Source organism: Ostrea edulis, chromosome 5 (assembly GCF_947568905.1).
Source record: "Ostrea edulis chromosome 5, xbOstEdul1.1, whole genome shotgun sequence".
Taxonomy (NCBI): domain Eukaryota; kingdom Metazoa; phylum Mollusca; class Bivalvia; order Ostreida; family Ostreidae; genus Ostrea; species Ostrea edulis.
The window spans coordinates 90,649,399-90,793,577 of NC_079168.1; the positions used below are offsets into that span (position 1 = coordinate 90,649,399).

The window sequence follows — 144,179 nt, forward strand, 5'->3', positions numbered from 1 at the left end:
TTCTTATGTTGACCTGCCAACTTTATGCTTGATCCAATAGGCTTGATTTAAAGTTTCTGTTGTTACTTTGGTTTACTTTGAATATTCTTCAGATTTCAGAAGGGGTTACTAACAATTTCATTGTCAACAGTTACTATTCCTCACTGATTCACTGTCCTGTTTGTCTAAAATTATATTTGTGGGTCGGTCCACAATTTTTATATTTGCCAAAAGTTATACATTGAGGTATTCTATTTTTGTGTTAGCATTATATTTTGCATTTGTTTGTAACTCAAATTCTTTGTCTTCTTTATGAGAGAACTGAGTTCATACACTTCAATTTAAAAATCTTAGGCTGTAGTAGCCAGGAATTCTGTATCACAACAAAAACAAATTTTACATAATGTGAAGTACACAATATGGCACTATAGTAACATTTCATTGTTATGCTTTTGCACAAACTCATTGTACTGTTTGGATTTTATAATAAAATCACACCTGCTAAAGCTTCAAAGAAAAAATGTAGAAGATCACAATCTGGAGAAACCCAAGACATTCATCCCCAAAAACAAAGTTTTGCATTTCTGTTTCTCTCACTGTATTGCAAATTTCAAGATAGTTTTCAATACATTAAATTTGTGGTACTTGTGTACCAAATTAATGACTCTTAATATAGTTTTGTGGAAAAGGGAAAAGAAAGATAACCAGATTGATCTCTTTATTTTAGCATGTAGTCTACAGACTCCAGATGGAAAAAGACAGAGAAAGAAATTCTAAAGGGGTATTCAAGGACCCATCCTCCTCGAAACCAATTCATATCGGAAGGAATTAACATCCAACTTGAATGAAGAATTACAGACTTCCAGAACAGGTTAACAACTAAATCAATTTGTTACAGTCTGTTATTTCAAGTTTCCCACCTCTTACAGCAATAACAGAAACAATTATTTCTGGCATCTAAAGGTGTGAGAAGTTTATCATATTCTAAAATATGTTCTATTTGTTAGTGGAAGAAATTTAATCCCAAATTGATTATATTAGATACTGACAATTTCTGTATTGATAAAACACAATAGTGAAAAATGCATGATTTTTTGTATGGAATGAACAGACCTACCTTGTTTTATTTCATGTGATCATGCAGACCCTTTAAAAAAGGAGAAGCCAGATCTTCAGAAGACTTCCTTGAAAATGAGAATTTTTTGAGTGGAAGTGAAGAATATGGCATGCATACAAGCATTCCCTCCCTCTTGTTTGTGTAAGTAAAACCTGCATGAATATAAAACTTTAGATGAAAAGGGAAATATATTGACATTCAAAATTCACAGTTGGTTGTTCATCTTCTGCAAAAATTACAGACTTGTTTCATTATTTATCTATGGTAAAATACATGTAACGACATAATTAATATTTATGATGTATGTGCATTGTGTATTTACTACTATTCCTGATCCATATCAATGCAAATCTTTACTGATTATACTGATGTTTTGTGACATTGTTTTTAATTTTTAGATCAGAGGTGAGCTTTTTGAGAAAGACTTATGGAGGAACTTTGAGAGTGTCAGTTCTCAGATCAAGAAGTTAGCTAACAGTAGGAGGAGTAGTAATTCATTCCACTGTATGGCCAGAGAAATATATGACATAAAAGACCTGAAAAAGGAGATTTGGCATTGTTTCATGTGGAAATTGAAGAATCTTTGAAATGGATACATGCAACACAGACATGTTTCAGTTACTTGGGGATAAAACTTATGAGGAATTTTGCTAACTTTCAGATGGGAATGTGTTGCACAAGAAATGCTTGATCACAACCTTCTTTTATTAGAAACCTTTTCTATGCAAATAATTATTTTAAATGAAATTTAGCTATTTCATTAGACTAGTAAACATGTTTTCTGTGCAAGTGTGTGTCATTGACATTAAATGCTATGATATATTGAAGTATTCTTAAACAATGGAAGATCTCAACTAGTTCTTTCAAAGGAAAGCCAACAACAGGAATCGAACCTGTTCCTCCATCGTACAGATACGAAAGTGTGCACCAGTACACCATGTTGGCATATATTAAGAACTAGTAGCCTTGGAGGGTAAATATTGTATTATTCTTGTACAGTTGATACTGGTTGGTGTGATATATATATATATATATATATATGTGTGTATATATATAATATACATACAGCTTAGTATATATAATGTATGCCTCATGTTTGCTAGTCGTCAATAAAGCATTTGAATTGAATATATCCCTTGTTCATGAAGAAAGTCTAATATCCTGAAATTTAGATAAATCTAGCATTTCTGTTTGTGAAATACCTTTAAATCTAGCTGAGAGAAATGTCTTTGTAACCCAGTGATTATCTGGGTCAGAATAGGTCCTCTGCACCTGATTGCATATTATGAGAAAAGAGTTAACATAGAGTGATCATTGAATAAGATTGTTAACTGAAATATTGTGGCACAATTAATTAGGAACAGTCTGATCCTCACTGCTCAAAAGGCCAAAGTATCAAGTATAGGTCTAAATACAGGCAATTGATGGTGGCCCTTGAATATGAATGAATTTTAAACAATAGAGAATCAAACAATGACTGTAACTGACATATATACATTGAAATATTCTCGAGAGGGACGTTAAACAATATACAACTATACAGGCAATCGATCTTGAGGTCAAAACTTATTTCCACATTGTGTTTACATAATTAGGGCATGTAGGTTTAACTTGTATCTTTCTAGAATAAAATGTTATCTTTCTTAATATCAATTATTTACAAAATGCAAGGGTGGCTCATAAACAGCTAGCAGTTGCAAGAATAACCTGTCAAAATTAGTCGAGGAAATTCGATCTGAAATTGTCGGTTTAAAATAAGAAAACTGGTGCGTGTCATCTATAAAACTCAGTATATATCTTCGCCAGCAACCCATCAATAGTAGAAAAAACGAAGTGACACGGTTAGATTTAATTTAACACACGTGAAAAATATGCGAGTTGATCATCACCTACTTACTTGAAAACAAAGGGATAAGACTATATCAAACAAGCGTGTCACATGGAAAACCAAGTATTATACATTTCCTAAGGTCTGTCTCTGGCAATTAATGACATAAAATCGAAAGTGACACAGCTAATTAAGCCATGATACGCTCATTTACGTACATTCCCATTACTTACCATTGAGTCCGCCATATTGGATTTTGATCAGTGGAAGACTCCATTCGACATCCGATGCCTGGCCTTCGTTCTTTGAACATCGGAAGGCCTCGGGTACCAGGCTAGAAAGCCACGCAGTCATGAACATTTCATTTTAAAAGAGTTACAAAAAAAAAAACCAAAAAAAAAAAACCCAACTGACGTTGACGTACATGACAATATGTGAAACATTGAAAAAGCAGACGCCTTTTAAGTTCAAAATAAGAGGATATTTCGGGCATACGTTACAATTATATATTAAATTGGCCCTGGAAAGGCAAAATGTTGCCAAAATTCTCATAAAATAGCACAGACTTAGGTCACTATAAGCACTCTACTACCATGACAACATGTGAAACAGAAGTGAGAATCACAGGTCTTTCGGATACGACCTAAAAAAAAAAAACCCGGAGGTCCCGTGTCGCGGCAGGCGTTGGTACATTAAAGAACCCTCACTGCAACGGCCCCGAACGCTATACGTAGGTCCAAAATTTGGTACTTCACCTACAGCTGGTGACGTCTCAATATGAGTGAACAATTCTCGACGGGACATAAGACAAACAAACAAAACAAAAATGAGAAACGACAAATTGTAGTCGGGGTTCCAAATCATGTTTAGTCTAAGATGTCTCTCAAAGGTGGAATCTGTCATATTTTATGACTGCACATCTCTGAATAACGCCACGTTTTAAATGACATGCGTTAGATGAAAAAATCACCAAGAACGTTTTGTTTCCTCTAGAAGGATCTTAAAAGATTTCTCTACGTCACCACAGTTACGTCTTCGAGTCTCGCGTCTCCGATTGTTTGAGGTCTTATCAGGAGAAACTCTAGATCTAATAACTTATCAGGAGAAACTCTAGATCTAATAACTTATCAGGAGAAACTCTAATAACTTATCAGGAGAAACTCTAGATCTAATAACTTATCAGGAGAAACTCTAGATCTAATAACTTATCAGGAGAAACTCTAGATCTAATAACTTATCAGGAGACACTCTAGATCTAATAACTTATCAGGAGAAACTCTAGATCTAATAACTTATCAGGAGAAACTCTAGATCTAATAACTTATCAGGAGAAACTCTAGATCTAATAACTTATCAGGAGAAACTCTAATAACTTATCAGGAGAAACTCTAATAACTTATCAGGAGAAACTCTAATAACTTATCAGGAGAAACTCTAGATCTAATAACTTATCAGGAGAAACTCTAGATCTAATAACTTATCAGGAGAAACTCTAGATCTAATAACTTATCAGGAGAAACTCTAGATCTAATAACTTATCAGGAGAAACTCTAGATCTAATAACTTATCAGGAGAAACTCTAGATCTAATAACTTATCAGGAGAAACTCTAGATCTAATAACTTATCAGGAAAAACTCTAGATCTAATAACTTATCAGGAGAAACTCTAATAACTTATCAGGAGAAACTCTAGATCTAATAACTTATCAGGAGAAACTCTAGATCTAATAACTTATCAGGAGAAACTCTAATAACTTATCAGGAGAAACTCTAGATCTAATAACTTATCAGGAGAAACTCTAGATCTAATAACTTATCAGGAGAAACTCTAATAACTTATCAGGAGAAACTCTAATAACTTATCAGGAGAAACTCTAGATCTAATAACTTATCAGGAGAAACTCTAATAACTTATCAGGAGAAACTCTAGATCTAATAACTTATCAGGAGAAACTCTAGATCTAATAACTTATCAGGAGAAACTCTAATAACTTATCAGGAGAAACTCTAGATCTAATAACTTATCAGGAGAAACTCTAATAACTTATCAGGAGAAACTCTAGATCTAATAACTTATCAGGAGAAACTCTAGATCTAATAACTTATCAGGAAAAACTCTAGATCTAATAACTTATCAGGAGAAACTCTAATAACTTATCAGGAGAAACTCTAGATCTAATAACTTATCAGGAGAAACTCTAGATCTAATAACTTATCAGGAGAAACTCTAATAACTTATCAGGAGAAACTCTAGATCTAATAACTTATCAGGAGAAACTCTAGATCTAATAACTTATCAGGAGAAACTCTAATAACTTATCAGGAGAAACTCTAATAACTTATCAGGAGAAACTCTAGATCTAATAACTTATCAGGAGAAACTCTAATAACTTATCAGGAGAAACTCTAGATCTAATAACTTATCAGGAGAAACTCTAGATCTAATAACTTATCAGGAGAAACTCTAATAACTTATCAGGAGAAACTCTAATAACTTATCAGGAGAAACTCTAGATCTAATAACTTATCAGGAGAAACTCTAGATCTAATAACTTATCAGGAGAAACTCTAGATCTAATAACTTATCAGGAGAAACTCTAATAACTTATCAGGAGAAACTCTAGATCTAATAACTTATCAGGAGAAACTCTAGATCTAATAACTTATCAGGAGAAACTCTAGATCTAATAACTTATCAGGAGAAACTCTAATAACTTATCAGGAGAAACTCTAGATCTAATAACTTATCAGGAGAAACTCTAGATCTAATAACTTATCAGGAGAAACTCTAGATCTAATAACTTATCAGGAGAAACTCTAGATCTAATAACTTATCAGGAGAAACTCTAGATCTAATAACTTATCAGGAGAAACTCTAATAACTTATCAGGAGAAACTCTAGATCTAATAACTTATCAGGAGAAACTCTAGATCTAATAACTTATCAGGAGAAACTCTAGATCTAATAACTTATCAGGAGAAACTCTAACTTATCAGGAGAAACTCTAGATCTAATAACTTATCAGGAGAAACTCTAGATCTAATAACTTATCAGGAGAAACTCTAGATCTAATAACTTATCAGGAGAAACTCTAATAACTTATCAGGAGAAACTCTAGATCTAATAACTTATCAGGAGAAACTCTAGATCTAATAACTTATCAGGAGAAACTCTAATAACTTATCAGGAGAAACTCTAATAACTTATCAGGAGAAACTCTAATAACTTATCAGGAGAAACTCTAGATCTAATAACTTATCAGGAGAAACTCTAGATCTAATAACTTATCAGGAGAAACTCTAATAACTTATCAGGAGAAACTCTAATAACTTATCAGGAGAAACTCTAATAACTTATCAGGAGAAACTCTAGATCTAATAACTTATCAGGAGAAACTCTAATAACTTATCAGGAGAAACTCTAATAACTTATCAGGAGAAACTCTAGATCTAATAACTTATCAGGAGAAACTCTAGATCTAATAACTTATCAGGAGAAACTATAGATCTAATAACTTATCAGGAGAAACTCTAATAACTTATCAGGAGAAACTCTAGATCTAATAACTTATCAGGAGAAACTCTAATAACTTATCAGGAGAAACTCTAATAACTTATCAGGAGAAACTCTAATAACTTATCAGGAGAAACTCTAATAACTTATCAGGAGAAACTCTAGATCTAATAACTTATCAGGAGAAACTCTAGATCTAATAACTTATCAGGAGAAACTCTAATAACTTATCAGGAGAAACTCTAGATCTAATAACTTATCAGGAGAAACTCTAATAACTTATCAGGAGAAACTCTAATAACTTATCAGGAGAAACTCTAGATCTAATAACTTATCAGGAGAAACTCTAGATCTAATAACTTATCAGGAGAAACTCTAGATCTAATAACTTATCAGGAGAAACTCTAGATCTAATAACTTATCAGGAGAAACTCTAATAACTTATCAGGAGAAACTCTAGATCTAATAACTTATCAGGAGAAACTCTAATAACTTATCAGGAGAAACTCTAATAACTTATCAGGAGAAACTCTAGATCTAATAACTTATCAGGAGAAACTCTAATAACTTATCAGGAGAAACTCTAGATCTAATAACTTATCAGGAGAAACTCTAATAACTTATCAGGAGAAACTCTAGATCTAATAACTTATCAGGAGAAACTCTAATAACTCGGACAGTCCCTTTATTCGTAAAGCAAAGGAAACTGTCATCGATGAACTAAAACGTCGCTATTTTTCAGATGCAGACTCTACCAAATGTATTCCTATAAAGAACAACGAAAAGTTGTCTTCTGCGAAATCGAGTCCCGTATGGATGATATTCCTCTCATCAATTCGATCCCTGTCCCTAACGATGGCCCCAAACCACTGGAAAAACAGTCGCGAAAAACAAATGAAATCGAGTATCTAACTCATTTCTCACCCGAGAAAGAGAAACCAACAGGGAGAAGGAGTGGAAAATTACATGCGAATGTGTTCAACCTAACGAAGATCCTCATGTGGCGCAAACATGAAGATAACTATCCCAACAGGCCACGAAATGTTTGGCTGTACATGTACCAGCCACCTCCATTCCACCTGAACGGTTTTTTTCGTCAGCCGGACTTCTCATCCCAAAACTTTTGAAATTGACAGTCAAGTGAACTTGATCGTCAATTAATATTTCGGGGGGCTGGGGGGGGGGGGTAGATTTAGTTGATCGTTGAACTACACGTATGAAAGTAATGTTAGAAAGGGTCTTAATTTCGTGAATTTAACCTAATAAATGCATTGAATACATGTTTATTATTTCGTTTTGTATGTCTGGTATAATTTTTTAATTTAAAAAAACCAAAATATCGATCAGCAAATTACGAGAGAAAAAAATGTAGTTAATCGGCAAATACTGATATTGCTATAAGGTGTTTGTTTACTAATTGCCTTCAGTACAGTATGTAAGAGTTATCCTTCTTGCGTTGAGATCGATTCATCATTTGGAAATTGACAAATATTCAATGTAAATTGCCTTGTTGTACACTTACACATGTATACACACAATTCAAATTTTATACTCAAATATCGACGGGAAATTGTATATATATTCGAATACTCTTACCGAATATTCGTATATGAATTATCAATACATGTAATTTTGAAATCCCTAGACTTGAAAGTTTATCAAATGTTGTCATCACACATAAAGTTCGTCTGATTGTTGTACTGCGTTATTACGTAAATTCGTGAAGTCAAGAGTTCTCTGTTTCGTTGGAATATATTTCATGAATATGATTCATCATATAAATTGTGGTTTGCTATTCATCGTGCAGGGATGCCCACAAAACTGAAATTTAAATTATTTCAAATTGTCATCATCTTTAATTTAATATATTAGTGAAATTGCTTTGGCCAAAGAATGTAATACACTGGGACACTTTTCTTAAAATAATTAATTTAGTGTGAAGAAATATATAAGGAAGAATTATTTAATCACAAAAACAATACAAATTCATATGCCGGTTTTGACATTGAAAAGTTATTGAAATAAATAAATACTGGTGTTATTTCGGAAATGCAAAATGTGTATAATATGGTGTTGATTTTTCCCCTGCTGAGTGACCTTGGGCTGCTGAGTGTACTTGGGTATTGTGTTGATGTTTGCCCTGTAGAGTGACCTTCGGATGCTGAGTGTACTTGGGTATGGTGTTGATGTTTCCCCTGTAGTGACCTTGGGATGCTGAGTGTACTTGGGTATGGTGTTGATGTTTCCCCTGTAGTGACCTTGGGATGCTGAGTGTACTTGGGGTATGGTGTTGATGTTTCCCCTGTAGTTTGACCTTGGGATGCTGAGTGTACTTGGGTATGGTGTTGATGTTTCCCCTGTGGAGTGACCTTGGGCTGCTGAGTGTACTTGGGTATGGTGTTGATGTTTCCCCTGTGGAGTGACCTTGGGCTGCTGAGTGTACTTGGGTATGGTGTTGATGTTTCCCCTGTAGAGTGACCTTGGGCTGCTGAGTGTACTTGGGTATGGTGTTGATGTTTCCCCTGTAGAGTGACCTTGGGCTGCTGAGTGTACTTGGGTATGGTGTTGATGTTTCCCCTGTAGAGTGACCTTGGGATGCTGAGTGTACTTGGGTATGGTGTTGATGTTTCCCCTGTAGAGTGACCTTGGGCTGCTGAGTGTACTTGGGTATGGTGTTGATGTTTCCCCTGTAGAGTGACCTTGGGATGCTTTTTTTAAGAGGTGCATACTTGTGTGGTTTCTTGGCGGCGTTGTAATATAAGACCTTGTACAATTAACCATCGTTAATTTTTATCAATCTTGTTGTTTCTTGCAATATTGAATTTTCGGGATGTTCTGGAACGACCGGTTAGACTTGACGATTATACACCGCGGTCACGCGATAGTAAGCAATTGTAGGGCAAAGTTGACATTGATACACTGTGCGTGTTTCGCCAGCAGACGGTCCGTAAAGAGTTATGCGCAGTCCCACGATGACGATCCAAGTCACTATTGGTGCTTAGTACCTGGGTGTAAATCAGATGGAAGGAAAAAAGGCACGTTTACACGCGTATCCTTGGATGGAAGCCGTGAAGTTTTATCGATATCCTCAAGACGTTCCCTAGATTTGTTTTCCTTGCTAACTCACATAATATAATCAAATACATTTTCCTATAAATGATTGTAGGGATTTCTTTCTTTGAAAAATAGCATTTTAATACAGGAATTTGATAGCAATTGAAGTATTACAAGCTTGTTTACTTAGTTGTTATTGTAATCCGGAAGTGGCATGCCCTGCAAATTACGTTCAACGCGCGATAAAAGTCAAAATGGATCCGTATCTCAAAAGTCCCGTATTGGCGATGAGTCTTGGATTTCTCGAAAAAAAAATATCAAACTTAAGATTGAGTTTTCTTCTATCAGAAGAGTGACTATTGAGTAAAATTTTAGGCTTAATTCCAAGTTCCGATTTAAAATTTGTACATGTATCGAGAAATCCAGGCTAGGCATCAATACCATAAACTGAAAATAGTAACTTATTTAAGCCAAGGTTTGATTACTTATATCTTAAGATTTATCTAGCACATATGTTTAAAAAATGTACTGGTTTATAAAAATATGTAATGCTGACATACTGAAAATTTAATTTGTTTATGAAAATTATTTTATAAGTTAGATTCGAAATTTAGACTAAAGTTTGTTCTCAATTCAAGGTCTTGAGGTATGGAGCCATCTAAAGCATATTTTTGGGTTAATGATACATACATTGTCGGTAAAAGAATCCATATGAATTGGGATTTTGTTGTGACAGTCAATTTCAAGTATCATTCAGGAAAGGAAATATAGAAACAAGTGATATTAAAGATCATCACTTTCCTCGGATGAACAGAGGTGTCACTTTAGACAGTAGAAAGTATTTCTTCATTATATTCCAAATTCAAGATGAATTCTGTTGGCAGTCGAGTATAACAATTAAAACCTTGTATGTCCAGACATGAAAGCTTCTTAAAATTTACGACACATACATGTTATTATATGAATCCTTTCAATTTAAATAATATCAAATATATGGGTTTTTTTCTTTTGTAGATAACATACACACCGATGGATGTAAATTCAACAAACAGTACTGCAATATTTATTCTATCTTCGGACTATATTCTGTGGCATTTGAACGAAAAAGAGTTCGAAAACAATAAACCTGCCATCATTTTCCTGTTAATCAGCATGGTCGTGGGAACAGTAGGGAACGGACTAGTGATATATGTGTACGGCTGGCAACTAAGACCAAATTCCTCAAAGAATATCTTCATAACATGGTTGGCTGTGTTCGATTTGATTTCCTGTTGCATCACTATTCCATTTGAGGCCTTTGACTTACGCTTTCCTATGCTATATGGTGAAGGTGTTGTATGTAAAATATCCCGAACGCTGGCTTTTGCGGTTAACATTACTTCCGGTCTAATTCTAGTCTTGATTGCGTTTGACAGATTACAGATAACAAGGCCCCCATATAAAAGTTATACTAAAAAGACAACCAGACTGCTGATTTTACTAGTGACTACTATATCGTTCGTCTTATCTATTCCTGCGCTATTTGTGTTTGGAACTAAAACAATACACACAAAGTTCATGGGCGTGGACGGTAAAGACTGCTCCTATGATGATTCAGTTGAAGACACAAGTTTTCCAATTATTTATTATGTACTTTTAGCTGTAATATTTCTATTAACATTTGTTATTCTAGGAATATTATATGTAAAAATTGCAATTGCAATATATAAGTGGAAGCATACCATCATTGGCGATGCTCTTGCAATGTCCATTCGGAATGGACCCCGAATGCCACGAAGAACGTCTGTTGAATCCGCCAAAATTCACGCGATAAATTCAAAGAAGACCAGTATTTCATCAGTTTCTTTAGCAGAGTCATTTAATAGTAATTTGAATAACAGTAAAAACAAAGGTAATTCTTCTCATTATCATGAACAAAATAACCAAGCGCACGCGCAGGTTCAGAACCCACAAATTGCAAGTCAGAGACGTGATGCCAGCATTGCAAACTCAACAAGAAGTACACAGAGCTCAATTTCAGAATATCCAGATGACGAAAAGAGAAAGCAGTCAATAAAAGAAAGAGCAAGTCCAATTAAATCTAACATTTTATTTATTACCATAACTGTTGTGTTTGTGTTGAGTTATCTTCCTTTCTTGTTATTTGAACTTTTAAAAAGGGTTCTAGAGGAAGGAGCATTTAATGAAACAGCTTTTGAATTGGTTACTAAATCTGTATATTTAAACAATTTAGTGAACCCTGTTATTTACGGAATTTACAACGAGAAATATAGAAAGGAAATTCGAAATCTATTTTGTCCGCGACCAAATTTCAGATTGAATTATTATAAATCAAGTCTAAGTAACTAACACGAAATGTCTTTATTATATGTGATCCATGACAAATTCTTTTCTGAAAATCCTAATGGATAAACTTTTTTGTCATTCATGCATATTTTTAAACCGAAAACGTGTGGTGCATCTGCAGGTAAATGAAATGTCCTACTCCTGGTCTGAAAAGTATTCTAATTTTAATTCTCTTAATGTGACATGTTTACTTTCCGCTTCAGAAGTCTAGTTGTTAGTGTGATATTGTTTTTGAAAGTGCAAAAGACTGTAATTTTTTATGAAATGTTTTATGAACTGTACCATGTATTGTTTCAATTTTAATTTATTGAAGTGAATTAAAGACCCATTTGTAATATTTTCTATCTTTTGTAGTTTCAGTCATTTCAATTTTGTACGTAATTTATTATACAAGTAGTAGATACTTGTAATGCTGCAGTTGCATTGAATCGATTGATCGATTTTTTTCAAACAGAAGAACGATTCTTAAAATCGTCTTCATTAATACCTCTGAAACTTTAGTCTTTTGGCCAATAATCAAAATAATAGAATGGTAGTTATCAAGAAGGTAAACATTTTTTCACACATTTAATAACTGATCATTTTGGATCCGCCTTGGGGTAAGAACCCCTACCCAGGGGATCATGAAATTTACAATTTTGGTAGAGGCCTTCCACCTCTACATCACTATGTATTTAGTTTTTCTTACACATTTGCGGTTGTAAAGAAGATTTTTGAAAATAGGTCAATTTTGAACAGTTTTTGCCCCGCCCCAGGAACCCAGGGATGCAGGAATACTAAAATTTACAATTTATGTCCCCCTTGTTCTAAAGATGTTTCATAACAAATTTAAAAAGAATTGGAATGGTACATATGTAGTTATCAAGAAACTAAAAATTTCTATTGTTGACACATTTAATAACTGACCATTTTGGCCCCACCCTGATACCAAAACCCATGCCCCTGGGATCATCAAATTTACAATTTGGGTAAAGGACTAACTGTTCTTACTAAAATAGAGTTTATGAAATAAACTGACTTTTGGCAAACTGTGGGTCTGTATATCTAATTAGAGTTATATCTCTTGTACTGTTCATACGTAGCGCAAGGAGAGATAATTTTGATTGTTGAGTTAAGCAACTTTGCATATAGAGGGCGGATATTGCCGCATTTTAGAAATTTCTAAAATTAATGGCTGGGCAAGTCCAGAGTAAAAAAAAAAAATTTGAAGATCATATAGCCAAAGCACATACAAGTCAATTTGTGTTGCATATATTTGAGTGTACTTGTTTGAGTATCAACGGATGCTAACCAGAGTTAACCAGGGCCTAATATAGGTAAACATTAGGTCTATATTACCGAGGAAATCAACCATGGACGTAATAGTCATCGGAAGTTCCCATGTTAAACGTTTACGATCCCATATGCAGAGCAAATCTGAGCTCAAAAACTTTTAACCTGAATATTGTAAATGTTTAAACACACTTGTATCGGATAAGCGGGCAAACATTACAAATTCAAGGGATGTGAAGAAATTGACTTCATTCATAAACACTTTGGGAACTTCGCCAAAATGCCTGATAATTCAGACTGGGGGAATGATATGGACTACCTAGATATTACGCCCCAGGAAGTGATTTTTAAACTCATTGCGATGGCACGTGTGTGGAAAGTGCGATATAACTTCAAACAAGTGTTTGTGTGTCACCTGTTGCCAAGGTACAACCTTCGCAATACAATGAGAAAGTGAGAGAGGCAAACAAGTTACTAAAGGCGAAACGTTCTCGAGCACCTAACAGTACCATAACATATTGGAAAAGCAAAGGGGCGAAGAAATCGATGGATAGTAATTCTGTAGACGGGGTACACTTCAATTGGCAGTTTGGTATGCCAAAATATTTTTGGAATATTAGAGGGGCCATCCGGACAACTATACGACATAATTAACTTAAGTATGACATGATGTGTTTTTGAGAATGTTGGGCTTAAAAAAGTATATAATAAATAACACATTGTTATACTTCACAGATGACTCATTACTGGATGGATAATTATATATACATTAAATCAGTAATTTTTGGAATAATAACCCGTTCATATGAAATTGGTTTTATAATGTTGTATGGAGGTTACAATTTAGCCAATTCACATATGGCACTGGTCTAATAGTTCAAATGGAATTGGTCTGATGCATATGTATTAGAAAGATGTTCATATGGAACTTTGTGGTTTAATGGAACCCTGAAGTATTGGTTCAAATGGAACAGTTGAACAGTTTATATGGAACTCAAATAGGGTAACTGATACTCAGTTCAAATGGAACTGATGTGTTTATAAGGAACACCTTGTATATCTTTTTATGGTATATATTAAGTCAGAGTGAAATATAATTACCCGACATTTATGTATCTGATTTAAATCAGTAGAACTATGTGTGAGAGTCTGATAACAAATTGTTTATATGCAACCAATTACAAACTCTCTGAGGCAATGGGACTTACAAAGGGGAATAATAATGAATTGAATTTTTCAGTTGAACGCAGGTAATGGAATATGCCATTTCACGTCCAAAGGGGAGGAAGGTGTGGGGGGGGGGGGGTCTCGTGGGAGAAGCGCAACACCTAGCAGGAAGGCAATACAGTCAACATCTGTAGGAAGAACCCCACGTGACAAAGCAAGACCCTCTCGAAGTCGGACGCGAGTTGCCCCAGACGGTAGTGAAATGGACTCGAAGCCAATAATTGATTATAACCTACAATTCTTTTTATCCAATTTAAATGGCTTCAAATGTTTCATAACTTGTGAGTCCTTCTGTACCTGGCTGAAATTAAGTAATGACCAAGACTGATTATTATTATTATAAATAACACTAGAAGGTCCCGAATCTCATTGGAAGGTACACATGGCTGGGGAAGGTGATAATTCCTGGTTTCATTAGAAGGTGCACTATTATATTGAGAAGGTACACTATTATATTGAGAAGGTGCACTATTATATGAGAAGGTGCTGATCATCAATAGAAGGTGTAAAAGGCAAAGATCAAAGGGTGGGACACCTTCTATTGCAATACAGAATATACCAATGCTCAGTAAATCCAAAAATGAGAAGGTGTTGAAGCTATGAGAGAAGGTGCTAAAATGAAGGTCCTGATGCAAGGGGATGAAGGTGTTGATTCTGCTGAGACAGACGGTGATGATGACCAGACTGGTCATGAATGGAATCTAACGTGAAATTAATTAATACATAAAGTGTATTATATGCACCTTCTGATTGGTGTTGGACTGCTGCTCGATCTGTTTCTGACTCATCTCTGGGGATGCGGTGACCGAAGTGTTGAGTTCGAGTCGGGTTCGGCAATATATAGCCTTTTGACGTCACGTGACCCCGACCTCATAATTATTCATTAAGTAGAAATGGATGTCTGCAGAGTAAACCGTGCAGGAATGAGAGTACCAAACCCCCGTATGCGTAACCCGGACGGAGTTGACCCAAGATTGAGCGGAGGTATAAATGTCTAGGTGTTGCGTGCTTGGCTAATATCAAGAGTGAAATTATTTGGAATTCAAAGAAATATTATAGAGGTTCAAATTAATTGTCAGGATGAAAAATTGTCGCACAAAATCGAGAAATGACTGAGGAAATTACCATGGTAGGGGTGTGCTTAAAATGAAGTGTGTAATATACTGGAGATTGCTATGTGTTGTAAAAAAAAAAGTACAAATATGGCCTATAAAAGGCACGGGACCCTATATATTTTGTCATTTTTTATCAACACTTGGAATGAACTTTGAAATGTTTGCGGTCATTTGTTTAAAATCAATATAGTTAATTAGTGAGAGGGCCAAAGGTTAACATTGAGGTCTATGGGAAATGAATTGGTACTCTTTTCCCTATAGAGGCCTCATCAGGTAACTTTTCAATCCGGAAATAATGCTTATTTCACTTTATTTGAAACCAGAATCACGTTTTTCATACATTTTTATGAAAATTGGATCACACAAGAGCCAATGGGATTGAGATCACAAAATTTCAGTTTTTTGAGGTTCTATAACGATAAATTAGTATGGGTTCTGAAAATATCCCAGTAAAGGAGGAGGGTAATACCAGAGAAGTACCAGGTGCCGCGCATAAAATACAGAGATGCCTCACCAGGTGTTAGTATCTTACATATCAACCATTTCTGTCATTAAAGGCTGTGTATCGGCCTGGAGATCCTGCTTTGTCTCGGAGGCAGATTTCTACGGAATGGGATGGGGTACAAGTTTTATCATGCAAGGTGAAGATAACGAACAGTGATCAATCTCATAACTCCTACAAGCAATACAAAATAGATAGTTTGGCAAACACGGACCCCTGGACACACCAGAGGTGGGATCAGGTGCCTAGGAGGAGTAAGCATCCCCTGTTGATCTAATCTGCAGGAAACCAGGTAATAGCCATTTTATTTATTGGGTACCTATATAGTGTAAGTTTCATAATATAGTAAAAGTATGCAGAATTCTCCATTTACTACTTAATAAAAGAGTATATTTCTGCAATTTTTGTGGAATTTTCAGGAAATTTGGGGTCATTCTCAAATTCCGGGTAGAATCCACCCGGATGAAGATATGAGCAAAATTTTATCTTAAAATGATTGTATATTCCATAACAAACAAATCACAAGCGATTTACAGATATAATATTTATTACAGTCGTCAGCTAGATGGCGAACTTGGGACAGGTGTCAGAATCATTCATTCCCTGTAACGGCACTGTCAGCAGACGGTACACTTGTTAAGGGGGTTCACAGTACCCTTCACATTGAAGTTGCAGAACTAAATTTTCATCCATATACACTTCAGTATGTAAAGTCTTTGAAAATAACAAATTTGCCTGATTTTAAGATCGTTAACATTATGAGTATAGGAATGAGAGTACCAAACCGCCGTATGCGTAACACCAATATCTACCCAGAGTGATCGTTCCCGCTATGCTCCACTAATACCTCTGTCAACGTCTAAAAATCATATCAAAACATACTAAAACTAACTTAGCATATCAAACTGTAATGATCATATCTAAGCAAATCAAACACTTGTCTGAATTTTATAAACGCAGAAGCTGGTAAATATGAGACACCTGAGCGAATTAAAAGGTTTTATATAAATATTCATTCATTCATCCAATAATACTAGAATAATCATGGAATTCGTTGTTTTTGTGAACTTACTGTAAGATTTTAAGCTTAACACTAAAACTTGTAAAATCATACTTTATAATGCAATAGGTAGAAATAAGTTTTGCCAAGAATCTTGACATTCAGACGTTGACAGAGGTGTTGTCGCGTAGCGTAATACGCCCTCTGTTGAGAGATTGGCGTAACCCGGACGGAGTTTACCCAAGATTGAGTGGAGGTATAGATGTCTAGGTGTTGTGTGATTGGCTAATATCAAGAGTGAAATTATTTGGAATTGAAAGAAATATTATAGAGGTTCAAATTAATTGTCAGGATGAAAAATTATCGCACAAAATCGAGAAATGTTGTAAAAAAGTACAAATATGGCCTATAAAAGGCACGGGACCCTATATATTTTTTGTCAATTTTTATCAACACTTGGAATGAACTTTGAAATGTTTGCGGTCATTTGTTTAAAATTGATATAGTTAATTAGTGAGAGGGCCAAAGGTTAACATTGAGGTCTATGGGAAATGAATTGGTACTCTTTTCCCTGCAGATATATGCTGCAGAGAAAACGGCCGATACGGATTATCTCCGATATTTAACATCATCGAGAAAGTTAAATGTAAGTTTTTGACATTTGTAGGTCTTGCCTATCATATTCTTATTGCATGATAAGACGTATTAAAGCTAAAATCTCGCCGAGATTTGAAGGTGCTGAGCAATATCCGTTTACGAAGTTCGTCGAAGTATTCAACTGTCTGGGGTTGTTTAACTTCGTTAATCTTCAACCAGTAACATTTGTACATACACATATGTCCTTAATTAAGAGAAACAAGTTGCGAAAACTACTGTATGCGTTAATTGTTTAACATAGTAATTAGAGATGTGTGAAACAGAAGAGGAAACTATGCAGTCAACTTCCATTTCAGTGACATTTCAGACGACTGATTGGCCCACAGCGAGAATCGAGAGCCAAAAACAAATTTAAAGAACATGAGTGAAACGGAAACAACATCTGAAATAAGGTCAGATTTATTGCTTACATCATTCCTATCCCACACGAGAATCAAGGAAGACTTGACAGATGATGTAAATTTCAAACACCTGAACAGCAAACGATTCATTACTAAAGGACAAATCACAACAAACTGAATTGTGTTGGTGCATAACCAAAACGAATTTTTGATGAAAACAAAAAATAGTATACAAAGATACATTGCTGGATCCAGTAAGTGTTCTACCAAGCCCCTACCTTTTCTCCTCACGAAAATAATAGCTGTTAAGGAGAAACTTCAAACTTACTGTGCAACTACATATGCCAGAAGTGGTGTTAATCAAGTGGGGATTCTAAAAACCTCTAAAGAACTTTTAGTAAACTTGAAATCGCAAAACCTTTCCCAAATCAATAACATCAAAACCTATGACTTTTCAACTCTTTACACGACTATTCCTCACGATAAATTAAAGACTAGACTTTTTGACATCATAGACAGTTGCTTCTTCAACAAAAATGGAAAACGGAAACATTCATATCTAGTGATCAGTCATCCAAAACATTACTTTGTTAAACACCACTCTGATTCCACGCACAAGTACTCTGAAGTTGAAATAAAAAATATGTTAGAGTTCCTCATTGACAATATCTTCGTGGTCTTTGGTGATAAGGTCTTCCAAAAGTCTATTGGAATTCCCATGGGCACGAATTGTGCTCCTTTGTTAGCTGACCTGTTTTTATTGTCATATGAAGCAGAATTTATTCAAAAACTTCTACGTGAGAAGAAAAAATCTCTTGCTGTGGCTTTCAATTCGACAGTTAGATATATCGATGACGTTTTCTCTAATAACAGTAATAACTTTCATCCATATGTCGATTCGATATATCCCTGTGAGCTCAAAATAAAAGACACAACAGAGTCGTCCACTTCTGCTTCATACTTAAGACATTTTCTTGAAAGTAGACATTAACGGCAAACTAACAACTCTGTTTATCTCTCTAAAATGATTCGATACACAAGAGCTTGTTCTGCGTATGGTCAGTTTTTAAATATATTCAAGCTACTGACAAACAAGTTGATGATATAGGGGTTTCAACCGTTTCGATTAAAGCAAGCATTTCGCAAATTCTATGGTCGTTATAACGATCTAGTTTGCCAATAAAACCTGTCATTGGGTCAAATGCTGTCTAACGTGTTTCATACCGATTGTTAGACCGATCTTGGCACACTAATTTTGACTGCGGATAACTCCGTTTACCTGTTTATCGTTTACCTGATCAGGATATAATATGGCTCACGGCGGGTGTGACCGGTTGCCAGGGGATACTTACGCCTCCTAGGCACCTGATCCCACCTCTGATGTCTGGAAAAACAATGACACTGACTGACAGACAGAGGGACAGACGGAAAGGTTGCGGAGAGGCAGAGAAGAAACTTGTAACCTGATACCACCTCTGGTGTGTCCAGAGGTCCGTGTTTGCCCAACTCTCTATTTTGTATTGCTTATATGCGCTATGAGATTGATCACTGTTCGTTATCTTCACCTTTCATACTTGTATATATTTGTTGATTGATAAAAATGACATGTAAGGCCATAATTGTAACAGTGGCATATATAATTTCACCGAAATGTTTATCAAAATTACAGAAATATGTATAGATCACACAGAAAAAGCAGAGAACAAAACCAAAAGCATTTAAAGGGATATATGGAGGAAATCAAAAGCTTTGATACGAAAAGACCATGCAATAATTTAATATAAAAATGCAAAAACACAAAAATTTATTTTTCTCTCTCCTGTTGATCAAACGTTACGAAATCCGAACTTCACGTGTAGATTGCCTCTCTGAAACTACACTGAAAGTCCCAATTTTTCCGTTAATATAGTTTAGGATCATTCTGTAATTGTGATCATTCTGTTATTGTTATTTAATATAACTGTGTGTCAAAATAATTTTCCAGCATTAATTGTTTCATCTTTCTTTAAAATACATGTTGGATTAGCACCAAAATGAACGAATTCACGTTTCAAAGACCTTTTCCTATTCATTATAATTTCTGAATCCTTATTTGGCCCACACAGCGTCAATGGTGGACAAGGGACAGATATTGAAGATATTCGAAAAAAAATTACCATAAGCATAACATACCATAATTTTCGTATTCTATAGAAACCTAAAAATCATGTTCAGAAATATCGTCTAATAATTTCCCAACTGATTATTTTTTACTCCATCCTGATTTTTCATTAGGCTTTTTTACCCGATGACTTACGGGGTTGCAAAGTCATGGATGCAGTTAACTTGGTACTAACGCATTTTGTCTTTTTACCTTTGAACTGTAAAACAACATTTTAACATACCAATAGGTTATTGGTCGCCAACATCAATGATAAGATGGTATATTTTGTGATGCTTGCAAATATGACATTCGTACTTAATATTGCTTGTCTTAAAATTAGATTTTACGAAATATCATTTGTCATGGTTTAAGAGATTTAAAACTGTACGTGCTAAGGGATATTCTGAGATGTGCATTATTGCATAGTATTTTTGTATCAAAGGTTTTGATATTCCCCGTCCTTTAAAATGCTTTCCTTAACATCAGATATACCGGAATATTTTAATGTCTTTTAAAATGCTTCCCTTAACATCAGATATACTGGAATATTCTAATGTCCTTTAAAATGCTTCCCTTAACATCAGATATACCGAAATATTTTAATGTCCTTTAAAATGCTTCCCTTAACATCAGATATACCGGAATATTTTAATGTCCTTTAAAATGCTTCCCTTAACATCAGTAATACCGGAATATTTCAATCAACAAAAAGTAATCTGAAGATAATGCTCTTGATCTGAACTAAATCTATTCTGAAGTAAATTTTCTTGCATAGAATTACATGTTGCATTCCTTATAAAAGTTAGGAGATTAATCAGTGTTCGTTATCTTCACCTTTCACGATGTAATTTTTCTTGCTCCGGACTGTTGTTACTTTCACATTTGTTACTTGTTTTTTTTTTCGTTCGGTTGGTCCTCAAGTGGACAATAGTGATAAGGGCACTTCAATTTTTTTGTAAGAATCATTAAAATTTTAGAGTGTTGGGCCGCCCTATTAATTGCAAGAAAAATATTATTTTCTTGTGTATTAACAGTCCCGTGGAGATCCGGGTTAGAATAGGTCCTCAGTTCCCCTTGCTTGTAGTAAGAGGCGAATAAATGGGGCGGTCCTTCGGATGAGACCGCAGAAACCGAGGTCCCCTGTCACAGCAGGTGTGGCACGATAAAGACCCATCCCTACTCAAAGGTCGTAAGCGCCGAGCATAGGCCTTATGTTTGCAGCCCTTTACCGGTAGTGGTGACGTCTCCATATGAGTGAAATATTCTCGAGAGGTACATTAAACAAACTTATTTGATAAATTTAGAAAGCGGTTGAACATTTTAAAATCTAATTTTGGTTGTGAAAAATATCTGAGCATTTCACCTAATGCATTTAGAGAAATACTGATAAAATTTAGAACTACAAACCTCCAAGTTTCTGTTGAGACTGGTAGATGATGGTCAAATGTTCCACTTCACGAACGACTTTGCACATTATGTAACTCAGGTAAAATAGTTAGAACTACAAACCACCAACTTTCTGTTGAGACCAAGCTGTCATGGACTAATGACATTTGTGTGTATCCTTAGACGAATTTGACTCCACCTTTTTGGCACTATGTTTTCCCCTAAAATAGCTCTTAGGGCCTACAAGTTCATTGTTATTTCGGATTTCAAAAATTTCAGTTGAACATCACTGAAGAGAAATTATTTGTCGAAATGCGCATCTGGTGCATCAAAATTGGTACCGTATAAGTTTTACATCCTCTAGCATAAGTGGGCCTTACAATTAATACCAATATTGATATTATCACTGTTACTGTTCATAACTACTAAATGTTAAATGTAATTAATATACATTTATAAATATTTCTACATCTATAAGTATTTCTTTGAATGTATATTAAAAATACTGAGTGTATAATACGTACCATGTGTTCCATGATACTTGGAAGTCCGTGTGTTGTATAGTACATGTACATGTAAATACTGTGAATTCCTAAATGTACGCGAGGAATTTATTTTCACGTAATTTCGCGAGAAACATCATTCGCAAAAAAATATTTCTCGCTTTTATTTTTATTTTGCTAAAATACATGCAAGAACACTTGATCAACAGAGCACTCGCAAATTTATTTTCTCGCGATTTGACGTCCACTAGTCATTTCGTGATAATAAGTACTCGCGTAAAATAATGACTCTACAGTATGTGTGTAGTATAACACTTATCTGTCGGATTTGTTGAATACATATAAATCGATGAGTTGCATAAAACATGCAAGTCTGTGTGTTACAAAATACATGCAAGTCTGTGTTTTATAATAGTGGCGCATAACACGTCGAAGTATGTGTACTGAAAAATTCTTGTAAATCTATGTTCTATAATACTTACACAGCAGTGAATCTGTTTATTGTAATTTTAAGTGTGTGTATTGTGTTTTAATAATGATAATAAAACAAGAAACAATTCTAATTCTTTACTGAGAAGGGCATACATCTTTGAGCATTAAAACAAATTGAACATGCATGATAACAAAGTGAAAGTAAAGGACCAGTTCTTACAAAGTGAAAGTAAAGGACCAATTCTTACAGAGATATCCAGCAGATGTAATTACGACAGTATAATGTAATAGAAAAGAGATGAGGCAGGAGACAATACAAAGTGCACGTGTTATCGATTGTTCTTAGTTCAAGAGCTTTATAAATAAATGTTCCTAAGTTACAAAGTTCTTTAACAATGTTCACATTGCCCAACCCTCTATTTTGTATTGCTTATAGGAGTTATGAGATTGATCACTGTTCGTTATCTTCACCTTGCATTTAATAGTTGTATGAATTTGAACACGGAGGGTTTACTCCGGTAATACTTTTTCACTAATTTAGCTCTAATCTGACAATATGCAGGACATACTAACAAAAAGTGGCATTCACCACCAATTTTAGTGATACTTGTTTAACAAAACCTTTTTTCACGTGGTACATTTTTATGTCTGCCAGTTTCTATGGATAAATTATGTGATGATAACCTTATTTTGGAGATATCCTTTTTGTACATTTTAGGAATATAATTTTCTAGGTAATATTGCAAGCAAAGGTAATCAACCAAATGTTTATAAATAGTGCATTTTGATTCATGTATGTTGCTATGTGAATTTTGAATAAAATGATCCTTCGATCTTTGTTGTATTGTTGGGAAACAGACATTGCTATTTAATGCCACATATAACTAAGTCCCAAACAATCACATTGTTCCTCAATAAAAGTAGCCCAGTTACGACTTACATGCTTTGTATTTTCACAGATATTGAATAAACATTCTTATGCAGCATTAAGTACACAATTTTCATTCAGACTGCAATAGTTTGAACCAAAACTCGAACATTATCAAAATACAATCATGATACAATGGTAAACGCCCTGTTTCAAAATACACCATTGTTGTATTGATGTTTTTACGAACACCAAGTGCAAATTTTAAAAATGATAATGATAAACTAGTATCTCTAATTGAGCGATGGAGCTATGAACGTGTTATCCTTCTGTCATTGTCAACATGCACTATTTCATAGTTCTTGATCGTCAGGTCATTGCATTTTTCATTGAATTACAACTTTGTATCTTCCATGATGTAAAAAGAAATATGAAAATCTAAAAGATATTCCTATTCTACATTTGGAGTATATGTACACGTAACAAGTCATACTTCATTTAAAGTATGGTATAAAATCGCGAATTGGAAACGGTCCAACAGTGGCTACTGGTATATTTAAGAGACTTAGTGACAACCAAAGCTGAGAAAATAGTTCAGTTACGTGTTTAACTCCGAAGTAATAAATGGAATTGCTCAATGATGATGTTTGATTTAATCGTGAGGACAAAAAAGAAGCGTTCAATACATTGAAACAAAGTGCGACAAAGCGCATGCTCTGTATCATGACACAGGTATTTAAGCGGCCTGGCCTACCGAAACTTCCCAAGGAGTTAAATACATTATGCAGGATGCAGATGGTAAGTTTACCCTTAAACAAATCTGGTTGTTTTCTATTAGGCGCGTGGATGGGTATATAACAGGGTTTACATCTGCATACGATAAATTTAAAATGTGCGTCAAGTTTATCCTTTTTGCATCAAACAAATTTAAAACATTTCATATAATTTTCGAGAAAAGTCAAGAAGAAAGGAAAATAAAAATACTGTGCTCTTGCATTGAAGTAAAATGTTTTGTTTTTGTAACAGTTTCGTGGAAATATAATTTGTATTTGATACTAGATGAAAGATTTGAGTTTTGTTGAACCTGGCTCATAGCGATTGTTGTGGTTTTTATTTTAAGTACATGGTGCCGTTTGCTTCGTATGTCTTCTCCAAATCTACAAGATGTAATTATCTCATTAACATCAAGTTGCATTCAATGAATAAATGAACTTGGATCCCGAGGAGGCGCGCGAATAACGTTTCGTAGACTAAGAAGTTGAAAACGATTTTAAAGAAACGATGAAAATAAAGAAACCTAATCTTTTCTTAATGCAGTTGAAAAAAAACTTATTTTTTCTTTAGTTATGAACATTTACGCAGTATATTTGAACTTGAAATGCTATCAATGATTCATTTCCATCATATGCATATAACTACATGCATTTCATCCGTGGGGTGTATATCGTGTACGAATTGTCCCGTGTCCCGTGGGGTGTATATCGTGTACGAATTGTCCCGTGTCCCTTACTTTATTTGTAAATCCGTCTTGTGTATCATGTGTATCACTTTGATTCTTTTTCAACAGGTACATGTAATTCATCTCCTCTTCTTACTGCTTTTGTCCCCTGCAGCTGAGACAGGTAATATGGGGGGGGGGGGTAGAATTATTTGTATTTCATTATTTTTATGTGAGGGCAACTCCTGCATTTTTTAAACATCAGTTTGAGGGTGTCAGTGGATTGTTACTAAATTATAATTGATTATAGGGTATTCTGGTTGCTTTCCGGAAACGCCGACCGCGAGGCAGTTAGCAGTCAATCCAGGAAACTACGTCCCAGGGCTGCTGACTACCACACAATGTCAGGATTTCTGCTCTAGAAAAGGACAAGCCCTAGCGGGTTTGACTGCTGGGAAAATTTGTTTTTGTGGAATGACTACGACACAACCACAAGTAGCGGCAAGCGCATGCGTAGAAACCTGTGTGGGTGAAGCTGGTCTGAAATGCGGAACAAATGGAGAACCTCCCTATGATAGTGTCTACACGACCCCAGTGGTTCTGTATGGCTTCCAAATATTTCCTGGGGGTAGGTCTATAGATTAATCTAGATAATTCAATTTTACGTAGACATTTTCTTTTTGACATTCCTCACAGGTTTGATGATTGAAACGAAAGAAAATGAACTAAATTCTAATTCCGTACTTCTAAAAAGACCCCTCTTTTTAAAAAACAAAATCATTTGCAAGGTCACAGAAAAACTTTTATAATAACTTTCATTGATCCTTGTTCTTTGTGATAGAGTTGATGCTTTTGTCCCCAACTGGCCGAGCCGGGGTGGACTACATGTACATGCAGTTTGCACTCCATCCGCCCTTCTGTCACAGCTAAGCTTTTTGGACTTTTTCATATTGATTTGATTTAGGAAGCTCATAGTTTATTACATGTACTCTATGTTAATTTACAGATCAAGTTTAAGTTTCGTCACAATTGAGGTGTTGTTACGAGTCTCAGATTTATGGGACATTGTTCCGAATATAGTTTTGGGGACTTTTTTCCATTGAGCTTTAACATAGGAATCTGAAATTTGACATGGGGTTACTGTACCTAACGGGTAGATACAGATCAAGTTTTCAGTTTTTATACGCTTGACTTATTCTAACAAAAAATTTAAGACTTAGTTTCATGGTTGAATGACCTTCATCAATATTCGTATTCACCATGGTTTGGTTTAGGAAGCTGAAATTTGGTATGTGGTTTACCACTGTATGTTTACAGATCAAGATTTACGTTTTGTCACAGATGAGTGATTTCTACGCGATTTATGGGACGTTGTACCGAATACACTTTCCTGGACTTTTCTCTAAAATAACCAACACATGTAACTTATGATTCTGAAAAAACTAGGTACGTTAATGCAGCAAAATCGGCCCTGTCTTCAGATTTCATCAAATTAAATACGTAAGATGACCACAATTCGCCATCGTCAGAACTCATCCGTCTTATTAAAACCAGACCTCCATTCCCGCTCCTCTTTTTTTTTCTATGTTTGCTTGAGCGGGCTTGGGGATCTGGTTTTAAGGAGCGGGCATAGAAAAGAAAGCGGAGGCGAGATTGGAGATATGGTTTTAATCAATCTGCAGAGCACATCAATCTCATGTCGTTTACTTGTAAAAGTTTTACAAGAAACAAACAACCAAAAACTAAAACCCGCAAATAACGTCATGATTTCGAAGTTTATGAACAACGTCTTGGAAAAGCAAGAAAATCACTTCAAAATGATTTTCAACACAGGGGTTTAATGCTTTATATGAATGCATTCTATCATGTCAATTGAATGGGCCAGGGTGTATCCGATCCTAAACGGAATAGAAAGAAATCTATAAAATAAAGGAAATTTTATTTAGTTTTAACCGTGGAATTAAGAACTCGACCACAATTTGTCAAACACAAAGAAAAAGATTCAATTATCCGTGCATTTACTCCAGCTGGTACTGTTATTTATTTATTTTGCTTTACAAGAGATTTCATTCAACAAGGCAACTTCTCCAGCTGCACCCACCCCTTCTGAAAAACAATGCAAAGTTATTTAATTATTTCTAGTGAAGTTTAAGTTATTGAAAACTTGATCGACATTAGTTCATTGTGATTATGTTTACCACATTTTAGCATATAATTATATATATAATGTCCTGTTGTATATGTATTGTAACATGTAAATATTTTTTTCTTCAAAACGGACGATAATAATCTCTGATTTTAAAAATTCTTAATTCTGTTTCTCTTACTTTTATAAATAGTATTAAGGAATAAAATATTGTATCTCATGATAATTTCTGTCGAAACCATATGCTATTTTCATAAAGTTAGTAAAACTATCTAGCTCTCTGTAGTACGATTAACCATGTTGTATTTGTATCGTATCAGTACAATTATTACTGAAAATGTGCAAATCATGACCCGATTAATGCACAAAGAAAATAAATGTGAGATATTACCTACGCATATCTCAGCCATAGTCTTTCATTTAATTTTTCATCAATTCTTTTTAAAATAATTTTTTCCGCACGAGTATCAGATTTGATCAATATTTTCAAATCATGCCATACACTTTTACCCATATGAAAAATTCAATTCATTAAAAGTAATGTGACTGGAATTAAGTTTTCTTTCCCTTAAATGTTTTCAAATAAACCAACAAATTATTATTTTTATAGACGTCAAAATGAGAAATAATAATTAAACAGTTAAATGTAAAATGCACAACTTTGGATCTTCTTGATTATTGTGTGTGTGGCTTTGTTTTTGTTTGTTTGTTTTGATCTGTCCTTTTTCGTTGTCATTTTTACGTTTTGTTTGCCCGATAGGGCCCAGAATTGGATGGATAAATTAAAATATATTTTGAAAATAATTACCGGTGTGATATCTTGACTAATCCACCTCTGCGACTCAAAATGGCGGATATCGTCTGCATTTGTTAAAGTTTTTCTTTTGAGCATATTTTATTGATCATATCAAAAGGATTGGGAACAAGTTTGAATAACTTCCTAGTCTCTCTCCTAAAGGTAATATAATGTGTCATTCGAGATGAAAATTAACAGGTAAAATGAAGTTTCGAGTTCACTGGGATATATTAATCGACATATGAATGAAAAGTATTATTGTTAATAGATAATGCATCGTCGATATATCTAAATGTTCGAATTGAAGGCCACAGCAAGATTTTTTCTCTTCTCACGTAGAAGAGTTTGAATAAATTGTGCTTCATAGGAATATAAAAACAGGTCAGCTAACAAAGGAACACAATTCATGCTCATGGGGATTCCAACAGACTGTTGGAAGACCTGATCACCAAAAACCATGAAGATATTGTCAATGAGGAACTCCAGCATAATTTTTTGTTTCAACTTCAGAGTACTTGTGCGTGGAATCAGAGTGGTGTTTAACAAAGTAAATTTTTGGATGACTGATCACTAGATAGAAATATTTGCCTTTTCCATTTTTGTTGAAAGTCAAAAGTTGGAATCCCCATGTCAAAAGTCTATCATTTTTAAAATATTCTACAAAATTTGACCAAACCAATAAGATTAAATCTGTCATAAATAAATTTGCAAAAATAACAGCATTTCTAACTTTGTAAATATTTGCAGATAAACACATTTTTCTTTCAATATTGAAAAATTCACAGTTAAATATGTAGTGGTATTTATCTCCAATATAATTTCCATTACAGAAATCGCATAACCTATCAGATCTATCAATGTTAAAAATCTGCCATATTCAACTGGTAATCTGTGACTGACACATCTGAAATTACACAAACAAGATTACAATGCAATAGCAGGACCGTAAATTACATGGAGGCGGAGGAGGCAGCTGCCTCCTCCAACTTTTGAGCCAAAAAAAAATTAAAATTTAAAGTTCATTAGAATTTATGTTGTTTCCAATAACTAAGAACATGATACCTCCCTTAAAAAGCATTCCAAATCTTTCTTTTAGAATGAGTTAGTCAAGTAACATCTTAGAAGGCCCTAGAATCAAGGATTTTGCACGAAACGTGTTCAGTGTGCACAAAATGTGCTCAGCGTCTGGGGGCCTGGGCGGCCCCCAGACCCCCGCCTAATTTCCAGCCTCCTCCAAATTGAAGGTTCATTTACGGCCCTGAATAGTGAAAAATACGTTTCGTCGCGATAACGCCCGTAGTACGTGTATTTTATATTGGGAATCCCGAGCTCGTAACTTGCATGCAATTCCGAACCTGAGCATTTTCTCAGTATAACGGAACTGAAAAAAAATATGGTAATACGATATCTTTTTGTCCTCGATATTATTGTGGGTAGAAAATTGTGAATGTTGAAGAAACTAGATAGAGGCGAAAATGTCGATATTCATACATGTACATACATGTATTATGCTCCATCGTTCAAAATACCGGAAGTAACGCTGTACTGAATATGACAGAACTTTAGGGATGGGTGTATGAATAGAGTTGTTTGATGCAAGGCCAGGATAAGACATCTTCGTTTGCTGATGATCGTTTTGAGTATCAGAATTAAAGAAAATGTAAAAACAAAACACCCAAAACAAAAGAAAAACCATCCTACCAAACATACAAACAAAATAAAAACAAAACAAAAAAACCACGCACACACACACACACACACACACACACACAAGGAATACAAAATAGACACAGTCCAAATTTTAAGACTGGGCATACTTCCGGCAATATGTGTAAACTTTTTATTTTCCTATATTTTTATTATTCATTTTTATCATACACGAGTACATAAACTATAGACGTAAGATTATGTACGGTACGCAAACGAATTGATTTAGGACAGCACACAGACTATTACACGAACGACTTGACTTGGGACCGGTAGGGGACACGAAACTTGCAGAACACTTGTTTATTTCACTATTTATTTCCAACGCAGTAAAATTTAATGGTCATTGAAACGTCTTGAATTACGTAGCAATTTCTTTATACAACTGTTCACGGAAACACATTGCAAATATTTAAGTTAAACAGTACTCTTGTATTTGATTTCTCTAAAAGTACACGTGAGACCGTGCTTCCGATCAATTTGACTTGAAGTGAAATATACAGTCATGTACTTATATAATTACTTGCAATTAAAACTTCAAGAGGAACTGGACTCTATAATCGATTCGGAGTTCGATAAAACGTCATTCTCTTGACATATAAAATTATCATCGATAAAAAAAGTTTATCTTTCCGTAAATATTGATGATTTTGCTTTGTTCTGTTTATTCATGTTGTGAATTTCATTATGGTGTTTTCTTTCCTTTCTATTCGAATTCTGTGGGCTTTTGTAATGGATATTCATACTGTATGTTATTTTGCAATATTTGCATTCCAACTGTCAATATGACTTTTCTTTGAAAACATGAAAAACAAATTGTCATACATTTGACAAAACTTCGCAATGGCATCACAATGCCACAATAAATAATGACGTTGATGTCAAATTGGCAATCCAACCAAGTACGTTCAAGGAGCGAACAGCCTTGACCATTCCATGGAAAATCCTATAAAATGGGATAGTGCAATTACTCGTTCAGATTTTGATGAGTTTTAAATTTTTTTGGTTCTGTATTTATTGGGGGGGTTGGGGGGGTTCTGTTTTTTTTTTTAAGGGGGATCTTTTTGTTTTAATTTTTGTTTGTTTGTTTGTATATATTGTTATACGTCCTATTCTAGTAGTTTTAATTCAAAGAGACGGACAGGGACGTAAAACATTATAAATACATACAGAGACGTGACGTTTTCATATGAGTGAAAAATTCGCGAGAGGTACGTTAAATAAATATATCAACAAAGATACTCCACTAGCATAAAATGAAGTACCACGCATTTTGAACAATACATACATGTTACGCTCAGGGCCGTAACAGTGATATTTATTTTTATCGTGCAAATGCCTTCGATTTTTAAGAACATATCCGAAAGACTTGTGAGCTTCATTTAAAAAGGGATAGTGAAGGCCATGCAGTGTTGGGTTATTTATTTGTTACTGCTTGGACGGTTTCTTCTCATAGAGGGCATAAAGGTCATTTTGTATAGAATATTTCAAAGAATTAAAATTAGTCAATTGATTCAAACAAGTCATGTTCTGTATAGAATAATTTTATGTATTTATAATATAGCTGCATTTTTTTACAAAAAAACCCAGTTATAATCTTCAAATTACTTCCCCTTAATTGTACTTGGACAAAAATTCAATCTGCTACATATTTATAAGTTGACTCTCGGTGTATTATTTATTAACAATTACTGATATACAAACACATGGATAAACACAAAAAAGTTTTTATTTTAGTTCAACATGTTTTGTGATGACACATACATGTATCTTGAAGGTAAGTAATAAAGTAAGTAATAAATCGAAAACTGTCCAATATGTCAGATAATGAGATATCAAATGATTCGGGACTGTTCTGGGAAGTTTGCGCCTTATAACTAAAACATTGTACCGAATTTAGGTTGTACACTACCTGGCAATGTCCACGAAACCAGGCCACTGTTTACAAAATAGCAGTTTTTCTGTTTGTCATTACAGTGGCGGATCCAGGTTGAAAACCAAAATTAATGGTAGACCACCCCCTTTAAAATTCCTGGATCCGCCCCTACATTCTAATAGTGCATTACGTTGTTTGATGAGAAGAAACGACACGTATTCTTAAATTATCGCGCTGGACAAAACACATTCGCAATACTGAGTTTTAAAATTTTGAAATTATGAACGACCGTTCATGTTGTCTTTGGTCAACTATCGGCATGACGGATTACAATTACATTAGTAAAATCATTATCTAATTTTCAATACAGAAAGAGATCATTTATGTTACATAAGGAACATTTAATTTGGAGCTCCAAGCGACTTCCTAATAATCAAGTTTTATTTACTGTATCAATGAATATAACACAACTAATACACGCAATTATTCAAAAATTGTTCTGGAATTCATCTGAATTAAAGATATCGTTCATTCAATTCAAGTGCGCGACAAATCAAACGCGCATTATAAAAAGTTCCTCCTATATGCAATATTATTTAACTTTACCCACATACAAAAGTTCCTCCTATATGCAATATTATTTAACTTTACCCACATACAAAAGTTCCTCCTATATGCAATATTATTTAACTTTACCCACATACAAAAGTTCCTCCTATATGCAATATTATTTAACTTTACCCACATACAGTTCCAAGTCGGTGGGGCCAAATGTTTGACGTGCGCTGTTTGCTTGAAGTCATTTTTGAATTATCTTAGGGTATTTGAATAATTCAATTTTTCTATCTATATATTGCATTTTCCGCATGAATCATGAATACACACAATATGCACACTTGTATACAACAGGCACCCTACTTATAGTCATCTGTTCGTTACTGACCTGGGCCCGGTTAAATCTGGTTAACATTAACACAGTTCTGAATTTAAACGCAATGTTAACTCCTAACAAAGTGATCAGCTAACGCAGTGTTAACTCTAACAAAGTGATCAACTAACGCAATGTTAACTCCTAACAAAGTGATCAGCTAACGCAGTGTTAACTCCTAACAAAGTGATCAGCTAACACAATGTTAACTCTAACAAAGTGATCAACTAACGCAGTGTTAACTCTAACAAAGTGATCAACTAACGCAGTGTTAACTCTAACAAAGTGATCAACTAACGCAGTGTTAACTCCTAACAAAGTGATCAGCTGACGCAATGTTAACTCCTAACAAAGTGATCAGCTAACGCAATGTTAACTCTAACAAAGTGATCAGCTAACGTAATGTTAACTCCTAACAAAGTGATCATCTAACGCAGTGTTAACTCTAACAAAGTGATCAGCTAACGCAGTGTTATCTCCTAACAAAGTGATCAGCTAACACAATGTTAACTCTAACAAAGTGATCAACTAACGCAGTGTTAACTCCTAACAAAGTGATCAGCTGACGCAATGTTAACTCCTAACAAAGTGATCAGCTAACGCAGTGTTATCTCCTAACAAAGTGATCAGCTAACGCAGTGTTAACTCTAACAAAGTGATCAGCTAACGCAATGTTAACTCCTAACAAAGTGATCAGCTAATGCAGTGTTAACTCCTGACAAAGTGATCATCTAACGCAGTGTTAACTCTAACAAAGTGATCAGCTAACGCAGTGTTAACTCCTAACAAAGTGATCAGCTAACGCAGTGTTAACTCTAACAAAGTGATCAGCTAACGCAATGTTAACTCTAACAAAGTGATCAGCTAACGCAATGTTAACTCTAACAAAGTGATCAGCTAACGCAGTGTTAACTCCTAACAAAGTGATCAGCTAACGCAGTGTTAACTCCTGACAAAGTGATCATCTAACGCAGTGTTAACTCTAACAAAGTGATCAACTAACGCAGTGTTAACTCCTAACAAAGTGATCAGCTAACGCAGTGTTAACTCTAACAAAGTGATCAACTAACGCAATGTTAACTCCTAACAAAGTGATCAACTAACGCAGTGTTAACTCCTAACAAAGTGATCAGCTAACGCAGTGTTAACTCTAACAAAGTGATCAGCTAACGCAGTGTTAACTCTAACAAAGTGATCAACTAACGCAATGTTAACTCTAACAAAGTGATCAACTAACGCAGTGTTAACTCTAACAAAGTGATCAACTAACGCAGTGTTAACTCTAACAAAGTGATCAGCTAACGCAGTGTTAACTCTAACAAAGTGATCAACTAACGCAATGTTAACTCTAACAAAGTGATCAGCTAACGCAATGTTAACTCTAACAAAGTGATCAGCTAACGCAATGTTAACTCCTAACAAAGTGATCAGCTAACGCAGTGTTAACTCCTAACAAAGTGATCAGCTAACGCAATGTTAACTCTAACAAAGTGATCAGCTAACGCAATGTTAACTCTAACAAAGTGATCAGCTAACGCAGTGTTAACTCTAACAAAGTGATCAACTAACGCAATGTTAACTCCTAACAAAGTGATCAACTAACGCAGTGTTAACTCCTAACAAAGTGATCAGCTAACGCAGTGTTAACTCTAACAAAGTGATCAGCTAACGCAGTGTTAACTCTAACAAAGTGATCAACTAACGCAATGTTAACTCTAACAAAGTGATCAACTAACGCAGTGTTAACTCTAACAAAGTGATCAACTAACGCAGTGTTAACTCTAACAAAGTGATCAGCTAACGCAGTGTTAACTCTAACAAAGTGATCAACTAACGCAATGTTAACTCTAACAAAGTGATCAGCTAACGCAATGTTAACTCTAACAAAGTGATCAGCTAACGCAATGTTAACTCCTAACAAAGTGATCAGCTAACGCAGTGTTAACTCCTAACAAAGTGATCAGCTAACGCAATGTTAACTCTAACAAAGTGATCAGCTAACGCAATGTTAACTCTAACAAAGTGATCAGCTAACGCAGTGTTAACTCCTAACAAAGTGATCAGCTAACGCAATGTTAACTCTAACAAAGTGATCAGCTAACGCAATGTTAACTCCTAACAAAGTGATCAGCTAATGCAGTGTTAACTCCTGACAAAGTGATCATCTAACGCAGTGTTAACTCTAACAAAGTGATCAGCTAACGCAGTGTTAACTCTAACAAAGTGATCAGCTAACGCAGTGTTAACTCTAACAAAGTGATCAGCTAACGCAATGTTAACTCTAACAAAGTGATCAGCTAACGCAATGTTAACTCCTAACAAAGTGATCAGCTAATGCAGTGTTAACTCCTGACAAAGTGATCATCTAACGCAGTGTTAACTCTAACAAAGTGATCAGCTAACGCAGTGTTAACTCTAACAAAGTGATCAGCTAACGCAATGCTTAAATTCTGTTTTTCAAAAGCAATTTAACACAGTGGTTAGTTAACACTGTGTTAACCGAGATAACCACTTCCTAATCATTTGCACATGTACTTCCTATGTAAACATTAAGAATTCCGAGGTAAATAAAAGTCTTGTCTGTGGAAGATAGCTGTTGAAATGTCCATGCAAATGTTAATTTCGAAATACATGACAGTGAATGTTGGTCATACGCTTATGCTCGTATAAATGCATTCATTAGTCTATTCAATTTGAATAATGATGGAGGTATTGGAGCATTATATAATAATGATATGTTTGGCTTGTTGAGAAAAACTATGCTTATGTTGTAGAAAACAGGCTCATTGCATAGTTTGATAACACTAGAAAGTGTACAGTGGATATATTTGTTTCCAATTAATGCTTTCTTCCGTAACCACAGCCGTTTCTGCGAAATATATATATGAAAGGTGAAAATAAAGAACAGTGATCAATCTCATAACTCTGATAAGCAATACAAAATAGAGAGTTGGGCAAACACGCACCCATCCATAAATATACCTATAAATTGAAATATTATGCAAAAACGAACCTCGACAATCTACATTGCCGCTTCGGTAGCCTACACCCCGGTCACAACATAGCCTACACCCCGCATGTTGCGGTATACTCCGTGGAGTAGTTCACAGTATCTTTGTATGAAGGAACATTTGAGGCTCGTACTTGGCACAAAGGTTGCATACGGCCAGTGGTGTATGGTGACCTTACCCCAAGGTACATGCAGTTTGGATAAATTAACTGGTATTAAACTATATACGGTGGTTATAAAATTAATGCTTCTTCAGACAGCCATAGAAGTCTGAAGAGGCATTGAAGTCGAAAGCGCTAACAGTGAAATGTTATTCCAGTTTTGTGTTTCTTGACTTTTATTATTGGATTTATATATATATATATATATATATATATATATATATATATATAAAGCACAAACAAACAATTATAACACCCAACCTTACGTTTACCCCTAGGATCTAAACGATACATGTGAAAATCAATTAATCAATATATAAAGCACTAAATAATCACAACTAGGTACTGAAAATTTTCGCCCCAGCCCGGGGTCGAACCAGCGACGTACGGCACCCACCGCCTAGCAAGATATATATATCAAGCACTAAAATGACCAACGACACGAACAACCAGATTGTCAAATTTTCGGGACGACCCGTCCCTTCTTCAGGACAAACGAAAAGAATTACATAATGTGGCCAATATCAACAGAGAACAAAAACTACATATAAATACATCTAGCACTACAACTACACTAATCTACAAACGTATTTACAACGCAGACTACATATTTTTTGGTCTTTAGGCTTGCCAATCAATGTTAAAAGTGGAGCGAATTAGGACATGCCTTATTCGTCCAAAGAGCTGATATATATACATATATATATGTATGTATATATATAAAAAAATATATATATATATATACCATATTCAGACCCTGAAGCGTACTACTACACCACTTGCACGGAACGGCATGAAACGATTCTTGCACTGAACGGTTTGCACGAAACGCTGAACGATCTGCACGGAACGGTGAACAGTTTACACGAAACGCTGAACGATCTTCACGGAACGGTGAACGGTTTGCACGTAACGCTGAACGGTTTGCACGGAACGGTGAACGGTTTGCACGAAACGCTGTAACTGTGTAGGCGTGGCTTGCACGCTTTGTAAACGATCTGTACGAAACGGTAGGCGTGGCCTGCACGCTGTGATTTTTTCGGTAATATTTGGTTCAAATAGTTTCAATATAATTGCAGTATTCTAGATATTAAAAACTAAAGAAATGATAATGATTCATTTTTAAAATTATTGCTCATGTATTAGATCAATGACTTATAAACACGTCGGAATGAAAACAATGAATTTTTTTAAATTTCGAAAATAAAAGAAAAATATGCAAAAACCATATCGTCACGGAATATTGATTAATCAAATTTTATTGAATCATTGCTCTATTTAAATGTCTGTTTCGCTATTTTTGTACATTCATTCTGAGTGTCGTTAAAATACATTTGCAATTTGTATATTCCAGGCCTCTTCCCAAAGACAGATGTTGAATAAACCTATTGATTTTATATACATGTGTACGTGAATGAAAACAGATAAAATGATTTAAAGAAACTTCCCGTCAGGAAAGATTGGAACATTTTTTGGGCGGGGAGAGAGTTGTGAACGGTCTGCACGAAACGCCAGGCATGACCTGCACGCTTTGATTTTTTCGGCATCATTTGTTTCATGCTGGGGTTAGTTTAAACAAGGAATATTTTATGACTTACGAACACGTTGGAATAAAAGGAAATTAATATTTTTTAACTTGGGAAATAAAGGAAAAAGATGCATGAATTGTATCGGCATGGAATATTTATTATTCAACTTTATTTATTCATTGCTCTATTAAATTCATTGAAAAAGTCGCGTCTGTATCGCTATTTTTGTACATTCAATCTGAGTGCAGCTAAAACACGTGTGCAATTTGTATTTTCCAGGGCTCTTCTCAAAGACAGATCTTGAATAAACCTAAACATTTTTACATACGTGTATGACAACAGTTAAATGATTTAAAACTTCTCTTAAGGCTGGAACATATTCTCGGGTGGGAGGGGGGCGTGACATAGAATTTGCCAGTTGATAAGAACCTGTCATTTTGGATAAGAAGGAAAAAAACAAAACAAAAAGAAACAATCAAAATATGATTGAAGTACATTAAATATAAATGAATAGATAAAACAAATAATGCGATATGCGAGCGGATTTAACATCCAATTGTAATTAGATTGTTACATTTGCCTCAATTCTAAACCTATAGAAAACAGCATTCATTTTTGAGAGACAAAAGATATAAACACCTCTTGTCATATTTCAATTGCCCCCGCCGATTTTCACACCTTCTGTACGAATGTTCATTTCAAATACCCGGATTAGCTGACCTCTATTGTGGTCAAAAAACAAAAAACAAAAAAAAAAAAGAGAAGAGAGACCTTGGAATTTGCGTAGAGTATACAAGTTACAAGTTATACACAGGTCGGTCTTTGCACTATACAGACAGTTCCGATAAACGATTTTGATGAAAATATATTTTATTTAAAAAGAGAAACTTGATCATACAAATGTAACAAGACAAATAAATTATTCCTATACAAAAAAAAAAAAAAAAAAAAATCAACAAGCATTCTGAGAGTGTTGCATGGCAATACATAGTACCCTACCGGTTGCAAAAATTATTGTACCAAAACAATATTCAAAGTTCATTACGTAAGTTATGGTAAAAGGGAAAATTGGGAACCCAGAATGGGAATGGTTAGAAATCAATTACTATATTCGAGTGGAGACTAGACCAGGAAAAAAGACACATCTATAATTAGGTTTAGGTCTTTAACCAAGTCAATAAACTGTGACATGTAGGTGATCATGAATAATTTAGCTATATTGTTGTATTACTATGCTAGAAGTTTTAATGAGTGTAGTATTCTTATATGTACAGAAATAAGACACTTGCATGTAAACTAACAATTCATGCTATTTTTCTAAGTCCAAGGGCCTTAACTAAATGGATAAACAAATATCAAATGAATATCTGCAAGCACAACCAAAAAAAAAAAAAAGTCTGGAAAACCGATAATCCATGCTATTTTTCGAAGTCCAAGGGTCATAACTAAGTGAAAAATCAACGGACCAAGACGAAATTCAAACTTGATCTGTAACTTGTTATGGCAGAGCAACGTACCAAATATCAAATAAATATCTGCAAGAACAGAGAAAAAGTATGGAAAACTGAGCGCAAACCTAAAGTCCCCTTCGACTTCGTTGGTAGGGAACTAATAAATAATAAAAAAAAAAATAACGAGAGCAGAGATATTACATGTCTCTGCGCTTGCTAGAAACTACCAAGGGTGAGAAAGTGGTATCGGATTTTTTTTTAATAGACATTCTGAAATAATTGGTCAAATTCCCAACAATGATTACCCGTCCTACATCCTATGCCGAAATGACTTGCACGGTCTGTACGTTTCTAAGGCCGTGGTTTGAACGATCTGCACGTTTCTATGGGCCTGGCTTGATCATGCACGGAACGATTCTTGCACGAAACGATTTGCACGGAACGCTGAACGGTCTGCACGAAACGCTGAACGGTCTGCACGGAATGAAACGAAACGCTTTGGAGGTGTAGTAGCACGCCTCAGTCTCTCTCTCTCTCTCTCTCTCTCTCTGTCTCTGTATACACACACACACACACACACACACACATATATATATATATATATATATATATCAGTGGCGGATTTAAGGGGGTCGTTGTATGCGCCCTCCCCGCCCTAAAATTTTCAAATTTAAGGTAAATCATGGTATCTTGTTGAGAAAAATGTATTAAACGATAAAAGAAGCAATAATTTCTTCACTCCCGGAGAAATAAATGACAAAATGTTTTGATTTCTTGAATTACTTTGATGGGATCACTTAATTTTTTCCAAAAACCCTTAATATTTGCGTCATCTTATTAATTTCACCTTATAAAATAGAAAATAGTACAAATGATTAAATAGGGGACATATTTCAAGCCCTATAAAGACTGAAAATCCAGGAGCTTCGCCCCTGGGCCCCACCAAGGCTTCGCCCCGGACAGGGGCCCCTGCCTCATAAAGTGGCGCCCCCGTAACCGCAATTCCTGGATCCGCTCCTGTATATATATATATATATATATATATATATATATATATATATATATAATTGTGGCCACCCAATGAAAATAATTTCTCTCACAAGATGAAATTCTTTCTCCTTAATCTATAGATACAAACTGAATCTTATTTTAACAGACATGCTCCTGGAAACATTTGTTTCTCAGACCCTGTATTTCAATCTAACCACCGGCAACATACAGTCCATACTGGCAGTTACATCAGACGGCGGTCCAGACTTGGGACCAATCACAACTCTGTCCGTTCCAATAGTCCCTAGAAGATCAAGGCCACTACAAATCAAGGCCAAAATCATCGACATTGGGTCAGAAGAACTGGAATCAACCCAAGTATTTAAGGTTAATTATACACACAGGTTGATAGAGTAGAATAAACATAATGAAGATAATAATAATAATATATATATATATATATATATATATATATATATATATAATAGTTATTGTATATTTATTTAGGTGTATCTTGATTTATTTGGTGGAAGGGCGGTGAAGAGTGCAAAACACGAGTCTCCGCCCTTCGTCCAAATAAATCTAAATACACCAAAATAAATATTCAATAACTTACTTGTATCATGACCAATTAGAAATATAATATTTGTCATGTAACCAGTGGTTATTGCATGATTTTTTAATTACCCTAATGAAAAGTAAATTTTTGGTCAGGTAATCGCTTGGGTATTTTCCTCTTCCCGCCATGTATGTTCATAGCGCACTACTCGCCCGATAATTGGTGAGAGCGGATCAAGTACATAATGTGTCTGATCAGAGCACCTCAGCTATGGACATTGGCGGTGTACACGATTTGGGTGTATAGTTTTTATTTAATGATGATCATGAGGATTTTCTCACAAGCATGTGAGGATCACACATTTCGTGAAATTAAACCGGGAGATGATGAAATGGATATCGACACGGCCGCGAGCCTAGATCTTGTGAATTCTAATTTAAACTTCACCATGTGTTGAAATTGTCAGGTGGTGTTCAATTTATTTACGCAGCACAGTTTTCAAAAATATGCAAATGATGGTTCCGCCCACTGGTGTACAGTGTATCTCCAGTTATTGTACACCACAACCCGATCAGTGCACGACTATAGGTAAATTGGCCTTTGTTTATATTTATTTTGAGAACCACCTGTGCATCTGCGTCCACTTCCGGAGAAGATATAAATTAAACTTTTTACTTTTCTCAGGTTCAAGCCAGAATCAAATTAATGACACTGGTGTGCCCAGCGTATGTCACAGGTAACGTTCAATTTGACTGTTTCCTTCGGATTGGAGTCGGCAGCGCCATGACGGTCAATATCGATATGAACGACGGAACAAAATTTCTACTCAAAGTGCCAGGTGATAATCCAAACATGTTGACAAAAATTCTAGGGAGTATTATGTTTACTTTCAATTTTTCCTTGAAAAGTAAGTGCGTTTTTATAAATCTTGTTATCTTGTTACAACAACGCGTAATCCACCTCATAATTGCAGAATGTAGAGAATTCTCCATGGGTTACGCACACGGTACCCCTTCTACAGCTTCACACCCGGGCAACAATTTATACTTGTTTCCTGATACAATCGTGAGAACGAACGCCACTTTGGTGGGTTTGGACTATACCGCAACTACCATTGGGAATATCATAGTACAGGTTTGTCGTGGAATGTGTGAACAGATGTGTACATCACACTTTCACAGAAACATGACGTTTTCCGTATTGCAGGAAAGTGTCACATTTTATTATTCGCTCATCTGAGCCGAAGGCTCAAGTGATTTTCTGATCAAAATTTGTCCGTTGTCTGTCGGCGTCGTTGTAAACTTTTCACATTTTCATTTTCTTCTCAAGAACCACTGGGACAATTATCACCAAACTTGGCCAAAAGCATCCTTGGGTAAAGGGCTTTCAAGTTTGTTCAAATGAAGGGCCATGCCCCCTTCAAAGGGGAGATAATCACAAAAATGCAAAAATAGGGTGGGGTCATTTTGAAATCTTCTTCTTAAGAACCAATGAGCCAGAAGGGCTGAAATTTATATCAAAGCTTCCTGACATAGTGCAAATTCAAGTTTTTTTTCCTTCAAATCATGGCCCCGGGGGTAGATTGGGGCCACAATAGGGGATCAAAGTTTTACATAGAAATATATAGGGAAAATCTTTAAAAATCATCTTTTCAAGAACCAATGAGCCAGAACAGCTGATATTTACATGAAAGCTTCCTGACATAGTGCAGATTCACGTTTGTTCAAATCATGGCCTCCGGGGTAGGTTGGGGCCAGAATAGGGGATCAAAGTTTTACGTGGGAAATTGGGAATAAATTGAAAAAATCTTTTAAAATCATCCTCTCGAGAACCAATGGACCAGAAGAGCTGAAATTTACATGAAAGCTTCCTGACATAGTGCAGATTTAAGTTTGTATAAATCATGGCATCCAGGGGTAGGTTGGGGCCACAATACGGACTAAGGTTTTATATGCAAATATATATGGAAAGTCTTCAGATATGGGCCAAGGTAACTCAGGTGAGCGATGTGGCCCTTGGGCCTATTTAGACGGATTGTACATGTGTTATGGTACTGTGATGTCTGAACAATCTTTCCATTCGGAGACTTCTGTTAAAAATCCTATTTTCATTTTCTGCCACACATCAAGTTGAAACTTATTCAATATTGTGTAACGTTTTTGTGAGTTACTCTACATAAGTTGCAATTTCGATCCATTATTAAATTAAATGTTACATGGAGGGTATATGATTTGTCCTAATTCCTCCCACGGTTTTCAAGTGAGGGCCTTCTTGTGTATAGGTATTGAAGATGTGCATGTGGCAAGGATTTTGATTTTCTTTTATTTTTTGAGAAAATAACAGGTTGTTGAAATTATTTAGAGCTTCTAGATCGCCGGGACAACTGTCCGGAGAGTTATTGTCATGACCCCGGTGTCGGCGTCACACTTTTAAGAAAAAAGTTTAATCTGGGCTATATCTTTTGAACCAAGGGAAACAGGGTTTTGATATTTCATATATATATGCCCCAGGAAGAAACCTTTCTTTTAGTACCAAGACTTTTGACCTAGTGACCTTTACTATAGACATTGACCTACTTTTTGAAAATTTTAACCTGGGGATAGAGATTTTATATTTCATATTTAGATTCCTAATGATTAGGCCTTTGATATGGTATGAAAACTTTTGACCTAGGTACCTTGGACTTTTGACTTATTTTTCAAAAACTTTAACTAAAGGGGATAGGTTAAGTAGAGTTAGGGTTGGATACCGTTAAGGACGAAACGATACGATACCATACCGATACTTTTGAAACGATACGATACTTCCTAACGATACTTTGATCTATAATCAAGAAATAACTGATGAATATCGTAAGGATGAATAGATGACTTGACACTTTTGGGTTTTTAACCTTTTTCAATGAGAAGCAAAACACAGCTAGTTATAATCAGGTAAAAAGAGTACCGCAAACGGTACAATATACGCCTGTAGGACAGTGAAAATCAACCTGGAAGCACGATGCGCACTTTGAATTGATACAACACGCATTATGAATAGAAAAGCCTTAAAGTAAGTCATGATGCACCAATCCATCTGACATGTAATTGTATGTTGCATTTCGTCGATTAGCATAACCTTCAAAGTCACGTTAGTAGTTTTCATTGAATCAACTTGAATATTCAATAGAAATGCAAGGAATGGATTAAAACTTCGAAGGATGATTATAGATTTATTAATATACATATCTACATGTATAAATAATGATATTGATGCCAGTATGAAATGAAACGATATTTTACCGGTAATTTTGAAACAAGTCCTCGGTACACTGTATTGATACCGAGTAATGGTGTCCAACCCGAAGTAGAGTCATGCTTCCCAGCGAGCTATGTTGTCTTTTGGCAACACTTGTTAGGAGGCATTTCAAAGTGAGCATATGGTTTGTGCATGTAACTCCTCTAACTAACACTTTTCAAGTTAAAGCCTTTATAAACAATTTGAAAATCTGCATGATGCAAGGATTTTTCTTCCCAAGAATTTCTTTTGATGTTTGATTGATTGAATATTGTTTAATGTCCCTCGAGAGAATATTTCACTCATATGGAGACGTCATCAATATAACTCAATCAATTTTAAGTCATCTGATTCACTTGGGTGACCTATTGCTATCGTTCAGCGTCGGACGACGTGCTTTAACAATTGATCATTTTTAATTTCTTGATAACTACCTTTTCAATTTAAAAAAAAAATTGCTGTAAAATATAGGACTTTAGAGCCTTAGGAAAGGGGCAAAAACTACCTAATATTGACCATTTTTCAAAACGATTTGAAACTAAATTGATATTTTTAAAAAGGAGCAAGTAGTCCTTTATCAAAATTATAATTAAAATTTCATGATATCAGGGGTAGGAGTTTTGATACCAGTGTTGGACGAAAATGGACATGATAGTGATTAAATATCTATCATTTGAGAGTCTTTTGTGATTTTCCTGATAATATATAAGAACTAAAAGCATATTTAGGAAAAGTAGAATGAGAGGTACCAAAATTGTAAATTTCGCAACCCCAACGTTCTAACAGGTTCCAAAATAGTCATACACGTAGTATTAATATAACAGGTATCCCCAAGTCTTTCAGCAATATATGGGCACTTTCGGGGCATTTATGAATTTTACAAGAACAAATCTGCTGTTGAATATTAGATTTGCAGAACAAAATACTTATTATAGCTTCGTAGCCCTTGGGGTTAGTGATACTTGTAAGTAATACTCGGGTGCCTGATAAGGCGTGTAGACCGTTTGTGGGGACATATTTTACACACAGAAGTCTTGGTTTGTTTATCTACCATCTGTCACAGTTCATAATCTAGGATCTTTTGTTCATACGATGCAAAAGAAAGTATGTCAACGCTTGATGATGGCTCATACTACATTAAAATAAAGTTCTACAATTCGTGACATTAGAAAAAAACCAAATCCTTAAGTAAAACACCTTACATACCGGTAAGCTTATGACGGGCGTATTATCTACCGTTCTCGTTACTATTGTTATATCTGGGAAGTGTTAAAACTCTTTAACCAAAGTAGCCTTCAGTTATTGAACTGAAGTACATGAAAATATTACCTACTAATATATGATCACAAAAACGTTAACCTTCTTTTTGTTAGGTTTGAATTACTATTGATAGGAATATAATGTAATGTTTTATCCTAGGTGTACCGCCCTTCATGTGGACCAGGCTTAATACAAATGTTCTGTCATAAAAGTTACTCCTGTATATCCGTGAACGAGTCCTGCTATAATCAACCACGGGGATCCTACTGGCAAACCAAGTGTGGTCCAGGCACCATATACAGTCTGGCATTTGCGAAGTGTATCAATAAGACTTCAGGAGCTGTGATCAGGAAGCCTCCAATCACCGATTGGGGGCAGATGCCAATTCAGTCATTCGAACTTGTTCATGAGTTCACATTCACCATAAGCACAACCGGAAGGAATTTCTACACCGTTCCTGACGCAGACCTCTTCATCATGGATCCAGCGGACGTCATAGCTATAAAGGAAGACGGTGGTCGTTTTGAACTCTTGGACACCTCTAATAACTACAAAGAGTTCTACTGGACGGTTGGTGGAGACTGGTCAACACGAGCTACGAATGGATACAGCATATCTAGCAACGGCGTCAATACGCTCTGCGCCAGACACGCCGTGCAAGCGTATTTTGCAAAGCCCGTACGAGCAAAGTTCAGGCATACGTATGGGCTCATTATGGCAAACTACATGAACATTTCTTTAACTGCATACAACGCAGTCACACAACCACCAGTCAGTTCGTTATATGAGATTGAACTCCTAATCACCATTACTGGCGTTACAATTGATGCCCCTGCAGTGGGTAAGTATTGTAGAAAAGCAAACCGCTCAACAGAGAGTGCTTACTCCTTCTAGACACCTGATTCCACCTATGGTATGTACAAGGGCCCGTGTTTGGTAAGTAGTCGCAAATAAGAGATATTAAAATCCAATCCTCGCTTTGATTTGATGGATGATATGAATATTTAATAGAATCTGCAAAAAAACAGGAACCTAGTGGAAATGTTTTAATCTTTAAAATAAAACTTATCTATGAAAATTGCAACGGTTATCTGGTAATATTTTGTTTTACGGCTAAAATCTTCACGAAACATGTCATTTGGAAAAAGATGCAAATATATATTAAATAGAAATTGAATAATTGGCTCAAATTAAAGAAAAATAGCTGTCTTTTTAAGGCTTGAACCAAACCAGAGAAAACGGTACCCATCCCGATCAAAATGGTCAGAAACTGGTAAAAATAATTATACTGTTGCTAATTTTATGTACTTTTCATCAAGAAATCATTTTCCCTTCTAAACTCATTCAATTTCATAAACCATTTTTACATGGAGGGAATTTAGTTTTCTGATTACTATGTTCTCTATGATTGTTTGTTTTTTTTAAAAATCCAAACAGGTTGGTTCAAATTTGAAAAATCGCAATATTTCTGAATTATGGCCATTTCATTTCAGTTTCTTTTAAAAATACATTTGTACGATATAGCTTTTTCTAACTTTGAAGATTTTAACCGTATGTTTAAAAACAACTGACAGTTTTAATTTCCATAACTATTTGTTTTAATTAAAAAAGATTAGAACGTTTGAGTCATGTAGGTTTGTTTAATTAGATATTCATATCATGCATCATATCGCAGCGAAATTTGGATTCGAAACAAACACCTCTTTTTATTATTCCGGGAAAAAAATTCCTATAAATTAATTGAGATCTTGTATCACTCTTTCGATGGTGATTTCATTCTTTAGTGCTATTGATACTAAATTGAAACTAAATGGATAGAGCAGGTAGTCTTTTACCAAAAATTGTAAATTTGATGATCCCCAGAGTAAGGGTTCTGACCCCAGGGTGGGGCCAAACTTAGTATATAGTATTCATATGTAAGTTTGCTGATACTGTATAAAATCTAAATGCATACTTAGGAATAGCAAAAAAGGATGTACAAAAATGGTGAATTTCAATCATAACCCAGGGTTATGACTTTAGGATGAGTCCAAATTAGTCATACCTTTTGATGTTTTAATGTTAATACATCTATCATTTAAAGCCTTTCATCCGTGTATGCGCTTTTAAAGGTAGTGAAGTTTAAAGAACATATCTTGTTTTATACTGTTGCTGAACATTAGAATTTAGCTTAGATATTTAGAACAGGAATTTTTTTCTAGATTTCATACCCCATGGAAGTAGTGATACTTTTTTTTTTACTAGTATTCAGAAGACCGTTAAGGCCTGTGGGCCTCTTGTTCTTAAAGATATGCAATTGTAGAGATTTTTTTTGAAAATTTGACAATTGTTGGCAGTTTGTGCCCCACCCCCTAAAGCCCCAGGGTAGCAGAAGTCCTGAAATTTACAATTTGTACCCCCTTGTCCAAAAGATGCTTCGTACTAGAATTGAAAGGAATTTGAATGGTAACGTTAAAAATGTTCAAAACACACACACTTAATCACTATGAAAGTAGATATTAACGGCAAATTAACAACTCAACTTTATGACAAACGGGATTATTTCAACTTTTTCATCATCAACTCCCCATATTTATGTAGCAATATTCCATTATCACCTGCATATGGTGTTTATATTTCTGAACTGATTCGATACGCAAGAGTTTGTTCTAAGTATGGTCAGTTTTTAAATCGAAGCAGGCTACTGACAAACAATTTGATGGTGCAGAGGTTCAACAGTCTCGTTTAAAATCAGTATTTCGTAAATTTCATGGTCGTTATAACGACCTAGTTTGTCACTACAACCTATCATTGGCTCAAGTGCTGTCCAACGTGTTTCATGCCGATTGTTAGGCCGTTCTTGGCACACTAATTTTGACTACAGATAACTCTGTTTACCTGATCAAGATATAAGGCTCACGGCGGGTGTGACCGGTCAACAGGGAATGCTTACTCCTAGACACCTGCTCCCACCTCTGGTGTGTCCAGGGTTTCGTGTTTTCCAAACTACGTATTTTGTATTGCTTATGAGATTGTTCACTGTTCGTTATCTTCGCCTTTATAAAGTAGAACCTTCGTTATATTCTATTCAGAGAAGTACCATGCTTGAGCTTACTGTAAGGGAGTACATCAGCACAGAAAAATCAGAATGCTACCATTTAAATGAAATAGGTGAAGATAAATAATAGTGATGAATCTCATAGACGAAATGAAGAACAAGTTAGGCAGATGCCGACTCCTGGAATCACCAGCGTTGGGATCAGGTGCCTAGGAGTAAGCATACTCTGTTTATTGGTTGCTATGTGATTCCCCTTTCTTGATTAGGTAAACGGAGTAATCTGCAGTAAAATTCAGCATGAAAGGAGCGACCTAACAGTTGGTATGAAACACGTCAGATACCATTCAACTCCATGACAGGTTTTATATGGAAACAAACTCATTATAACGACTATTATAATAGAATTTACGAAATGCTGATTATTAATGAGGCTGTTGAAATCCCTTTGACATTAACTTATTTGTCAGTAGCTTGCCTTGGTATAACAATTGATCATATGCAGAGCATGTTTTCGCGTATCGAATCGGTTGAGAAACATTAACACCATGCGCACGTGATAATGGAATATTGCTACACTGTACATAAATATGGAATGTTGACGATGGAGAGGTTGAGGTAATTCTCTTTGAATGTACATTCATCAAGGAAATGGCAGAAGATATGAAATAGTCATAAAACAATAAATAAGTTCACATATATGTACAGATACCTTTACAAGTTCACTATTGTGAAACTCAATATATTTACTCTGAAAGACTGAATTGTTTGTTTCATGTTTCAAAACAAATATGACGTATATAATTATTTACAGGCGCCACCAATAACACGATACAACTAAGCATACCTACTCACCCTGGATCACAGGTATTGTATACATGGAGGTTTGGAACAGCTGATGTCATGTACTCTAATCACAGAGAAATGAATTACACATGGACCGGTGCAGGTATCTACACAATTAAATTGACTGCAGAAAACAAAATTAGCAGTATGTGCCAGACGGTGAGTATAGCATTAACAAGTTCATCTGTTTGACGTCAGAAATATTTGCATTTGATTCCATACCGTATTAGTAATTAGATTTTTGCAAAGGTCAGTGTTTGTCGTGTGTCGTGCACTTTAAACATCTATAACTTCTTCTTGATAACCACCATTCCTATTCTTTTCAAATTTGCAATTCTTTTCAGATTTGGTAAGAAGCATCTTTGAAACAAGGGTGACATAAATTGTAAATTACAGGACTCTTGCACTCCAGGGTCTTTGGGACACGTATTGTCAACAACTGACCAATTTTCAACACTCTTCTTCTCTATAACTGCATATCTTTAAGACAAGCTAGATGCATAGTGATACAGACCAGGGAAACCTCTACCAAACTTGTAAATTTCCTTGGGGCAGAGGGTCTGGTTCCAGGACGGGGCTAAACTTGTTTTGTTCAGTGTATATGTTTAAAATATTTATATTGTTGCTACCAGCCTGCTGATTGTTTCTCTGCTCATTTGAGTAATTGAAGTGCAAGAGGAGATGTAAGTTGATGTACACAAAATCTAACTTTCAAAAGAATGAAGCATATACGCGAAAAATAAATTGAAACTGAATAGATATCTATGAGTGTAATAGTCCTTTATCAAAATTGTAAATTTCATGATCCTAGGGGATAAGGGTTTGATTCCAGGATAGAGCCAAAATTATTATTAAGATTATTGTCTTTATCATTTGAAAGATTTCTTTAAGTTTGCTGTTACAGTATGAAAACTATATTCATCTTTAGGAAAAGCAGAAAAGGATGTATAAAATAGTGAATTTCCCAACCGCAGTGACGGGTTCAAATTACAACTCAACTGTATGACAAATTAGATGATTTCAGCTTCTCCGTCATCAACTTTCAATATCCATGTAGCAGTATTCCATTATCACCTGCATATGGTGTTTATATCTTTCAACTGATTCGATACACAAGAGCTTGTTTTGCGTTTAGTCAGTTTTTAAATCGAGGCAAGCTATTGAAAAACAAGTTGATGGTACAGTGGTTTCAACAGTCTCGATTGAAGTCAGTATTTCGCAAATTCTATTGTCGATTTAGTTTGCCACTACAACCTATCATTGGCTCAAGTGCTGTCTGACATGGATAACTCCGTATACCTGATCAGGATATAGGGCTTACAGCGGGTGTGACCGGTCGACAGGGGATGACCCTCGCATTGGGTCAAATGCTGTCTGACGTGTTTCATACAGATTGTTAAGCCGTTCTTGGCACACTGATTTGACTGCGGATAACTCCGTTTACCTGATCAGGATATGGGGCTCACGGCGGGTGTGACCGGTCAACAGGGGATGCTTACTCCTCCTAGGCACCTGATCCCACCTCTGGTGTGTCCAGGGGTCCGTGTTTGCCCAACTATCTATTTTGTATTACTTGTAGGAGTTATGAGATTGATCACTGTTCGTTATCTTCACCTTGCATCACTGTTCGATATCTTCACCTTTCATTAGTCATATTGTGTTAATGTTATATATATCATATTGTGTAAAGCTTTTCATCAGTATAGACACATTTGAAGGCATTTAAGTATTGAGAACAAATCGTGTATACGTTTGTTGAATATTAGAATTTTAGAGCATGATTTCCACCCATAGATTTCGTAGCCCTTTGGACTAGTGATACTTTTATATAGTACTTAGGTGACCGATAAGGCCTTTAGGCCTCTTGTTTTCAAAATGCATAAATTCTTGGATTGTTTGATGTTTTCCCCCACACTCAACAATTTTTCAGTATTCTTGGATTAATCTGTATTACTGTTATGGTTTTAAGACAGCATTGTTTAAGATTCATGTTTATTGTGCTTGTAATACAATTACTGATAGTTTGTACATAACGGATATAGTTTATAAATAATACAAGTACAGTTAAAGCATGGATGTAGTTTGTACATATTTTGAATACAGTTTGTACATAAAGATACAGTTTAAATTATATAGCTTGTACATACTTTGGATTAAGTTTGTATATAATTTGGATATGTTTTGTACATAATGTTACAGTTTATACACATTACAGATATAGTTCGTACAAGATTTCAATGCAGATTGAACATATTTCAGTATGTGATAACTATACAAGATGAGATTAAGAACCTCACAGCAGAGGCTGAAAATATTGCTACTGTATTCACTGAAGAAACCAAAGTTCATTGGAACATAAGTAAAGGTACGCACCCAGTTAAATAAAAGCAACATGTTGTCACATTGCTAGAATTCTGAAGCATAATATAGTATCCAATTTAAATTTGATTTCTAAACAGGTACAAACGTTAGCTATCATCTCACAATGGGGGATGGTGTGGAGTTTCTCTTTGGCTATCCTTTCCAGGGATACCTCTGTGAAGAAGACAATTTAAAGAATACTTTTTCCGTTGCCACTGGTAACTTTAATTGTACAACAACGTGTAATGGAACTTCATCAGGTGAATAATTAGAATTACATTAACATTCTGAAATCAGACTGACAACACAAAAACATTACTGCATAATTTTATAAGTAAGTTGTCGAAATTTAGAGAGTTTGGATTTTTTTATTAATGAAATATATAATTTGTATGAATAATAGCAATTTCCATACCTACGCGCCAAAATAATCATTAAAGAAAGTTTTCTTTAAAAGTGTACATGGAATAACTTAATCGTAAATTAATGATTAAAGTGACAACGTAGCTGCTGTAGGATATTTTACACAATGTAATATGCGTTTGTAAAATTTAATATTTTCCATTTTATGCACTATTCAATCATTACAGGAATGGACGGCCATATCTCCTATTATTACTCCGAACCCGACTGGTTTACCTTCACAATAACAGCCTTTAACTTAGTAGGAAACAGCAGTGTCGTTTTAAATCTTCCTGTTCAAATCCCAATTTCTGATTTCTTCATAAATGAGTCTTCCTCCATTCCCTTTGGAGCATCCCGTGCAGTTTCGATGACAACCAGCACAGGTACCCATATTACCCATACCGATCTCCAGGTATCAATGAATGGGTCACTGCTCAATATGTCAAATTTTGATTGGACTTTGAAGTCTGGTGAGGCAATCATTAACGCTGAAAATTACAACTGGAGTGGATATTACATCATTGAAGCCAACATTACGAATCTGGTCAGCCCTGTCAGTTCCTTTGAAAGAGGAGTTTGGATAGATTTTCTTATCACTAATATGTCAATAATTAATGACAGACCCTATGTACCTGTTGGCGAGAATACAACCTTTAATATTGGGATGGACTTCTGTTCTCGGTTCAATACATCCATTCTGTATGGAGACGGCTCACCTCTTGAATTCCTGTATCAAGATTTGCTCGTAAGTCCGCAGCGGTATCGCTTTTCACATATTTTCACTACACCGGGTATTTACAATGTAAATCTTTCAATAGAGAATCCAGTGGATAATCATACCAGTATTCATAACGTTCATGTACAGTATCCTGTAGAAAATGTCGTAGCATTCGTATCCACGCCGATGAGACTTGAACAAAATGGTTTCGTTACGGTGAAAGTCAAGTTAACATTCTTGGGTGGCGTCCCCCTTGCCACAGATGCAAGTTTCCATCTTAATTTCAACGACAGCATCACAACAACTGGTGTCTTTGAAGAACCCACATTTCTAACAACAGAAACTCCTACAGTTGAACAAACAACAGGGTTTGATTGTTCCGCACTTTATGAATTGCTTCAACAATCTCTAAACTCGTCTAAATTTGATACTAATACCACTGATACAACTCCTGCTACGATAACAGAGGAAGAATACCAACTTCTGTGTAACAATTCCACTATAACATACTCTTCCAACATGACAACAACAACGAATCCAATGATTATCACACCAGAAACCGTAATGGAAGGTTTCTTTGAGATTATATTTTCCCACAATTATACGTTATATGGAACGTACAATCTTTTTGCTAACATCTCAAATTTAGTAGACTTTGAGTACTTGCCTTTGACTCTAGACATTGATGAACCCATCTATGATCTAGAATTCATACCTGACCCATTTTGCATATCAGTCAGAACAAAAGGATCTTTCATCATCAGTATGTCCTGGGGCTCACGAGCAGAATGCACAATTAGTATTGGAGATGGATCTCCGGACATTGTTGTTCCATGTAACCGATCACTACCAACATCTACACCTCACTATTTTAACACTGCCGGTGTCTACTATCCATATGCCGTAGGAAATAACACCGTAAGCACTGAATATGTAGCATCCCCAGCACCCATTATCGTCCAAGTTCCTGTTGATGGATTCGAGGTGAAATGTTTGCTGTGTTCAAACGACATTGGTCCACCCACCTACACAACATACAATACCAGTGTGATGTTTGAATTGCTATTTGACAGTAGTAAAGAAATGCCAACCAATGCTTCGTACACAATTGACTATGGAGATGGGACCAAAACATCGCCACAAGACATGCCCAAAACGTTTGCTGTCGAAAATCATGGTGGTGGAAAGTCTCTTGCTTTCCTTTTTCAACATTGCTATTTAAGAGGTGGCAATTACACTGTTATCGTGAATATTTGGAACTTAGTAAGTAATGTCAATTATACATGTTCGCATGATCTCTATGAAGCAATAGTAAATCTACATCTTAATTTCTACGACTACGACCCTGATACCGGAATTACAAAGGTAGGGGGTGGTCCAGATCAGAATTATTTTGCCTTGGAACATCAAGTTCTATTTGTAGCATCACATGACAGAGGCTCCCATGTAACTTATCACTGGGGATATGGTGATGGGTCTGCTTTGCAATCTATCTACTATATTCAGAATGCCTATCATGGATACTCTGAAGATAGCACTTTCACTATTACTTTAAACGCAACAAACAAGTTTGTCGAAAATGACGCTAATATAAAAACAACAATCAATATTCAGAGGGGTTGCTTCAACACATCAATATCTGTTGATGACCCTCGGCCCAAGAACTCTACATTTGAGTATCAAATGTGTCCGGGAACTATTGGTTCTGACGCATGCTACTTTATAGACTTCAAGGATGATACATCTGTTCCTAGTCGGTACATGATGTTTGGTGACTCTAATTCTTGCGCTTCGATTTCCGAATGGAGTTGGTACTGGAACGATCCAAACAAACTGTTTGTTTCTCACCCTTCTGATACGTGGTATGCAGATAAACTTGCAAATCCCAGTAACTACAACATAACAATTCACAATATGTTCATGTTTGAAGGTGCATATGATGTCACATTAGAATGCAAGAATTACGTGTCCCATACAACAGCGATATATAACACAGGTGTCACCAAGGGTCAGTGCTGGTGGCCGTATGTCAACTTGACAAGCCCCAACCTTTGCCAGCCTCCAGCCTGTGATACTGTCGACCCTAATATGAGAGTAGTCCTAAAGTCTGAGAAGCTAATAGTATACTCCGATGTCATTATTAACTGTACCTCCACTAAGGTAGCCTACTATTCTTGGACCGTTTTCAAAATAAATGAAACACATGGAAACGAGGTTGAAGTCACCGAATTAGGAGACGCAGATGTGTATTCTATTGGCGCTAGATACTTGCAGGTGGAGCCAAGGGTCCTTGAATACGGCCTCTACAGATTTGAATTGAATGTCAGTATGAACGAACTGATGGGCATGTTTTCTGTCGACTCTGTTGAATTGCGAATATTGCCTACGCCGTTACAAGTCGCTATTGCAGGTGGCGATATTTTACAAGCGCAGTGGGGAAGCGAGTCCCCCTTAGTTCTTGATGGACAAACAGAATCATATGACCCCGATGTGGCATCCGAGGATAAGAGCGGAATGGAGTTCATCTGGCTATGCAGAAGGGTTTGCGAAAACTGGCCAATATTTGACAACGACTTTAACCCTACATCGACCTTTACTCATAACTGTACCTACCAAGACGATTCTGATCGAGGTTGTTCAAAGATTGATGAGCTGGATTCACCAGGTACTGAATAAATCTATACGGAAACGTTAAAAAATTACATTATGTGGCTTTAGATTATTTACAATTTTCAGTTGTTAGTTTATCATTAGATATCTCTAAATTAAGTTTTATATACTAGTATACGGTATGATTTTTTTAATCCTCTTACATATAATACTTGCAAGGAAAAATGGTCAATGCCACTGGTGGTGTAATAAACATTTTTACTGGAGAAATGTATGAAGCGGATCACGTTGAAATACGACTCATTGTGAGGAAAGGCAATAGAATAGCTGAGGACTTCCTAGTTCTGTTTATCGCCGAGGGAAATCCACCCCTAATTAGTTTGAAGTAATTATAGTTCTCTAGGACGTTTTACATACTACAGGAATAAGATATATATTGATAGATTATCTTGTAGGAATAAGATATATATTGATAGATTATCTTGACGCGTTCTGATGCTTCTTTATTATACTATTCATTGTGTGGATATTTACTTGCATTATATATATATATATATATATATATATATATATATATATATATATATATATATCTACTATAGATGCGTTACGAACTGTGGTCCGAAAATGAATCCAACCAGTCGTTATTCCCTGCAGTCGCATATTGATGGCTGGACTAGGGGTGCATTTTTCTACTACAGGTAAATCAATTCCAACTACACTAATGACAAATGAAAATAGATTGATTTAAGAAACTAACTTTTGAGTTCTTTAAGTGACAGAGTTTCCTATTTGGTATTTTAACGAGGATATATATTTATATGCTGGATGCAACTTCTCTGATTTTAAGGTTGTTCGAGTATTTTCTTTGTTCACAACTATGCCAATCTGCACTATGCATCGTGTCTTAAATGTATTTCAATTGATAGATGGAAACTATACGGTGTCCCATGGGGAGGCGGATATTTCAACAGAAGACTTATATCAGAATCTCAATGGGTCAACCAAGCTACAACTGGCTCCAATGGCCCACATATGGCAATTGATCCTGTCGTTTCATTGTTTACAAGTAATAGCTCGTACAGTTATTACTTCTCGGTAAAATCTTGGCGATGGGGAACGAGCGAATCAAATAGCGGTAGGATTTTATGAAATTTCTGTGTGCAAAATTTCGTACCAATTAATTAATTCTTTGCAAGCAACCATATTTGAACTAAGAATGATAACCGAATTTAACTTAATGATAGGAATCACGGAAATCAACTTCAGGATTAATGAAAAGCCGAAGGCCGGAAGAGTTACTGTATCAATTTCTCCTGGATCTGGCATTGCATACGAAACAAAGTTTTCTGTGTCTGCGAGGGGATTTACCGACTATGAGGATGGATCTACAATGTCTTTCTACAAGTTTGGTTACAGGATAGACCCAGATAGCTTGATTACCTGGTTTCATGAAGGCAGTGCGTATATAATTTTCTCATCTTACTGTTTCAAAATTTTCTTTTCTAGTATAAAACTAAAGATTATCGGTAATAGCATTGGATATTTCTAATTAGAACATGTATTCATCATCCAACTTTGAACAGCAAAAAGTAACAACTATGGCTTTGAAAATCCATTTCCAAACGGACTGGAGTCCCTTAATTTCCAGATTAATGTTGTTGTCAGAGCCTATGACCGAAGCGGAGCGTATGCAGAAAAATGGAAATCAATAACGGTAATTGATCTACAGACAGTATTTCAGATAACAAGATACACTCAAGTAACTTATTGTGGTTGGTGGTGGCCTGTCGTAGTCTGTTTCTAGGTAATATGTGACCATAATTACTTTCTTGAAATATATTCTATTATAAAACTTGGTGTGGATTGATTGATTGATGGCATCTTGTTTAATGTTCCTCTCGATAATTATGCCTCCCTTCAAAGAAGAGGGGCATATTGCTTTGCACCTGTCCGTCGGTCGGTATGTTGGTCGGTCGGTCGGTAGACCATATGTTGTCTGCTCAATATGTTGAGAACCATTCACTTGATCGTAATGATATTTCATATGTGGGTTGTTTATGAGTAGAAAAGGACCAAACTTCCGCCAGAGTTCGTTTGCTCACAAACCAAACTCTTCCAGTTGGGCATTATGGGATAGCGATTTTATAGACTGCGTATACTGTGTGACGTCACTGTAGAATGACGAAAAAAATATAACGTCATACGTAAAGAACTTTCAAAACAAGAACGTAAACTTCAAGTTCATTACTTTACACAATAATTTGATCAGAGTCTCCCTACGTTTTAATGAAATTTTGATCATTTTATGTTTAAAATAAAATCCATACTTTTATATTAATGCTCTTAATGTCAATATCTTCAAACTTTAAACTAGGAACTACTTCTTTAGTGTTATTTGCCCGCGTGATAATCGCGTATTCACAATATACAAATCTGTATATTGTACTGCGTCACATAGGAGAGGTCTATACGTAGGTGACGTAAGGAGGCCTCGACGGGGAGTTTGGAAAAGGATCCCTATTGTTTTTCAGATCAAAAGGTCAAGGGTCAATCTACTCTGGACATAGGAATATACTATCAGCTCAATATCTTGAGAACCCTTAGCTTAACAGACATCAAACTTGGTATATTGGTACATCCTAAGAAGTAAATGACCTCTATAGATTTTGAGGTCACATGGTTAAAGATCAAGGGTCAAACTGGACATTGAAATATACTGACCACTCAATATTTTCATAACCCTTTGTTTGACAGACATCAAACTTAGTACACTGGTACATCTTCAGGCGAAGTTGACCCTTATTGATTTTTGAGGTCACATATGCTCAAAGGTCAAGGGTTAAACTGGACATAGTAATATATTGTCTCCTACATGTATATGTTAAGAATTGTTTGCTTGATTGACACCAAACTTGATACACTGGTACAGCATAAGGAGTAAATGACTCCTATTAATTTTTGGGTCACATGGTCAATCCACTCTTGACATAGGAAGATATTGTCTGCTCAATATTTTGAATTGATGATACTACTATCAATTAAATGATGTGTGTGTAAAACCCTTTTTTCAATTTTGCACCTGCGGGCGGGCATATATTTTATACAAACATCTCTTGTTTTTCACTCATATGGAGACGTCACCAATATATACCGATGCCGAACGTTTGGCGATGGAACTGCCACTGCAAGTTTTAATGACTTAGGTCTGTCTCGGCCGGGATTCGAACCCCGACCTTCCGCATACTGGGGAACGCTCTACCTATATAGACTACCGCGGCGATCAATTTGTTATGGAGCGTCTGTTGGAAAATGATAACAATTGTAAACATGATAGTCAATGTACCCTTGAGGTTGAATCAAAACCGTTAAAGCTTATGTAATCTTTAAAAAGATTCTTCACTCAGGAACATCTAACAGAGAAAAACTTCGTGTGAAGTGATGAGCATGAATGCATTTACCAAAATGGTGAAAGTCATGGCTGCTTTACTTTCAGATGGTGCTCGAATATGTATGTGGGCTAGTGAAAATGCATTTAATTATTAGTCACCTATCGGCGGAGCGGAAGAGGGCTACTAGTTTTCACTCCGTCTGTCCCAACTTAGTTTTCTGGACTGTTTTCATTAAGCTTTCATTTAAAAGCTGAAATTTGGTGTGTGGTTTACTACTGTATGTTTACAGATCAAGTCTTTAATACGTTTGTCACAATGGACAGATTTTTACAAGATTTATCGGATTTACAATGCTTTAAATAAGGATAAGCAAGGAGCACTAAGGACAAATTCTAACCCGGATCCCCACAGACTTACGTTAGGGCGAGATGGTATTGTTCATGTAGGGAATATGCAATATATTACTTCAGAATATTTAGGTCACCTGAATCACTCGAGTAACCTAATGCTATCTGTTTTTCTCCCTCGGGCGTCGGTCGTAAATTTTTGAACATTTTCAGCTTCTTCTCTGGAACGGCTGGAACAGAATTTGTGAATTTCATGGACCATGCGGCCAGCAAAAAATGACTAATGTTTAAAAACAATTCTGAACGACCACACATCTGGATAAGAAAAAAAACAACAACCAAAAAGTAAATGTATAGTTATGAAAAGCAGGAAGGCTTCTTCCAAATATTGAAATTTTGTGGTCGCGGAGTAGAGGTTCTGATTCCAGGGTCAAACTTGAAATGTATATGTTAAAGGTATAACTCCATACTCGCATTATTATCTGATGTGAAGATAACGAACAGTGATCAATCTCATAAGTCCTATAAGCAATACAAAATGGACACCTGGACACACCAGATGTGGGATAAGGTGCCTAGGAGGAGTAAGCATCCCCTGTCGACCGGTCACACCCGCCGTGAGCCCTATATCCTGATCAGGTAAACGGAGTTATCCGTAGTCAAAATCAGTGTGCCAAGAACGGCCTAACAATTGGCATGAAACACTTCAGACAGCATTTGACCTAATGATAGGTTGTATTGACGAACTAGTTCGTTATATAACGACCATAGAATTTGCGAAATGCTGACTTCAATTGAGATTGTTGAAACCTTTGTTCCATCAACTTGTTTGTCAGTAGCTTGTCTCGATTTAAAAACTGATCATACACAGAACAAGCTCTTGCGTATCAAATCAGTTGAGATATGTAAACACCATATGCAAGTGATAATGGAACATTGCTACATAAATATGGGAAGTTGACGATGGAGAAGCTGCAATCACCCCGTTTGTCATACATTTGAGTTGTCAGTTTGCCGTTAATGTTTACTTTCAATAAAATATGTAGGTATGAAGCAGAAGTACACGGCTCTGTGGTGGCTTTATAATACATGTAGTATTAAAAGTGTATTTATTTCAATTTAAAGTTAATAAATCATAAAATAAAATATATCTAGTCGTCGCACTTTTTAAGATGCGAGACATTTATAAACAAAATCATATACCTATATCAACGTCAGAAAATTGCATTTTCCTTAAACACGAATTTTTGTTGGTTGTATATTGTTTGACGTCCCGCTCGATAATGGTTCGCTCATATGTTGATGTAACCATTACTGGTGAAGGGCTGTAAAACTTTAGGCCTATGCTCGGCGCTTACTGCCATTGAGCAGGAAGGGATCTTTATCAGGCTACACCTGCTGTGACATGGGTTCTTGCGGTCTCATCCGAAGGACCGCCCCATTTAGTCTCCTCTAAATTACAACAAGCAAGGGTTACTGAGAAACTATTATAATCTGGATCCCCACGGGACCTGGTTATAACAAGATAATGATATTTATAACAATTTCATTAACCTTTATCAAAAAATATACAAAATGTCTTTTTAAAAAATACAGAAAATCTATCGCATGATGGACTTGATAAAAACTTATATGAAAAGAGAATCACTTCCCTTGGATTCAATATTTTGAAACATTTCATTGATTATTCATAACTTTTGAAATGTTTTATGTTTAACAAGGTCTTTTACAAGAAGTATTGGAAAAGACTCCAACAAAAATTAATCCTGCCATGCATAAATCTAAATAAATCATTGATTTTGCAAATTCTTATAACGTCACAGAGGGATAGATTGCTTTAAATATCGTCGTCTATAGTATTGTTGATACTACATGTAAATTAGAGTTAAATGAATATTTAGAAGGACCAGGCAACGTTTTACCAAACTTTTAAATTTCATAATCCCAGGGGTAGGGGTTTTGGTTTCAGAGTGGAGCAAATTGATTATACTGATTTCTTTCTCATTTGAAAGACTTCTTTAATTTGCAACTACTTTATAAAAATCAAATGCATATTAAAGAAAGGCAGAAATGGATGCACCAAAATCGTAAATTTGGCAACCTTAGTGGTAGAGGTTTCAAGTCAAAGGTATGGTCAATATGGTAAAAAAAAATCACAGATTTCGTCGCACTTTGGTGGGCTATTGATACCTACATCCAATACTCAGGTGACCAATAAGGCCCGTGGGCCTCATGTTTGGCTACCCCTGCAGCTATTGAATTGTTAAGGTTAACAAATAAACTACCATAAAGTGAAATTAGTTTAAAGCTACATATACGATGACTCCACTCTTTTAATTACATGATCATATGCTGTCATTCCTCCTTAACTTTTGTAAACGTCATTGACCTATTGTTCTTTGCGCATATTTATACCCCCGAACGAAGTTCAGGGGGTATATAGGAATCACTCTGTCTGTCTGTCCGTCCGTCTGTCTGTCTGTCTGTGCAGATTCGTGTCCGGGCCATAACTTCTTTGTTCTTTGACTTAGGCATACCATATTTGGCACACAGGTGGATCACCACGAGACGATGTGTCGAGTACCTTCATGACCTCTATATGACCTTGACCTCAAGGTCAAACTTAAAGGGTTTTTTTTACAATGGATTCGTGTCTGGGTCATAACTTCTTTGTTCTTTGACATAGGCATACCACATTTGACACATGAGTGTATCACTATGAGACGATATGTCGGGTACCTTCATGACCTCTATATTACCTTGAACTTAAGGTCAAAATTATAGGTTTATGCCATGGATTTGTGTTCGGACTGTATTTTCCATTTTCTTCTACAAAGGCATACCAGTATTTTTACCCCCAGGAAAGAGGTAATTTATACCTATTAACAACACCATTTAGGAGATTGGGGTAAGCGGGGGTATTCTTAGTGAGCATTGCTCACAGTACCTCTTGTTTCCTTAGGTTCAACCACCTCAACCGACAGCTGTAAGGACTATCATATCCACTGCAACGGAACCCGGAGGACAAATTGATAAATATCTTATTGGGGCCGACATCCGTGTAGCTCCCATGTCTTTGACTCTCGCCAAATTTTTAAATGAAGAGGCAAATGGCGCACTGACGTCTGCGGAGGTTGTCGAGACTACAAGTAAATGCATTACATTATATATTATGGAGATTTCGTTAATATGAACTTCCTTTATTGCAGTGCATGTATGGTATGTTTAATAAGACAACGAAAACTATTTGTTTTTCAGTGGTGTGACCAAATACAAGAGCATTATTTAAAAATGAAAAGTTTGTGTTTTCCTACACCTTTTGAGGCTTTGAAGGACGGGCATTAACAAAAAGCAAAATCATTTACCTTACGATGAATCATTTAAAATAAGTATATCAAAGAATTTAATTCACTTCATTTCAATTTCAAGCTTCCATTGCACAAGATCAAAATTTGACGGAGGTTGAGCGTCTTGCATTGGAACAAACACTTGTACAACAACAGGCGAACGAAAAGGAGAATCGTATAAGGGTATGTAACATTTATAATTATCCCACAATTTTATATAATTAATCATATCTATCTACATGTATCTATCTATCTATCTATCTGTCTATCAATCTATCTATCTATCTATCTATCTATCTATCTATCTATCTATCTATCTATCTATATATATATATATATATATATATATAAAAGCACTAAAGTTCCAACAACACCCGATACCTCAAAGTGTCGGATCCACAACATGGATACAAGGTCAAATACAAAAAATTATACAAAGCACTAAAATGACCAACGACACGAACAACGAGATTGTCAAATTTTCGGGACGACCCGTCCCTTCTTCAGGACAAACGAAAACAATTACATAATGTGGTCAATATCAACAGAGCATAATAACAAAAACTACATATAAATACATCTAGCACTACAACTACACTAATCTACAAACGTATTTACAACGCAGACTACATGTTTTTGGTCTTTAGGCTTGCCAATCAATGTTAAAAGTGGAACGAATTAGGACATGCCTTATTCGTCCAAAGAGCTGATCCAAAATGTCCGAAAAGAAAAACAATAAACTTTTTTATGGCTAACAAGATTTTTTACAATAACTATTGAAAAAGATTCCAACAAAATTTATGTTCCTATCATTAAATTATTGACTTTGCAAAATCCTATGACGTCACACGGGTGTGGAACTACGTTAACAGTTACATCGTACTTTTGTCGCCATGTTTCGAGGGAACATTTCGCTTATCAATTTTCAACTGAATGTAAACAAGATTTCATTACCGAACATTGTATTTATTCATAACTAATCTGTTTAGCATAAAATTGATGTCCGTGTAGATTATATTCTACATGTAACAATCCATAATAATCATTATCAATCATACTCATTCCTAAGCATAACCTACTACAGTATATTCTATTTAATCTATGTAATTGTATGCAAAATTTACTACTATTATCTACATGAAAAAGCCAAAACCGTTTCCCTCTCGAGCTGGATTACGCGGTAAGCATCAAAGGATGCAATTACGCCTTGATCGCCAGGTAAGATAGATAAGGTATACACAAAGACTATTAACTAAATGTCCATCAATTTCTAGCATCCAATCTGAAACTTGATTTCTCCTGATTGACAAGGGTTCAGAGACCAGGTAAATTTGAAGGCGGTGCTTATTTTCTCGGTCTTTAAATACTGTATGGGCCATGGCGACTCAGGTGAACGATGTGGCCCATGAGCCTCTTGTTTTTTTGTTTTTTGTTTGTTTTTTTTTTTTTTTATATATATATATATCTTTAGCCATCATATGTATTTTTGTTTGTTTTTCCTGTTTTTCTTTGTTTGTCCTGAGGAAGGGACAGGTCGTCCCGAAAAGGACTCGAGCCACGAACACCCTGTAATGGCCTATGCTAGGGGTGAAATCTAAAGTGTATTTTGCTGATTTTTTTCTATCCTTGATTTCCATGTATACTATTTACCCAAATCACATGTCACCTTAATTTGTGAAACCGGATGTTGATTACTTGAAATTAAACGTCAAACCCATACATGTATTTGATTTCCCCCCGGATTTTACCACCTCTTTTTTCACTTTGAGGCAATAATTTTTATATTGCGTATGTTTCGCTCTAAGATTTAATTCGATTGAAGAAAAAATGGTAATGAAAGGTATTCTTTCCAATGAAAAAAACTCGTAGCGACGTTCTAGCTGCTATCGAAAAATAACTTTTTTGAAATATCGCGAGAGGAAGAGGAATAGTCGTCTAAACAGCTGACATCAGTATATGCGATGCATTGTGATTACTGCGGATACAGGTGCCAATTTAAATGCTTCATTATGTTGATTCCTAAAAATTAGATACGCAAGTATTACAGAATTTCCATTGTACAGCAAGCATTACCAATTATATAGCCGGGAAACATTTTCAACCAAATATTTTAAAGTTTTGCACCTCGAATCAGTACGCTACGCGGTGTTATCACTAGGCCGACCACTCATCGGGCCAGTGATATATGTCAGTGCATATGAATTGGAAGTGCAGGAATAGTAGTAAAAACTTCTTGTACATTCCACTTTTATTTGAAAATGATAAGTAATCTTTCTGATTTTGTCTGGGGGAAAAACAACAACATACAATATCCCTCACACATAATCTTGCTCATTTACACAAAGTGTCTCGTCATTCATCGTCGCAAACCACGGATTATTGGTTTGTGAAATAGAATGAAACAATAACCCGTGATTTGCGACGATGCTCGTCATTCAGCTATTCTGATACATTTCCAGGTAATATATTCCCGCACATGAGTTTTGTCAAACTGCTATACGAGTCAAAATTGTTAAATATAGTGCTTTGTAATGCATTTTCTTTACTTTTAATTACAATGAGAAGTAACTATATGCATGGTTTCAGGAATAAATAAATAATTTATTAGATGTCTTAATTTATTTTTTAATTAAAAAGAGTAGTTGTTTTCTCAAATGATCATTTTACACATTCAAATGACGGTTTTAAGGAGTTTAATTCATATTTGTAAAAATGCAAGGGAGGCTACTGTAAGTTAAAATAAGTGGCGGATCCAATGGAACGTACACACACAATTTTCAATAGAAAATGGAGGACAAGAATATATAAATGGAATTTATTAATATTTTCATAGTATAATATTACCCCTTCATTTTTTTAATCAAGACATCCAAACCTATGATATAGATCTACCATAGTATAATGATTATTGTACCAGCATTACATGTACTGGTCAGGGTTAAATAGTGCATTTCAGTTTAGAAGTACGTGTAACATATTGTGTTTATATTTCTACCTAGCCATTTATTATTGAATGTGAAGAGAGCGATGCCTTAATTGAAGATCTAAGTCATTTATTATTATTTATTTTTTTAAAAATATTATTATCCCAATTTCTTACCTCACTCATTTAAAGTTCTGCACTATTACATGTACATGGCTTTATTATTATTCCTAATGAAACAAAACCAAATGATTTACATCCAGTGTTTTTCACACCAAATTCAGAAGCTACGATTATGCCTTACTGATTTGGAAAAATTATCAACTTATTTTGATATCAGGATTTTTTAAATATTGAACTCCTCCATAAATAAATGTGTGGGTAAATGGGTGCGTGCGTGTGTGTTTGTGTGTAAACTATTGGAATTTTGTAACTATAGATTTTTAAAGAATTTTTCTTTTTGCTACTTATTCATGCGACATGGCATGCATCTCGATCATGAAATGGAAATTATGCAAGGTTATCTTGATACTGTCCAATATTCACTTTATGGGGATGCCATTAACGCAATAGTAGGTCATACGTAAAATATTTGTAACATATTGTTTTAGAAGTGCAAATGATTTTGACACGATTGGGGGGAAATTTTTAAGGGGAAACAGCCTGAATAATGTCTTAATACTTAAAAGTATGTATGAATAACACTGACATAATTTACTTCAGCGTGCATTTGGAGAGGGTTAATATAGACAATGCCTGTTGTCCAATCCATTTGTGTTTCCAAATTGATTTGTTACAGATGCCTAGAAAAAAAGTCCTATAAATGTTTTAACTTCCCTAGAACTACGAAACAAACAGATATATGCTATATATCAAAGATTCATAGGAATGTAATAAGCAGACTATCTGGAAGAACGCCTAGTCACCGTGATTTTCTGTGTGACAAATGTAGACATAAATGCAGGTCCTATGTACAGAAATACGGCAAGTCAAATCCAGAACTCAAGAGGAGTAATCTGTCATCTATAAACCAACCATCATTTACTACGTCCCTTAGTCCTCCTTCTGTTTAATTGTCATTCCATGTACAGCTAGAGGTCACTCTTCTTGCATACTTAAGATATTTACTTCAGTTCATACAAAAACTTTATGCGGTGGTCGAGAGGTTAGATCGTTCGCCCTGCACGCGGTAGGCTGGGGTTTGAATCCCGGCCGCGTCAGACCTAAGTCGTAAAAACGGGTAGTGACAGTTCCATCGCCAAACGCTTGGTATCTGGGGATGTCCCATGTAACAGTAGGTGTGGCACGCTAAAGAACCCTCACTGCTTTTAAATGGCCGTAAGCACCGAGCATAGGCCTAAAATTTGAAGCCCTTCACCGGTCTTGGTGACGTCTCCATATGTGTGAAAAATTCTCGAGCGAGACGTTAAGCAAGATACAGTCAATCAATCAATCAATCAATCAAAACTCTAATATATTATGTATAATACCTTCTATTTAATGATAAGAAAGGATGATATCATGAATTTTTATCTGAATACCAATAGTACATAAACAAGTACAGTGTATTTAAATGATTAACCCAGTCTGCAATTCTGCATATATTTGCATAACAATAAGATATCATCAAATGATATATATATATATATATATATATATATATATATATATATATATATATACAAGTCGCCGTTTTATACGTTTTAATTTTCACCCACTAATTACATTTCGCTTAGAATTTCTTTCTTTTATTTCTTTGTTTTATCACACGGAGGTGCACAAAGGATGCACAGGTGACATCCAAGGAGTTCCTCCGCGGATTTAAAAGTCTACTTCGCTCAGAAAAATGACTTCAGATGTGCATACAATTTTAAAGGTCAACCGTGTTTTATAAAAAAAAAAATTGGTTCACGAGGGGGATGTTTAAAAAATCTATTTTCCTAATTAGTTACAATAATTACTCAAGTTTAACCAAAATTATAGAGTTGTCTCTCTTTTTATCGTCAGTTAATATCAATTTAATGGAAATTGATACAAATAGATATACAACTTAAAAAAAATAAACTCGTCTCTGAGGTAGACTGTAAAACAATATTGTTTGCTGTGGTCCTTTCACCGCATGGAATTTTGATTTTTAATCACGATTTTTCAATTACGTCCAATACAGCGGGGAAAAAAATGTAAAGTGGGGGGAGGAGGCAATATATCTCAAATCTAAACGTTGTGATAGAAAATATACAAGTTCGTAGTATTTTAACAGTTCTGATTTACAATCAGAATAAGCCCCAAAAATATATATTAACCTATACGTCCATTTTTTTTTGTTGGTGTTTTACACTGTGATTCTCATAACGTCAACACCATGACGTAAGCATCATGACATTATTTAGTTTTCATGCTGAAAAACAATACAAAGTTTAAACGATTGTAAAACGATAACTAGAAAAGATATTGTTAAAAAATAAATTGTTCTATGACCTATAAATCTTAGAGCATCAACTGTAAAAGTCTCAATTATTTTTGCGAAAGGACCAATTTTAGTATTTTATGGCTCTAGTCCTTTGACAATATAATTGTTCATGTCGTTAATACGTTTAGTGTTTTATTAGCTCACCTGAGCAGACCACTCAAGTGATCTTGTCCGATCAAAATTTGTCTGTCTGTCGTCGGCGTAAACTTTTCACATTACCAAGCAAAACGAGTTATTCCTGATCACTTGTACATGATGCTGGCTTTTCAAATGATACCCACAAAGGTTTGGATGATGCAGTTGCCCTGGAAAACCTATTGAAAATCTACCATGCTAAAATTAAGCTTTAGTTTAAATGATGTCGGCAGTGCTTTATAGTATAGGAAATGCAAAATTACAAATAATTGCTGTTTTTGGACTCTGTTATCAATATTTGAATTTTTTAAAATTTGGTTCTTTTCATTTAATTCACCAGCAATTTGTTTTATCTCTATGCTTTATTTATACATTACATAATTTATTGACTTTTTGTGTCAAAGGTTGAGAAATATCTAGTTACTTTTTTTCCAATTTTCATGAATTATGTATTCAAAAAGATCACGATATTTTTGTTAATTTTTCATTGTTTTTAAGATTTTTAGTGTTGTATCTATTCATATGATATAGTTATGTTTTTGCCCCTTTCCACTTTATATTTGCATTTCAAGTTGGTTTTGTTAAGTTCTCATGTTGACCAGATTTGCAATACACTAATACGTGTATGCAATGAATTATAAAAGTAAATGATTGTGCTGTAATCTTTTTTCAATTAAGTTTAAGCTTATAAAAATTATTTCTGCTAATAGGAAGATTTTTGAAGCTTTCTATTTTGACATTGCACCCTCCTTAAATATATTTCTCTTCTGGAGGGGAAACATGACAATGTGATCGTTTCTTTCTTCAAATTAATCTGCAAAAACGATTCGCAGTGATTTGGCATTTGTTTTGTTAATTTGATAATTATGTTATTTGCATGACATTTGAGGAAGAAATGACTATCGTGTTCAATTATCAGCTGGATATATACACGTAGAATGCACACTCTCCTTTAATTATCGCATGTCTGCATTTGCTAAGAATCGATATTGTACAAGTAAAAATGTCTTTTTAAAATACATTTTGCAAGAAGTCTGAATATGAAAATGGAATGTTAGCAATATACTTTCAGATTACTATATATTTGAACACTAATTCTTATAGAGTTTACGTTGTACATTTAGACACGCGAAACATTGATGAATGGTTTTAAAAGAGTCAACCCTAGTAAGGTAGAAGCCATGCAAGGTGCGGCCGCGGCTCTTGCAGAAATGTCGGTGAAGGAAGACGAACTGACAGCAACAGCACAAGTAAATTTCATCATATTTTCTCTATCATACAGCGTTTTATATATACATGTACCTTGGAAATAATCTTACTGGGTTGTGTATTTACCCTTGTAACGTAACTATATATGTCGTACACATTAAGAAATATTTAAACATGTCTCTCTCTCTCGTGTGAATAGGAAGACGCAGCAAGCATAATGGAAGACTACGTGATTAAGCTTAAAAGTCAGTCCAGTCTCTCAGCAGACGACAGGGAGGACGCTACGTCCAGTCTTATAGCCACCATCGGTCAGGTTATTTAATTGTGTTGACGCATTCCAAGTAAATGCTGTTTGGCCCTCAACTATAAATATATTACTGAAATATGAACGATTTTTAATTCATTGCATCAGAATCACTGTTCGTTATCTTCACCTTTCCTCAGAAATAGGAACTACTATTTACCCTTGTAACTACATTGTATATTTGTCCTACACAATAAGAAATATTTAAACATGTCTCTGTCTCGTGCGAAAAAAACCTTTCCTCAGAAATGGGAACTACTATTATTTTATCAATCTGGAGGAAATTTAGATCTTGTTTCTCATTCCAAACATTTGAACGGTCAGAGTACATGTAACCTGGAAACACCAGGTATCCTTTCCTAACATTTAATTGAGAAACAGACACATGGTCCTGGATCCTATTTTGGAATTCTCGCATGAATTTTGATAGGTAATACCATGCACGCCGCTGGTTTAACGGCTGAATTGGCTGAAGAAAAAGGTACACAGCTGGTCAATATGGTGGAAACCACGGCAGATGGCACTGTCTCCACGACACAAGCAACCAATCTGTCACCTGAAGAAATTAAGGCGCGCCAACAACAGTTGTTGAACGAGAAGAACAACGTATAGATTTCCTGATGATTATCCATATCAAACTAAAGATTTCAATTTTTATATAATAGACCGTTGAACTTTTCTTGGAAATTTTTTATGTAATCATCATCTATCTCTGTTTTATGGTTTTTCTGACAACATTTCAGGCGATGAATACGTTTTTGAGACTTGAACAATCTTTGAATAACATCATTAACACACTAGGAAAGTACAAAGTAGTTGGCGAGAAAAATGCAGTTATTGAATCTCCAAAGCTGAATGTAACGCTTTCAAAGACAGAGACGAAAGATGTTAACTACAGTGAGTACACATCTAAGTTAACTACAGTGAGTACACATCTAAGTTAACTACAGTGAGTACACATCTAAGTTAACTACAGTGAGTACACATCTAAGTCAAGGCAGTCATTACGTGATCAAATCAACATGCGATGACTATCTACTGTGTTAGAATTCCGAAATTGTATATTTATATTTATTTGATGCACTGTAGATCCTAACGTAGCTGTCGGAGGTCTTAGTGGTGCTCTTCTACCAAAAACACAAGCCATATTTGGCGAGGAAGGTAACGAAACCACGTGGTTTGTCGAAACCGAGGTACGTATAACGGAACTGACTTGAGAGTGTGCGCACACAATTTATCCAAGTATGAATTAATAAACACGGACTTCAATTGTATATACTGGTATGGTATTTCATAAACTGTATTAATTTATTTTGATATTTGAATCATAATTTTCGATAGGCATTAAGGATGACCAACAACCCCTTTACTTGGACAAATGCAAGCGCTACCACATCTTCAAAAGTTACCAGTGATGTCATCTCTTTGAAATTCCGAAACGATACAAACGATGCTGTAGAAGTGCGGGACACCCCACAGTACTTTGACATATTCATGGATCGGCAGAACTTTGACACCACAGTCCAAAATATCATCAATATGACGAAAGCTTGGAATGAACCCTCCGTCCTTCACATGTTACCAGTGACACCCAATAGCTCATTGCATATCACCATCAATCAGATTTATGACAAAGAAGACATACAGTATTACCTGGATTGGCTAGATTATCTTGCCGGTATTTCGGCAGTACATAATTCCACGGCTAAACAAGGATCCAATGTGACAGAAAATGATCTATATCAAGGAGCCGATGCCTTTTACATGGAAACAAAACAGTCGCTGTTCTATGTCTTCATCAAGTATGATATGATCACTAGACATTCATTTCTGAAAATATTTTTATGCCTCCATAATTGGAGATTCGGGGGGACTTAGTTTTTGGTCTGTCCGATTGTCTGTAGATATTTTAACCTTGGCTATAACCTTTGAAGGGCTTTCATATTTCACATGTGTATTCCTTGTGACAAAACGTTTCTTTTAGTACCAAACGATCTTGACTCCATGACCTTGGCCATAGCCATACATCAGTGTTTCACAAACACATCTTTAAAAGGAAAGAAAAAACAAATTGTGATTTAAGAGCACAAAGACCTAACTGTTAATAATGAACATTGTAGTTCTAAATTTGGAAGTATAATTTAAAAATAACATAACAAAGCATAAATGGACTACATTTTTCACCATTCTGTGCGAGTTATATCCCCCTGATTACAGAGGGCACGCAGCACGTTGCTGTCTTCAGTTGACGGTGTCATATATGAAATAGATTTCCGATTGCAATCAATTAAGGAATTCATCGGAGAATGAAATGTAATGACTTACAACTAGTATAACTGAGCAATAATATTTTAGTCACTGATTACATAAAATTTAACCGATGAATGGAACTAAAAGATTAACCCTTAAAATGTACTTGTCAAGAATTTTCAGACAGTATTATGAAGTCAACATCTCTCTCTTTCTCTCTCTCTCTCTCTCTCTCTCTCTCTCTCTCTCTCTCTCTCTCTCTGTGTGTGTGTGTGTGTGTCTGTGTGTATTTGTGTGTGTTTAAACGATGCTACTTGGACAAAAATAAACGTCAAATACGCCTAATAACACCTCCTTTCCCCAACTCTACAATTTGACGTGTGGATATTTTAAAACGTTTTCTCCAAAAACTGAAGAAATTAAACCTTGTCTTTGTCAGATATAATACAACCTGTTAAAACTCGGCATAATAAAGACTTTGGTAAATTAAGGTTTACCATACGCTATTTGTTAATACTATTTATGTGAAGCTTTGGACCGCAATGGTAAGCGCACCCCTAATTTCCGGTTTAAGGGGAGTAACTGCAAAAATGTAGGCCATTCACTGCCTAGATTGATTGATTGTATATTATTTAACGTCACTCTCGAGAATTTTTCACTTGTATGGAGACGTCGCCATTGTCGGTGAAGGGCTGCAAAATTTGGTCCTATGCTCTGCGGTTATGGCCTTTGAGCAGGGAGGGATCTTTATTGTGCCATACACTGTACCTGCTGCAATACGGTACCTCGGTTTTTGCGGTCTCATCCGAAGGACCGCCCCGTTTAGTCGTATATAACGACAAGCAAGGGGTACTGAGGACCCATTCTAACCAGGACCCACAGGATTTCACTGCCTATAATGTTGATTGAAAGAATCAACGTTTTGCATATTGTCTCATAAGGTTATATTTCATGAATACCGGTATTTTACCAAGATAGGCGATTTGGCATGCAACCATTATGATTTGCATATATCAGCGACGTTTTATCAGTTCACTTTTTCAGGACTACTATAGAATTAGTTGATAGATAAAGAATTGCTTCACGAGTCACCGATATTTCTGTCATATTGAAAGGCTGCTTGAACCAGTCTTTATTAATATAGACAAACGAATTGATTGATTAAATATTGTTTAACGTCCCTCTCGAGAACCTTTCACTCATATGGTGACGTCACCACTGCTGGTGAAAGATGCAAAATTTAGGCCTATGCTTGGCGCTTACGGCCTTTGAACAGGGAGGGATCTTTATCGTGTCACAACTGCTGTGACACGGGACTTCGGTTTTTACGGTCTCCTCCAAAGGACAACCCATTTAGTCGCCTCTTACGACAAGCAAGGGGTACTGAGGACCTATTGTAACCCGGATCCCCACCGGACTAGACAAACGGAGAAATGTTAGACAGACGGAGAAATGTCGATTACAAAAATTGAATTTGTGCCTTCGACTTAGTTGAGCTGCTAGATATATGAACTATGGAACTATAACATTTAAGAAATAAATTTCAACACGTTACTATGCCGGTATGTTGCAGTTCATACCCTTGTATATGTTTACATTCTTTCATTTCTGTCTAAATTCCCAGTCATTAAATATATTTACATGAACTATGATTATCAAGTAGTTCTGTATTCATACGCACATTGTTTACAACTGCAGAATGTTCATGAGGAATTGGCTATCAATACGATTTGTAAAGATATCAAAGGTAAAAGCATTGGAAATGTAAATACACGTGTATAGAGTAATGAGATGAAATATTTGTTGCAGGATGGGAGGTCCGCCATCACCACAAGACCATGATTATAACTGCACTTTGCCTAAGACCTTGGATGAATTTTTATCCATGCTTGATTATATGGATGCGTTGTCCTATGAAAACGACACCTCTCTACCAAGGTCGAACTATCTATCAGAAATTCCAGACTGGAATACCTGCTTGTTCTCAAATGATGAATTAAGCTTGTAGGTTTATATTTTATATGTGAAATTACTGAAATCGGGTGTCCCTTGAAATGTTTTGTACATTATGAAATTACTGAAATCGGGCGTCACTTGAAATGTTTTGTACATTATGAGATGTCTCATTTTACAGTGTATTTTGATTGTTTGTTTTGTATTTTAAAGAAATGAAACAACGGACTTCTATATCGCCGTCAAACATAAAACATACGAGCAATTAGAAGCAGAAGCTGCTGGCGATTTCTCAACAACTCCTCTGTCGGTATACCCTCCCGCCACATCCACCACCACAACACTAAACAGGAAGAGGAGAGCGGGTAAAAAAAGTCGCGGCGGGAAGGAACGCACTGCATTGGAGGAAACGCTTCTCAATCTTGCGAATCTCGGAACGACAATGTCTGCTTCATCAGCCGGTAACTATTAGCAATTTTAGGAGTAGGTAGAGCTGTTTCAGGGACGGCTAATTTTTATAGAAATTCCCGTTTTTACAAAAAAAGGTGTTGCACGTGTCATATTAATTTCCTTAAAGGTGTTCCAATTGGTTTTATCATATTTTTAATAACTTTATTTTTCCGATCTTTCATGCCACACCTTTAAGGAAATTAACATGACACGTGCAACACCTTTTTTGTCTTGATTCAAACATTTCCGAAAATAAGGTCACAAGATGTATACTGACAAACAAGTCAAAATATTTCGAGTTTAAATCAAGCAATAAGCGATTTATATGATTTTTAGCGTTAAAATGGAGGGGCATCCCTGAATTTCAGAAAAACTGCCTCCGTGAAACAAAATAATTTAGCATGAACATGTTCATCGAGTTTCCTCCAAAAAGAACTGTAGCTTTGAAATTCTGTTTCACGACGGCATTTTTTTTTTTTTTTTTTTTTGATTTTTTTTTGTTGTAAATTTAAAAAAATTCGAAACGACTTCACCGATATTATTTTAAACTTCACCTGTATATTGATTTTTCTAGCAATTTATGGACTTCTGCGCGGTTCAGTGGATAAGGTCGTCGACTATTAGATGTAAAACTTATACGGTACCAATTTTGATGCACCAGATGCGCATTTCGACAAATAATGTCTCTTCAGTGATGCTCAACCGAAATGTTTGAAATCCGAAATAACAATGAAGTTTTAGAGCTATTGTAGGGGAAAACAGTGTTCCAAAAAGATGTGTAAAGATGTTTTCTTTTTCAAAACGACTGGGTTCGAATCCCTTCCCAACACATTTGTTCTTCATATTACGTTTTTCGTCTAGATTTTTCTTAATTAAAACATGTTTCTAGTTTTTATATATGTGCCGAGTTCGAAATAAGCTTCCAACCTGGACACTGTTTAGTTTGTGAATAGGACTCGCAACAAACACGCCGAATACAGCGTGTAATACATGTACCTGTGTTTTAATAGTCAAGGTTGCTATCGAGACCTTGTATGTTTTTCTGAGTGAAAGTTGTTGACAAAGGCATGGTGCCTTTTACGGAAAACCGTTGTGAACTTTGCAAAGCTTTGGAACAAAAGCTTTAAGGCCAAACAAGGTAAATAACCGTTAAATAGTTTGAGTGAAGAAGATGGTATATATTCCAAGAGCAAATTGCTATGGTGAATCAATTTTTACAGGTGCATGTACTTCGAATAATGTTGAGCTTTATTAAAGCGCATTGAACTTCCCATGTTTTGTTTTGTGGTCAGAGTCATATACAGTTGCTAACTGTTGGTTGTAAAAAATAATGCATACGAGTATAAGAACTTTTAGACTGTAGTAGTATAGAATATCAAATATTTGATACAATCGTAACATGTAACCGTATACATTGTATTGGATACTCAGAGGAAGAAAAAAAAGACAGTTTAATTTTTTTCACGATTTAAAAAAAAAAATTATTTTTCGACAACATGTATAATGTATTGACACATAAAATGTATTAGGCTTGTCCTTAGTACCTGGGAATCCTACAGGTATTTAAATGGCAAATACGCAGTAAGAGAATAAATATGGATAAAGGTCAGTTCTACGTCACGAGTGCTGGCACGGAGCTCCGATTAGGTAAAATTCCCGCTTCGGTGCAACACCCTCTTTAATTAAAAATCGATTTAATAGCAGAGAAACATTTACAAAATACATTTACCCATTCATTATTTAAAACTTGTTCAGTAGAAACGGGATGTTTTCATTTCATTTAACTCTGTGGGAACCCACTCTTGCATAATTCAGACCTCTATTTACATGTTCGCTATCGCACAGAAGTCTATATTTCGTTATTCATGTATTGGTGGGAACCGGTCTGAGTGGTTAGGGCGTTAATATATTGGTGGGAACCGAGTGGTTAGGGCGTTAGGTTTGAATGTAGTTATATTGATGGAAACCGGTCTGAGTGGTTAGGGCGTTAGGTTTGAATGCAGTTATATTGATGTGAACCGGTCTGAGTGGTTAGGGCGTTAATATATTGGTGGGAACCGGTCAGAGTGGTTAGGGCGTTAGGTTTGGATGTAGTTATATTGATGGGAACCGGTCTTAGTGGTTAGGGCGTTAGGTTTGAATGTAGTTATATTGATGGGAACCGGTCTGAGTGGTTAGGGCGTTAGGTCTGGATGTAGTTATATAGATGGGAACCGGTCTGATTGGTTAGGGCGTTAATATATTGGTGGGAACCGGTCTGAGTGGTTAGGGCGTTAGGTTTGAATGTAGTTATATTGATGGGAACCGGTCTGAGTGGTTAGGGCGTTAATATATTGGTGGGAACCGGTCTGAGTGGTTAGGGCGTTAGGTCTGGATGTAGTTATATTGGTGGGAATCGGTCTGAGTGGTTAGGGTGTTCGCTTTGTGACCGGGGAGTCGCTGGATCTCAAACCTTCAAATCTAAGACGTAAATGTAGGTAATGACTTCCACTTCGCCAAACGTACCGCATTTAGAGGTGAGGTTCACGGAGTTTTCGTTGGATCGGACTTTAAAAGGGAAGGTCACGTGTCGCGGCAGACGTTGGCATGTTAACGAACGCTAACTGCTACGGCCCTGAGCGTCATATATAGGTTTTACTACAGTTTGTGACGTCAGAAGTATGAGTGAAACATCATAAGGACGTCAAACGAACAAACAAAACCTTTTTTCATTTCATTTCATTCAGATGTAAACTACATGTATCATAAAAAAATATAGATTAACAAATCCAAACTGACATAATATCTAGCACTATGCAATTATAGCAGAACCGTGATGGGAAAGAGGAGCAATCTATAGATCTGGATATTTCTAACAAAAAGAATTTATTCTTACCTTATTTACTTTGCTTAACTGTCAGGAACATCTACACATACGAACGGTGGTAGTGGTGGAGGAAATGGTAACGGACATGGTGGCGTCAGTAATAGTGTTTGGCCACCTGCAGGTGCTTACTACCCGGCCGTGTACAATATCTCTTTCTACAGCGCCAGCTGTGTGTGGAGAGACAGGACTAAAAGCGTCTGGTCCACAGATGGTTGCTTTGTGAGTTTTTCATACGACGTTGAATATGGATTATATTATTTAAGATATGTCCATTCGGTATGAAAATATTGAAATTAACAATTATTTTAACGGGTAAATAACACACAGCTAGGGATTATGAATGCAATATCAAATTTAATATACCGAATAATTCAGGGTTTTATAGATAAGGAATTGTAATGTTTCTACCATTCAGGTTGGCCCCCTTTCAAAACCATACAGAATCCACTGTCTGTGTAACCACTTGACGGCGTTTGGTGCAGGTTTCGCTGTACCTATGAACTCGCTCAGTCTTAATGATTCTGGATTTGCTAAGTTGGATGAAAACCCTGTTATATTTGCTACTATGGTCTCCTTAATGTGTGTCTACGTTTTGATGCTTATCTGGGCGAGAAATCGGGATCTTTTGGATAAAGTTATGGTAAGTCGTAAATCAGTGATATCAAGGTAACTCCATCCGCACATTATTATATGATAAAAGTATAGAAAGTGTATTTATTTCCATTTATTACAGTTAAAAACCCCAAAATTATTATTATAGGTCGTTGCATTTTTTAAATGTGAGACATACATAAACAAAATCAGATATCAACGTCAGAAAGTTGTAATTTTCCTTAAACAGCATTATCAAAATGTCACAAAAACTGGGTATAACGATATGATATTATTCATGTAACAATTTCAGGAAACGCGGTTTTTGTTGTTGTTTTTCATATATTTTTTTGGTAAAAATATACAAAATGTCTGCAAAAAATAAAGGAAATATATCACATAATGGACTTGATAAAGAAATTGATAGTTTAACTCCATTTTTGCAATATTTCAGCCATTTTACAGCGGGAATAAATATATTAATGAAAGTAGAGTTATTGCCCTTGAATTCAATATTTTGAAACAAGCCATTGATTTTTCATATATAACTTCGACTTTTGAAATATTTTATGTTGAACAAGATTTATTACAATATATAACTATCGGAAATAACTCCAACCAAATTCATGTTCCTGTCATGCACATGTAGATCGTTGATGTTGCAAAATGACGTGAATTGCTTTAAAGAAAACTTGATGTACAAGATTATGAAATGAATTTAATGCATTTTAAAAGAATTTTTAAAATTATGTTTCTAGGCTGGGTCATCGCCTTTACCTGACAATGATCCGAGGGACAAGTATTTGTACGAAATGACTGTGTTCACGGGCTCCAGAAAGGGTTCTGGTTAGTGGATAATGGACGTTTTGTATATTTTACATTTAGTATTAAAGGTGTCTTAGTATCATTACATATAAACAATATCATTTAGGTACATTCTTACAAACAAAGTGATTCAAGTGACTACTTTATACAATTTATAAACTCATTTCAACGCGATGATAAAATAAGAAAACAGATTTCATAATTCAGAAGCATGATGTACATGTATATGGGATATCTATAGTGCGTGATTTGATAATTGCTCCCTCCAACGAGTTGAAATTGTGTATTTATTCGTGAGGCTTGTCCAGCGATTAAATCACCATTTCAACTCGTTGGAGAGAGCAAATATCAAATGACGCAATCATAGATGTTCTACTAGTATATATGTATCGTGCAACCCGAAAAAAAAATCTGTAAACAGTAAGAAGCGGATGGTCACCCCCAGTTAACTTTATGAGGAACTAATATTTTATTTCAATACATACATATAATGATTGGTAAAAGAAAACTTGACTATTTGTCTTGAATTAAGTATGTACAGGATTTCCGATGCAGCTGGCCCTAAGCTCGGCTCATACAGCTCAGCTCTCTTCGCTCTTTCCGACTCTGGCTCTTCGTGGCTCCGGCTCTTACAGCTCTGCTCTTTCTAGCTCGGGCTCTTACAGCGGGGTATTACAATCATTTAATATTCATACAAAGCCAGGAAAGACTTGTACAGTCACGTCTAAGGCTTTGTATAATGTTAAAAACAATTGCAATGTATAGAATAGAATTACCTTCGCTTATCATGATCAGGATATGGGGCTCACGGCGGGTGTGACCGGTCAACAGAGGATGCTTACTCCTCCTAGGCACCTGATCCCACCTCTGGTGTGTCCAGGGGTCCGTGTTTGCCCAACTATCTATTTTGTATTGCTTGTAGGAGTTATAAGATTGATCACTGTTCGTTATCTTCACCTTGCATAGAATAGAATTACCTTTCTAACTTCTTGTCTTCACTCTGTGCCGTCACTGCATCAACTCCTTATCGTCCGAAATCTCCCGCTTATATACTACTTACAAAAACGCCATCTAGCAGGGAAACTATAACCTCTAGGATTCCCAAAGGCGGAGTAGGAATTTCCGAATTGTCACGTATACATTTATGTTTCATACGCTCTCTCTCTCACTTTAGTTTTGATATGATCCTCAATACATAAGCAACTGATTCGAATCATTCCCGAGGCGTCTTTATCAACACACATCGCTTGTCCGTGTTATAAAAAGATAAACCTATTAATTATATAATTTTTCTTATGCCCCCTTAAGAAGAGGTGCATATTTGCTCCGGTCGGTAGACCAGATGTTGTCCGCTCAATATCTTGAGAACCATTTACTTGATCGTGTTGATATTCCATATGTGGGTTGGTTAGGAGTAGAAGAGGACCCCCTATTGTTTTTCAGGTCAAAGCTCTAGGTTCAATCTACTATCGACATAGGAAGACACTGTTCGCTCAATATATTGAGAAACATTTGCTTGACAGATATCAAACTCGGTACACTGATACATCTTTAGAAGAAGATGACCCCTATTGATTTTGAGATTCATGGTCAAGGGTCAAATTGGACATAGGAGTATACTGTCCGCTCAGTAAATTTAGAACCCTTTGCTTGCTAGACATCAAACTTAGTACACTTGTGCATCTTCAAAAGACGATGAACCCTATTGATTTTGAGGTCACATGGTCAAAGGTCAAGGGTTAAACTGGACATAGGAATATACTGTCGCTCATTATTTTGAGAAACCTTTGCTTGACAGACATCAAACTTGGTACACTGATACATCTTTAGAAGAAAATGACCCTTATTGATGTTGATGCCACATGGTCAAAGGTCAATGGTTAGTACACTGGTGCATGTACATTATAAGGAGTAGATGACCCCTATTGATTTTAGGTCACGTGGTCAATCCCCTCCTGACATAGGAAGGAATTGTCTGCTCAATATTTTGAATTGGTGATGCTACTATCAATTCAATGATGCATGGTGTATCACCATTTTCAATTTTGCACCATGGGGGTATATGTTTTACAAACACCTCTTGTTTTGGTTTGGAATTATAGTGTCACAAAGTTCGAGATATATACTTTCCTTGAAAGTTGTCAAAATGTATTACTAACCTTTTCAGATAGTTTAACGCCTGAATATCGTAAGAGCTACATGTATGCATCGATCTAAATCTGCATATTTAATTCTGCCATTTTGTAAGAAAATACAGGGAGATGCACTTTTCACATAGTGAACTAAAAATTCACTACTAAATTCAAAATATGTTCTTCTCAATATTAGTGAAAAATCCTGGTAAAGACATAAAACAAACAAACAAAACTTCTAGTATTAGTTTTCTACATCTTAGACGATCAACAACAAATTCACACTAATATTTCTGTTATTCATGTACTTTAAAATCAAGGTCAAAATAAGGGCCAAATTAGACTAATAGCGAAAGCAATTGTTCAATGGCATTTTGCGGAGATGCGATTATTTACATGAAGTGGAACTTCAGGATACATGTATATGAATACATTGTATCGAGTCTCCTGACTTATACGATCATGTGACCATTTCATCATATTTAGAAGCCGGTATGTCGCTAGTGTGCAAGACATGTCTGAAATATAATTCATGAGTGATATCCTGACATTGTAATTTCACAAGAGTATGCAATTTTGAATCAATTAAAATTTTACCCAATCTCTGCTCGTTATTTTTTCATGGACAAACTCTCACAAATGAACATAGAAGAAAACTTAATTAAAAACAACTGTTTCTACACAGCTTTCGATAAAGATAAGTATCAATATCTTCTTTTAATGTCTTACCAGTTCTTGTCTTTGCCTTTCTTGTTTAAACGTGATCACATTTGTTAACTTGTAATGAGAGGGGAATTGATATAAGTGTATTATTGTGCACTTGGTTTCCAATATCAACAATTAAAATGATACGTGTTTCATAATGTTCTTATTTGTATACGCTCATCGTGTTATGTTATGTCGCTGTCCACCTGAGGTCTTGTTTTCCTGACCCTTTCCCGTAACGAATACATGTGCAAGCGTTGAAATTTAGTCACAATTTCTCTCTCAAGAAGCATAAGAGTTAGGTTGCATTTCAGCTGAATTGGTGCACAGTGACCTACTTTAGGACTAAAAGTAGGTCAAACAATTTTCCGGACTTTTTTTCGTTACAGATTCAGGCAATTTAGTCACAAGTTTCCTCTCAGAGAAATACATATTCAGTTTGCATTTCGGCTTAATTGGTGCACCATGACCTACTTTAGGGCCAAAAGTAGGTCAAATGGTTTCCTGGACTCTTTCTCAATATGGAAAGAAATATTGTACTGAAAAATTCCTGTCCGACGGGCGTACGATGTACCGTTTTCGGTACTCTTGTTTGAAATAAATACAGTTTAAACTAATCATTTCAGGAACATCAGCCAACATATCTTTCATTTTGACTGGAGAAAAATCCGAGACCACACCACGATATTTAGCTGATAACAAACGCCCCGTTCTCCAGCGGTCCAACTGTGATGGGTTTATCATGGCAACGCCAAAAACCCTTGGGAAACTTACTCATTTACGGTAAGATTATTCGCTGTCTTGAAAGGCGACGTTTCATTATGAGTGAATTTGTTTTCCGAAGGGATGTGTATTTAACAAACACATCAAATCAGGTAATTTCTGTGGAAACGAGGGAGGTATTTATATTCAGTCTTTCCTATCCCCTTCATGCCTTACAAAATGAGGTGACGCATGCGCTAAAGTCATTGTTTTATCATGGAAGAGAATTTGACAGCGGAAAAGATGTATTATTTGAAATGGCGACGATTATCGTCCATTTAGTTTAGAATGGTTTCAGTTGGATTTACTTGCGGAAAAATCATTCGTGGTTTTTATAAGTTTATTGCTTTTTCGAATTTTCAAAATTTCGGCTTGAGCATCACTGAAGAGACATTATTTGTCGAAATGCGCATCTGGTGCATCAAAATTGGTACCGTATAAGTTTTACATTGATTTAGGTAAGTTTTCGAAGTATTCACATCAAATGTAACCTGAAATTAAATCGAACAGAAGCGTGACTGATTTCCCACATACTTTATGAAGGGTTGGACAGAAAAGAGGGGTATACAGAAGATCGAATATAAGTACATGTAGCTCCCTCGTTTCCAGAGAATTTACAAATAAGTTTTTACAATTTAAATATACAATGTATTGGAAATGAACATCACTTTTCATCATAGAAAATTCATTTTGTTGCCAAAGTTTTCAAGATGCACTCATATCACAAACAGTATGCAACATATTTGGTCGAATTGAAATTTGGTCATGATACTTGGATGACCGTTTAGGCCCAAGAACTGGCTAGTTGTATTCGGCGCACCCGCGTGTCAATCGTGGTCATTGATTTCCAGTAGAAGTTTTGTTGTGGTAATAAACACTAAAATGAGTTTGATTTTTGTAGCTTTTTAGCTTTATCGCTTCTTTCTACGAAAATAGCTTACGCAAATGTCGAGCCCGTTCGAAAACCATTATGAATTCCTTAGCAAGTTTCGAGCACGAAGCTTATGCAAAGACAACGAGGTAATGAACATCTAGTTCACTGTATATCTTTTAGCTATTATATTTAATAAACATAACATATATTTTGCCCTAGACTGTTTATATTTATATGAGATATGACAATGTCAGGTGCGAGGATACACACAGTGGTTTCCATTTTTATTTGCTTTAAAAAAAGTTTTTCTCCAGTGTCTTATATTAAGGCACAAAATGTATGTTTACTACGCTATGTCGTATATTTTCGCCCCGATCCAAATTTTTCTCCGGAAAATGTATAATTTTCCGGAAATTTCCTTTCCTTCCGGAGCTAAACCCGCTATTACTCCACAGAAAAATTTAAAATTCAGACCTACCGACCCTTTTTTACAATTAAAAATAAATGATAAATTTTCTTCCGAAAAATTGCTGTGTCAGTGCATGTGCGGACCGAATACAACCAACCCATGAACTTGTTAAAAGTTGTATATTATTCTTTTAGAATATGGCATGATAATATGGGATCCAGTCCGTCGTGGTATTTCAGTCGCTTGCAAGTCCAGGATCTTCAAACTGGAGATAAATATTTTTTCATCTGTGAACAGTGGCTTTCAGTTGACGATGAAGATGGAATAGTAATATATAAGAATTTTCTGTTAAATTTCAAATTCATTTTTAAAATTCATATTGATATTTTTGAAGTTTTGTGAATCTAGAATATTATGTTTATCATACAACATTTTCACCTGTAAAGCATGCATTTCTTTTGTTCGACGGGTGAGTATTGTCTGCTCATATTTTATTACAAGATTGACAGAATGGTTCCTGTAGCTGGTAAAGCAGAATTGACAAGTTTTAATTACCTGTTCTGGCAGAAGACAAAACACAATTTGGCTGATGGACATTTGTGGTTCTCTGTCTTCCAACGTCCTGTTAGAAGTAACTTTACTAGAGTACAGCGACTAACATGTTGCCTGACGCTTCTGTTTACCACAATGGTTGTCAGTCTTGCTTGGTACCAAACAGACACAAATCCTTCACCGACACAGTTCAGACTTGGACCAGTGACTCTTTCTCTCACAGGAGTCTACATTGGAGTCGTCAGTGGTTTAATGACGTTCCCCATCAACTTCATCATTGTTCTCATCTTTCGCTACTCGGCACCTAAGCCAGAGAAGAAGAAAGAATTCAAATTCAATGTGGATGGAGACAAAAGCAAGGCGACCAATACTGGTGAATCAAAGAGCATGAACGATAAATCAAATCATGACTCCGAAAAATCCACTGTTTCCACCACAGAATACACCGAAGCTAGCCTCATAAAAGAAAAGTCTGAACTTGACCCAGATTTTGTGGAACTTGAGCTGAGGCAACAAGACGAGTTTCTTGAGACGAGGGATAAGAAAAAGTGGGTGACGATCAAAGAACAAATCGCTGAAGAAGATCAATCCATTAATTCAGGCCAAACACAATTTTCTCACAATGTTGAAATCGTGGCATTTGAGAAAGAAAGTACGAGAAAAGGCAAGAAAAGATTGCCATGGCGGTGCGTCTACTTAGGGTATATCCTTTCTTTTATTACTGTTGTGGTGGCATTCTACTTCGCAGTGGAGTTTGGAGGTGTATTTGGTCTGGACAAATCTGTCAGTTGGTTGATTGGTTTCATTGTCTCTCTGTTTGAGTCAATCTTCTTTTCCCAGCCGATTAAAGTGATTATTGTTGCAATCTTCTACGCTCTTGTAATAAAGAGACCTGAAGCACAGGATGAGGAATATGAACAGATGAAACCTGATTTAAGAAATGATGAAGAGTATCTTCATGATCATCTCACTGAAAAAGACTTGGAGGATCCACAAAAACTTCGTCTTCTCGAACAAAGAAAAACCCAAGCAACATTGCCACCAGAATTGGACTTCTTGAAAACTATTCGCTTGGAACGGTAAGAAATATTGAGGTCTTTCATATTTGTTACAAATATACATAATGCTGATAAATGATAAATGTCCTATTTCAATTCAGGCAAAAAGAGCGTGCAATGTTTGCCATGTTGAAGGAGATAGCAGTCTGCATGTTGTTTCTGTACATAGTGCTTACAATAGCGTACGCCAACAGAGATCCTTGGTCACACGTTCAATATAAAAACTACGACAATATATTTAACAAAGGATATTTTGCTCGAGCCATTGGAAATTATTCTGTTCACTTTGTTAACGTAAGTGAGCGCAGCCTAATATTGTCTCAATTTGAATGTATTGATTAAATTAACTGCCTCAACAATTTCTCATTTTTTAAACATTGGAGATAGTTGTGTTGAATTATGATTCGATTTCAGTTAAATGATACATGTATATGTACCTTACCATGACAAACTTTTCAGATTGATTCTCGGAAACAGTTCTGGAACTGGAGTGAAAATGCACTTCTGCAAGGATTATATAACAAGGAGTTCTACAATGGTGAACCAGTCCTTGACAAACTTATAATTGACAAGCAGAGTATACTAGTTGGAGGAGCTAGATTACGTCAACTTAGAGTAACACCAGGTTAATCAATTTCAGAAGTTTATATACGTACTCAATCTACATACTATGTGAGAGAACTTTTTTTTTCAAAAATAGAGAGAGAAAAGTAAATACATTAGTATTGGGAATTAATATCAACTTTTTTCCAGAATTATGTTACAGCCCTATCAATTACTTTGCTGGGGAATGTATGCCTGAGTATGATATGTTTTATGAGGACCAGACAAATTACAAACTTCGATGGAACCCTGTTAACGATTCAGGTCTGACATTCACTCAGTTATATAGATTACATTGGTCATTCGCTTATTAAGAGTAAATGAGATTCTCTTATATACGTTATTCATAGCCTGTTAGAAACTTTATTCTGTTTCTTTACTTTGAATCGTACCATAGTTTCAGGTCGGGGTCTTACCATGGGTACATATTTTATCGTAGAACTACCATACAGAAGATATGGGAAACGTATGCTCATTGTGAAAGATACAAATATGGGATCTATCAATTTTCTAGGAGATCCATTATTTTTTGGCTTACAGATCCGACGGATTTCCCCCATCCCTTCTTCAGTTATCAGTCTATGTGGGAACTCTCCGGCTATCCATACCAAGGAATTTTCCAAACCTACAGCGGCGGTGGATATGTGGCTGAGTTGGGAACAACATTATCAGAGGCCCAATCGGTACTGAATTTCCTTAAAGACAATTACTGGATTGGCAAACAAACGAGAGCTGTATTCATTGAGGCCAACATCTTTAATCCTAACATGAACTTGTGGGGCATTTCATTGTACCTTTGTGAATTTTTACGGACTGGAGGTAAAACATGAAGTTGGAAGTACTTCACGCCTTTGTTTGAAACAAAGTTGAATTATTTCATGTACTCTATATGTTACAATTTACGGAATATTTTCAAATGTACATTTTTTTTCTGCGAACAGTTATATTACAATACAATTAATGCCCTCCCTTTCAGCTATTGAACCATTTCCCAGAATGCATGTCTTTCGGCTTGACCGCTACATTAACAACGACTACATGTATTTTGTTATGGCTATTGAAATCTCTGCTCTGGCTTTTGTCATCTTCTACACTATCAAAGAATTTAAGAAAATCAAGGAACAAGGCAAAATGTATTTCACGGTATGTTTCCTTTAACCAAAGTCGGTTAATTCAACCCTCTTGTGAAGTTTACCAGTTTTGATTTTATTTTCTAGCAAGTTTTCCTTTCAAAATTTCACACGATAATTTCTAGTGAACGAAAATTCGCTTTGCAACATCGTTTCCTAAATTCCAAATGCTAATTGTCAGTTTTTTTATGTATGTTAAATCTGGAAATTTTATTATTGATTAATTTCAGCAAATTTGCACAGAGGTAGCCGAGTAAAATGCTTATTACGAAATTCTTAAATGATAATTAGTCATTGATGGTGTAAATAGGTATCTGTTCATAAAGAGGGAAAGCGTGCATGACGAATTGATAATGCTAATAGTCCCTTAGTTTTACTCGTGACGACCCGGGGTTGTTATTGAGAAGATTTCTCTACTAAACTTATTTTCTGTGAAAGAAAACTGCATTTTTCTACCTATTGACGAACCAAAGAACTACGCACGTATACTCGGGATTCCCGCCTACATTTTCAACTCGTTTATTTTAAAATGCTCTACAATTTTGCTAATGATCTTTTTTAAGACGATGTAGAATTCATTTGCAATTGGTTTTTATTTTCAGTACTAGTGTTAATTGATTAATTGCTCTTAATTACAACTCCTTTTGATTAAGGGGTAGAAAAAAAACCGTTCTTTGAAATCAGGCTTTAAAACATCACATATTTTAAACGCTTATTGATATAAATTAATAACCATTTAATTTGTCAAATTACGTTACATTATTGAGTAAAATATGGTTAATCTTTTTTTTATTATTATTGTTTAACCTCATTTGCAATTGATTAAGAGTGAACATTTTCGCCGTGTTGTTGGTCTGTAAACATATCCCCCGTGAACAAGAAAAATTTTGGTATGAATTTGCTTAATGACAATTTATAATACCTATGAAAAGAGATCTGTGTTTGACGAGGGGGAAAGATGTTTTAAAAATATGTTCCGTTTTCCATGATTTTTCAAATTATGGAGTTATCTCTCTTTGTTTTTTTCCAAATAAATCAACTTTTGAATATCTGTATTGCTGTCAAAAATCATTTAGAAATGATAACTTTATAAATTGACCAGAAGGAAGGCGGCGAAACGATACTATCGTTCGCAGTTCTTCGGGGTTTTTGACCAGACGCATTGTGAAGGAATATTTTGAAAATATTCATAAATCACCTACACCGAAAAAATGAGGGCCCTATGTTAGAAATGAAGAAATGCATACTAAAGTGGGAAAGTTCGCAAAGGAGAACGGAGCACCTAAAGCATTGAGACCTTTAAAAAATGTCGTTTATAGATTATTTTAAGTTTGCTGCACCATAAATCATTTGATTCCTTTTTTGAAGAAGAATGTCCCGGTGTAATTTTTAAGCAAGTATTTGTTTTATCAAAAAAGATATATGTATATACATTATGTACATGTATAATTATGTTATTGATAGTTTATATGTATATATCTTGATGCCAAGTACATGTACAATGTACCGGTAATTATTCTTATATAATAAAAAATGATAGATAAATGATTTCAATTTTTAGCAGTTTTTGATTATTAGCTCTGATGTTGATTCGCAAAACTTAAAAACAAAACAATAAATCTATAGTATTTTTTCCTAAATTCGCAAAAATAAGTTGACGCAAAAAATTCCAGATTTACTGTATTTAAACCTTGGTTGTTTTTAATAATGTGAAGTGTACTTTTCCAACTTGTAGCAATTTTGGAACATCTTTGAGTTGGTGATCCTAGCTCTATCGTATGCCATTGGTTTGGTGTTCATCTGGAGGGCAGTTCTTTGTGTTCGCTCATTGAATAAAATTGAAGAGAACCCAACGAGCTTTGTCAACATGCACTTCACGGTTATGTTGGATGATGTATGTATCCATTAATTGCTCTCCTTCAGTAAATATGCATTTCTATTCGGGAAAAAAAGTGTAACTTTTTAAAACTTTTGATAAGTGTAACATATAGGTACGATTGGATTACGAATTTCAAGAGTGGCAAATACTGTGGTCTAATATCTTTTCTTTTTTATTGAAACATTGACAGATCGTAAAATTCTATTTTACACCAGTACTGATTACAAACAACTTCATTTTATGAATCTCCTTTACTGCCTTCGGATGTTTCTTTGATATTTAGTGATGTGTATACGTCATTTTATGATGTGCCTCTCTCATTATGTGATGTGCAAAATTTGTTGTATAGAAGGTGAAGATAACGATATGTGATCAATCTCATAACTCCTGTAAGCAATACAAAATAGAGAGTTGGGCAAACACGGACCCCTGGATACACCAGAGGTGGGATCAGGTTCATAGGAAGAGTAAGCATCCCGTCGACCGGTCACACCCGCCGTGAGCCCTATATCTTGATCAGGTAAACGGGGTTACCCATAGTCAAAATGGAACTCGAGCGTTTAATAAAACATGAAACTAATGAAATAATACCTTGTCAGCCCACGTGCAAATTTGTGTGGATCAGTGTAGTTCTACCAGTGTATGTGTTATGTATGAATTGTTTTAAGTTTGCTTTCCGACACATAGTAAAACTGAAAAGATAAAAGGTTGGGTTGGTTATATCGCATAACAACTACTTTTGTTCTTTTCAGTTTCTCTATGTGTCATAAATCAAAATTATAATATATAATTCTAAAAGATATCACAATTGCAATACACTATTTGGACGACTCAAATCTAAGTGATCCCTAAGCCTCCGGCCGCCAAAACGCAAGATTGACAACAGCAATATTTACTCTATTGGTATGTCTGAAAACTCTCAACAGCGTTTTATATATATGTAAAACTTATACGGTACCAATTTTGATGCATCAGATGCGTATTTCGACAAAAAAATGTCTCTTGAGTGATGCTCAGCGGAAATTTTTGAAATCCGAAATAACAATAAACTTGTAAAAGCTATTTTAGGGGAAAACAGAGTGCCAAAAAGGGGAGTTAAATTCGTCTAAGGATAAGAGCTATGCATGAGGTATATAATACATACATGCATCATTAACAACGAAAATTGCTTTCTATGCATCCCAGGGAGGGCGTTGAAATCGCACGGATATACTTTCAATAGAAATATATGGATGACGTCACAAGTCGGCAGTCCATACTCGTCTATTACCGTAATCTTAAATAAACCTCATATGTAGATCGACACCATAAGAGTCGTTTGCTATGTGTACACAAACATAACTATGACGTCACAGTCGTATGTTACAATGTGAAACGAGAACTTTCAAATGCATCTAAGATATCATACATATCTAAGGTATTCTACCACTATCAATTTTCACTTATATATTTCTGTATTAGAGTGAATAAGACGTAAATGATACCACAACTGAATCTGGTGAAAATTTAATATACACTATACAGGGAATCAGCATTAGCCTTTTAACTCCATCAACATTTGATGCAATTTTTGCGCTGATCCACGTCCGAGTCTTCTTTTCCAATTTGATCTACGTCTATGCTGGCTCTAACATTTGAATTGTACAGTTGTCACGTCATGTGACTTTGATCATCATCATAACGAAGTTTGCCCACCACATAATGATCTTTGCACATAAAACAAAGATGTTTGTACAAGAAGTAATGAACCGAAAAAGCACATCATATAAAGACAAAATCATATCACATAATGAACAAAGCAGATGGCAACATGACAAAATGAGAAAAGCAGATGACATAATGATATAAAAATGCACGTGGCATAGTGATAAATGCACATGACATAATGATGAGTGCATATGACTGAATGGGAGAAGCAATTCATATAATATTTACATTTGCCATTGCACTTCCTTGTATGACAGTACTAATGAAGTAGACATTCAATTTCTTGTAACATGAAGTTGGTCACGTGATCAGTTTTTCTTGCGTATGAATATAATCAACGCTTCAAAAGTAAGTTCCTGTACGTTCACCTGGCTTCTTGCTTATGCAATGCAGGGGACAGGATTTAGACCTCCCCCTTTTCGCCACAAATTTAAAAAGTAGAAACAGTGCGAATAAAATTCCAGAATGGCACCTAAAATGGCTAAGTATTTTGGTTAATACGTGATTTTCATAGGTGTCCCCCTTTCGTAAGCCCTGGATCGACATCATAACAAAAACAAACGCAGGAAGATAATAACACAGAATTTATTTGGTAAGAAAACAGAAACATTAAACACACCGCTTAGTTGTTTCATTGTACCGTCTGCAACGATGCTTAAACTGCAACTTATGCATGGCGAATTCATAAAATAACTTTGATACTCGAACTTAGTGGAAGCGAAGAAATGTAGGCAGAGTTATAAGCCTATTTAATTTATGATGATGATGATAAGTTTTCCTGTTGTTTCCTGGCATCACGGCTATTATTCGGCATGATCATAAGCGAGGCTAGTTTCGAGGCTCGAAAAATAATGTTCATGTCATGGGTACCGGTGCGAGTCTTCATTAAAATCCTGCAACAGAAATCTCTCAAGTGAACAAAAACTCCGTCAGTTCGTTTTTTATTTTCTCTCGCACACATTGTAGGTAAATAAAAGAAGCAACCTACCTGCACTTCGTCTAAATATGTCCTACTGTCTCGGAGTGCCTCCTACATGCCTACGTTCACCTCGAGTCCTAACAATGAACATGCCGTTGCTTCCTTCCAAAAACCTGACTAAGAGCTTAACGTTGAGTTGACCCATCACATCCTTCATTACTTCTCTTAGATCCTTTAAATTTCTGTCGAAATCTGTGTTCAACAATTGCGTTTTCAACTTAGTAGGCTAGGCTGATCGCGACCAAATGGATGTTTGAAGGTATGTTTAGACACAAGTGTAGTTGGAAAATACGTTTTAAAATTATATTAAAATTTGGTGACGGTGATACAATAACACGGCGATATACAACCTCAACCATGCGCTAAAATTCGTGTGTTGTGAAAAGGTAGATCTGTAGCGATCTCGTCTCTCCCACTATTTCCCCAGAGAGTTACAGATATGTAGCTAAAATTCTATTAGAATGCAATGGTTTTATTGAACAAAATCCTTGAGTTCACGTGAAACAACCGTGATTAGTCATACTGGCGGTAAAAAGTTTACAACAAGGGCAAGGAAATAGTTCTAAGTAAAGTTTCTATGCGTTTTTAATCAGTCACGACTGATTGAATCTGAACTATGTAGGGAGAAGCTGTATCTTACCTCATCTATGTGTCTATATCTAAAGCACTAACACGTACATGCATCCATAATACAATATAAATGCATGTTTTTGTTGAATTAATCTCTATTATTATGACACTAAAACGTTTCTTGACACATACAGCTGAACATATTCGAGCCCCCTCCCCCTTGTACTAGTACTATATGTACCGTCCTTACGATTAATGACTTTTCTCGAGTGACAACCACGACTGAGTCACAGTACCCAGTGCTGTTGAATACTTTACAGGTATGAATATCAATCAAAAATATTTAATGCTACCTGTAGTGTGCAAACAATTGTACCATTTGTATTTCAAAACTGACTCAGTAGACAGCTTGATTCAGCTCAAAACTGACTCAGTAGACAGCTTGATTCAGCTCAAAATTGACTCAGTTAGACAGCTTGATTCAGCTCAAAACTGACTCAGTAGACAGCTTGATTCAGCTCAAAACTGACTCAGTAGACAGCTTGCTTCAGCTCAAAAGATTTTTTTAAAGCATGGTCTGTAAGTCTTTTTATTATATCACAACTCAGCATTATTATAAACAGGATGACTTCAGCTTCTCCATCTCAGCTTTATAACAAACAGGATGACTTCAGCTTCTCCATCTTGAGCTTCCCCACATTTATGTTCCAAAATTCCATTGTCCCCACATATGGTATTTACGTCTCTCAACTGATTCCATACGCGAGAACATGTTCTGAGTATAATCAATTTTTCAATCAGGCAGGCTACTGAACCTAATGAGTAGATACAGATCAGATTTCAATCAACATGATGTATTAGTACTTTGTTAGGTCATAATTCACAATCTATCATGAAAATTACGTCACAATCTCTTATTTTTAATCACGATACACTTTGTAAATATTTTGAATGTAGAAAACTGAAAACCATCTGTAGTGATTGCTCCTTCGCCAAATACTCGGCATTTAAAAAGCGAGAAGCACGGGTCTTTTTGATATGACCTTAAAAAGGGAGGTCGCGGCAGGCATTGACACATAAAAAAAACACACTGCTACGGACCTGGGCGCTAAACATAGGTCTAAATGTGTAGTACTTCACCTACAACTGGTGATGTCTCAATTTGAGTGAAAAACTCTCGACGGGACGTAAAACAATCAATCGATCTCTAGATCGTTTTTATAATTAAGCTCTTTATAATTAAGCTCTATGCAATTTTGTTCTTTTACATGTAATTGCTTCTATAGAAAAAGTGAAGATGAAGAAGATCAATCTCTCTTTTCCATAAAGAACACAAAATTGAAAATAGGGCAAACACGGACCCCTGTTCACCATGAGCCTTAACAAGTAAACGAAGTAATCCATAATCAAAATCAGTATGCAAATAATGGTTTAACAACTTATATGAAACACCTCAGACAGCATTTTACCAAATGACAGGTTGTATTGGGAAATTAGATCATTATAATGATCATAGTATTTACAAAATGCTGACATTAAACGAGACTGTTGAAACCCCTGTAACATCAACTTATTTGTCAGTAGCCTGCCTTCATATTAAATGTGCTGAAAACTGAAACAGGATTTAAAGATTTTTTGCCATTTGTAAAGGGAACTTTGTATACAATTTGCATGACTAAATCTGCAAAGTTCTTCTAAAGTCATTCAATTTTAATTATTAGTAATACCAAAACAAGTCAAGGAATTAAGCGGACAATATCTTCCTATGTCCAGAGTGGTTCGACCCTTTGCTTTTGCCATGTTGTGACCTAAAAATCAATAGGCGTCATCTACTCCTTACGATGTACCAGTATACCAAGTTTGGTGTCAATCAAGCAAATAATTCTTTACATACAGGAAACAATATATTACCAGGTCATATTTGACTCTTGACCTTTGACCATGTGAACCCAAAATTAATAGGTATGATATATTCCTTATGATGTACTAGTGTACCTAGTTTAATGACTTTCAAGCAAAGGATTCTCAAGACATTGAACAGACAACATCTTATGTCCAGTTTGACCTTTGACCACGTGACCCTAAAATTAATGGGGGTCATTTACTCCTTAGGATGTACCAGTGTACCACGTTTGATGTCTGTAAAGCAAAGGATTCTCAAGATATTGTCCGGACAGAATCTTTCTAAGTCAAGTTTGACACTTGACCTTTGACCACGTGACCTTGAAATCAATAGAGGTCATGTACTTCTTGGAATGTACCAATGTTCCAAGTTTGATGTCTGTCAAACAAAGGGTTCTCTAGATATTGGGAGGACAGTATATTCTTATATCCAGTTTAGCCTTTGACCATGTGACCTCAAAACCAATAGGGGTCATTTACTTATTACGATGTACCAGTGTACAAAGTTCGATGTATTTCAAGAAAACGATATCAAGATAATCGGCGGACAATATATATATATATATATATATATATATATATATATATATATATACTCTTATGTTTAGAGTGGATCGACCTTTTGACCTCAAAATTAATAGGAGTCCTATTCCACGCATAACAAACTCACATATGAAATATTATGATCAAGTGAATGGTTCTCAAAATATTGAGTGGACAATATGTGGTCTACCGACTGACCGACAGGTGCAGAGCAATATACCCCTCTTCTTTGTGTTGATAACCTGGATCTATGTCACGTGATGATTATTTACTAGACTGGATATGTGTTGAATATCTACAACTCCGATTTGCATATATAGTTTTCAATTCATAATTACATGAAAAAAGTTAAAAGTTACTTTTCAAAATCTAGTGAATATTAGAAGAAAGGGCGATTATTCCCATTGAAACTAGAAAACTGACACAGTCAGCAAGGGCCCCGCTGAAGGTTATTAGAGGAAAGTGACATCTGTATTTGATATAGTAATGTTTGGGGCTGGTATACAAATGTATTTTTTAGAATTAATAATATTCAAAGATACATTAGAATGAAAATTTGTGAAAACGGAATCATGAAGCATATTAATGAGAGACTGATGCAAATGTAAATTACTTCTGTTTGGCACACAATCATCCACTCAAACAAAACATAGTGCAACTAAATCCCATTGTAATGGGATTCAAAATGGACAACTGGTACAAAATGTAGTATATACTATTCGAAAAGGATTAAGAATTTGACATGTTGATGTCTAAGAAAAGGACATTCTGACATCAAGGATCTAAACGTTTTCAAACACATTTGCTAGAAATGTTCTACGTTTTTAAAAAAAGAAAGAAATCTACAGAATATCTCTCTACATACATAGGTGAGGCAGTTTTCCTTGTTCCTAGCAGAAACATACATGTACCATGTATGCGCTAAAAAAAATCATAAGCAAATATCAAAGTACTCACGTAGAAAATGTGAACCTTACCGTTAACAACCAATGAAATACGCCATTTTGAGATTTTCATCGACGAAAGATCGGTAACATTAATGAATAAGGTACACTCATTTTGTATCTATATTGTGACTTTCTTTATTAAAAGGAACAGTTCTCTATGGTGTAACATGCAAATTGTACATAATTCAATGAAGCAGTTCCACTTTGTAACCGGATATCAGAAATTTAATTTCGTATTACGATCCTGATCGAGAATTGTTGACTGGGAATGCCTTGCATTTAATTCAATATACATATATTATATAATGCATTTTTTTTAATCACATTTAAAAAATACACATATACAATGTTGTAGAGTTATTTTTTATAAATTTTCTATATCAATACAATATATCATAATATCAAATTGAATTATCTCCCTCAGACAATGGTAAATAGATACAGTCTAAATAAGAAAGATGATGACATACATACAGACAAAATGACATGACCCCAAAATCTATAGGTGAAAGGTGAAGATGACGAACAGTAACCGATCTCATAACTCCTATAAGCAATACAAAATAGAGAGTTGGGCAAACACGGACCTCTGGACACACACCAGAGGTGGGATCAGGTGCCTAGGTATCTTCCTCTTATTGTAAATTATTTCTGCACAAAATTTGAAAACTATACAATGAAAACTGAGTTATGTTACAAAGAAAGTGTTCATAATAACAAAGATGATGACATACAGACAGACAGACAGACAGACAGACACAGTGACATGACCCCAAAATATATAGCTGTCTACCTCGTATTGTAAATTATTCTTGTACAAAATTTGAAAACTGTTTGAGTTATCGTGTCATAAAGAAAGTGTTGACGGACAGACGGACAATTTGATTACTCTAGGGCTTCCCGCATTTTATGCGAGGCCTAACAATAATATTTTTAATATTCACGATTGTGACACCTTAAAAGTATCTTTTATTTGGTAATAAAAATTGCGCGAAATGACGTTGCATTTTAGGGCTACATCGTTGTGGCCTAGCATTTATTGGTACTGTATATTCTTTCCCCAAGCGCCCAGTAACAGTGACAACCCAGAATAAACTGAAAGGTTACTAAACCGGTTACCGAAAGAGCTTTGCCATTCTCTGCCATTCAGTCATCTGTCTAGACTTTTTCAGTCGACTGAATGACACAGTTTATCCAGTGAAATGTGTTACACCTCGTAAAAACTGGTGACGTGTCTAAATGAGTAAGATATGAACATCATGGAGGTAAAACAACATATAAACAAAACGAACAAACAAACAAGGAATACTTTATCATCCTCCATTTGTCTTATATGTTACGATGTGTATGTTACCTGTTTGTTCATGCCTTTATTTCCTCATTACAGTTGTCCAGCTGGTTCATTGCCTTCTTGGTCTTTTTTCTTAACGTTCGATTCCTGCGTCTGCTGCGGTTCAATAAGAAAATCTCCTTACTCAGCAGTACCCTCCAGCACTCGGGGAAGATGCTTCTCAGCTTCAGTTTTGTTTTCAACATTGCTTTTCTCTCGTTTGCTTGCACGGCGTATCTCTTCTTCATGTCCAGACTGTTTGAATTCAGGTCGTATATCGTTACTTTGGAGACTTTGTTATCGATGATGTTGGGTAAGCTTATACTATCGACTTGTAGGAGTAAATCATGTTTGTTTTGGGGATCAAATTCGAGAAAATAATGCTAAATGATATACTTTAAAAGCATAAATTGTCTGAGAGATCTCCATGAATTCAACTGATCTAGGAAGATGATAAAGTTAATTACCGCAAAGAACCACATGATAAAGTTAATTACTACAAAGATCGACAACTCTTCCACGACGAAATCAAGTCAAACTGAACATGATTTTCCTCCCAAACTACGACATTTTCATCCCTTGAAATTATACGATTCTACAGAATTAGCAACTATTCGCTAAGTATCATTTTAGGGAGAAATTTAGGGACATCATGAGCTTCGATAATCCTTTTTTTTTTTACAGGTAAATTTGACTATGAGGCCGCTTACAGTGCTACGCGAATTTCTGGTCCCCTTCTGTTTGGGTTCTTCAGCGTTTGCTTCAGTTTCATTTTGATCAACTTCTTCTTGACAATTTTGATGGAGGCGTTTGAGACAGTTAGAAGATACCCTGTAAATCAGAGTAATGAGCACGAGGTTATTGACTATTTCATGAAGAGATTCAAAATGTTGTTGGGTGTGGGAGCTCCAACTAAGAGAAAGGTTTTGAGTATTTTCCAGGACCCACGCTTGCAGCAGTATGTTTACATTGAAGGTAAATTGATGTACAGTGTGATAGAAAGTTATGTACGTGTGAATATAAAGTCAAAAATGGTATTTCATACTTTTGTTTAAAGAACTTTACGGAATAACGGTCATTTAATAAAGATAAAGATGAAAATTATATTTAGCCTTGCAATATCATCTAGGTATTTAGTACCTTTCATAGCAGTTAAGCGGTAGGAATGATGTAAAAAAAAAAAAATGGCACTCCTATTTTTCGATTTTGAGCCGAAAGAGGATTTTACATCAATTCGGTTGGGAACGATGCTAGGGATAAAAATGTCGGTGTTGTACAAATAGTTGGGTGTGTTTCTCTTTTTTGGAGTTCATTTATGTATGTATATATATACTTACAGGTAAGACAGTGGATCAGGTAAAACTTCAAGAGCTTGATGAAAGAGTTGAGAAAGTTATCAAGAAAATGGAAGGCTTTGTTGACTGCGATGACGAGATTAGGAATGAACTAGAAAAGGAGATGGAGGCTGTGAAGAAAAATAGGAGGAGAAAAATTGTTATTGGTTAAAATGATTTTGATATGATGAACACAAACGGATTGTTATCGAAGCCTAAGTGACTAGTACATCAAATCTTGTATATAATGTACATTTATATGTCGTTACAGTGAATATAAGTTCATGTTTATATATACAGTCGAACCTCATTGTGTCAAAGTTCAAGGGACCGTCTGAAAACTTCGACTTATCAAGTTCATGACTTCATGATTTACTGGTGAATATTAATGAATTTTTACCAGATAACACATAATTATAAATCCACTAAAGAAAGCGTTTCTACTCATACTTCCCTTTATCTTAAACACATGGATGTTAAAGTTGGTGATAAAGGAAAATTGTTATTAAAGCGAAAGTGAGACATTCTATTGAAACAAATGTAATGTTAACCTTCGCATAGTTATAGATGTTTGTAACCAAAAATATATTACACTTTTAGTGCAGAAAACGTTTTCATATACTTGGATATATATGAATAACAAATCTTTTTATAGTCACCATGAATTATGTTTTTATTTCAAAATCAAATTAATTTAGGTTATGATTTTTCAATTCTTGCACATCTTTGTATGTAAAACTTATACGGTACCAATTTTTGATGCACCAGATGCGCATTTCGACAAATAATGTCTCTTCAGTGATGCTCAACCGAAATGTTTGAAATCCGAAATAACAAAGACGTTTTAGAACTATTATAGGCAAAAACAGTGTGCCAAAATTCGTTCAAGGATAAGAGCTATGCGTGAGGGAGATAATCCTTAATTTTGAAATGAATTTCTAAATTTTATAACAGCAATTAAATATACATCCGTATTTTCAAGCTAGTAACGAAGTACTTAGCTACTGGGCTGTAGAGACCCTCGGGGACTAACAGTCCACCAGCAGAGGCCTCGACCCAGGGGTCATAATTGTAAAACTTAACTGAAATGTTTGAAATCCGAAATAACAATGAAGTTTTAGAGCTATTATAGGCAAATACAGTGTGCCAAAAAAAGTGGAGTCAAATTCGTTGAAGGATAAGAGCTATGCGTGAGGGAGATAATTCTTAATTTGGAAATGAATTTCTAAATTTTATAACAGCAATTAAATATACATCCGTATTTTCAAGCTAGTAACAAAGTACTTAGCTACTGGGCTGTAGAGACCCTCGGGGACTAACAGTCCACCAGCAGAGGCCTCGACCCAGGGGTCATAATGTATCTCATCGCTTTGGTTTTGCTCGATTTATAACGACCTATGTGAACCAAACGAAGCATCTAGCCAATTCAGCCACCCGCTAATCTGATCAATTCAATTGTGGTACAACGTGGCAATCTTCTAAATAAAATCGGTTTTTGATTTATCCAAAATAGTGCTAATAAGTATGTAAGTAACTAAATTTTATTTTTTCAGTGTTCGTTATCTTCACCTTCCATATATGTTTTTCTATTAACGTTCATTGCCAGACCGAATTCTTACTTCAAAATAACCAAGTATTTCAACACAACCGAGTTCGAGTTATCAGAGATACATATGTATTGAAATTAAAAAAAAATCGGCAGGTGCGGACGTCCAACTTCGAAACATCCCAGTTATTAGACACAACGAGGTGCAACTGTAATTCAAATCACTACTAGATCATTGCTGATAGTGTTGCTTTGAACAATATACATTTCCAATTCTAATATGTTATCATATGTATTCAAACGAACAATGTGATTGTAAAATATTACAAATGAAAGGTGAAGATAACGAACAGTGATCAATCTCATAACTCCTATAAACAATACAAAATAGAGAGTTGGGCAAACATGGACCCCTGGATACACCAGAGGTGGGATCAGGTTCCTAGGAGGAGTAAGAATCCCCTGTTGACCGGTCACACCCGCCGTGAGCCTTATATCCTGATTAGGTAAACGGGGTTATCCGTAGTCAAAATCAGTGTACCAAGAACGGCCTAACAATCGGTATGAAACATGTCAGACCGAATTTGACCCAATGATAGGTTGTATTGACGAACTAGATCGTTATAACGACCATAGAATTTGCGAAATGCTGACTTCAATCGGGACTATTATTGAAACCCCTCTACCATCAACTTGTTTGTCAGTAGCTACCCTCGATTTAAAAACTAACTATACACAGAACAAGCTCTTGCGTATCGAATCAGTTGGGAGATATAAACACCATGTGCAGGTGATACTGGAATATTGCTACAAAAATATGGGGAGTTGACGATGGAGAAGCTGAAATCATCCCGTTTGTCATACAGTTGAGTTGTCAGTTTACCGTTAATGTCTACTTTCAATAAAATATCTAAGTATGAAGCAGAAGTGGGCGACTCTGTGATGTCTTTATTTCGAGCTCACAGGGATGTATCGAATCGACATATAAAAGAAAGTTCTCATTGTTAATAGACAAAACGTTGTTGACAAATCTAAATATCCGATTGAAGGCCACAGCAGGAGATTTCTTCTCACGTAGAAGTTTTTGAATAAATTCTGCTTCATATGAAAATAGAAACAGGTCAGCTAACAAAGGAGCACAATTCGTTCCCATGGGAATTCCAACAGATTGTTGGAAGACCTGATCACCAATGACCACGAAGATATTGTCAATGAGGAACTCTAGCATATGTTTTATTTCAACTTCAGAGTACTTGTACGTGGGATCAGAGATGTGTTTAACAAAGTAAGTTTTTGGATGACTGATCACAAGATACGAATATTTTCGGTTTCGATTTTTCTTGAAGAAACAACTCTCTATGATGTCAAAAAGTCTAGTCTTTAATTCATCGCGAGGAGTGGTCATGTATAGTATTGAAAATTCATAGGTTTTAATGTTATTAAATTGGGAAACGTTTTGCGATTTCAAGTTTACTAAAACTTCTTTAGAATTTTTTAGAATCCACATTTGATTAACACCACTTCTGACATATGTAGTTGCACAGTAAGTTTGAAGTTTCTCCTTCACAGCTGTTAATATTTTCGTGAGGAGAAAAGATAGGGGCTTGGTAGAGCACTTACTGGATCCAGCAATGTATCTTTGTTTGTAAGGGTTTTATGTAGTTTAGGAATCCAGTACAGGTATGGTAACTCATATTCATTCGACCCATTGGCTGGGATATTAAATGTGTCTAAAACTGAAGCATGGTTTTGAAGAATTTCCTGATTTGAAAAGGCAGTTGGAGTATAAGTACGATTACCAAAAGTGGAATAAATGCCAAGTTCGTTTAAAATACACTTATAATAATGAGCCTTACAAACAAAGACAATGTTGTTACTAGCTTTGTCAGCTGGAAGCAAAACATATTCCTCATGTAACTTATATAATCCTTTTATCACTTCTGGTTTAATAAACACAGAAGGATAGATGGTAACGTACTTTTGTTTTAATATGTCGAATGCGGGATTATATATTATATAATCTTACAAATTGTGTATCTGATAGAAAATATCGGTTAAATTGAAATTCCTTTCCATGCAGTTCTCCACGTAATACCCGTCTCTATGGTTTTTAAATGTCTCCATGTTTAAGTCCATACAATGCATAAGGAAATGTAGGTGTGGTATGTTTGGGTGTACATGTGTCCATCCTAAACATTTTGAATGCCATCGCAACTCCTCTATTGTCAGAATAAAGATTACAATGTGTGGTATGGGTTGTTTAATATCCCAAGGAAAATTTTCAACACAATTTATATATACAACATTAAGTTTTAAAATCGTTGCTAAAATGTTTATATTGTCCTCACCACTCAAATCACATCCTTGCTTAGATTTCTGTGAATTTTCCACATTTGGCCAAGACCAACATAATCCATGATGATTTTAAAAGTCTTCAAGGATTTTTATTTTATCTTTGAGAAATTTTATTTCTTCCAAAGTGATAAAATTCCTGTACTAGGAAAGTTATTATTTCTATTAATCGGAGTTTCTTTCTCCAGTAGACGGTTGACTTTCCCAGAGGAACATAATTTCCTGTAAGAATTTCTAAAACGTCTGTAGAAAGTTTAATACCGAAAACGTTCAACAATGAGAATTTCCCGGATAATGGGTAAAGAAGCGATCGGGATAGTTGAGTTACAATGTAGTAATTCTTAAAGTAATAAAACCAAGCGTACATACTAGTAATACGCCCTTCACAAACTTATGTAGGGTGTTTTTAAGCTATGAGTAGTAGAGCTTTACTTAAGGTAGTATTCGGCCATCAGTAAGCTGTGTCATACTTTGTTTTGCATCGTATGAATAAAGGTACTACAAACAGTGACAGAAGGTACGTGTAGATAGGCAAACCAAAAGTTCTGTGTATCAGATATTTTTCCAAAATTGTCTAAATTCAACACTTTAAAATTTTCAAACATCTACGAAAATTGTTGAGAATCAAAATCTTTGCAAAAATATGCATATCTTCAATACCCATACAAATTAACTATCGGTAAAATAAGAAGGTCATAATTTGTTAGACGGACAAACCATATATTCTCGATGTAATATTTCCTCCAAACCAAAAATTGAAGGAAATCAAACTCCATATTACATGCACATCTTCAATACAGATACAAACACTCTGTTTGATAATACCCTCCTTTGGTAACTGTGGGAAGTGTTAGATGGACAAATTATGTCCCCTAATACAACATTAATTTTCAAATTAAGTGGCAAATCTCCTGCAAGAGAGGTCTGCACCCAACCCCGGATCGTACTTTTAAAACCCGTTGGAAATATTGTTTTAAGCTCTGATATGATTAAAGTGCACAAATGTGTTATATCTTTAATTTTCATCCACTTTTGCATGCAAGAAACCAGAAATTCATAGGACTATCAAATTGTAAAGAACTGCAAAAAAAAAAAAAAAAGGGAAATGGTGTTTCATTTTTTAAATCTTTGAATAAATAAAATCTGCCTGTTGGTTTCCTCAGTCTGAGATGATTTTAGTCTTGAACCAGCGGTATGGAAATCTACAGAAACTCCGAAATGCTTGATCATGAGTCATTGCGTCACCTTTGATATTATTTCATTTTTGTGGTGAAGTTCGTAAGTTATAATTGAATATTACTTGATTCGTAAAACGTCTACTTTCCTTTTCCATAAACTACCCCGAAATAGCAAAAGAGAAAAGTACTGGACACACTTTGAGGGATATAAGCCAGTGCGATGCAATATTATCTAGTTCACATGCTCCGAGTGCAGGAGTTCATAGAGCAATATAATAAAAATTGTATATGAAAGACAACTAATAAACAGAGAAAGGAACACATTCCGATTTCTGCAAAACTCTTCATTTCTTGGGTGGCTAGAGAGAGGAAAAAAGACTGTATTGAAACGAAAAATCAAGTCCAATCTCTCGATCTCAGTATCTATAAGAAATATTCATCACCACCTATATCCATACTAATATATTTCGTGGGTCCTGTACCAATCATCAGTTGAAATAACAACGCAAGATAGATGTATGCAAACATATATATATATATTTATATATATATTCGGTGAACAGGGCCGTACATTAACCTTCAATTTGGAGGAGGCAGGAAATTAGGCGGGGGTCTGGGGGCCGCCCAGGCCCCCCAGACGCTGAGCACATTTTGTGCACACTGAACACGTTTCGTGCAAAATCCTTGATTCTAGGGCCTTCTAAGATGTTACTTGACTAACTCTTTCTAAAAGAAAGATTTGGAATGCTTTTTAAGGGAGGTATCATGTTCTTAGTTATTGGAAACAACATAAATTCTAATGAACTTTAAATTTTAATTTTTTTTGGCTCAAAAGTTGGAGGAGGCAGCTGCCTCCTCCGCCTCCATGTAATTTACGGCCCTGGTGAAAATAACAATATAGCAATGTGCCACAAACTTCCGGGTTATTAATTTATTGCGTGGGTCCTGTACCAATCATCAGTTGAGAAAACAACGCAAGATAGATGTATGTACACACACGCACGCACACAGACACACACACACACACACACACACACATATATATATATATATATATATATATATATATATATATATATATATATATTTGGTGATATATATATATATATATATATATATATATATATATATATATATATATATATTTGGTGAAAATAACAATATAGCAATATGTTACAAACTTCCGAGTGGCGTATTCTGGGAGACGAATATTGTGTATACGAGATTTTGTAACAATACCTGTCCTAGAAGAGGACAAATATAAGAATAAATCAATGTAAAATAGACACCTAATGTGTAAGTTATGGAAGGTGAACCAACCTGGGAACGAAGGGGCACTAACATGAGAACTAAGCGGCAGAAGCGAAGGTGCTTGTTAGGATAATTAAACAAGAACAAGGAAGGTACACAAGGTTTAATTAAATATTCACCTTCTGCAATACGTTAGGATTGCTCGAGAGCACCTTATGGGTCATAATCAAAATATCCTGACGAACGGCATGTACATGTATAGTCTGCTCCTTCACGGTGCCTCCATGCTTAGATTATAACGAAAGCCAAGCAGCAAGCGTCTAACAAACGAAGCTTAAGCGGTGCAAGCGAAACTTCAAGCCGAAGTATTGTAATATGGAGGGGAAAAGCGCACATGGCTGAACATAAGAATGCTGAAAATAACATTAGTAATGAACGATGGTAAATTATCTAATGAACAAGTGTAAGCACTATTGTGCAGCACAACACACGCTTTTAGAACGGCCTGCGCGAAACAGTAGGCATGACCTGCGCGGTTTGATTTTTTTCTGCATTATTTGGTTCTCCCGATAATATTCTAGATATTGGAAAAGGTTGAGAACGAAATGATAATTATCCATTTCAATTTAATTGCTCATGTACGACGCGGTAACTTCCATTGTTACGTATTAACTCAATGATTTATGAACACGTTGGGATAAAAACAATTAAATATTTTTTAGCTTCGGATAGAAAAGAAAGAGATGTAAAATTGTATGGAATATTGATTATTCAACTTTAATCGATTTATCGATTCACTGCTCTATTCAGTTCATTCAAACTGAAAATGGTTATGTCTGCTTCGCTGTTTTTGTGCATTCTGAGTGGCGTTAAAATATATGTGTAATTTGTATATTCTAGGCCTCTTCTCAATTTTGTATGCGTGTATGACAACAGAATGGACGATTTTAAAAACTTCTCGTTATGCAAGACTGAAACATATCCTCGGGCGGGAGGGAGGTGCATATAGACATATCGTATCAGCCATTCGACAAGAACCTCTCACCATGGATAAGAAAGAACAATGCAAAGCAAAAAGAAACAATCAAATTACAAGGTATGATTATAATCTACCGATTGTAAAGTCTCCCATACGAAGTACTGGTTGTTTAAAAGTGGGGCTTTTTTAAGTACTATTTTCCTCCCATGACAAAATCCATGCCAATTTTAACTTTATTTAAAAAAATTAGATCACAAAGGCTTTTATTTTGAAATTCTAGAAAACAAACTTGTTTTCCTTCAGTAAAACTGGTGTCACTTGACTTTGATCCTAGTTTGTAAGTCCTAACATCCTCTTACCATTTTTTATGATCCCATCTCTTTATCAGTTCTCGTTCCTAGTTTGTAGGTCACTACACCCTTTTATCGTTTCTGAAGATTCCATGTCTCTGTCAGTCCCAGTTCTAAAGTTATACCAGACTTATGTTTAGGGTCAGAGGTCAAAGTCATTGGAGCCACTTGACCTTGATGCCAATTTGTAGATCCCATCATCCTTTCATTATTTCTGAAGATCTCTTTATCAGACCTAGTTTACCAAGTTTATGATCTAAGGTCACAGGTCAAGGTCACTGGAGTCAATTGACCTTGATACTAATTTGTAGATCTCATCATTTCTGAAGACCCATATCTCTATTACACCTGATTCTTATGTAATAGCAGCTTTATGTTCTAAGGTCAGAGGTCACAGGAGTCACTTGACCTTGATACTAATTTGTAGATCTTACCATCTCCTTATCATTTCTGAAGGTCCCATGTCTCTATGAATTCCAGTTCTAACAAGAGTACCGCAAACGGTACAATATACACCCGTCGGACAGTAAGCCTTTGACTAAATATTAGGGCAATATCTGTATCCGTAATGAAAAAGCCTGGAAACCTGCCTGACCTATTTTTGGTTCAAAAGTAGGTCAAGGATGGACCAATCCAACTGAAATGCAAACTAAACTTGTACCCCTCTGAGAGGAAGCCTTTGATTGAATATCAGGGCAATATCTGTATCCGTAATGAAAAAAAGCCCGGAAACTGTTTGACCTAATTTTTTCTAAAAAGTAGTTCAAGGATGGACTAATCCCGCTGAAATGCAAAATGAACTTGTATTCCTCCAAGAGTAAGCCTCTGACTAAATTTCAGGGCAATATCTGTATTCATAATGAAAAAAGTCCGGAAAACTGTCTGACCTGTTTTTAGTCCAAATGTAGGTCAAGGTTGGACCAATTCAGCTAAAATGCAAACCGATCTTGTATTCCTCTGAGAGGAAGTCTTTGACTAGATATCAGGGCAATATCTGTATCCGTAATGGAAAAAAACCCAGAAAACTGTTTGACATATTTTCCCCAAAAGTAGGTCAAGTATGAACCAATCCAGCTGAAATGCAAACTGAACTTGTATTCCTCTCAGAGGAAGCCTAGGACTAAATATCAGTGCAATATCCGTATCGGTAATGAGAAAAGACCGGAAACTGTTTGACCTATTTATAGCTTTAAAGTAGGTCATGGATGGATCAATCCAGTTGAAAAGCAAACTAAACTTGTTTTTCTCCAAGAGGAAGCCTCCGACTAAATTTCAGGGCAATATCTGTATCAATAATGAAAAAAAGCCCGGGGAACTATTGACCTACTTTAGTCTTAATGTAGGTCACGGACGGACAAACCAATCCAGCTGAAATGCAAACTGAACTTGTATTTCTCTGAAAGGAAACTTATGTGCAAATTTCAAGGCAATATCTGTATCTGTAACGAAACAAAGTCCGGAAAACTGTTTGACTTACTTATAGCCCTAAAGTAGGTCAACGATGGACCAATCCAGCTGAAATGCAAACTCACTCTTACAATTCTTAAGGGAGATATTGTGACCAAATTTCAAAGTTGTACATACATCTGCTACGGAAAAAAGTCCGGAAAACATGACCCGGGACGGACGGACGGACAGCCAGCCGGACGGACGCACCGACAGCGCCATAACATAATACGCCCCGTCTAATGACGGGCGTATATAAATTATATGAGTTTGTATTTTCAAGGTCAGACATGAAGGTCACTGGAGTAACTTGACCTTGATGCCATTTGTTAGATCTCACCATCCTTTTTGAAAACACCATGTCTCTATTAGACCTAGTTCTTAAGTAATACCAGTTTATAGGTCAGAGGTCAAGGTCATAGGAGTCACTTGACCTTGATATTAGTTCATAGGTCCGGTCATTCTCTTGCCATTTCTGAAGATTCCATCTCGCTATTAGTCCCAGTTTTAAACTTATACCAGTTTTTTTTTATGTTCATTGTCAGAGGTCAAGGTCACTGGGGTCACTTGACCTTGATACTGATTTGTAGGACCTGTCATTCTCTATTCATTTCAGAAGATCACATGACTCTATTTATCATATTTGTCAAGTTATATCTGTTGATTAATAAATAATAGACACCACTTTTTTCAAACCTCAACTGTCCCTCTGATTTTCACAACTTCTGTACGAATGTTCATTTCAAATACCCGGATTAGCTGACCTCTATTGTGGTTTAAAAAAAAACACTTTTGACTTTGTGTAGAATATACAAGTTATACACACACAGGTCAGTCTTTTCATTATGCAGATAGTTCCGATAAACGATTTTGATGAAATTATATTTTCTTTATAAAAAAGAAACTTATTCAAACATACATGTATGTGCACTGTAACAAGACAAAGCATTAATATATGCAAAAAGGAAACTGTACTGAGGGCAGAAAATTATCATGTCTCTGCACTTGCTGGATACTACTGTACCAAGGGTGTTAACATTGCTTTGAGGGCTACGAATGTGTCGGGTTTTGTTCTATCTGGTGGTTTTAAAATAACAGTTTTGTTTCGATTATTTGTAGATTTTCACTGTTGAAAATCCGTCTTAGAGAAATTTTGAAATAATTTCTCGAATTCCCAACAATGTCCACCTGTCATAGATCCTATACTAAAATGACTTGCCCATTTTGCACAGTCTGTAAGTTTCTAAGGGCGTGGTGTGAACGGTTTGCAAGTTTCTATGGGCGTGGCTTGATCATATACGAAACGATTCTTGCACGAAACAGTTTGCACGGAACGATGAACGGTTTGCATGGAACTGTGAACGGTCTGCGCGGAACGGTGAACAGTTTGCACGGAACGAAACGCTTTAGAGGTGTAGTATTACACTTCAGGGTTTGTAAGATGAAAATAAATAATTTTGTGTCTAAGACCAGAAAGTACTTATAAATGTTGTCAGTGGAGTATGGTTCAAAGGTAAAGTAGGGAAGATCATCCTGGTCCAAAAAAAGGTAACTTGGATCAGAGTTGGAACAATAGTCTCAAATTTGGTTCCGCCGACATCTAAATAAATTCTCTGTTTTGGACCTGGACCATGCCCTTAAGGGGTATCTGTTCTTTAGACGTAGGTGTGTAGTTGGGTGTTCCTGTGATATCAACAGAATACTCTTGCGTGGAAGTGGTCTTTGAATTAAGCTCTGGATGGAAAGATAGTGCAGGAGAGTTTGAAACCGAAGATGAAGAAGTAGGTGATGACGATAAAGACGATGGAGATGACAAGCGTGGCGTAATAGCTCTGCATTCGGTAGTTGGTTTAGACATGGAAGTAGTTCTTGAAGTTTGATCGGAGAAGTAGTTATAGTAATTTTCTGAGTTTTCGTTGCTGGAGTTTTTAAAGGTTCTGGAGATACTGGTTCTATAACATGCTGATAGATTTGTAGGATGTTTGGGTTGTTAACTGAAAGAGACACCGGATAATGGGAGTGAGTCGGCTTTCGCTTCAGGTGGTATTAGGATATATTCTCTTGGCCTCAGGGGTAATGGTAATGGTTCTGGGCACCCAATTGATCAAAGATGAGAGGGTTTTCCTAAATTCAAGGTAATCGTTCTCACCATATCAGATAGTTTACCAGTTTCCCGGTTAATCAAACTGAATAAAGCTCCAGGAAATTTTGATCTGTGGTTGTCTGATCTGTAGAAGATCATTTTGCACCCACTTTATTTATGGTCATACCCACTGAGCTGCTCCACCATATGTCTCTCACACTGAAATATCTTCTTGAACTCAAAGTCTGTACATATGTCACTTTGGTATAGACAGTCTGTTTCGGGTAGGTAAATATGAATGTATGGCAGCAATGGTGCAATTTCTGGTGGCGAAACAGATTGACACGATGTCACCGCTTGTCCAAGTTACACATCGGACGATTCCGAATCCAGTTCCAATGAATCGCCAATGCCGAGTACAAGTACTAATACTTCGATGGTCCCAGATCAAAGAAAATCCGCATCTGATAGCTACGAACGTCTTTTCCCTTGGCTTTATTACAGTATGACAAAAAATGGCTATGTGTGCAAATATTGTGAACTTTTTAGTTCTGGAAATGGGACACAGAAAGACATGAAATTCATTACAAAAGGCGTAACACTTGGTACACATCCCATTAGGAAACGTAATAAGCACAACAAATGTGAGCGTCATGAAAATCAGAGCAGAAGTAGAATTGAATTTCAGAAAACAGACTGGTCGGCTTCAAGTTGATCAAATGTTAAAAAACGAGTGAATTTTTCAAACACCGAGATGTATTAAAAACTGTGGTGAAGAACAAAACTGTTTTTAAGAAACTTTTTTAAGATTTGCCATTAATTATTAGAAAAAATGGGTAGAGGTTGTCAGACTTGTGGCAAGTTTAGGGGTGGATGATTTACAAGAACATTTAGAGAATTGTCCATCATTCGCCACATACATCTCGACATTGATCAATATTTTGGAGGAACATAATGAAAGAAAATTTTAAGAAATGTTGACTTTTCCACCCTGCTGGCTGATGAGTCAACTGACGCTGCTAACCACGAACAGTTTTCTGTATATGCTAAGTATGTAGACAATGATCATGCGAAATTCATCACTGATCATTACCTTGGATTAATTCATGTGGACCGCACCGACGCTGAATCCCTGATGGCAGCAATGGAGCAATATCTGGTGGCGAAACAGATTGACATCACTCGCTGCAGATTTGTAGCTTTCGATGGCTGCAACACTATGAGAGAGAAGTATCAGGTACATTGGATTTTTAGGAAAAATTTTCATTTCTATTTGATAATCAAATATTTAAGCAAAATCAAAAATACATGTATTAATCATGAAATAAAACAGTAAACAAACTTGTTTTAAAAAAATTTAATTCGAATTAATCTATTATTAATTGCATAATTTCCTTTTTATAGGATTACAACGCAGATTTAGAAACAAATCGCCAATGTCTATATATGTTAACTGCCGAAACCATAAACTTGCTGTGTCTAAAACATTTAATGAAGGAATATGACCTTCTAGTACAGGTGAAAGTTTAAACACAAACATTTTTATCTTAAATGTTCATATTTTTCACGGAAACACTTTAACATTAAATACATGTATTATTGTTTATAAGCTAAAATAATAATTTTAAAATTTACTTTAAAATATAATTTTTTTATATGCAGTTGAAGTTCAATTGTTGTATTTCTTGCAATCGGTCGAATTCGTTGAAAGAAAAGGTTAATTTGCAGGTGGACTCTGTCCTCCTCTCCATATGGAAACTCTTTCATTACTCCCCTCAGACATTTACCGTATTCCAAAATGTGCAGGACAGTTATGGTCAAACACCTTTGAATGTAAGGTGAAGATAATGAACAACGATCAATCTCATTAATCCCATAAGCAATACAAAATAGATAGTAGGGCAAACACGGATCCCTGGACACACCAGAGGTGGGATCAGGTACCTAGGAGGAGTAAGCATCCCCTGTTAAGGACAGCCACAACCAGATGGCTTTCTCGTGGAAATCCTTGTATACGATTTTCTAGAAGGTATGTACAGAAACTTGGTGCTCTAGACGAAATATATGACTTGCAGAGGAGCCAGACGTTTTTGGTCTTAGAATGATCCTCACTCGGGGGGGGGGGGGTGGTGGGGGTGGGGGTGGCAATGGTTCTTTTGCTGTTTGATGTTTTTCGGCCCTTAAACTTCCTGATTCTGTATCTGCACACATCCGGTTTACATAACTAGACTCTAGGGTAAAGGCTACAATAAATGAGCTGACAGAGCTGATATCTCTGTTTCAAACCTATTTTTCTAGGTTACTGACTTTTTCAACGGAAATTTCTGACCGTGTCGAACTGCAAGAGTGAGAAATCAAACGGATGTTACTCCTGCAGAATTGTTAGGACTGTTGGAATTCCTTTCATTCACAGTCTGATAGGAGAAGTCACTGATGAAAGGTGAAGATAACGAACAGCGATCAATCTCATAACTCCTATAAGCAATACAAAATAGAGAGTTGGGCAAACACGGACCCCTGGACACACCAGAGGTGGGATCAGGTGCCTAGGAGTAGTAAGCATCCCCTGTCGACCGGTCACACCCGCCGTGAGTCCTATATTTTGATCAGGTAAACGGAGTTATCCGTAGTCAAAATCAGTGTGCCAAGGACGGCCTAATAATCGGTATGAAACACGTCAGACAGCAGTTGACCAAATGATTGGTTGTATTGGCAAAGTAGATCGTTATAACGACCATAGAATTTGCGAAACGCTGATTTTAAACGAGGCTGTTGGAACCCCTGCACCATCAACTTGTTTGTCAGAAGCCTGCTTCGATTGAAAAAATGACCATTAGCAGAACAAGTTCTTGCATATCGAATCAATTGAGAGATATAAACACCATATGCGGGTGATAATGGAATATTGCTACACAAATATGGGAAGTTGAAGATGGAGAAGCTGAAATAATCCCGTTTGTCATAAAGTTGAGTTGTCAGTTTGCCGTTAATGTCTACTTTCAATAAAATATCTAAGTATGAAGCAGAAGTGGACGACTCTATAGTGTCTTTTATTTCGACCTCACAGGTCAAATCGAATCGATTGATTGATTGTTTTTGCTGTTTTCCGCCACACTCAACAATTTTTCAGCTATCTGGTGGCGCCCAGCAAGAGAATTTTCTTCTCACGTAGAAGTTTTTGAATAAATTCTGCTTCATATGAATATAGAAACAGGTCAGCTAACAAAGGAGCAAAATTCGTGGTCATGGGAATATTTTGAATAAATTAGTAAATTTCAGTATAATGACATAAAACGTAAATATATATATATATATATCTTCATGCACATTTCTATTATTCTTTAGGGAACTCAACATGTTATTTTGAATCTGAAAATAAATTCATTTTCAATATTATTATAGGCAGGACTGCAAAGAGCCACCGCATCTTATAAGAAAATCTATGACAGATCGAAACCGCCAAACTTATTTTCCAAACATTTTCTAACTCTTGGAACTTCTTTGGATTGTTCCTGTCTCTACCGCCTCTGTAAAGAGATTTTCCTTAATGACTGTAATTTACACTCTATTAAGAAATAGACGTACACATGTGTCTTTGGACAATAGTATTAGCATTTGCTCTGAAGGTCCCAAAGAATTGTCTGATACAGACCTTTAAGAACTTGTTAATGACTTTAGGGATAGAAAGAATAGACTTGTACTATGAAGTCTGACCATGTCAACACTGTGTTGTGTTTCTGTGAAAATTAAAGGTCATGTTGGAATTTAATCTGAAATATATATATATATATGAAAACAAGTATATATATCATTTTTGTCATTTTTCCCAATTTAAGGAAATTGTCGATTAAATTTTCCCAATTTTGAAAAAATTGCGTTTCCCAAAATAGGCTGATAAATCCCTGCATTGATTTCTCAACTGTATATGAATATTATATGGTGCAACATGACTGTATGAGTTAATATCATATATTTTAGATACTAATATTAAAGGGACAGGAAGGAGGCATTCACCTCAATGGAAATATTTATTCAAATAAAGTGGAGACATTTTCTCCAAGATAAGGTTTTAATTTATCGTGGTGAACAACTCTGGGTTTGGACTTTTGGGTCCGTAATAGGATGTCACTTTATAACATTGAACATTTCCCTCTAACACGGGTTGGGGTATACAAATTTCTTTTCATTATTATATATAGTTATACCTTTAATACTTTTATCTTCTCTTATTTGTATAGCTAAAATTTTTGTACAAAGAAGAAAAATATAAGGTGATACAGGATCAACTTGTCTACATTCTCTTTGAATGTTGAAAGATGCTGAGAGATTGCCACCTTGGTTAATAGTAGAGATGATGCTGTGATAGAATAATTTCACCCATTAATGAATAGCAGGTCCAAACTTAAAATAAGTTAAGGTTTTTTGTATAAAATTCCATGATAGGGTATCGAAGGCTTTCTCAAAGTCAATAAGTAGTAAAAGACCTGAGATTTCTTCTCCTTCAGTATACTGCATAATATCAATAATTAGTCGAGTATTTTCTCCTATATACCTATTACAAATGCAGCTAGTTTATTCAGGTTTGATAAGTTTATCCAAGTTAATCTTTACTCTATTTGCAAAGGTACCAGAAGCTATTTTATATACTGTGTTTAGAAGTGTAATTGGACGTCAGTTTTTACGATAGTGTCTTGGTTTGTCTCCTTTAAGTAAAAGTGTAATAATTCCGTATCTCTGTGTTATTGACAGAGTGCCATTTTCATATGCATAGTTGATAGACCTTACAACAAATGTACCAAGGTATTTACAAAAAACCTTTTAAAAACTCAGCTGAGAACCCATCACAGCCTGGTGATTTATTTGCTTTTATTTTACTTAGTGTTGTATAAGCCTCCTTCAATGTAATTGTACCCCATAACTTCATACTTTAATTCAGAATTTAAGTCAACTATGTTTATTTCCTGATTAGGTATTGAATATAAAAAGTCATAAAATTGCTTAGTTTCATCCAATATTTCAAACTGGTCTAGAATTATCTCCCCACCATCTTTTATAAGTTTTTAATTTACTAGTAAAATTCTTGATTCTAAACTACAAAAATAATGTGATGGTTTTTCTCCTTCTTCCATTTTACTCTGCTTCTTACATATATTCCTTGAAGTCTATGGTTTCTGAGGTTTTTTTCCAGTTTTTGTTGTTTTTCATTTAGTTCCTCTATATTGTATTCAGAACTATTTTCTTCTAAACCCTTAATTTCTTCTATCGTTTTTCTTTCTTCATTCACTTGCTTATTTTTTATATATGCAGAGTAAGAAATGTTTTTTCCTTTTATTTCCATAAGTAAAGTTTCTAGGCATAACTGATTAATTATGAAACATACATCTTCATCTGACACTGCATCAAGATTATTAAAATCATAAACAGGAACTGTATATTGTTGTTTTTTTTCAATTAGAAATAACCTCTCTGATACAATCTAGGTATTCCTTATCACCAAGTAAAGAATTGTTGAATTTCCATAAGCCTCTTCCCTTTTTTAAAATCATTGAAAGTTAAATTCAATGTTATCATAGAATGATCAGACCTGAAACTTGGTTCAACTGTACATGCATTAAGACAAGGTAGCAATGACTCGGACACGATAAAAAAAAAAGTCTAACCTAAATGAGTTTTTCTTTCTCCATGTGTACCTGCGAAGCGATTCATGTCTAAAGGGATCCATAGTTATATCCTTCCATAATTTCTAGTACTTTTTCTCTAGCCTTTGGGTTATTAATAGATTTGTAATTATAGCAATCTAGTTGTGGATTTAATACTAAATTGAAATCTCCACACCATATGATATTACTACAGTTCATTTCTTCAATGGACTGTTGAATATTTACATAAAAATTTGGTGAATCAGTATTTGGACCAGATACTGTACATAAAACAACCACATGACCCTCTAGACATACTTTCAGGATGTGATAATTCCCATCTTTATCACCCTTTTCCAAACATACTTTAAAATCAAAATTGTTATTAAAAAGTATTGCTACCCCTCTTGAATTCGAAGTAAAGGAACTAAAGTAGCATTGGTATCCCCACATATTTCTCACACCATTCTCTATTTCATTGGGAAAATAGGTGTCTTGAAGACAATATATATTATAGTTTAGACTTCTTAAATAGTTAAAAACATCTCTTCGCTTTGCGATATCACCCAGACCTTGACAATTTACAAATAATATTTTAATTCCCATCAATTATTGAAAACGAAAGGTGTAGAGACCTCCTGGAAGCTGAACTGAAATAAACAATTTCCTGCACGCATGTATACAGACTGAAAAAGAGGGAGACGATAGTAAAGAAGGCTAAGAAAGAAAGAAAAGAAAGCATATGAAAAAAATAAAGCATTAAAAAATATGTAATGACAACAAGCTCTTGTTATTCTTTTTTTAAATACAGGCAAGTGTCCTACTTGGTTATTTGTTTTGTCCAGTGTAAACCGGAAGATCATGGAAGAGGCATAAGTTCCAGAACAGCCTCATAGATATGATCAGAAATAGTATTCCCGAAAAGGAAGCTCATCGTTTCACGTTTGCTATTTTTTTTTCTCGATTTCGTCAAAGATGTCGAACACCACTCGCTTTTCTCCAATTTGTCCATACACACAGCCGTTGAAATACCAAGCAGATTTGACATCTTCGTTTTCCAACAAAGTATTGATCAGCTGCCCATTAAGTTGAGTCACATCGTCACAGAGACGAATTCCATTCTGGGTGGGGGGTTTTTCACTGTTGATCGATGTTTCATGATTCTCGATTTTAAAGAATTCTTATTATGTTTCATTAGAATTGGTCGTTGATAACCTTTTCTGCCAGGATTTCTGTGAATTGCTATAATATCGTCGTCTGGTATTTCCACACCTAAATTTTCTTGAATGATGTGTTGTACCAATTCTTTGACGTTTTCCCCGGGTAATTCTTTCACTCCGTGAATTTTCACATAATTTTTCCGAGAATATTGTTCATTCCAGTTGGCCTTACTCATCGTTGATTTAGCTAACTTCTTTACATAGTTCAACATTTTCCACAGACAGCACGCGTATTTGGTCATTTAAACCCTCAATCTCGGACCTTTGTGAATCTATAATGTCCATAAGAACTTTGTACTTTTCCTCAATAAGTATTTCCATCTCTTTCTTATGGTCAGATATAACTTCTCTGATAATTGATCCAACAATGTTTTTTATTATCATCAATCTTTACTGTTTTACCAACATTTTCTTTGAGGGATTTTAGATCCGCCTGTATATTCTGTGAGACATCGTTATTGCCGGATTGTTTTTCTTGTTCATTTATACTTGTATTCACCGATTTCGTTCTGCTGGTATTTGCAGACTTATTTGATCTGGTATTTTGAGAAGCCATAGTTCATATGTACGGTGGCTACAGAAAAAAACTGATAATCATCCAACGAATGCGATAGGAATTTTTTTCTGAATACTACTCACTCACTGTCCACCAGCTTTACGAACTACCCATTTAAACATTGCATATACATACCAACACGTGTCCAAATAAATGTCTAAAACTGGCAACAATATATACTTATAGTCTATGACACATCATTTGTCGCCCAACATTAATCAAAGACATGTAGACACTTGCCTGAACTACAAAGCACCTAAACGTGTACCGCACTCTGGGCCATTACCGGAAGTTCCAAATGTCATTTATTTAGTAAATGACGAAAAGTATCCACAGTACAGGGATAATTAAAACCAAGTATAAAATAAGATATACTGCAAATGACTAGATGACCCCCTGTTACATACATGTACGAGCATCTATTTTTCATACAAAATAGATGCATTTATTTTACGAGAAATACTCGCATTAAATTCGGGTGCGGGATATTGGGGCCCCAATAAATAAGTACAAATGTGCATCACATCGGGATCGGCCTCCTTTCTTATGCTGATTTCAACCAGAGTAGCCTGGTACCCGAGGCCTTCCGATGTTCAAAGAACGAAGGCCAGGCATCGGATGTCGAATGGATTCTTCCACTGATCAAAATCCAATATGGCAGACTCAATGGTAAGTAATGGGAATGTACGTAAATGAGCGCATCATGGCTTAATTAGCTGTGTCACTTTCGATTTTATGTCATTAGTTGCCAGAGACAGACCTTAGGAAATGTATAATACTTGGTTTTCCATGTGACACGCTTGTTTGATATAGTCTTATCTCATTGTTTTCAAGTAAGTATGTGATTCATCAACTCCCATATTTTTCACGTGTGTTAAATTAAATCTAACCGTGTCACTTCGTTTTTTCTACTATTGATGGGTTGCATTGGGTTGCTGGCGAAGATATATACTGAGTTTTATAGATGAAACGCACCAGTTTTCTTATTTTGAACCGACAATTTCAGATCGAATTTCCTCGACTCATTTTGACTGGTTATCCTTGTTGAGCAGTATAAATATTATTACAACTGCTAGCTGTTTATGAGCCACCCTTGCATTTTGTAAATAATTGATATTAAGCAAGATAACATTTTATTCTAGAAAGATACAAGTTAAACCTGCATGCACTAATTATGTAAACACAATGTGGAAATAAGTTTTGACCTCAAGATTGATTTCCTGTATAGTTGTATATTGTTTAACGTCCCTCTCGAGAATATTTCACTCATATGGACCCAAGAACTTCCATCCAACGATTTTCAGACCCTTTTATGTTGTGATCTTATGCTAGTTCAGTTCTTAATATATTTTAAGGTATATATGTCAGTTACAGTCATTGTTTGATTCTCTATTGTTTAAAATTCATTCATATTCAAGGGTCACCATCAATTGCCTGTATTTAGACCTATACTTGATACTTTCTTTTGAGCAGTGAGGATCAGACTGTTCTTAATTAATTGTGCCACAAGATTTCAGTTAACAATCTTATTCAATGATCACTCTATGTTAACTCTTTTCTCATAATATGCAATCAGGTGCAGAGGACCTATTCTGACCCAGATAATCACTGGGTTACAAAGACATTTCTCTCAGCTAGATTTAAAGGTATTTCATACAGAAATGCTAGATTTATCTAAATTTCAGAATATTAGACTTTCTTCATGAACAAGGAATATATTCAATTCAAAAGCTTTATTGACGACTAGCAAACATGAGGCATACATTATATATACTAAGCTGTATATATATTATATACATACATATATATATATATCACACCAACCAATATCAAATGTACAAGAATAATACAATATTTACTCCAAGGCTACTAGTTCTTACTATATGCCAACATGGTGTACTGGTGCACACTTTCGTATCTGTACGATGGAGGAACAGGTTCGATTCCTGTTGTTGGCTTTCCTTTGAAAGAACTAGTAGAGATCTTCCATTGTTTAAGAATACTTCAATATATCATAGCATTTAATGTCAAAGACACACACTTGCACAGAAAACATGTTTACTAGTCTAATGAAATAGCTAAATTTCATTTAAAATAATTATTTGCATAGAAAAGGTTTCTAATAAAAGAAGGTTGTGATCAAGCATTTCTTGTGCAACACATTCCCATCTGAAAGTTAGCAAAATTTCTCATAAGTTTCATCCCCAAGTAACTGAAACATGTATGTGTTATATATTTCAAAGATTTTTTAATTTCCATATGAAACAATGCCAAATCTCCTTTTTCATGTCTTTTATGTCATATATTTCTCTGGTCATACAGTGGAATGAATTCCTACTCCTCCTACTGTTAGCTAACTTCTTGATCTGAGAACTGACACTCTCAAACTTCCTCCGTAAGTCTTTCTCAAAAATCTCACCTCTGATCTAAGAATTAAAAACAATGTCACAAAAATCAGTATAATCAGTAAAGATTTGCATTGATATGGATCAGGAATAGTAGTAAATACACAATGCACATACATCATAAATATTGATTAGGTCGTTACATATATTTTATCATAGATAAATAATGAAACAAGTCTGTAATTTTTGCAGAAGATGAACAACCAACTGTCAATTTTAAATGTCAATATATTTCCCTTTTCATCTAAAGTTTTATATTCATGCAGGTTTTACTTACACAAACAAGAGGGAGGGAATGCTGATGTCTGCTTGTATGCATGCCATATTCTTCACTTCCACTCAAAAAATTCTCATTTTCAAGGAAGTCTTCTGAAGACCTGGCTTGTCCTTTTTAAAGGGTCTGCATGATGCACATGAAATAAAACAAGGCAGGTCAGTTCATTCCATACAAAAAAAATCATGCATTTTTCACTATTGTGTTTTATCAATACAGAAATTGTCAGTATCTAATATAATCAATTTGGGATTGAATTTCTTCCACTAACAAATAGAACATATTTTAGAATATGATAAACTTCTCACACCTTTAGATGCCAGAAATAATTGTTTTTGTTATTGCTGTAAGAGGTGGGAAACTTGAAACAACAGACTGTAATAAATTGATTTAGTTGTTAACCTGTTCTGGACGTCTGTAATTCTTCATTCAAGTTGGATGTTAATTCCTTCCGATATGAATAGGTTTGGAGGAGGATGGGTCCTTGAATACCCCTTTAGAATTTCTTTCTCTGTTTTTTTCCATCTGGAGTCTGTAGACTACATGGTAAAATAAAGAGATCAATCTGGTTATCTTTCTTTTCCTTTTTCCACAAAACTATATTAAGAGTCATTAATTTGGTACACAAGTAATTTGCAATATAGTGAGAGAAACATAAATGTAAAACTTTGTTTTGGGGGATGAATGTCTTGGGTTTCTCCAGATTGTGATCTTCTAAAAAAAAAATTCTTTGAAGCTTTAGCAGGTGTGATTTTATTATCAAATCCAAGCAGTACGAGTTTGTGCAAAAGCATAACAATGAAATGTTACTATAGTGCCATAGTGTGTACTTCACATTATGTAAAATTTGTTTTTGTTGTGATACCGAATTCCTGGTTACTACAGCCTAAGATTTTTATAATGAAGTGTATGAACTCAGTTCTCTCATAAAGAAGACAAAGAATTTGAGTTACAAACAAATGCAAAATATAATGCTAACACAAAAATAGAATACCTTAATGTATAACCTTTGGCAATATATAAAAATTGTGGACCGACCCACAAATATAATTTTGGACAAACAGGACAGTGAATCAGTGAGGAATAGTAACTGTTGACAATGAATTGTTAGTGACCCCTTCTGAAATCTGAAGAATATTCAAAGTGAACCAACGTAACAACAGAAACTTTAAATCAAGCCTATTGGATCAAGCATAAAGTTGGCAGATCAACATAAGAATTAAATAATTACACTGTCAGACACCATGTTACTGAATTATAAAATGCATAAATAGCCTTATCTACTACACAAGTAGTATATACATCTTAGTATACCTGTTGGCATGGTTTTGCATATTCATGAAGCATTATATATGAGGGTGTTTTTTCATCTACTATCATGTGTTTCTTCTTTCCATATGTATGAAAATTCATCTGAAATTAAAACGATTAATATACATATATAATATTGAGAATCTGTAAAATTGTATACTATAAGTCCAATAAAAGCTTAAAACACCCCTATCATCGCACAAGAAAGTCATCATATAAACTTCAGCTATAGCCTATAGTCTTATCAAAGTAAAGCACGTCATTAGATCTATATGTAATAAAAAATTATCCAAAAATGAGTCCAGGAAATTCGATCTGAAATTGTCGTTTCAAAATAAGAAAACTGCATGGTGCGTGTCATCTATAAAACTCAGTATATGTCTTCGCCAGCAACCCAATGCAACCCATTAATAGTAGAAAAAACGAAGTGACATGGTTAGATTTAATTTAACACACATGTAAAATTATTTTTTAAAATATGCGAGTTGATGATTCACCTACTTACTTGAAAACAAAGGGATAAGACTATATCAAACAAGCGTGTCACATGGAAAACCAAGTATTATACATTTCCTAAGGTCTGTCTCTGGCGACTAATGACATAAAATCGAAAGTGACACAGCTAATTAAGCCATGATACGCTCATTTACGTACATTCCCATTACTTACCATTGAGTCCGCCATATTGGATTTTGATCAGTGGAAGAATCCATTCGACATCCGATGCCTGGCCTTCGCTATTTGAACATCGGAAGGCCTCGGGTACCAGGCTACAACCAGAGCAGTCGAAGAAATAATTTGAGAAGTATTTTTTGTGATAGCCATTGTATTATAGCATCTGTTGAAAAAATTTAGTGCGATCGATATTATATAACTAATTATCTAATATTATATAACTAATTATCTATTAATCGCATTACGATTTTTACAATATTATGCAATCAATATGTACGGATGGTTGTAGATTGTCTAATCACATGTCATATGTCGGTATGATTGTACCGCATGCACAGTAACGTGCTTTCATGAAATCAATATGTGACTTTTTATTGTTCAGGTATATTCATCTGTTCAAAAAATACCTAGTTTGGCTGGAACTGGTAATTCATAGATCCGCAGCCATGCATTATTAAGACCATCATCTTTCTACCTTCTAAATTGTTATAATTTCGCCTGCTTATTTCTTTTGAAATATTTGGAGGTGAGTGATTTTTATTAAAATAATTTCATGTGTCGCCTGCTTTGATATAGTAGATAACTCGCATGGATCATGTTATCCCACATCCGCCTGTTGAGTCATTCTTTGATAATAAAAACAGACTCTCACAGGCAAGACATGCAGAATCCCGGCTTTTCACCATAACAGGCGCCTAGATCGCCTTTTATATTGGGGACAGAAAAGGAAGTTTAATAATCTTTATTACTAAACTTTCAACCCCCCCCCCCCCTCCAAAGTTTCCATTGCTATAAGGGGGGCTAGTCCTCCACTACATGGATTCAAGTCTTAAATTCCAAGAGTTACATATTTCTTAGTTGTTCACCACTCTATATAAATATTTTTTTTAAATGGGGGGGGGGTGTATCCAATACAACATTTTTCATTAATTGTCAATACCCCCCTTCCCAATCTATTTTACGTGCCTGATGTATTGTATCTATTAAAAAGAATTGAAATATGGCAGATTAACTGAATGCTGTTTTTATTTCGAGTGATTGAGATCCCTCCATCTCTAAACACAGCTGGGTTTAAGCATAGAGGATAAGATGAGCGTTGCATCAGACCTGTGGCTGGACCAATTACAGGGACAGAATCAAAATATGACATGCCTGATTGTGACATTTGGTCATCACTCTTGGGACAAGCAACAGCTTTCCATACCAAGGGTGCAGTCTGGTGTTTCTGGATGGTCAACAGGTACAAGTTGCATATACAATTGCATATACATATAAAGGAGTTTCCATCCTGATGATACTAGTGTATTCTTAACTTTATCATTGTCTAGCAAATTCCAATGTGTCTCGAATTCAAGTACATTGTACATTGCTCTTGTCGTTGAGATTCTTTGCAGATATTGATATAGTTGAAGTGAGAAAGGAGAGTTGAAAATTGTTTTATTTACTGTACATAGCTTTCCTTGAAATCTTATCCTAAGTTAGTTTTGTGGTTGTTTATATACATGCATGATGTTCGAGTGGGTGCTGCCAGGGTAACATGGTGCTATGGGTTGGAAGATGCATCATGAGCAGTTCAGTTTTGGATGTTTATATTGTCACATTGTCAATGAATCCACAATCTGTTATTGTTTATGTACTCTTCAACAACCCACTGACACAATGTTGGTCATGGGTTTTAATTACAGTTACCATATCATGCATGTGATCTATCTGATTTGGCATTATATAGACACAAGTGCAGTAGGGAGCTTCCACATATTTTGGTCTCCAAAATTATTTTTTTTTAATTGACAATGTATTTGGGACCCACCATAACTGTCTTGCTATTTTGAACACCCAAACATCGATTCAGCTCATTTCCTTCAAGATTGGTAAAGGGCGTTCTCTTGAATTTATGTGTACTGGTCCCAGTCTAGTTTATATACCGTTATCTACATTTTACAAGTTGGAATGGTTGATATATTACCAAATTAGGACAGGGGACTCTAAGGCAAGCTGGCTGTCGAAGCGCTTTTCAATTGATTTGGGTTAATTTAGGAGTCTGGTTATTAATTTTTTCAAAATATGTTTTTGCTATGTTGATAAATGCATCCCAATGTGTTGTATAAGTAGTCCTAAATCTGGCAACTTTTTTACATCAATATTGAACTAAGTATAAGGATAGCTTGGACACTTTTGATCATTACCTGGATGATCTAATTTTTGTCGATAGGTGGAATTCAGGTAGTGCCACTCTGATGAGTTGGATTGAATTGCAAGTTTGAGTGAATTAAGCGTAAGATCGCGGGTTTTGAATTGATGCAGTGAGATTACCATTTGCGTCCATATAACCCAAGTAATTATAGTTGATATAGTTTAATTTCATTGGGTAGGACAAAAGTCCTACACTGTATTTAAGAAGTCCCTAGTTGGGACCAATCCCCCTTGCAAATCATTCAGATCAAGCAGATTGATTGATTGTGTCTTGCTTGGCGTCCCTCTCGAGAGTTTTTCAATCGGGGGGGGGGGGGGGGGGGGGGGGGTCTTTGAATTTGGGCCTGTGTTCGGCTCTTGCGGCCATTTTGTCACAGGCACTTGTTTCTGTAAATGATTTATGACCTCTGTATACTAATAACAACACAAGGTACCCAGCTTCAAATGACACAGAATGGCACCCCCTGAGAATCTCGGCCTTTTGAGCCTCCAGGGAATATGCGATGCTAATGTATTTACTACCGTTGTATTGTACAATCATTCAACTCAAAAACCATGTATGAAATGACTGCATTCATTGCCTCTTATCACCGAAAACTGCAACAAAAAATGGATTTTCCGTTTTATACCACGAAGTGCTATGTACTGATACCGCACAGAATACGTGGGCGATTTTGACTGGCTAGCACGCTCTTCTAAAATTACGTTTGGAATTCTTTAGAGTTATTTATAGAAAGATAGAGCATCAGAAATGAATTAAAAATAACAGGCAGAAGGATGATTTTAATGGTGACCATTAACCACAATTGATCTTATTTTATATAATTTAGTTACTAACATTAGGGGGGAAATGCTACAAAAAAATAAAGGGGACTCCATCCCCCCATATATTTTTTTTCCACAGACACCTGATAACTATAATCCCCCCCCCCTTCTGATTTTTTTTGCGGTGACAATTCCTCCAAAATGTGTGGATTCCTTGTCTCTCTCAACCCAATTTCGATTGATGTAGTTGTTTCACGCTTTTCACAAGCGTTAGAGATTGGCCTTCTACTGGACTGGTATAATATAGAATATACTTATTATAAACAATATAAGGTATTTAAGGCTTACAAAAAAGCATGTTTACGATTACATAAATCGAAATTAGGATGGAATAGACGGGGAATCCACACATTTCGGAGAAATAATCGCCGCCCCAAAAATCAGAAAAGGGGGGTGGGTGTCCATACTTCAGATGCCTGTGAATTTTTCCATATCGGCACAGATCCGTAATATTAGGGATGCGGGGGAGGGGGTTCGCCGGAGAAGTTGGAAGTTGCACATGGCTTGTTTAAATTTCCTGACAGACAATGACAAAAATATGATAGTCATGATAAAGACCTTCAGAACATTAATTAGTGTGTGCAGGGGGGGGGGGGTTATAGTGTTCGTCATTGCTGTCTCAATTTCCCCCCTCAGGCTGGGAGGGGGGGGGGTCATTCTTTGCTCCAGGGCTTCAATTCATAACTTTCAAGCTTACATGCATTAATATCTTCTCATTCACTACTACATAGTACTATCAAAAATAGTGGAGGGGCCATTCTCGCAATATATCTTCATTTGCATGCATGAAAATAACAGTTAATGTTAAGGGTTGGCTAGTCGCCTCCGAAAAACATTGATATGTGCCTGCAGCGTTCTTGGTACTTATGGTGGGTTTCATAAAACTTCAATGTAACAACAGGTACTTGCCACATCAATACATACCATAAAGTCAATAACACATCACTAAAAAACTTTCCTTGTTCTATTTTGCATACTTCCCAATAATCTTTTATCTGTATTTTCTCTGACTTTCCATAGATCTGCATGAAACATGCAATTGTCAGAAATATTTCTCATACTAGTCAACGAAGTTGTATTTACAGTAAGTCATAATTTCATTATTATCTTCATCAGAAATGATTCCGACACGAAAATATTTTTAAATCTCCACTCGGGAAGTCTTAGCTTCTATCTTCTGATGACATGTAAAATCCCGAAACGTACGAACAGCTTTGGTTTTTTTGAGTAACTAAAAATAGCGTACAGCGTCTTCAATTCAAAATTTTTATTTTGTTAACAAAGCAAATGTTCAAGATTTTTTGGTAACAAACATCGTATCAATTTATTGTGATAATAAAACAATGAGACTTTATTTTTCAACACAACGAATATACAATTTTCATTCTGTGCGGTATCAGTACATAGCACTTCGTGGTATAAAACGGAAAATCCATGTTTTGTTGCAGTTTTCGGCGATAAGAGGCAACGAATGCAGTCATGTCATACATGGTTTTTAAGTTGAATGATTGTACAATACAACGGTAGTAAATACATTTACATAGCATATTCCCTGGAAGCTCAAAAGGCCGAGATTCTCAGGGGGTGCCATTCTGTGTCATTTGAAGCTAGGTACCTTGTGTTGTTATTAGTATACAGAGGTCATAAGTCATTTACAGAAACAAGTGCCTGTGCATTTTGTGTTGAAATTTCTATTGGATATTGTCATCTCCGGTGTTCGACACCAAATACAGAGTACGGCTCTCAATTTGCAGGAGTCAGTCAACTTCATTCACAGACTATGAAATAAAAATATCTCAGTTGCTAGAAATTGAATAAAACAGGTCTCAATTCAATTTAAAAATATAGTACATGGTTTGGTTATCTCGCATCTGCTGATCTGCGCGACGTAGTAAACCATGTTGTACAGTTGGTAGCTTACTTGTCAAGTTAAAGTTGCTCTTACTGGGCAGCCAGAGTTCATGACTATTGGTTTCTAGTAAATGCAAAATTAGGCTGATGTGCTTTTTAAGCGCTAAGCGTAGCTTAAGCACTTATTGCCGCCAGTTGGATTTTGCTTTCGTCATCATGTTTCCGGTTTATCGCCACCTATAGGCGAATTCATGCATCGCTGTAGTCAAGTCGTGTTTAAAGTAGTCGTAATTTTGCAACCGATCTAGCACGGGGATAACATTCATATCTGCAGTTGCATTTTTTTCCCGGAAATACAGTTCGTTGAACAGTGAATAAAATATGTATAAAAAGGGTGATATTTTTGTCCTCATTCTTGGGGAAAGTGAGACACAGATGCAGGTCATTCTTCAGTTAAAATTCCCATTTGAATCTGCGTCTGTAATAATTAAAGTGATTCAAAATCTAAAATTGAATAAGAATATGTATATGAAACCGTTTTAGCTAGGGTGACTTTGCATTGTTATCTTCGCATGGCGCTTAGAGGCCAGGAAAATCAATTTGCATGGTCCAATCTATAATTAGAAGCCACGTCATTAAGCTATACACGAATCAGGAGGGTTTTCCATGTGTGTTTTGGCTGCTGTTCCGACTCAGTAAAAGTTTTGTCCGACGCAGCAAAAATTTGTGCAACACAATAAAAAATTAACTGATCCGCGTCCATTGTGAACGAGAAAGAATTTGTGCACGATTATGCTTTGACAGCGAAGGACAGAGATCGGTGTCTCAGAAGGATGATATTGCGTAACTGCTTACACCTTCCCCGATCATATATGTAAGTCGGTCATGCAGAAATTTAGAGGATGCAACGGTGTAACTTAGGCTTACTTTATTATTTCTAAACGGCCAAGATATTCTTCAGAATCATCGTGATTTAGTTTCAAAAATGAGACTAAAAATAATAGTCTTGGGGCAAGGAAAAGATAAAAGGTACAACATTATATTATATTATATTATGGAAGACAATACCCCGGTTTCAAGTATTCAAAACACCGCGTGGAATTTTACGAGGGCTGTATACTGAAATACATACATGCATGTTTAGAACAAGTGTTAGATAAACATTGCCATTGTGTCAAGCATGAATGTGAAATGGTTTGATGTCCACAGCACGCCACATACAACGAAAAGTAATCGTGTTTTCAATTTCTTTGTACTTCAAACAAACAATTTACAATGACATGCATATGCTACATGTATTTCCGAACGTACAAATGATGAAGAAGGGGGGGGGGGGCATGGATGTACTGTCGTTGTTCCCTGTCCCCATATTTTGTTTTCGCTGAACGATCTTTTCATATAAAAAGATGCATTTAGTTTTTTGGTGAGATGCCTCTTCATTATTTCTAACAGCAGTTTGAACATTACCGTCTGAAAATTACTTTTGTAACTTTTCAGTGCCTAGTTTGGGATTAAAAAAGTAACTTTTCAGTGCCTAGTTTGGGATTCTCATTTAGCTACATTTACATGTTGTAAATTTTGCATATTTATTGCGAGTCACTTCTGTTACGTTTTTTTTTATATTAGAACTCCTACACAAGCTTCGAATCTTATGGTTTTTTGCTAAGGTTATTAGCATTTTCATATAAACAATGTGTATTATGTCTCATTCAGACAAACGGATGAGTCTCCTTGCAATATGAATATGAGCTTTTACACAACAAGTGTAATACACACAAGTTGATGAGTACAGCGTTTAATGTACCTGTGTACAAACTCTTGGGTTTTATGGGGGTTTTTTTTTTTAGATTTACGTATAACAAACAATCACTACAATTGCTAAATGTAAATCAATCCTTATATGTTAGTCTAATTCATCATCATATTTGAATTAGTATATCCTCTTGCACTAACTTTCATGTTAAAAATGAGCTATCTCCACTTTTATTGATGACGCAGTATTCAGTTTCAAAGTAATATTGCACATGTATGATGAACATCTTTTCTAAATAACTTCCTAAATTTTGTTTTCAGTTATACGTGTATTTATCGGACTTATTTGGATTCAGATTCTTTCCAACCTGATTTTGAATTGAAAATAACTTCATTATTGATTACAAAAAATAATTCCACTTTCATGGTTTGATTGCTATTTACAGATAATTATGCACTGGATTCTGTAGTACAAGTCATACAGATGCATGTTTATGTGTGTATTTAAATGATTTCTGGTAAGGTAATGAAATGGATGTAAAGCGTTTCATAATCCTGCATTATTGGTGTGTTTTGACATGTGGCATTTGTTAGTGTATGTGGTTATGTGTAATTTTCTTTTTTGTACAGTTTGTTTGTTCCTTTCTATTATAAGTGACTTACATATATGTATCAAACTATTGATTTGTTTCATTTCAGTTGTATTCTAAAAATATTACATACACTATTTAACTGGAACAAAACAGTAAGTTAGTTGCGTAATAACAATTGAACACTTTATACCGAAAACTACCATTACAACTGTTTTCACATTTTATACCAAAAATGTTCTTCTCTATAACATCACATCTGTAAGAGAAAAAAATGCATAGTCATGTAGAGCATTTAATGATCCAGGGACCGGAGCAGAGCGGATCAGAAACCCTTGCCTTTGGAAGATGGGTGGGAGCTAAACAGGGTATAAAGTGTTCATTTGTCAAATCCGTTTTAAAGGCCATCTCCGAGAACTCGTGACATTCACACCTGATGCCGAGAGTTAGGTGATGGAACTGTCACTACCTGTTTAACGAACTAGGTCTGTCGCGGCCGGGATTCGAACCCTGACCGCCCGCATACAGAGCGAACACTTTACCTCTGGACCACCGCAGCGGTGGTAATGCTATTGATACTAAATTCTGATTATAGATATTTAATAAGAACAGGTGTCCTTTACCAAAATTGTAAATTTCATGATCCAAGGACAGGGGTTTAGTTTAGTGTGGGATCAAAATTATCATCGTGACCATTGTTTTAACAACATCATATAAAATTTATATTTCAACGTGTTGAAAAGTTTCAGGACATTGCTTCCAATCCATATTTGTTTTCTTACAGAAAATGTACTACTTACACTCTAAAAACAATGTTTAGGTTTGGAACACTTTTTAAACGTGTTTAGGTCTAAACGTGTTTAGGATTGTGCTTATATCCTAAACGCGAAGTGTAATAAACATGTTCTACCCTAAACATGTTCAGACTGAGAACATGTTTAGCTATGCAAAAATACAGTATCTAAACACAAAATAACATGCTAAACACTTGCTAAACACATTCCTAAACGTCTAAACACAATCCTAAACGTCTATGCGTTTAGGTTTTGAACATGATAAGCTTAGTAACATTGTTGACATTAGTTTTACAGTCTTCATGTAGAATATTCCTGTCTTCTGTAAATGAAATTCGAATTGCAGAAAAAATTGCATGTCAGAATTGCCATACTTCAAACTGCTATAGTGTACCAGGTCCCGATAGTGACCATAGTGTACATCATACGCCGTATTGCAAGTATACACTGTCGAGGTCGATATCCAAAATTGATGGAACCATTAGAAGAGCCGTCTATGGGCTTCAACCCTTTTCTGTTGGAAATGAGCAGAGTTTAGGAGTATCCAGAAAATTTTGATCTGGAATTCCATTTCAACTTGAACAGGTCTGGACACATACATATTGAATTTAAAAAAAATAGTGTAATTCATTGTCTCTGGTATTAGACGTGCCTTTAGTGTTAATTTAAACCAATGCATCACTCTTACTTTGCATTGGAACAAAATTCATTTAAATCTTGTGAAAGAGAACATCAGTTGCAATTGATGCCCCCCCCCCCTTTTTTTTAATTCAACATGTGACAGTGCCTGTTATGCGAAAACTAGCATATCAAAGACAAAAAAATTGTTGAAGTTGTACTTGCCGGATGATATTTAACCATGTATAGTTTACTTCTTATATGTACATAAGTGATTTTTAATGGTTTTGTCTTTAACATGTATCGCGGAAATGTCAACCGTGTTGTTTCGGCAATTAGAATATAGAAATAGAGTTATCGGACTTGCAATGTAATTTGAGAAGAACCGCCCAAACCCATGTAGTGATTTTGGGGGGTGGATTTTTAGTATTTCTGGTCGGGCTCGGAGTCCTCTGAGCCTGCACGTGATTTTCTCTCTCTCTTACCCGCGAACTCTAGGCAATCGGGCGTGTTTTAGAAAGTGCAGCAGTGTAGTTATTGTATTTGTTAACCCCTTGTAAGTTGCTCTGTGTATTTGTGAATATATCTGTTTATAAGTGTTTTCCGGTGTTCTTTGTGTGTAGGAAATCACTTTACCCGCATTGTTCGATTTGAAACATCATGGATCCCATAGACACAGTTTGTAATGCAAGGGATATTCTTGCTAGATTTTGCAATGTTATTCTCCTATAATAGAAGAGAAAGCTACTATTTAAGACTCTTTAATGCTGTGGATTGAGTTTTAAATAGAAGGTTAGCAAATCATTTTGTAATTGAGGCAAAGTCAAAACCTAAATACAAGGAGAACTAAACATGTTCAAAACCTAAACACAAAAGAGGTAAACGTGTTCAAAACCTAAACACAATAAGGGTAAACATGTTCAAAACCTAAACGTAAGAAGTGTTAAACATGTTTAAAACCTAAACACAGAAAGTGTTAAACATGTTTAGATTTAGAACGCGTTCAAAACTGTACACAAGAAATGTGTTTAACTTTGTGTTTAGGATCTAAACACCATTTTTAGAGTGTAGTTATGCGAAAATAAAGAATAATGCATAAACCTTTTTTCAATGTTGTTCCTGCTCATTAACATTACATACAGAATTCATGAAGTCAGCTTAGCGCTTTTCAGTACTTTGATTTATCTTGACAAGATCCTTAAAGGTTCATGAAGCCCATATTTTAGATGTTTAGTATCCTAACAGGAGTGTGCTTCAATGCCTATGAAACCCCATGATGAAACGGGGTGATGAAAGTCTAAAATCATGCCTTGTATGGAGTATATTGAAGGTCCATTAACTGTCCAAATATATAGGGAAAACTAAGAAAGGATTGTATTTTGTGTGGTTTTGCCTTGTGTTTAAATTGGACCCAATTGGACCCAATTTTTGGGGTATTCTGGTTTATTAATCGCTACAGCATCAATTTCCATATTGCTTAGTTATTGTTTCAATCATGCCCTAAATATTGCAGAAACAGGTAATGCGAGAGGATGGGGCATTGATTCAACCATCTTTGAGCTAGCTTTCACAGCTTTTTGGTTGAGTAAAGGGAGTTTTGCATGTGGATCTGGTGGCTGAGATACCCTGGTTTGAAATGCTTCAACTTCAAGAAAAATATTTATATCTTGAGGAATATGAAATTTAATTTTCACTGTGGGTATGATCTTAGAGAGTGGGGCATTCCTCTGCATACATTTTGGTTAATTATTCGAAATGCCAGCAATTGATTAAACCATTAATTCCCCACAAATATGTATGTTTCCTAATACTTCCACTTTCAAAGTGGATGTATTCCATTATGACAAGGCACTGGAGAGATACTGTTCCCAAGTCAACAGTGTAGTAGGTAAGCCCATGCTGCAGGTAAGGAGTGTGATGGGTGGCGTTTTTTATGACGTGTCCCTCAACAATATACTGAGAACTGGGGTTTTATGTGTTGAATCCTGGAAAGTGCAGTGTTTCCTTAAGAAATTAGGCGAGGTTGGTCGTGGGTCAGTTGATTGGTGCCCCCCCCCCCTTTGGTGGGATGACTGCAAACAAGGCTAACCTGTTTGCAGCCATGTGGCGTTTGCCCACACCAAGTCAACTGATTCTATATGTATTGGTGTATTGCCAGTGAATTTGAAACTGTTCTGTGCAATTGAATTGTGACTGAATTTGTGAAACTGTGATTGTTGTCAAATGATTGCTATTATCACAACTACCAACTGATTCCAGAACTCTAAATCAACTCCCAATTGATCCATATCTACATTATTGTATTGTGTTACCAGTGAATTTGAAACTGTTCTGTGATTTATAACTGTGATTTGGTGAAAGTTGCTGTTGAAAAAAATGAGTGCTTTTATGATAATGCATTGTATAATTGAGCTAAATATTGGGTTAATTTAACATACTCTAATTAATTAAGTAACCATCCGCGGTTGACCCGGGGTGGTCTTTTCTGAACTTGTTGATTGATGTTGCATTTTGTGTTGATGTTGCTTTTGTGTGGGTTTGCCCATATGAGTTGTTATTGAATGGCATCCCACAAATTCTTGCTTTATGTCACGGCCAATACTCGCCAAATAAAGTTTAAACTGGTTTTGCTTGTCTTTTTCTCTGTATAAATAAATCTATAAAAATAACATTGAGAAAGAGAACATATATACACAAAATAAAAACATCCGAAGTTGTATCCCTATTGCATACACATATGTTAAAAAAAAAAAAAACTAGCATAAAATTGCCTGCCCACAAAAAAGGTGGTAGCAACAACAAATCAGGGCCATGAATCAAAGACAAAAACTCTTACATCTGTAATATTATCAAAATAAAAATAACTATTTTTGTGATAGAAAATTAAACGGGTTTTTAAGTGAACAATCGCATCCAATCCTTGTTGAAACGGCATGTTTTATTTTCGCTTTTAATCAAATCGATATATTTAAAGAAAAGATAATGGAATTTTATCCGTCAAAGTACGGTTGTTACACATTGTAGTGATGTAGAGTATATAAAGGTATAGGCCCGCGTATGTTCATAGCAATATATATAAAGCACAGAGAAATTCAATACATATGGATACCCACTTCAGACCCAATCCGGGGTTGAATTCGGGTCCTGCAAAACCAAATCTCCTAAATGTGTGACGAATGCGCGGAACCGCTTGACTATATAAGCGAGTTAAAAAAAACTTGCTTTCGATGACGATGGAATTCTCGCCACGCTGTCACACGCTACTCGGTCATTGAGAATGGACATTTGATGTAAATTTAAGATGATTATATTCATCATTTCAGCCATATGGACGCATATTCTATGATTGATAATACAGTTTACCATAAATGATATTTTCATATTCTTGGTGTTAATATTGAAAAACTTTAAAAAATTTGACTGATACTTTCATTTAAACTTTCAATTCCACTTTAATGGAAGGAAAACGCCTTTTTTAACAATTTTGCCTTTAGAAGTCCCATTATACTTGTCCGTTGACAATTCCAGTATATTATACGATTAGATGTTGTTGCGTATATTCAAATAAATTATGAAATAATTATCATTTTGATGCGTCTTTTAGATGTTGTAAATTGTTTGTACTTGATAATTGCTATCTGCCAAGTGATATATAACATCAAATTCAGTGTAAAAGCCAAGGAGGTTTATTTAAACTCTCTAAAATAACACAGTCGTTAATCACAATCGTTCTATAAATTTAAATTCTATTCTATGGGAACAAATCATTTAAAATCATTAAGCCCCATCAGAAACCTATGCAATGCTTCTTTATAAAGAGTCGACATAGTGAGGTTATGTCATTCAACGGAAAAGGCTACACTGAGTTGCCAATTTTCTTTATGAAAGAAAATGGTATGCATTTCACTAAAAAGTCATTTCGACAGGCGCCATGCACAAGCAGTTTTTATACGTTGAGTTTGTTAAATTTAACGTTCTGGGTAATTTTTGCATTACTCGTCCTTTCTTTAACTTAATTACAATCGAGAAGGCCATTAAGTATAACAAATAAGTATTTTAAATTCTCAATATAGATAATATGGTTTAATCATTATTTTCTCTTACATTTTCTCTCCAAAATGTGTGAATTGACAAACCTGTTGATTACAAATCTGAAATACTTTGATATTTGTTGACTTAGTTTAGATTTTAAGTCTAAGCGGGACATACCATCTATGGAGTTACATTAAGGTTTGATTCACAAAATACAAATTCGTAGCCTAATCAAATAAAGGCAGAGAGCTTCTCTACTCAAGACTTCAAAGAGATACTTTAGTAATAATTCTCAATCCCTAATATCATTATCTTTATTATGAGTGTAGCAGCTAATAAATGAGATACATATTTGAACTGAAATTAGTATCTGAACTCTGGTCTCCCTAAAGTTTCCATGTGTATTTCTGAACTCTGGTCTCCCTAAAGTTTCCATGTGTATTTCTGAACTCTGGTCTCCCTAAAGTTTCCATGTTTATTTCGAGCTATCTGTTACATGTAGGTAAGAACAAAGGGAATTTATACATGAACATGCTTAATTAATCCCGAATATGCAGATCAAAATTTTGCAGAATACAGTTATTGACAAGTACAGTGTATGGTATAAGCAATGGGTGTCCTAATTGTATATAACAGTAAGGAGGGAACCTGTAAACTGTACACAGCAGGGAGGAAAGTGAAACTACACTGTACACAGCAGACAGGAAAGTGAAACTACACTGTACACAGCAGGCAGGAAAGTGAAACTACACTGTCTGCTCATCCGTATGTTTGTCTGGGGTAAACTTTTCACATTCCAACTTCTTCTCAAGAATCCTGGACCATACACAAAGCATCCTTGTGTATACTTTATTCAAATGTGCTCTTGCAAGGATGATAATTCTTATATGTATGAGATTAATCACTGTTCGTTATCTTCACTTTCATATAAAAAAGGTATTTCAAAATGTTTATAAGAATCTCCTGACTATAAATAAGCCCAAATCTTACATTAAATCCTCCTTATATGATATAGACACAAGTTTCTTTATACATTAACTTATTGAGTTGCAATAGGGGTTAAAAGTGTACTTAGTAAAACTTCTCAAACATCTAAATTCTATAATGTGTACATCTTGTCAAATTCAGATGTACCGAATATAGAGTGTTTAAATTGGAATGTAGAAGGAAAATTCTCTGAACATTTTCTCAGGAAGAACCGAGAGTGTGTCCTAATTCAGTGAAGATTTAGCTGTGTTCAAACTATGACCGTGGGGCAAGGGTGGGAAGTCATAAGAATTTAAGGTATTCGATGTATAATGGAAGGATAATAAACAAATTTGAATAATTTAAATCAAAATAAATGATCATTGCCAAGTAATGATGAAAGTGAAGTGGACTGGTAAAAAACTGATGAAAAATTGATCACTTTTACTGGCGACATTTTAAATGAGCAATCAATCCTTCGTAAAAAAAAAAAAAAAAAAAAATCCAACTTTCTGAAAATGTGTGTGGTAAATGATTAATTTGATTTCATATTTTCATAAAGAGAAAGTGTATGTAACTTTTTCCCAAGAGATTTGTATGAAAATGAAAAGGTGAAAATAACGAACAATGATCAGTCTCATAACTCCAATAAATATTTTAATAAAACATGCTCTCCCAATAGACTTCAATGTAAATTCTAGGTGAAATAAATCAGGCAGTAATAAAAAATTTGAAAATTCCTATGGTGGGAACCTTTCAAAATTATACCATGATTACAAAATTTCCACCATCCATTTACTAGATGAACGGTGAAGATAATGAACAACGATCAATCTCATTAATCCCATAAGCAATACAAAATAGATAGTTGGGCAAACACGGACCTGGACACACCAGAGGTGGGATCAGGCATCTAGGAGGAGTAAGCATCCCCTGTCGACCGGTCACACCTGCCGTGAGCCCTATATCTTGACCAGGTAAATCTGAGTTATCCGTAGTCAAAATCAGTGTGCCACGAACAGTCTAATAATTGGTATGAAACACGTCAGACAGCATTTTACCCATTGATAGGTTGTATTGACAAACTACATTTAGATCGTTATTTAGGTCGTTATAACGACCATAGAATTTTGCGAAATGCTGACTTTAAACGAGACTTTTGGAAGCCCTGCACCATCAACTTGTTTGTCGGTAGCTTGCCTCGATTTAAAAACTGACCATACGCAGAACAAGCTCTTGCGTATCGAATCAGTTGAGAGATATAAACACCATATGCAAGTGATAATGGAATGTTGCTACATAAATATGGGGAGTTGACGATGGAGAAGCTTAAATCATCGCGTTTGTCATAAAGTTGAGTTGTTAGTTTGCCGTTAACGTCTACTTTTAAATAAAATATCAAAGTATGAAGCAGAAGAGGGCGACTTTGTGGTGTCTTTTATCTCGAGCTCGTAGGGATATATCGAATCGACATATGAATGAAAGTTATTATTGTTTATAGATAAAACATCGTCGATATATCTAAATGTCGAATTGAAGGCCACAGCGAGATATTTTATCTTCTCACGTAGAAGTTTCTGAATAAATTCTGCTTCATATGAATATAAAAACAGATCAGCTAACAAAGGAGCACAATTCGTGCCCATAGTAATTCCAACAGACTGTTGGAAGACCTGGTCAACAAAGACCACGAAGATATTGTCAATTAAGAATTGTAGCATTTTTTTAAATTTCAACTTCAGAATTCTTGTGCATGGAATCAAAGTGGTGTTTAACAAACTTAAGTAATTTTTTGAATGGGTGATCACTAGATATGAATATTTGCGTTTTCCATTTTTGTTGAAGAAGCAATTGTCAATTATGTCAAACAGTCTAGTCTTGAATTTATCATGTGGAATGGTCGTATAAAGAGTAGAAAAGTCAAACGTGTTGATGTTGTTGATTTGAGAAAAGTTTTGCGATTTCAAGTTTACTAAAAGTTCTTTAGAATTTTTTAGAATCCACATTGGATTTACACCACTTCTGGCATATGTAGTCGCACAGTAAGTTTGAAGTTTCTCCTTCACAGCTGTTAATATTTTCGTGAGGAGCAAAGATAAGGGTTGCTAGAGTAATTACTGGATCCAGCAATGCATCTTTGTTTGAAAGGGTTTTTATGTAGTTTAAGAATCCAGTATAGGTACGGTACATGTAACTCATATTCATTCGACCCATCGACTGGGATACGAAATGTGCTGAAAACTGAAGCATGGTTTTGAAGAATTTCATCTTTTGAAAGGGCAGTTGGAGTATAAGTACGATAACCAACAGTGGAGTTAATGCCAAGTTCGTTTAAAATACACTTGTAATAATGAGATTACAAACAAAGACAATCTTGTTACAAGCTTTGTCAGCTGTCAGATATGAAATATGGTCGTTATTCATGTACATTGAATACTTTAAAATAATAATTGAACACAAGGGTGTTATTTGTCAAATTTATTCTAAAGAAGTTAACTCCTGAGCTTTTGAGCACATCTGCGCAGGATGCTTAGTATTTAATGGTTCAATACTGATCCCACTGGTGCAAACATGTACACATCTATCACTGAACTCTATCCAGTTGAACATTTTTGTATCAATTCAAATTTTGAAAGGGTTTGGCAGGGACTATATTTTGTGGCCGAAGGATTTATTAATCAAAAAGTTCTAGATTTGCATATTACAGTCTCTGTTTCATCCAATATATCTTCTATTTCTATACTCCTATACTCGTATTTCTGTTTTATGATTTATGATACAAGTGGTTCAGACTTGGAACTAGTTTAAATGTTGTAATTTATTCATTTGGTTGAGATATTTTTCCAAACAGAACACCGATTCTTAAAAATAATGTAAATCAATTTACTCGAAATTTTGTATAAAAATCTCTAATCCTCACTTTTTAAAGTTACATTTTGAATTTAAAGCCAAGAACTTGAAAATTATGTGAAATTTATTTCCATTACTTGTATTAAACTTTTTTATCTGTATTGTTAGAAGACCTGATTACATGTATGTATCTATTTTATGTAATGATTGATTTGTGTTGCTTATGTTGTACTGAAGCCAACAGACAAATCAGGTTTAATTGTATAAATCTTGAGTAAATTGTAAGTGCAAAAACATCATATTTAGAACACTGTAGCTTAATAACAAGCACTGCTACCCCAGTTTATCTTTTTAATATCCTAACTCCCCATCAATGTAGAAATCAAAAATACACTTCCCAAAAAATTGACATTACTCCAAAGCTCAGGTGCGAATCTCTTTAAACAAGAGGTATTGAGGACCTATTCTAACCCGGATTCCCACGGGAGTGCACTTTATAAAAAGGAGTCGGAACCCCAAGGGTCCGATAATGACCCTTCCCTTGTCTGTGTATACATATAGGTCTAGTTTATATGTTTAATTTCTAAAGACCTTCATAAAACTACAGAAACGATCCACTTGCAAAATTGGGATTTTAACCCCTCTCCCATTACCAAATCATTTTATTATCATATTTTCCTTAAAATGTGCATCATGTATTATGCAGTTAGTCAGTTGCATCAAAGGTATTGATCTGAGGGGGGGGGGGGGGGCTGAGTACGTCGAATCGCAACGTCTCGGATCATTAAATCAACTGTTTCTAAAGAAATTTAAATTCTGAACATGAGAATAATAATGTCTTGGATCCTCTCTAATGTTAAATATACATGTGATCTAACGGTGATGCATGCATATGTAGCTATATACCCCCCCCTCCCCCCATATCTGTTCTCGTTATTATTACATGCAAAGTTTGATATATTGACTAACCACCCCCACCCCCCCTCACTTTTTAAAATATGAATTCTTGCAATGTCTTTATATTTATTTCAGCAAACTGGTAACAAGGGCTAGGCCCGTTTTGGACCCAAACTTTGTGATACAATGAATTTACTCTATTTGTGGTATCACAGAGCCCGGGCCCAAAACGGACTTGACCCCTGTGAGACTGACATTTCTGTGGTTGTGCGTAACAAAGAAGGACAACTCTAATTGATTTAAGATTCGGGCTCGGACTGTACAACACTTTTTTGTGCAAAAGCAGACTGCAAGTCATTGTGATTGTTTTCTTCCTACAAAGTATAAACAAACTCGGTCAGGTAAATATTACCACAAAATGATCTCAGGCGGGGCCAGCATGGCGGCCATATTGCTCATTTACGTGCATGTAGGAACACTTACGATAACCCTAGACCACTCGTTGGGTTACGATCAATACTGATCGTAAATCGTAAATCGTAACTTTTAGTGAAACGGTCGTACGTGCTACGTTCACATTTAAGTCTACGTCTACGATCTACGATCGATTAGTGAAACGGCCGCCAGGTTTTTACATCGCTATAACGCTGTGAATCGTTCATTTAGATAAGATTGTTAAACATCATGATAAAAAGCTTTCATTTCAGAGTTAAATTCAAGTTTTAAAGTTATATTTACATGAAGTATAATTTAGAAACAGACAAGTTTTTGAGGGCACCCTATTTTCTCATATATATGATCGCTCGATGATTTTCGTCTGCATCGACAGTTAGTGGCAAACGTCTGTTTTTGGTGGTATTCTTTCTTAAATGAAATATATATATGTCGACAAAAAGGTTTAGAAGATAATGATTAGGTAATGTTGCTTCCATCATTCTTAATTTTTCCTCGATATATATGTACTTTAAAAAAGATATCACCGATTTTCGAAAAATGAATGCTCAATTTTAGCCGTTTTGTTTATATAATTATATAATTCGAGACTACGACGCATGCTTGACCCACTAAATATTAAGGTTAAAATTATGGAAGATTCTCACAAGTGGATACCATACGGTATTCAATAGGGTATCTAAGCTTGAAGAAATTAAGCAGACCACCAACACAATGTAATCCTATCATAATATCGTATGTTTTGCGTCATTAAACAATTCCGCTTAATGTACAAATCTCTGCAATTATCATTGTTTATAGCAACGGCAGTTTAATTCAATGTGTTAAATATATACAATATTTGGGGGGGGGGGGTATTTGTCGTATGTCCTTTCGAGAATTTTTTACTCATATGGAGACCTCACCAAGTAAAGCATCACAAATACATGTAGACTTATTGATAGCGCTCGGGACCGTAGTAATCCTCGTTTTACCGCCAGCATACTAAAATGCATGGGAAAAGGGGTACAGGCTATCCTTAGTTGTCGAATCCCGGGACACTGACGTTGTAGAGGAAAGACTGCGTCTGAAAATCGTCAAATTGGTCTTTATGATTTTCGTAAATCTCGATTTTACTAAACTCACAGGGCCAGAGATAGCGATGCGTTCTTCTTTTCTTCGATTATTATGGCTCGATATCTCGATTGTCAATGTTTTCAAAAGCAGGAGATTTAAGTGACAACTTTCGAATCAATGCTATTTTCAACCCTATTTAGGTGAATTAAATAGAATTTACGTGGACCGAATTTGAAGAACTTTTCGGATAGACGAATTTTTAAAACTTGAAAGGGTTGAAAGGAGAGAAAATTCATTTTCCTCGTATAATCTTTCAGAGTTTTTTAAATAAAGTTATCTTTATTTTGTTATTTGAAAATTACATCGTACGTCGTTTTCCATGAGACTATCAATTTGTGGAAAAGTAATGTTACAACTGTCAATTATTAAACTACAAATATTAAATCACCACATGTACAATTTAGAATTCAATTGTAAAATCTTTTGTAGAATTTAAATTTGTTAATTACATAATACTGTATAGTTTTCCAAACCTCGGCAGAAATAAAACTTTTATAAGGAAACAACTTGAGAAGAATTTGGAAATTTACAAATGAAAAATCAAATACAGTATTATAATCACATAAACCCCTATATCTTGGAGTATACCATGGTAAGCAAGCTTCTATTGAATACATATTTACATTTCAAGTTTGATATTAAATAGTTACAATGCATGAACACTGTCTTTTTCACGTGTCATGGACACAATTGACCCTCATTTCTTATCAGAAAAAAAGAGCTTCTCGCTCCTTAAGTAACATTAATGACAAACGATTTAGGATTATAGTTGTCAAGATTATAATTTGTGCACTGACAAGTCCATTGTCAATCCTCACTTTATGCAGATAAAGCAGCAGACATTAATCGGGCTAATGGAATAGGACTGTTTGCGAAAAGGTTGATCAAATATCAATTAAAGTCCAATTTGTTCAATTTGGTCATGGCGATAAGTGTTCGGTTTAAACATTTTAATAACCGCCTCTTGGCGTGATATGGCACATTCGGACCCCAATTTGTTTGAATTAAATAGAAATACAGTTCTTCACACAGTAGCACTCTTGAAAACACCGAGGAAGTGTGGAGAAAATGATGGAATAATGTTGAAAGTTTTGATAAAAGGCATATGGTCATACTTAACATGGGACAAATGTTTATCTAGAAATTATCCGCCAAACATTTGTACAGTATTAACGATACTTTAAACAAACAATTTTGACATGAATGGCGCAATGACGATTTAATCTTATCCCGTCAGCCTGCATTTAGCACTTGGAGTGCCTCCGTTATAGAATGCTACGGGGTTTGAAATTCGATCTGTTTAAGGTGGGAGGTATGAAGAAAGAAAATTATATTTTAATGCCGTTTTAATTATTCCGTCGATGTTTTCTGCCCTGTTTGCACAACTTGTAACAAAATACCACAAAATGTGTTCTACTTCATGTAGGTCTTCGAAATTCTTCCGTCACAAGGAATGTTAGACTACAAGAAATCTTCTCCATACTCGTTTTCTTAGAATAAAAAATAATAAAATTTATTGGTTTATTTTATCTATTTAGGCATTTTGAACTCATTATCAAAGAAATCCGAGTGCGAGGTTAATATAAGCCTTTCTGGTTTGTTTGTTAATCTTTTATATTGCAAAGTTTGTACAGATTAATGTCAACTTATTTCTGAATAAAATATTATTTGATTTAAACAAATTGATCACTTATTTTAATTTAAACAGTATTTTATTATAATTCATAATAGGATTGGACAGCAGGCACTGCCTATATAAGTCCTCTCCGTGATCACTTATCATTATAAATATTTCATTACATAAAATAATATCAATTTTGAAATGTATATATGTTCATTGATGTATTCAAATGGATTGGAAAAAAATCTTACATTTTTCTTTATCATTTCCACGACAGAATAAAAAAAAAGATATTTGATTGTGTTTTACATTGAGTTAGTGATATATCAGCCATAGGTTGCATTAATGTCTCACAAGTTTACTGATGCTAATTTTTGCTGAATTAAATGATGATATAAAATGAAAGCTTTCTAAGATGAAAATTGTCATTTATCATAAATGACGTGAAAGAACATTCACCTCAAATTCAAATGGATCAGACATCCTGCATCTAATATATAAAGACAACGTGCATGAGATATCGTAACCGTATAAGCACAACGTGCACTGGCGTCAGTCTTCCCGAGGCCATCAAATCACAGAGAGGCAGTAAATGAATATTGATCCCAGCGTATCGCAAGGTGATGGTATGAATGTCAAAAGTTGAAGCGCAAATCATTCCGCCGAAATACTCGTTTACAATTTTATATTGACGTCACCTCACCGGTCCATATGAGTGAAAAATTCTCGAGCAAGACGTTAAGCAAGATACAATCTATCAATCAATCAATCAATCAATCAATTTGTTATTTTAGATTTATAATCATGGCATTCTGTCATATTTTGCTCCTGACGAAAGTGAAAATAAAGCATGATTTTGCGAACGCATGTGCTTTACATGTAAGTATTTCTAATCGAAAAATCTGTAAGGGGGGGGGGGGGGGTCATCAATCAACTCTTATACAACTGTAGCATATATATGCTACACCAGAAAAATTTGATGTAGATGAAAAGTGGAGGATATGTACAACAATATTTTGAAGTTGAAAATTTTCAAATTTACTTTATTTTGTCAAAACATACAGTTTTAGTAGAAGGTAATCTGAAAAAAAAATAAAGCCCCTGATGGACTCAAACCTGCGACCTACAGTTCAGCAGTCGGCATTCCTTTTTCTTTTTAAACCTACTGAGCTTTCTAACCTACTGAGCTACTCGGCTAGGTATTTAAATTGAAAAGGAAAAGTCAAATATTGCTGATATTGATTTTTTTCATCCATGTTTTTAAAGGAAGTCGGCCATTATGACGATGTAATACACATCTAACCTTATACATATACATTGTATGTTCAAGTTTAGATGTGTATTTATATATTATAGCCAGAGCACCTGTGATTTTACTCTGTGAATTTGAAGACGCCATTATATTATGCTCTTGAATACTGAATCAGATGACAGTAGCAATGTACGAAATTATGGAGAGCCAAAGAGTTCAATATTCTATCTTTGTAATTATGTATTTGTTGTTACTAAATGCACCACTGGTTCAATGTAAAATAGAAAAATGTTAATCGTTATCTTGACATTTGTAGTACATAACGGTATATTCGTTATTTGAATGGCGTAAGATGTAAAGGAATGTAATGTCTGTGTAGATGCGTAACAAGTGAATGCATTATTTATTCAATGTAAATTTGAAATTAGATCTTCGTCATCCGTATTTGAGCATTTGCACATTGCAGTTGCGAGTTACAGTAAAAAAAATTGGTAATCCGTCCGATGATAGTTCGACATTCGAATTTGCTCATTCGTTTACTGCATTTCAACATTTGTTCGTTGTTTTACCATTATGACGACAGGGGCGTGCGCTACATCGAATCTTTTGGGAAACAGACTATAGAACAATATTGGAGGACCAGTTTATGTGACATTCCCTCGGAGCTATTATTTTCCCGGCCTTTCGAAGTCCGAGGTAAATTATTTTATTTTGTGCAAGGAAGATAAAAAGAAGGGGGTGATCAGATACGAAACAAGTGCTTGTGGAAATAATGTAAAATTCAAATCTAGGCCATGGTTCAGGATACTGGTTTTATGGCCTGGCCTAGTAAAAATTATGGAAAAATAGCCCGACTGGTCTATTACATAAAAACTTTAAATATGTTACATGTACATGTAAGGTTGGCTGTCATTTAATGAAAACAACTGGTAAATGATAACTGATTCACTTTGTTTACAAATATAAAACCCATAGACGTCGGAACCGGGGGGACTAGGGAAGGGCTTAGTCCCCCCCCTCCCCCCTCTTTTTTTGGAAAGATAGACATAATAACACCCCCCCCCCCCCCAAACGACGTACCGGGTAGAAACTTTTTTGTTGGTTTAGCCCCACCCCCCACTTTCCGACGCCTATGAAACCAGAATAGTTTTTGCGTGTTTTAGAATTCTTACCCAATGTACATATTAACTATTTAATATTGTGAATTACGTATTTCAGTGACAGCAATGCAAAAATGGTGGGGAAGGGGCGCGAAAACGAAAATCAATCCCAATCAAAGCAAATATGTACAAGAGTTTTTGGTCTCGCTCAAATAAATGTAACGTCCCCGTTGGTACATGGTTACTAAATGGCATACACTGTTTGTTTAAAGTAAACTCATGGAAAAATTCAGTCCAGTCATCTATATTGATACTTACAACAATGTTCTACATCAAGTCTCTGATCAAACTACTTCAGCAGCACATTTTCAACGACTTTTAGCGCCAACCGGTTAATGTTGAGTGTGCTAGACACCCAAGTAGTCCCGAATGTTAACTGGTCCTCCTATATGATTCTATAGTCTGTTTCCCAAAAGATACGGTGTAGAGCGCGCCCTCTGTCGTCATAATGGTTGAACAATTTACAAATGTTAAATTGAGCAAATGCGAATGTCGAACTAACATCGGACGGATTACCAAAACACATTTACCACAACTCGCATAGGCTTAACAAACTAAATGTGTAAATGCTTAACTACGGATGACAAAGATCCTATTTCAAATTTACATTAAATAAATAATGCATTCACTTGTTACGCATCTACACAAACATATATTCCATTTACATCTTACGCAATTCAAATGACGAATATACCGTTATGCACTACAGATGTCAAGATAACGATTAATATTTTTCTCAGAATATAAATAAGGCATAGAAAATTAAGAGTTGGGCAAACACGGACTCCTGGATACACCAGAGGTGGGATCAAGTGCCTAGGAGGAGTAAGCATTTCCTGTCGACCGGTCATACCCGCCGTGAGCCCTATATCCTGATCAGGTAAACGGAGTTATCCGTAGTCAAAATCAGTGTGTCAAGAACGGCCTAACAATTTGTATGAAACACGTCAGACAGACATTTGACCCAATGACAGGTTGTATATTTTTTTTAATAGTTTGATTGAATATTGTAAAAATAGATCCAGTATTTGGCAAGTTACCATGAAATATATTAAAATCATGGTTCAATCTTAATTGAGTA

The 144,179-nt window shown here is 35.4% G+C and overlaps 2 protein-coding genes and 1 long non-coding RNA gene across 4 annotated transcripts in view; 2 read left to right on the plus strand and 1 right to left on the minus strand.

The window, feature by feature from the left end:
• The window catches only part of LOC125652258 (tyramine receptor Ser-2-like), a 15,793-nt gene extending 3,613 nt beyond the window's left edge, over positions 1-12,180 (plus strand). For both annotated transcript variants that reach the window (XM_048881310.2, XM_048881309.2), the window contains exon 2: positions 10,507-12,180. In XM_048881310.2, the coding sequence (XP_048737267.2) occupies positions 10,522-11,841 (1,320 nt within the window). In that variant the 5' untranslated portion in view covers positions 10,507-10,521 and the 3' untranslated portion in view covers positions 11,842-12,180. The remainder of the gene's footprint in view (positions 1-10,506) is intronic.
• Positions 12,181-24,055: 11,875 nt separating this feature from the next.
• Positions 24,056-97,521, plus strand: LOC125649388 (uncharacterized). The gene is made up of 41 exons (XM_056139253.1): positions 24,056-24,082; positions 24,852-24,906; positions 25,033-25,350; positions 39,483-39,703; positions 40,560-40,713; positions 40,849-41,009; positions 44,571-45,252; positions 48,260-48,450; positions 50,551-50,656; positions 50,751-50,912; positions 51,243-54,440; positions 54,605-54,770; positions 54,988-55,086; positions 55,315-55,523; positions 55,633-55,845; positions 55,972-56,102; positions 61,087-61,273; positions 61,554-61,654; positions 68,124-68,249; positions 68,408-68,516; positions 68,943-69,118; positions 69,256-69,409; positions 69,602-69,705; positions 69,854-70,314; positions 72,572-72,766; positions 72,929-73,176; positions 76,066-76,250; positions 76,447-76,671; positions 77,381-77,468; positions 80,911-81,067; positions 82,524-82,656; positions 82,831-83,960; positions 84,041-84,233; positions 84,399-84,564; positions 84,693-84,806; positions 85,083-85,361; positions 85,519-85,685; positions 87,408-87,566; positions 95,587-95,842; positions 96,214-96,504; positions 96,869-97,521. Exons 1-41 carry the CDS (start codon positions 24,074-24,076, stop codon positions 97,033-97,035), a joined length of 11,646 nt encoding a protein of 3,881 aa, XP_055995228.1. The 5' UTR covers positions 24,056-24,073; the 3' UTR covers positions 97,036-97,521.
• Positions 97,522-117,520: 19,999 nt separating this feature from the next.
• On the minus strand, positions 117,521-119,543 carry LOC130046678 (uncharacterized). The gene is made up of 4 exons (XR_008795682.1): positions 119,457-119,543; positions 118,545-118,681; positions 118,146-118,268; positions 117,521-117,889 (listed from the first exon to the last, which is right to left on the minus strand). It is a non-coding gene; the product is annotated as an uncharacterized LOC130046678 (long non-coding RNA).
• Between the last annotated feature and the right edge of the window lie 24,636 nt (positions 119,544-144,179).

Bases quoted from the DNA above. Each gene is read 5' to 3' on its own strand.
- LOC125649388 (XM_056139253.1), top strand. The intron at 55,087-55,314 runs GTAAATCAATTC...TTCAATTGATAG, and splicing joins GGTGCATTTTTCTACTACAG to ATGGAAACTATACGGTGTCC. The intron at 61,655-68,123 runs GTATGTAACATT...TTGTACATTTAG, and splicing joins AAAAGGAGAATCGTATAAGG to ACACGCGAAACATTGATGAA.